The 142,267-nt window shown below is 43.4% G+C and overlaps 1 protein-coding gene across 1 annotated transcript; it reads left to right on the forward strand.

The window, feature by feature from the left end:
• Positions 1–44,450: 44,450 nt before the first annotated feature.
• Positions 44,451–106,851, forward strand: NPSR1 (neuropeptide S receptor 1). The gene is made up of 9 exons (XM_074150659.1): positions 44,451–44,597; positions 59,415–59,547; positions 86,676–86,779; positions 87,125–87,218; positions 92,068–92,269; positions 101,884–101,960; positions 103,945–104,034; positions 106,454–106,634; positions 106,758–106,851. The coding sequence occupies exons 1-9, from the start codon at positions 44,451–44,453 to the stop codon at positions 106,849–106,851; spliced, it is 1,122 nt and encodes a 373-aa protein (XP_074006760.1).
• The last annotated feature ends 35,416 nt before the right edge of the window (positions 106,852–142,267 follow it).

The raw sequence follows: 142,267 nt of genomic DNA on the forward strand, positions 1-142,267 counted from the left end.
AACAGTATTTTGTCTTGACCAAAGCACAGAAATCCAGACTCTGTGTGCCAGTGTGTATGTATGCAATAGCTGAATTAAATAAAGATAATAAAGTGGAGCAGTTTTGAAAAGGAAGATAGCAAGAGTAGAAGATCGTGATGGTTTAGCTGATGCCTTTTGTGTTTTGATCCATTTTTGACATTTCCTACAGACCAAACCTAGCAATTAGCTATTCCTGGTTTGCTCTTTTTGTCTGTTATCTCACAGAGACTGTCAATACATCCCTTTGAAATACTACAACACAGAAAATATTTTTCTACTTTTTCAGCTTGCTTTTTGTTTTCATATAATTGACATTTGCAACAAGTGCAAAACATTTCCATAACAACAGTTCGGCACATCTCCTTAATTCCAAGCACAAGGGCTTGGAACACATTTCCAAAGCAGCCCTGCAACAAATCATTAATCAAAGTTTGAGGTTTTATATATACTTATGCAGTAGTTAGTAGCTTTCCACATTGTTAAAACCTGAGAATCTGGGCATTTGCAAACAAGTAGGACACTGGAGATGAGTTGATTTTCAGGCATTACTGGTTGAACACGCTATGGTATACTATAGATCATTGATCTGGTATGTACTCACATTACCAGAAGGCTGGTCTAAAACTTAACAGTAGCTTACAATTTATAAGGAAAGGCATTTGCTTGCTCATAGAATCATAGAATGGTTTGGGATGCAGGGGACCATAAAGATCATCGAGTTCCACTCCCTCTTCCATGGGCAGGGACACCTCCCACCAGACCAGGTTGCTCAAAGCCCCATCCAGCCTGGCCTTGAACCCCTCCAGGGATAGGGCATCCACAAGTTCCCTGGGCAACTTCTTCCAGTGTCTCACCACCCTCACAGCAAAGAATTTCTCCCTATTATCTAATCTAAATCTCCACACTTTCAGTTTAAAACCATTACGCCTCATCCTATTGCTCCACTCCCTGATAAAGAGTCCCTCCCCATCTCTCCTGTAGCCCCTTCAGGTACTGGAAGGCCGTTATAAGGTCTCCCTGGAGCCTTTTATTCTGCAGACTGAACAACCCCAACTCTCTCAGCCTGTCCTCATAGGAGAGGTGCTCCAGCCCTCTGAACATCTTCGTGGCCCTCCGCTGAACTCGTTCCAACAGGTCCATGTCCTTCCTGTGTTGACGACTCCAGAGCTGGACACAGTACTCCAGGTGGGGTCTCACCAGAGCAGAGCAGAGTAGAGGGGCAGAATCACCTCCCTTGACCTGGTGGTTCACAGGAAAATAGCATCATTCCAAAAGACAGTAGTCTTTGCTGCTTGGCAAGCCGGACCAATAAACTAAGTAGTAAGAGATGTATATCCAAAATTAGCATTCAGCCCATGATCATCTACATATATGCCAAAGAAGGGTGCAGGCAATGACTTTTGAGATGTGGAGCCTTACTTCTGTCTAATGATGCTGCTTTGAGTGTCCTTGACGCTCATCCAGACAGGACGCAAACCCACTGTCCTTCTGCTGTGAGAGCAGAAATTTCTCTTCCTCCTGCACGGGGGTGAATGGTCTCTTGTGGTTTTTACTGACTTTGGCATTTGATATGATTCTTACAGAACTGGGAGGGACTTTTTGGGGGTGGTCCAGCATTTTGTAGGCAGCGATATCTAGCAATTTCCTCTAGAAAATTATTTAATTTTACCTGAAAATCTATCTCCTGGAAACTAGTTTCTGCTGGAAACTAGTTCTACATTTCCAGTTCCCCGATGATTATAAATCTCTTGTTTTTCCACAGTCTGATTACTCACTGCCATTTTGTGTCCTTTTGCTCCTATTCCAATGTCATCTTTTACTTTAAAAGCTTTTCTTCCTGCTGGAGAGTTGGATGCTTCTTTCCTCCAGTGTGATTACTGGAAGTAATCTTATTCCTGCCCAGCTGTGCCCTGACAGTCTTCAAGTGCTTGAAATCAGGTGTGATTTTTCTATATAAAGAACAACCAATAGTCAATGTAACAAATGACAAGAAATAAAATGTTGGATAGCTCAGTGGAAGAAAAGATATATGGTACCATTACGACCTGTTTGATTAGTTCTTCAGTTCTTGGCAGAAAGATTTTCAAGTTGGCCAGACTTCTAAGAGGATTCCTCTTTTCCATCCTCTCTCTCTTCTACCCTTTCTCCCCCGTCACACTAGGTATCGTGGACTAAAGCCGCATTTTGTTAGTGTCAACTCAAGGCTGAGGGTGCAGTTAGATTAATGTTTTCTTTTGGATGGGAGTGCAGGTTTGAAGTGAACCTCCTGGTTGCCCACACTTACTGTGCTTCTTTTGTACCACGGAGTGGTCTCAGGGCTCATAATCTGCATTGTTTTAGGAGGAAATTATGGTGAAGACATGCTGGAGTGCAGCGCTTCAGCCACAAATGGGCATCCAGACCAGGAGGCCAGACTAGAAATAGGCTGGAAATAAAACCAAGCACAGTCCAGTCTTGAAACTAGGTCCTCAGCACCAAGTGTTTCACTCCACTGCTGCAAAGGTTCGCATTGCTTGCTATTGCAGATGTAGGCTTAACCTTCTGCCCCTGTTTCCTGGTGGTCTGAGGGGGTGGTATAGGTAGATCATACCTGCATGAAGCTTTCCTTTGCCCTTATAATGTCTTTTCATTCATTCATCTGTATTACTTTTCATCATCTAGAGAGTGTTTATCCTACCTTTAGGCAAACGGGTGAAACTACCCAGAGGAGAGCAAACCAGCAGTTTCTGCTGTGTATGAATGCAGTCTTGCAGAAGCACAGCACTGGTAACCAAGATTAGGAACCAACAATTCATTCACCTCCTTGAAACAGATTCCATTAGATGGTATCCCTTGGTTACCTACTGACTCAATTTGGGGATAAAGAATCACAGAATCACAGAATGATATCACATTGGAAGGGACCTCTGGAGATCATCTTCTCCAACCCCCCTGCCAAAGCAGGTCCACCCAGAGCAGGTTGCACAGGAACATGCCAGGCAGTTTTTGAATGTCTCCAGAGACGGAGACTCCACCAGCTCTCTGGGCAGCCTCTTCCAGTGCTCTGCCACCCTCCTCATATTTAGATGGAACTCCTTATGTCAGGTTTGTGCCTGTTACCTCTTGTCCTGTCACCATGTCATTGTAGAAGGCTATCAGGTTAGTCAGACATTATTTCCCTTTGGTGAATCCATGTTGACTACTTCTGATAGCTTTCTTTTCCTCCACATGCTTTGAGATGACACCCAGAATGAGCTGTTCCCTCATCTTTCTGGGGATGGAGGTGAGGCTGACTGGCCTGTAGTTTCCTGGGTCTTCCTTCTTGCCCTTTTTGAAGACTGGAGTGACATTGGCTTTCATCCAGTCCTCAGGCACCTCGCCTGTTCTCCAGGATCTTTCAAAGATGATGGAAAGTGGCACAGCAATGGCTTCTGCCAGCTCCCTCAGCACTCGTGGTTGCATTCCATCAGGACCCAGGGACTTGCAGATATCCAGTTTACTTAACTGTTCTTTAACTTGATCTTCCTCAACCAGGGGAAGTCTTCCTTCATCCAGACTCTCTCTGTTTCCTCCAAAGTCTGGGACTCCCAAGGGCTGGCCTGAGCAGTAAAGACTGAAGCAAAGAAGGCATTCAGCAACTCTGCCTTCTATGTATCCTCTGTCACCAGGACACCCGTCTCATTTAACAGCGGGCCCACATCTTCTCTAGTTTTCCTTTTGCCTCCAATACACTTGAAAAAACCCCTTCCTGCTGACCTTGACATCACTTGCCAGGTTTAATTCCAAGGAGACCTTGGCTTTCCTCGTTTCATCCCTCCATACTCTGATGGCATCCTTGTCATCTTCCCAAGTGGTCAGTCCCTTCTTCCACGCACTGTAAACTTCCTTCTTCCACTTGAGCTTTTTCAGAAGCTCCCTGCTCAGCCACGCAGGTCTCCTGCTTCCCTTGACTGATTTTTTGCTCTTAGGGTTGCACCAATCCTGAGCTTGGAGAAAGCGATGTTTGAATACCAACCAAATATTGCTTTATATCTATATAAAGAAGACTGTTGTACTAGTAAAATATACACTGAGATAGGTAGATTAATATTTAAAGGCTTGAGTTAATATGGCATATTTAAACTCTGCATTTGCATATATTGACTTCTGTTTTCTTAGTGCTATAAGCCTAAGGATTTGTCTTTAAGTCTTGCTTATTAGCTTAAAAATGTTATCTTTTAACAGAAGTAATAACAAATTCAAATTGATTATCTGCCTTCTAGTCCGGTACATTTACCAGAGCTTGGAGCAGGAACAGGTAACGTTTTTGATGGTTGTTCATTTCATTCAAGGTGAAATTTTGTTGCAGACCCTACGTTCAGAGAAGTGCAGGACAGGGCTCATCTGACCTGATCCTGGCACTTACTGTACTTGAGGTGCTCTGACTTGAGAGAGAAGAGCTACATTATGAAGGAATATTTGAAAGGCAGAATACTTATATTAGCAGCCAATTAATTAGTCTAACACAAGCCATGGCCTCTGCCTCTAGCCCTGCAAGTTTATCAGCTTGCTTTCCCTCCACCTGTCTGAAGGATTTGTGTGGCAGAGTTTAAAATGGGGATTTGAGATTTTGGTGTGTGTGGGCAGGAGTTCCAGTTCCCGTAGCAGTAATGGCAGAAATGTTCCTGGTGTTAATACAACAGCGAAGACCAGCCTGAAGCAATAATATTTTATATTTTCCTTAATCTAGCTTCATTGTGGAATGACCACCGCTTCCAGTGAAAATGAATCCCAAGTGCAGTAAATTGTTGGTTGACTGCAAAATTATACTATGCCAAATCAGTCCCTCTTTCTTCCAGTTTATTAAGTTTATGGACTTGGTTATGAGAGGAGAATGAGTGATTATGGAGAATATGAACAAGGAAGTTGTATACCTCCATGTATACTCCTGTTCATGTAACTTCTGCAAACGTAATTCATCTTTGCATGCAGAGACCATAAGCTGGATAATTGTATGGCTCTCTATAAAGTGTATTATTTATGATTATTGCCGAAGGTAACATTATAGCTAATTTTTAGACTCTTATACAAGTCTTTTCTTGGACAGAGTATGTTGTGTTTGGCACACTAAATCTTTGCAGATTTTACTTCATTGTTAGTGACACTTTGTATAGGAAGAGGAAATACTCTCACTCTCGTCACATTCATTGCGGGGGCTTGTGACAAAGGCTGAGATATATATTTTTAAGAGCTCTCCTCAAAGTGGGTTTAAAAAATGATTAATCAAACACAGAGAGAGTCTGATTGGTAATCTCTGAGAAACTGTTTCTTTCCACTACTTGATCCAAAGCTTAGGTATGGTTTCACCTTCTGTAAACCCTGATTTATTTGTAACATTTGATGTGAATGTGAATGCACTGAATGCCATAAGAACAGTATTCTTCTTGCTTGACTGATGTACTCCTCCTGGGCACCAGTTTGCACACCTTGCTGGCACCCAGAGCTGGCAGGATGAGTCCCATAGGAAGGGCAGTGCTGCCTGGCACTGGGTTTTGGGAGCCTCTTGTCTCCTGCTGCTCCTGAGCACAAGAGCATCAGTACCCACTGCTGAAGGGAAGGCAAGGGGAAGAGGGCACTGCTGCGACCCTGTTCCCTCCTCGTCCCCAGGACAGGAGGGGTCTGGGCTGGTGGGTGCTGTGCAGGTCTCTCTGTACTCCTGTGGGTTGGCTTGGAGGTTGGACAGGGATGTGGGAAAATAAATGTTTTTCCAGTCACCTGTGCTTGGTCCTTATCCAGTTGTGAAGGGCTTCACGGGAGCTGCACAGGGTTGTTAAAGCAGAGACTGGCACCGTTTTCCCAGGATACAGTTCTGGTTTAAGCTAACTTGCTCTTTTCTTGTGTGCTTTTTAGTGCAGACAGTATTAATTTGGAGACAACTCTTTCATGAAATTTTTCTCTGCTTTATGTTTAAAGGCTCCTTTTCAGCTACTGTAATTCTGCCAGATACTGGCAGTTCAAAGGACAGCTTATTTTATTGCCTTCAAAATGGGTTGATGGATATTTCCTTTGGGGATACTGCCAGGAACTTCCTGAGAAAAGCAAGAGGTGGGGGGGGTGGGCTAGGGGGTGGAGGAGAAAGCCAAGTGGCAGGTCAAATGTGGTATCTCCAACAAATCCTAGCTGTCCACGGGCATTCAGCTACCTCTGTGCTGAGGTTGTAGACTTGGTATGGGAAAAGTCCCCTTGTTTCTTTCACCCAGCCACTATTGCTTTGATGCTCGGCAGTTTAGAAATGTCTTCTCTTAAAAACCTACCTATAATAATTTTTTTTCCTGATTATATGCACTAATTATGACAGCAGGATTGTGAAGACCATTGGCCAAATGTAAATTCTGAGAGGAAATTAAATACAGACTAACTGGGCTTCAATTCCCAAAAAGTCTTTCAATATGTTCATCTGTTTCCCCACTTACCGAACCTGATAATTTGATCCCAACCTATATGTTTTCTTGGAGTGCATCCGACTTCGTAGAGAGCTTTGCTTTGTGGCAAAGCTCATGTGTGGCATTCTGACAGCCAGCCTTCCTTTTATCCAAATTAAATACAAACGGACAATCTTTACTGAGTCATCATTTTAGTAGTGTCACTCAGTGACCCTACCTGTGTCTCACCGAGTCCTGGCACTGTGCACAGCCGCCCCTATGTTATTAGCTGAAAAAAGCTTAGGCATCCATAAAAAAGATCACTAAATTAATGGTTCTACCATCCAGAGGCTAACTTTGCTTGTGTCCCCTGTGTGTTACTGCTGTTAAGTTGACAGATAAAAATGAGGAATTTCAGAACTGATGAGTGCTTTCTGAATGATGTGGGTTGCATTTAGGATGACATTTTGAAAGGACCTAATTCTCAACATTTGGCAGTGCTTCTTGGAGAATTAGACTCTTCCCAGGTAGCTCAGGCTGAACAGGGGAAACAGAAGTATCCAATTTCCTACCGGCTTCTCAAACTGACATCCAAATTTTGTTTGTGGAAAGCTTTCCTCTCTCCCTTGTCCTCATACAGTGGCTTCTGAGATGTGAAAAGGACATTTGTATTTTTTCAGTCTTTTGGTTACTTATTGTCAGATGGATGATATTTTGTTGGACCCAGCGCCCTGAATTCTATTTGTTATGGTTTTGTTCGCATTTTCAATGTTTTGTAAATAAAAACAAGCATTTCTTTTTAGCGCAGCTATTATAAGAAAGTTTATCACACGCTGCACAAAGGGACACATGGCCCTGCTGTGCAAGTGATCTTGCAAAGATGTGCTTGCAAATGCATTTATAGAAGCAGTATTCATGGAGGACCCCGAGAGCTGTGCCAGGGAGCAGAAGTCATCTGCGTGGACCATCTGGAGCAAGTCCCCGACTGTGAGTGACGAGTGCTTGACGCAGCGATGGGGAATACACGCAGGTCCCAGGGTGCTGCCAGGGTGGCTGCTCGCTGGGGCTGGGGCATCAGCAGCAGCTCCAGTCTGAGGAATTGTGCACATCCATGGGGATGGGGATGTGCTGAGGCTGGGCTGGGACATCAGCCCACGGGCTGGGGACAGGGTCAGCAGGTCCCGTGGCCAGGCAGGGCAAGGCTGTGGGGAGCTGGAGACTGGCACTGCTGCACACTGGGGCTTGAGGTAAAATGGGGTCCTGAGCCAGGGCCAGGGGTAGGGGTGTCCCCAGGAGAGGTCAGGCAGGGTCAGAAATGGCTGTTCATGCCCTCAAGGCCCTGGCAGCAACTCTAATGTTAGCAACACTCACAGAGCCATCAATAGTTTGGGATTTATGGATGTTTGTGGGTAACATACTGGCAGGAAACAAGCTTAAAATTTGCTAAAGAAGTTGGCCACTATTAATAACTTCCCTTCATCAAATTAATGCATTTCAGGATGATAAGCACATGATATTCTCTCCTTGGAGACCATTCTTGGCAGGGGATAGATGCATGTAGCCACAGTCTGTGTGTGTGTGTGACAGGACAGGATGAAATAACAGTGGTGAGCTGCTTATATGTGGTTATATTTGTATTCCCTTGCTAAAATGAATAAGCTTCTGCTTTGAGTTTGGCACATTGGTGGTACTAAAAGTGCCTCAAAATGCTGCCTTTCTAAGTCTTTCTTCTAAGGATTATCAGGCTGTACTGCTTGCTCCCAGCCGTTGCTTTTTTCTGTCCACTAATGAGCTGCTGTACTGCTTCACCCCATTTGACACTGTCCCGCACGACATCCTGGTCTCAAAATTGGAAAGTCATGGGTTCGATGGATGGACCACTTGGTGGATAAGGAACTGGCTGGATGGCCACACTCAAAGGGTTGTGGTCAATGGTTCAATGTCCAATTGGTGGCCAGTGATGAGTGGTGTTCCTCAGGGGTCGGTACTGGGACCAGTGCTGTTCAATATCTTTGTCGGAGACATGGACAGTGGGATAGAGTGCACCTTCAGAAAGTTTGCTGATGACACCAAGCTCAGTGGCTTGGTTGACATGCTGGAGGGAAGGGATGCCATCCAGAAGGACCTGGACAGGCTTGAGAGGTGGGCTTGTGCAAACCTCATGAAGTTCAACCAGGCCAAGTACAGGGTCCTGCACCTGGGTCATGGCAATCCCAGGCACAAATACAGGTTGGGCAGAGAATGGCTGGAGAGCAGCCCTGAGGAGAAGGACTTGGGGGTGTTGGTGGATGAGAAGCTCAACATGAGCCGGCAGTGTGCACTGGCAGCCCAGAAAGCCAACTGCATCCTGGGCTGCATCAAGAGGAGTGTGGCCAGCAGGTCGCGGGAGGTGATTCTACCCCTCTACTCTGCGCTCGTGAGACCCCACCTGGAATACTGTGTCCAGCTCTGGAGTCATCAACACAGGAAGGACGTGGACCTGTTAGAATGGGTCCAGAGGAGGGCCACGAAGATGATCAGAGGGCTGGAGCACCTCTGCTATGAGGACAGGCTGAGAGAGCTGGGGTTGTTCAGCCTGGAGAAGAGAAGGCTCCAGGGAGACCTCGTAGCAGCCTTCCAATATCTGAAGGGAGCCTACAGGAGAGCCGGAGAGGGACTCTTTGTCAGGAAGTGTAGTGACAGGACAAGGGGTAATGGTTTTAATTTGAAAGAGGGGAGATTGAGATTAGATATTAGGAGGAAATTCTTTACTATGAGGGTGGTGAAGCACTGGAACAGGTTGCCCAGAGAAGTTGTGGCTTCCCCATCCCTGGAAGTGTTTAAGGCCAGGCTGGGTGGGGCTTTGAGCAACCTGCTCTAGTGGGAGGTGTCCCTGCCCAGGGCAGGGGGGTTGGAACTCGGTGATCTTTAAGGTCCCTTCCAACTCTAACCATTCTATGATTCTATGATTCTATAAACTGCTTGCTGCACATCGATCTCTGATAGAGGTGTCCCTGCCATGGTGTTGCACCCACCAGACCGTTCTTCCCTCTGAGCCTTGCAGTCCACAAGGTGACACAGCACAACCCAAAGGGATGCTCAGGGTTGTCCATAAGTGAATTAGCTGACTTAAAGAGAAACAGTCTTCTCAGCCTTTGAGGACTTCAGGCTGATCTTTAGCTGTTCCCAGTCATGTATTTTTTTGCTGGGGCCAGAACAGATGCATCTCTAACTTCACTGTGATTCATTCTAGCTAAAGACACGTGTTTTAGTTGATTGAGAGATGTTAGTTCTGTTATTTCTGTTTCATTGCTTTGTGTTTATTCCTTTTCCTCTCTGGTTTCCAACCAGGCACGGAAGAAGAATTGCTCCAACTGCAGAAGACTCTGCATTATGTTACCTCCAGCAGAAACACCACATTTCTGACAAGTCAGTAAATACATACAATATTTTTAGCTCTGTTTTGCTGCCTTAAGAGGCACTGATACGTTTGAAGAAATATCCAAATGTTTTGAGATATAGCTGTATCCCAGCACTGAAACTTCTGAAACTTCACCGAGGTGAAACTAAGCAGTAGAAGGAGGTGCCTGACAAGCCTGACATTTGGGTTGACCTGGGCTGTCTGCCTGCGTCAGTAAGTACAGCAGACCAGTAAGGAGTGGATCTGTAGAGCAAAACACCTGGCACTGAAGACCCAACATCCAAGAAACACACATTTCAGAGGGATTTATTTTGGATTAGTCTAGTCTGGTCCTGTGGAATCCACATCCATCAGTGACTGCGAGTGCCAGTGGAAAGCTTCTTCCAGATGATTTTCATTTGAAAGACAGTCAGCTTGTGTTCTCCAAGACCACTCAGCCACGTGAACTAAAACATGGTAAGGGGGGACAATCGGGAGGCTTGCTTCAAAAAAGCACTCTTGATCTCAACTAAAAGGCTAACATAGATACACCCGAAATCTTTCCCTGTCTGTCCTGGATTTCTACTAAGTAGTTTAGGAAGCTGCTCCACAAATCCGAATCCTCTACAGAGGGCTCACATTTATTTCTTATCACAATGCCGGCAAAGGTAATATTCCCGAGCTAAATATCCGGTTATGGCTCAAGTAGTTTATTTAACTGGTGATAAAACCCATTGTGTGTGTTGGGGTTTTTAAAAAGACCAATTTGCTGCAGTCTAGCAGCCCACACAGATGGGTTGCTTGAAAGCAAACTTATTGTTTTTATTCATGTATCATTAAGGGCATGTGAAAACTGAAGGCGTTTCTTAAGATACACAGGAAAGAGAATCTGCATTTAATGAAAATTGCCAGAGGAAGAAAATTATGGCTTATATTTCTTTGTGGCACTGTTTCTGCAATGAAATTGCCAAGGGGGTCTTATGGAACTGTGATTAAGAAGCAAATGGATCAGTTTTAATTGTGTTTTCTTGTGGAGCAGAAGCACAACCTCAAACACCTACCAGTGTTTCTTGAGTGAAGTTTTCATTTGTTTTATACTGTGGGGTTTTTTTCCCCAGCTGAAGGTGAATAGATGTGAAATACAGTCTTCTAAACATGCAAGAGCTGAGGGAGGTGAACGGGATGCAAAGGAGAATGTTTTTGTGCCAAGCTTGCCAGAGTTTTGTGCACGATTGCAGAAGTTCTCTTCCTTGTGTGGTGTTGTCCGGGAGGGAGGAAGTTGAAGCCACTGATGAGGATTCAGAATGCAAAATCGTTCCCTTACGGGAAGTTCAGCAAGGTTTTGCTAATGACATCTGTAAAGCTGGGATCTCATGCGGAAAATTTGGATGGTTCAGTCACCCTACGATGAGTTGAAAAAGGTGAAGTTAGCTGGGAAAAAAGCAACTGAGATAATTAATCCAGTTTCAGGGGTGGAATTTCAACAAAGACAGGGAAGGAGCTTGGGTCATGGGGTGAGATGCAATAAGACCTTACCTGGACAACTGTATAAACTTCCAATCTTTCCTCTTGGAAGATGAAGTCAGATTGGAACAGTCACAGAGGGGTGATGAGAACAGAGAGTCTAATGTCCATGTAGAGGACGTTAAAAGAGCATGGTTTGGTTAGCCAAATGGAATAAAAACTTGTTGGAACATGACAGCTGTAAATACTCAAGACCACGAGCTTCCCAGTCGATTAGAAGGACAAAGCCAAGTGAAGCGACAACAGTGGCACGTGAGCAAATGGGTATTAAAAAACAATGAATAAACTAACATGCAAATTGGATTCCCAGCCATCAGAAGCATGAGGTTCTGGACTGGCCTTCTGTAGACAGTGTAGATCATGTTGTAAATGTCAAATACCATCAAAGTAAAGGCAGTGTTATATTCTTTACTGACAGAAGTGCGTTATCCAATATAGTGGTCAAATAACAATTATGTTCTTGCCTGAGCATTAAGTTTGGATATATTACACCTGTTTTCACTTGCCTGGAATTTTGCTTAAGATGCAAAGCATGCTGTAGCAACGCTACGCATTCCTGTAAAGAGGAAGGCTAATTATTATAGCAATATGGATGAGGTAATGGAGCGTGACTGTTAGAAGTGTAACTGGTGAACAGGCAGATAACAGACTAATGACTGAGATTTTGTAGCCTGTCAGAGAACCATGAGTTCTACATGAGATGCCTGCAGTATTGTGCGCTGGGGATGTGGAGGCTGGAATGGCCAAATACAGAAATCGAAGACACATGGTTTAAGTTGAACACAGGCTGCTGGTAATGACTGAGGCTCACCTGTGTGCTTAATGAAATGAAGCCTTTTAATTAGTAGGGAAGTACAGAATGCTGTGTTTGAAGATTTGATTAAATATATGCAGATAGGAGCTATGATCTGGCTTCTTCTCTCTTGAGTAGCTACAGCTAGACCCACCTAGATGCTGTTTGATCAACCAAACATTCTAGATGTTGCCCAGACAAGGTGTTACAGGTGAAGAAGACCTTGAGGGAAGACTGCAGTTGAAGTGGTCTGAGGGTGTAGGATCCCTTGTCAGGGAGAGGGACAGATAATTAGTTTACTAATTGTGGCTGGTGGGTAAGCACTTGTGGAACAGCCCCTGTTATGCAGCTTCTGTGGCTCCAAGGACTCCAGAGCACCAGGAGATACTGTAGAAGAGACAAATATATTCAAAAGGACAACTTAATATGCATTTAGTTTAAATGGAGTAGATTACTGTAAAAGATGGCTTTCCTTCCTGCCCCAAGATGTCTGCAGTGTCTTAAGGGAAAAGTAACTCAAAACACATGTGCAGTGCAGAGAAGGTTGTACAATATTAATCTATATTGGAGAGGTCTTTGCATGATCAGTACCATGGAAAAAGTTAAAAATATCAATTTCCTCTGACACTACAGGAAATATAGTCTAGCATGTTACATTGCTCACAGATAAGACTTGAGTGATTAAAGGACAACACAAACCAACTCAGTAAACTTGTTAATGAAAGCACTCCTTTGATTAAAATTGCTCAGTAAAGTGATCATGTGGAAATTTTAATGGGCAGCATGGCTTGTAAAATGCAAACAAAAAGGTGCAAAGCTTTTGTCCAATGTTGGTTTCAGATGAGTACAGTGCAGGACCTCAACAGGTACAAGTCTGAATGTGGTGGTGTTGTCCCAGTAGGGCCGATGCAGCTGTTGGACTTTGACAATATCAGTGAGATATTGCAGTGGTCTTTTGTCCGTGGAATGTTCCCTGAGGCAGGGTGAGAGACATCCCCTGAAGGAGCGGTTCCCCAGAAGGCTGCTGGAGGACCCAGAGAGGAAAGAGAGCAGCTGGAGAAAAGTCCAGCTGGGGGAGCAGGTTGGGCCGTGCCCAGAGCCTCAGGGCCAGGAGGAACGTTGCCACAGAGCTGCCAAGTGCATCGGCTGGGGGAGGCTTCTGCGAGCTGCCCCGACCACAAAGGGTGTGCTGGCTCCTTAGCCCCCTCTTCAGGCTTTCCAAGGACAGGGGGACAGATGAGGGAGAGCGTTTGTGAAAGGCAAAAGAGGATTGCTCCCTCTCTGTGCATCCTGTGTGCTCCTGGGACACCAGGTCCCTTTGGAGAATTGCTGTGCTGTACAGCAATAGACCCCTCTGCCAGCAGACTGTTGAAGTGAGCCTAGGCTGTCCTTTGAGGAAGATGAAAATGAGGGCTGTTGGGCTGTTGAGGCAGCAGACTTGGGTAAATACTACTGGCAGAGCAGGTAGGATGCTGCATGGCTTGGTAAAGGGTGAGTTTGCAGTGCTGCAGGTCATCAAGGCACTGAGCAAGCTGTCTGTGGGGCTCCCACGAGCCTGGGGAGGAGACGGTTGCTCAGATGAAATAACCTTGGTAAGGCTGCTGAAATTAAAGACCAACCTTTTATCCAGGGCTCAGGGAGTCATGGTGCTAGAAGTTGTTATTAAATGCTCCTGAGCTTACTGTTCAGCAAGGGGTTAAAGGAGAAAATCAGTGGGAACGCATGCTTTTGTTTGAACCACAGCAGATCTACCAAATACAAATGAGAAAGAAACGTGTGTGTAGGGAAGAAACTTTCAGTCAGATACATTAAAAAAAACCCTCAAAACTATTTTATGCTTGAAAGTGGTTTTTAGTGGGTTTTTGTTTTTTTCTTTAATAACATCTAGTAAAGAGTGCTTTATACAGCTACGCTAGGGGTGACAAATGGAATGTAGATGTGTTCATCATCAAATTCAAATGTGATGTAGAAAAGCACATGGCCACCCCTTGCCATTTGGGGGGCAGTGAGGAGGGCATTTTTCACTCAATTCACTTCCTTGCCTGTGCAAGGGCAGGAGAAATTTTGTCTACAAAATTTTGTGTACTGTTTTGAAGTGGAAGGACCGTGCACAGATCAAGACCACTGTGCAGCGTCTCAGACCTCTTACTGTTATTTTTCAAAAAATGCATTGCTATCCTTAATTCAGTTCCGGGAAAAATGTAAGCAGACGTCTCTTCTGCCTCTGGTTAATTCAAAAACAGATACTTGCAGTGTATGTTACAGCAACAGTTGAGCTGCAGTCCAGGAGAGAATGGAAAAACATTCACCAGGAATGTTCTTTGAGATACGAGGGTGAAAAAGTGAAAGAAACGAATTCAGTGGTTAAATGAGAGAACCAGAGCAGCAGTCTGCCAGTGTGCAGACTTGCTCAACTACATCAACCTGAGAAACCTGCCGCACTTGCCTGTCTTTCAAATCCTAAGTAACTTCTTCCTTCAACAACACATTCTCAGTTAAATCCGTATCCAACAAGGATACTGCAACATAAGCTTTGTATTTCATGATCACTTCTTTGTGTTTTATGATCATTACTACAAAAAGTGCTGCAAAAGACCTCCCGTGTCCTCTCCTAACTTTGGTTGCTTTAAGATTTTACAAGTCAGTATCATGCAAAATAATTGACCATATACCGTAGGACTTGAAACTTTGACTAAATGCTGAAAATTACTAAGACTTGAGAGGGATAGAATAGTGACAATGGTCATTACCATCAACAGAAATTAAGGGAACACAGATTTTACTGATTGAGCATTTTGCCTCAAGACCAGAAGGAATAAGATGCCATAAATGTGTTGTTGCAGGACAGAATGTTCTCTGGGCATTAAAAATGAAGCATTTTAAATAAGAGGGATGTGTTCTTCCTTTATTTTTCAAATTTAAAATTAGTGCCATCTATAAGTCTTAAGACATGATATGTATGTCTTATTAAAAAAATAATTATGAAAAACCATACTGTACTCGCTACAGTGGTCTCTTCCTGTCTCTGTGCACCTTTGGGCAGAAGAAACCACGTGTGATAGATTGTCCATGCATCTTGGTCGTTGTACTGTGCATTTTGGTGGCTTCTGTGTGTGCATACCTGTGTGTATATATTGGGTGGCCTGTTGTTTCCCAGGAAAATGGAAAATCATTCCGGCAGAAAAAAAACCCCAACCCTTCATGGGTCCTCTGTAATGACACCCGTGCTTCCTCCAGCTGATGTGCGTGAAGTTGTAGGATCTTAATGTGACTGCAAGTTGCCAGTGGACACAAAAGTTAAGGGGAACTGGAAAGATAGACAGTGTGATTATGTAGGTTTGGTTTTTTTTAGAAAAGAGGCTAAAAGCCGTCTTAGTTTGTCCTACGGCATGATATTCAAATTAAAATATGCTTAAGCAAATCTTTGAGCCTGGGGATTTCTGCCACCATATAAAACACCTGACTGCCACGTAAAATGACCTGAAGTACTTATCCTGAAAGAGAAATGAGCATGGGATACCACCGAAGGAATTATGAGGAGGATATGCTGTTTTCTTCCCTCCAACTTCATTGTACGTCGGGGAGCGTAGAGACGTTTTCCCTCTGAACACCTGAGACAAGCGACTCAAAACTTGCACAGCCCTGGATCATGTAAGCACAACTAGTTTGGTAGACCGTGGCGAGAGAAAGCAAGCCTGACTCTGGGTTCTTCCAGCTGATTAGGGAGCAACATGCCAAAAGACTGGACCCAGAGTAGTAGCTGTTGACTTAGTGTTAAAGTAATGGTGACAGACCAGCAAACATTTTTGTCACACTTTTTTGCCCACAGTAGGCTGGGGGGAGAAAATATGAGGAAAAAAGCAATATTCCATTGTAGAGAAATGATGAAAAGGTTGTGTTTGCATCTCAGCAACTTATTTCAAGATTGATGACTAGCCAGAGGCAAACTGTTGACTTATGGAAGTATTTGACTATTGTGCTGAATTTACGTCACTTGGCAACAGTAGCACATATTAACTAAGAGCGCAGCACACCTCCTGGCTGGTCCAGCCTGGAGCCCTTCAATCATGCAGACCAATGTGTGAGGCAGAGGTCGTATCTGTGGCCTCTACCAAATTCCTTGTAAAATTTTAGTGCAGCTGCTTCTCACAAAATTAAAGGTTATTTTAGCTATATTTCTTTTCCAGAAATAGTTGTCATAACACAGGGAGGGCCCTTGCATCTCTTTCAAGGTCGTGGAGGGCTTAGCACATCTGGTTTTATTATGCCTCTCTGCAAGGCACAAGGCACTGTGTTCCACAAACTCTGTCAGGATGGAGCTGAGGTTTGGTGTGCTTTTGCTACTTTCCATGGATTTGTCCTTTCCATAGCAGATGGGAAGCCAAATGCTTCTGTTGGTGTTAAAGGACACTCATATTTGTATTAAGAAAGTCACAAAAAAAGAAAGATAAGGAACTCTAACTAGGAATAGCTGACCTTAACCACTTTGTTCAAAAGGTTTGTTCCACAAACTTGCCCATTCTTGTTTCAAAACAATTTGCTTAGATTATATCTTTTTAAATTTGCTACCTAAAGAAACAAACAACAAGCAAGCTAAGTTTTAAAGACTTGCATCTTTACCAGGGACTGCTCAGAGCAAGAAGGAGGAAAGGAGCCCCACGGGTCTCTAGATGACTCTCCTGGTAAAGCAGAATCCCTCCACCACCCCTCCACTCCTCCCTCTACGTGTGGTGGTTAAGTCACAGGTGATAGGACAAGAGGAAATGGCCTTGAGTTGCACCAGGGGAGGTTCAGATTGGATAGTTGGAACAATTTTTCCACTGAAAGGGTTATTGCACATTGGAATGGGCTGCCCAGGGAGGTACCATCCCTGGACGTATTTAAAAGATGGGTTGACATAATGTTTAGTAACATGGTTTAGTGATGGTTTTTATCAGAGTTAGGTTGATGGTTGGACTCGATGATCTTAAAGGTCCCTTCCAACCTAAACAATTCTATGATTCTATGACTGCCAGTTGCACACTCACTTATCCCCCATACTCAGCAGAACAGGAGGAGAAAATGCCGTGAAAGAACTCATGGGTCAAGATAAGGACAAGAACACTTGCCAATCACTGTCACGGGTAAAACAGACTCAACTTGGGGAACAGTAATTCAATTTTTTGCAATTAATAACAGAGGAGGATAGTAGTAATAAACTACAACCACCTTCCTCCCACTCCCCATCCCATTTTTCCCAGCGTCAACTTCACTCCTGACTCTTCCACCTCCCCCCACTCCTTGAGTTGCACATGGGGATGGGGAATGGGCATTGTGGTTGTGGATGACTCTTCACCTCTGCTGCTCCTTCCTCCTCACAGATTTCCCCTGCTCCAGCGTGGGGTCCCGCCCATGGGAGACAGTCCTTCATGAACTGCTCCAATGTGGGTCCTTCCCACGGGCTCCAGTTCTTCAGGAACAAACTGCTCTCATGTGGTGGGTCCCCCATTGGGCTGCAAATGCTGCCACAATACTCTTTGAACAGAGTACTTAGAAAATGCCCTTGGAAAGCTGTTGGAATGATGCGCCCTTCTGTTTCTCTGTTGTTGGTGGGAATGTGCTTCTTGAAAGGACAAATGGCTTATATCTGTCACTTTAGACTGGTTCAGTGTGGCATTTAGGGCTGTATTAGAAACATGTCCCCTTGAACAGATAAAATTCAGGAACTTTAAGTGGTGACAGTTTCAGCAGCTGACGGCATCCACATCAGAAGTTTAAAATGAGTGGGGAGAGGGAATAAATACCAAAAAACCTTCCACAAGAGAAAGAGAAGGCTACCTTGCTTCTCAAGCAGTCCTAATTTGAAAACTTTTGAAAACTATTTAGTAGAGTTGCAAGCTAAAAGTGGAGGAAAACTGAAGCTGAGATCTAGCAAGGAGTTCAGAGCATTAACATTTCCCTCTTGTGCCGTTACATTAACATATAAATAAACTAGCTACTGATTGATTAGCTTATACCAGTGAATTTGGAGGAAATGGAAAAGGAGAGAATAATGACAAAACACTTATTTTGCGTTTGATTTACAAAGCGAGAAATCTAGGTAACGGTTTAATAAAACATTGTTTCAGCTATAATTAACTTAGCTAAATTTGCATGACAATACCGCACAACTTGAATGCTCTGCATACACCTTAAACATTTCATAGAAGCTGTGCTAAGGCACACGGAGGGCAGGCAGGTGATTCAAGACAGCCAGCACAGCTTCACGAAGGGCAAGTCCTGCCTGACCAACCTAGTGGCTTTCTAGGATGGTGTGACTACATCAGTGGACAAGGGAAGAGCTACAGTGTCATCTATCTGGACTTCTGTAAGGCCTTTGACACAGTTCCCCACAACATCCTTCTCTCCAAATTGGAGAGGTATGGATTTGATGAGTGGATTGTTCAGTGGATGAGGAATTATTTGAATGGTCGCATCCAGAGTGTGGCGGTCATTGGCTTAATATTCGGATGGAGACTGGTGACAAGTGGTGTCCCTCTGGGGTCCATACTGGGACCAGTGCTGTTTAATATCTTCATCAATGACAGACAGTGGGATTGAGTGCACCCACAGCAAGTCGGTGGATGACACCAAGCTGAGTGGTGCGGTTGACACTGGTGAGGGATAGGATGCCATCCAGAGGGACCTGGGCAGGCTTGACAAGTGGACTCATGTGAACCTTCTGAAGTTCAACAAGGCCAAGTGCGGGGTCCTTCACCTGGATCGGGGCAACCTCCAGTATCAATACAGGCTGGGGGGAAGAAGGGATTGAGAGCAGCCCTGCCCAGAAGGACTTGGGGGTACTGATGAATGAAAAGCTGGACATGAGTCGTCAATATGTGCTCACACATTGGCCAACTGAATCTTGGACTGCATCAAAAGAAGTGTGACCAGCAGGTCAAGGGAGGTGATTCTGCTCAACACTGGAAAAGGGTTGCCCAGAGAGGTGCTAGATGCGCCATCCCTGAAAACATTCAAGGTCAGGTTGGATGGAGCTCTGTGCAACCTGATCTAGTTGAAGGTGTCCCTGCTCATTGCAGGGCAGGTTGCAGTAGATGACCTTTAAATGTCCCTTCCAACCCAAACTATTCTATGATTCTGTGAGAAGATCAACTTTTAAGCAGCTAAGGTCTAAAGCTCTACATTTACACCAAGCCAAAGACACGATGCCAAGGCTGCTCAGTGGAAGTTTTCTGAATACCATTCGTATTGCTCGTTCATTAAAAACTGGCTTGCATTAGAAGCAGGACTGACTGAGCAAAGCATGTAAGAAACCAGAAATCTGGTGATTCAGTCTGAGGGACTGAATTCTGATATTTCCTGTGTTTTGCTTGGTTTACCCCAGGGTAAATTGGATATGTCAGTTTAACTTAGAAATTTGCCTTTTTTTTTACAAATAATAAATTTTTGCAATTAACTTCTGGGTGCTTGGCTTTGTTAAGGTCCTCAGTAAATAAAATAATAGGAACAGGAAAAGTGTTGTGACACACTAGTTTAAAAAATGTTCCTCTAGGTGAACCAGGAGTACAGTGCAAAAGAGAAAAGAATGGGAAAATAAAATGTCTCTGAAACTAATGTAACAGTAAAAACCTGAAATTAAAAGGTACTTCTTGACTATGTTCTTAGCCCAACACTGCTGGTGGAACAAGAATTGGTTTGAAAAAATATTAAAAATACAATGCGATTAGAAGGAATCCATGTGTATATTTCTTGTTTCTTTACTGCAGAAGGGTATTGCTATATAGGATTACCTTAAAATTGCTTTCCAGTTCTAAGCCTCTGAAGAAACTCATTAAAAGGAGCTGGTCAGGAAGCCAACTGAAAAAACGGTGCTTCGTGATATTAGATTTAGATTAGATTTTAAAATTATGACTAAATAGCTTTTAAATTAATGGCAGAAATGCAGTTCTATTTTTAAAAATACAGTGCCTTTTTCTGTCAATAATGTTTTTATTGTGCTCTTTCATACTCTCTCTCTGACTTTTCAGAAAGGAAAGGAGAACAAAATAGGAAAATGGAAGCTGAGTAACTGCATCTTGTTCTTTGGGAAAGGTAAGCAGGAGAAGTTATACACTGGCTACAGAGATAGGCAGAGAAAAATTGTCAGGGGTGTGTAAAAATCTATTGCAAAATAACAGCTTAAGAAACGCTATAAAAATACTCAAAATTTACAATTTTGTTAAAATTGTATTGCATGATATATTGGTGATGTAACAACATCATTACTGAGTTTCATGACAAATGAAAGATATTAAGAGCTTCTAAAATGGGTGTGAGTCCTGGGGGGGGTGTGTGTTAGTGATGTTGTCTTTTTCCCAGTCAAAAACCTGTACCTGCCTACTTGTATTGCTCTTGTGGAAAACTCTTTGGCCACTAGCAACTGTATAATAATGATGTTGTGGCAGGGCAAGAGTTAGAAGTTAGGACTTTCTGATGTCTATGCCAAGTCGTTTCAGTGTGGGATGTGCCCACACTAAGGATAATGGATGCCAGTGCAGCAGCAGATATATACAAACGTCTTAAAGGGGCTCCAGAGTATCTGATCACCCTTCCAAAAAATGAGGTAGCAGGTCAGTCAATAGAGATGCCTTTTACAGCCGTCCGAGTACAGAAAGAAGGGAGTCCTGGGATCATCAGAGAAAGCGTCGTGTTTTAACTGTTCAGTAACGGTTCCAGGTGGAAGTAGAAGAGGGAAGCTGTGACATGCACAGTCTTTACTGTAAACAGTATGTTAAGTAGTATTAAATTGTGGTTCTGAATATCTTAGTGGTTGATTTTTTTTTTGGTTTCTGGCATGGGAAATTACTATTTTTCTGATCAGTGCCTATTACTGTTTTAAGTTAAAATAAGATGTACATGGAGACATGAAGAAGCAAAACTTGGGACTATTCATGGATGTGAACCAATACTAGAAAAACTACCAATACTAGAAAACCACCTCTTGGAGGATGAAATAGTCACCCGACTGAATTTGGTGGGAGATTTTCCATAGATTTCAGCAGACCCTTTGGATTATTTTCTGTTAGAAGATAATTCATGTTTTTGTTCTAGCTCTCCCATGAGATGTAGAAAGGAAGAGCAAAAAATGTCCCCAAACCTTACCCATGAAAATACTCAGAAGAAGAATTAAAGTTAGCTTAAGCAGAAAAGACCTAGATGGTGCCATGGATTAAAATGGCTTTTTTTTGTAAAGAAGGAAAGGAAGCAGTTCTGAAGGTGACTTGCTGTAGCATAAAACACAGATTGACAGATGAAGGATTTAAGAGTTGAATTTATGGCTCACATATGAACCTGGAGGTTTGCTCCGTTTAGATTCTGACCCAATATATGAATGGAAAAGCTCTAAATTGACTAAATTTGAAGTGAGTCCCTAAAGAGGGAAGGGGGATTTGGAAAGCACGCACCCTTCTGTGCAAAACAGAGAAATTTAATAAATAAGGATTAGTAGCCCATCATATTTTTGCTATGAACAACATTCCCTCTAAAAATGGAATACTTTTATAATCTCTAATATTTTTGTGCTGCTTCTGGGTGAAAAAAAGTCAAATATGTGCATAGGTTGTGGCATTTAAATAAAATGGAGCCACATATAAAATGTATCCTGAGATACATTTTATGGAGAGAATTATTACAACACTTTCCTACTGGAAAACAAACCATGATTTATGAAATTAAAATGAGGATTCATCAGGTATGCCCTGCTTGCAGGAAGGTCAACTGCTGAGCACAGTGCCACTTCACAGGGATAACTTCAATCCTGTTAGGACTGCCAAGCACAGATCATTCTTACAGCTTGGCATAAATAATAAATGGGTGGTTCAAAGCTCCAGATGAGGATACAGCAAATCTCATTGTCTTCTCTTTGCAGCGTGTTGTTTTGTGCAGCTGTCCAGAGCAAGTAAAATTAGCTACCATGCAGTCCTGGCAGTGTTTTACATCACTTCTGTAACATCGGTGTAATGGACTGATCAAAGCACCCACTGGTGGAGAGATAATGCCTGGTACTTGAACTGTGGACTTTTCTGTTGGTTGCAAAAGGTCTTCTGAATGCTGCTTTGGATTCTTTTCTAGAGTTGCAGACCAGGTTCCAGGCATAAGTGGCCAAAATCCTACGGATTCCCACACTGAATTAATCAAACTTTGCTGAAATAATTTTAAAATTGGGCTAGTTGTAGTTGCAGCTGGAATTGATTCACTAGAGAAGTACCTACCATAGAGCAGATGTGCAAAATTGGCCAGTATGTTTTGGTCTTTAGCTGTTTGTTCACAGAAAACTGAACACATGCTAAAACTGCAACTAGTAGGTCTTTGTTCCTCATTGATATCAATACCATTGTCTTCAGTTGATATTGGAACAACAGCCTGAAAACCTTCTGAAATTAATTTAGTGTTAAGACATTGGAAAAAATGTCAACAGAAACCCTACTTGGATCCTATTTCTGCTCTGAAATACTCATGTTCTTACATCCTTGGGTGTCATATCTTTGAGGGGAAAAGGTTGTTCATTTTAGACTATTTGCGCTAAGCAGGATGCACTTTCTAGCTAGGTAATTACAAATGTTTTCAGGGAGGCTTGTTAAGAACATAATTTTTATTCCCTTTTAAACTTCACTGGATTCAGGTAATTCACATATGCCTGTGTTTTCCAACTTCTAAGGGATCAGTGGGAGTACTAAGCAAAGCAAAGCTATCAGCAGAGGCTTAAATTCAGCAAAGACGATACACAGCTTCACTGGAAAACTTTTATGGAGTCTTCAAACTGAAAAAGACCAGCAACTTACATCAAAGACTAGAAAACAGTTTTCTCCTTCTGGCCATTTCTCATCTGATTCATAAAGTTCTGCTTTATTTCTCTCAAAAGGAGGCTATATGCTCGGATTCATCACACAACTGAGTTTGAAACTGATTTTATGACTCACACTTCAATGCCAACCTCTGCAGCTGCTCAGACTCTCTGTATTTAAAGAGAGAGTATGAGTCAAATGGCTTTCATTTCAAAGGCACCGTCACATTATTATAGACTTAGACTGAAACTTAATTTAATGAATGAGGATGCTCTCTGTTTGTATCAAAGATTGCTTCCCACAGTCACATGTATTACCTTACATCACCGGCAAACAATGGCAGGAGCTAGCTTTGCTAAGCCAAAGCAGGTACACACTTAAAAATGGGAATGAAATCTATGGTCCCTCTTGAGCAAAGAGCAAACTTCCACTAAGAGAGAGCAGGTGCATCTGCTTTTATCTTAATAAATGGAAATTACCTAGTGGCTGTGGACGTCTGTTAAGTTATCTGTAGGAAATGTCTCAGACTGTGCCAGCCCTGTAGGGTGTTTTGTAGACATTAGGGCATTTAGGCAGCTGATTCCTGCTGCTGAAGCAATAAAAATGCGTGCATCGTAGAGGGGTACTGTGGGATTCCACAACTGTGCAAGAACAATGTATCATCGGACTCTTCAGACTGGCATAGAGAAACTAGAACGATTTCTCCTCCGTTCTCCTTTTCTCTAATACTTTCTACTTAGCTTTTACCCTAGAATTATTAAAAACACGGAATAAGAACATGTCAAGAGATCTGTCTGCTAACCTGGTGGCAAGGCAAGTTTGTTCCTAAACCCATCTTGACAGATGTTTCATTAACCAAACTAGAAAAGCTCCTGGGATGGGCTTCCATTACATTCCCAGGCAATCAGTCTTAGAGATTTCCCTTAACCTTACAATCAAAGAATTTATTTTGTGCCTAATATCCACCTTAAAATCCTTGCTGTAATTTATGTCCGTCATGTCTTGTCCCATCCCGTGCTGATGGATTTGAAGACTGGTTCCGTGTCTTTCTTCACTTGTTTCCTTTCCTGATTGAACGGTTCTTTTATGTCTTTGCACAGGCCACATACCCTAAGCTTTTGATCATTTTTATTATAACAGGTTTTTATTTTAAATCAGTGAAGAAGTAATAATTATAATAAAATAATTATGCTAAATATTGGAAAGACCAAATCCTAATGCTTGATGAACAGCACATCTAAAAGAAAGTGCTGAATATGGAGATTTCTTTAGACAAATGTTTAAATTGTTATTTAAGGTAATACATGTGCATGCACACATACAAACACATATTAGAGAATCCCACATATGTGAAAATCATAGGCAGTCTGCAAAGATAGACACCAAAGATATGAATTCAATTTTTCATTCCTGAATTTCTTGAAATGTTGCCATAGTGCTGCATGAAAATTATAGGTAAAGAAGAAAGGTTTACATGTAACAGCTCCTAGCTGTATTTAAGCCTCCTAAAGCAGTTTTTCATGTGTAAAAGCACTTTAGTGGAAGGTGAAAAATGACTGCTTACAGGAATGCCACTAATTCAATCTGGAATGAATGCTAATAGAGTTTATTCTGTCAGTGATATTTGTTGTTATTGACTGAGATGTGCCTATGTGTTTGATAGCTTTATGAATTTCCCCGAACTCATTTTTTTAATCCTGTAGAATTGGATGGAAATCATCATAAATACTGTCCCCCTTTAGACCCTGACTCAGCAGAGCAGTTAAGAACATATTTAATTCTGAATAAAAGCCTAAATTTCACTACTTTTGTAAGAAACTTAAGCATTAAGTAAATTTTAAATGTCTTTTGCTAAATCACAATACTATTTTCAGGTGGCTTCCTTTTCTTTAGCATTCAACGATTCAGTGCTGTCTGATTTATTGCTTGTTACAATGCATCTTTCATTGCTACCTTTCATGTTCCTTTGTTGTTCAGATGTGCACTGCTGCTATAAATAATGCTGTTGGGTGAGTATGAAAGAACAGTTGCCTCCAGCAAATATCATTGTAGGTTGTCACTACGTTTGTGAAGATTAAAGTATAATGCTTAAATAAGGTACTTAATAATGTTCACGTTGTATATCATACATCTGCTATTCACTGGAATTATCTTTTCCTGTTTTGTTAAGGAAATAGGTGCTATTGAATAAGAACGGCTGCAATAGTTATTTGAAAACACTGAAGAGGGCAGTTGCTTTATAGCTGCAAATGCTCCAGACTTTTAAAGTTTGGGCCTTTTACTGAAGAGATGATGGGCTTGTCTTGCTCTGCTCCTATCTATTACATAGCTTCTCTGGATGGAGAACTCATCTTGCTATGTGGAAGTGCTGTGATGCCTACCTACAACTAAAGGAGGGGCTGTAAATTTTCAGTTTCTTGCAGCTGAAAATACCGAATTTGTAAGTGTAGTTAGGGTTTAAGAAACCCTGTGTTTCTTCTTAGTTGGCTTAAGTGTTCCCTCATTCTGCTTGTTGACTTTTAGGATCTTTGCTCCAAGCACTTAACTCTTCTGGATACGTATGGAGCCTACCTGCCTGGGTGTCATACAGGGTGGTGGAGAATAAGGGTGCAAAGTTTACATCCCCTTGTAAATTCATAATTGCACTGACAAAGTTGGTTTATCACTGCACGGAATAGGATCTGATGAGCAGATGTTACCATTAAACCCCTGACTTAGGATACAGTGCCTTGTATGGCATTGACATGTTATGGACAGTAAAAACGATCATTACTGACCAAGAGGCAGAACTTGAAAAAATGGCTGCTGGTAAAGTAGGAGGCAGGATTCTCTTTTATCAAAAGATAGCAATTTATTTGAAGAACTGGATCTTACACACATGAGGCACGCTGTTTTTTCTGAATCCCAGGCAGTTTCTGCAGAGCCACACCAGAGCTTGCAGCATCTCTGTTTGAGTTTAGGAAACTGAAAGCTCATGAATTTTTGGCTCTCAATGGACAGCTGCTCAGAGAAGAGCCCTTTCGGAGCTTTGTACTAAGGTCAATTTGTACAAAAGTTTGGAAAGGCAAAGTGGAAAAATAGTGATTGTGGGAGCTAAGGAAAGAAAGTTTCCATGCTAGAAATCCTGCTTTTTACCTTCCTCCAGTTCAAGGCAGGATAATGAAATGTGTCTGTGCAGCAGCTGGGAATACTTGAAGGTGTAGGTGTGCTCATGGATATGAGACAGTGGAAAATTCAATTATATGGGAGAACTGTGCAGTAGTGGGACTAATACTGTGGTGAGCTTTATGTAATTTGTCAGTTGTGTCCTTCCTCCAGCTTCTTGCTGGAATCATGTGGGCAGGACCGGTGTGGCAGTAATTGCCTTGAGAAACCCATCCTGCTGCCTCCTGCATCTGTAGGGAATTTCCTGCTGGTTCCAATGGGCATCCCCTTCCTGCTGGGGATGCTGCCATCTGGCTAGATGAGGGCTGTTGCTGATCTTTCAACATCAGCACAGTTAGTTTTCATTTCTCTTATTCATGGGTTCCTGTGGTAAGAGACATGGAGTACCAGCTCTTCCTCAAGATCCTCCCTGCTGTCGCTGATGCTCTGTCGAGCCCTTATTAACTTTGCAAGAAAACCATAAGAGTTCAGCTGGGTTTTAAACGCCAGCTTTGTCCTAAAAATTCCACCTGAGTTTGGAAACAGGCGTGATGGCTCACACATGGGCAGTGGCTAATTCCTGCCTTTTAAAGTCTAGGCCCTGTACTGTGTGCTTTATTTTCAGAGAATGCGTGGAGTTAAAGTGGTCTTTGAAAAGCTGTTAGGGGAAAAAAAGTGTCATGATACTGAAAAATGCTAGAGTCTGATCAGCTGCTTGCAAGCTGCTGTGTTCAAGGTTTCTTACACCTGATTGTGGCACCGAGCTGCTGTTCCCAGTCACTGATTTTGGCAGAATCAACATAACTTACAAAAAAGGCATGCTACAGAACAGATGTGCTGTTGATTTTTTTTTTTATATAGTTATGGGAGAGTGATTATGTGCAAAGTTTAGTCTTGTCTCTTCAGGCTGGGGAATCAAACTGAGCTTTCACTGTGAGCTGGGAAAAGAATTCACATTCGCTTTGGTCTCCAGAGGAAAGCTAGGTGTCAGGGGGTGCCATGTTTCATTCTCAAGTCACACAGTGTTGCCTTTTCCCCACTGCACAGACACACAGGATACACCAGGGCAAGCCTGGAAATTCACCTCCGGGAGTGGATTTGGTTTGCTTGGACCAGCCAGCAAGTTCCCCATCCCAAGAGAGTCTGTCCTGCTGCAACTGAAACCCTTTCAGCAGCAATCAGATGAAACACGTTCATTAATGAGGTGTCATTATGGAGGTAAGTACATCATCAGGACATGGCCACTCGGGCAGTGTGGTCACTTCACAAGCTGGCTGCTCTAGCGTGTATTACCTTGGGTGGCCTTCAGGGTGCTCCATGCTGTGAAATTAACGGTTCCTCGCCTCTTTCATCTTAATTGTTGGTGTCAAATTGTCAGGTTAACTCTTCCATTTGAAAGGCAGCAATAAAGGCGCAGGAACCACAGACAGCTGAACGCGTTATTTATCCACTTTATAGTGGACAGACAGTCCAATGTGGTTTAATGGTCTATGCTGTAAAAAAGCATTTAAAACCCCAAACGCTATGTCTATGCCACAGGTGGTGGTCAAAGCCTTGACCTACCTGCTACTCAAAATGTATCCCTAACCCTACATGACTGTGTCCCCTAAGATGGAAAATCTGAAGCTGTTGGAGGACACCCAGCTCTGTAGATGAGCCCTTTTACACTGTGAGCAAAGGAGTCGAGCCCAGGCGAGGAAGGTGGGAGGACGCTTCCCTCTCCGTTATCCAGGTCTTCTTACCCACCAGCTCAGCTCATACCAGGTAGAGAGAGGAGGAGGAAAAATAGTCTGCCTCCGTCCGTAGCTGAAGGGTGGTGCTCCTAAACGATGCAATGCAGCTATGATCTGTGTTCTACTGCAGGCAAACCACTAAGAACCAGTAACAGGTCAGCACTGTAAAGCCTTATGTCTTTTTGCCTTCACAAGTAGTGTTCAACTTAGCTAAGAGTTTCAGCTAAAATGAAAGGTCAGAGAAATTACAACTTCAGCGCTTTCCCAGTCGAATATTTCATTTTCTTCATTTTGCAAGTCTTGAAACATTATAGCTTCATCTACGCCTAATTAAACTAAAACACCAGTTACCTGACCTGAAGCAACAAAGCTGAAATTTTCAATTTTCTTTTCACTACATTAGTGAGCTCGCACCTCCTCTCCTCATCGTTTATTAGCATAGTTCCAAAAAGTAACGTAGAAGAGGTATAAAAGCTAATACATGTACCCATTCTCAGCTAGACTAAGCTATGGATATGTTACGATGTGATAAATCTCATGTTAGCTTTGTACAGGTACCCCAAAGATTTCACTATGACTTATTTAATGTCATTGCTGACCTAAGATTGAGTATCTAGAGAGTCTGGGGTGAATTAATAAGACATGCTTTCTTCTTTTTTTTTTTTTCCAATTACAAAAATGGAATGCAAAATTGTACCTATATATCATACATATGTATAATTTACTGCTCAGTCTTTGAACTCTAATCTATTTGACAACCTGGAACAGTGATTTTAAATTCACCTATTCCTAATTATTTGATCTGCTTCCTTGACTATCTTAACTTTCTTCAAACAGAAGAGATTTATCTTTGGAGCATGTTAGGATTTGAACAGAACAAATTTGATGCTGACATGACTTTTTAAAGTATAATTAAAATGCATGACCAAGTCACACTTCCATACCTTTAAAAAAGCATTTTATTACATTAAATATTTAATTTGGGACAGTTAATCCGTATTTATCTTACAGCACCATGGCAGTGACTGTAAAATTGCAGGCCATCAACCCTTTCTTGAATTCCTTGGAAAAGCTCTATAAGAAAATTATGAGCTAAGATTGCCTTATAAAGTTCAGGCAAATACTCCTTAAAGTTAGGTGGGCTTTAAATCAGTAGACCAGATCATCCAATACTGTGCTCCACTCCATCCAAGAGATGCTGGTCCCTGGCATGCCAACTATTTGGTAATTTCTTGGGTGTTCTCATCAGTAGGAATATTGCCTGCTTTTTTTTTGTTCTTACCTGTGCTGTGCTGCAGGACTGAGATCTTGGCCACCTGAGCAAGAGACAGAGATGCTCATCAAAAAAGGGCAGCAGAAGCTGACAAGGCATTTGGGGACTGAAGAAATGAGCCAGATTCAAGGCATGAAAAGTTGAGGTCCTGGCCTTTAGGGGGAAAAGCTGTACAGCAAAGTCTGTGAAGTTCTTCATTAGAGTCTTCATTCTCGATTGCTTCTTTAGATCTTACTCTCAGTTTGCCATTCATCACTTCTTTTTCAAATTAACTCTGCTTTCCCATATCCATTTCTTGGTTGTCGAATGAATATGCAGAAAGCTCTGAAATTTGGCCTGAGCCATTTAAATATCTTCTCATTATATACATATATGTGTATGTATAAAATAAATTTATGTATAAAATTTGTCAGATATTTCATCAAAAAAATGGGTACAGTTTAAGGGTTGCCGGTGTTGATCACCTTATAAAAGGGAAGGTGTTACAAGAGTAATAAAAAGGGTAATATTTACAAGCATAATATAAAATCATTCTTGTAAAATAGCCTTCACAAAAAAAGCTTGTTTGTGTTTGGTTTCAGTAAGATTAATTGGTTTGGGGTCACATAATTTTGACAAAAAATGTTAAGAACTGATGATTTAAAACAGATCATTTTAGTTTGTTTTAAAATGCCATTTGTTCAGTAATATCTATTTACTTTAGACTTTCATATCAGTGCTGGAAGGAATTCAGGCATTTCTGCTGGTGTTTTTATCATGAAACAGCAATGGCTGATTTTTAATTTTATTTTTTTTTTTTTTTTCTTCACAGCAACTGTCATGGATTACTGGTTTGTGGAGAGAGAGAATGGAGGGGGCCAGGCCAGATTTCCTGTGAGATGCTCTAATTTGTGTCATTCCTGACACAAGGTGGTGAAAGCCATTTCCAGACTTTCAGACCCTGAGGCACAGCCAGATTAGTTGGATTTTCATCCGAGTTCTCTAAAACACCAGCTGCTAAGGTCTGCAAATATAATTTCGTCCTCTTCTGTGACTTAGCATAGATTCCCAGTTTCGCTTTTTTGTGTAAATTAAACAGAAGTTGGTGAAAGGCATTTTACCTGAACAGATTTCACCAAAGTTCAGATGCTATTTGTAGTGCCTGCTGCTAGCTATGGGGACAGATGGTTGATAGCAAGATGACTGATATCAGGAAATGCATCTTAGAAAACCATGCATTAAGGTCCTTGGAAGGGAAAATGCAGATTAAGGAAAGAAGGTTTTCCATATTATTTTCCTATTATTGCTAAAAAGAGCGATTTTTCTTTCATTCTTTTGTTCATTCAGTCATTTAATCAGTGTGGACAGCTGAAACTCTGCACAGAGGGGCAATGAGTAAACACAGAAACAAACTCTTGCTTTTTTCTTCCATGAGCGCCACAAGAACAGTTAACACATGCTGGAAATCAGTTCAAATTAGTAAGCACCTCCTCTCAGCAGCCTATCAGTGTCTATCCCTACTTTTTGCGTTCCCTTAAATTGTAAGTATTTCAGGATAAGCATCCTTTGCACGTGCCTTCACTTAACTGGAACAGATTGGACACTTGCACATTGCAGCTGTGCATTCGGAGCAGCCTCAGCAATTCATATGAAAGCGTTCCAGTTAACCTGCAAATGGGGATATAATTCAGCTCGAGAGAGTGTGCAAACAGTGCTTTGCTAAGGCAAATCCTACTGTGAAAACGAGAGCTGGGTACGCTTCTTGTAATTGCTCAGGGCTTTGACTGATGGTAAATATGTTGTCATCGCAGTTGAATATCATTACGTGGACCGAATCTGAACATCAGAAAATGAGCTCTAGCTGTCTAGAATACCTGACTTTGGATGATCCTTCCAGGCTGTTTGCTTAAAAAATGAGCACACAAACTCGAACTGTCAAACAAGGGAGATATCAATTCACCTGTAAGCCATGCTTTAAAGCAGACACTAATAATGTACCCGCACTTGGATAACAGTTCCATTATTTTTTTGGCAAATGTTACAGTCCAAATATCAGGAGCTTCTGTTGTCGTCAGTTTGCTGAAGAGACAATAAAAGTGCAGAGCACATACATGAGCTGAATAAAGTTAGGCATTAACCTTGTTCCAGAATTTATTAAATCATAGAATCATTGAATGGTTGGAGTTGGAAGGGACCTTAAAGATCATCCAGTTCCAACCCCCCTGCCATGGGCAGGGACACCTCCCACCAGACCAGGTTGCTCAAAGCCCCATCCAGCCTGGTCTTGAACCTCTCCAGGGATGGGGCATCCACAACTTCTCTGGGCAACCTGTTCCAGTGTCTCACCACCCTCACAGGAAAGAATTTTTTTCTAGTATCTCATCTAAATCTCCCCTCTTTCAGTTTAAAACCATTACCCCTCGTCCTATTGCTCCCCTCCCTGATAAAGAGTCCCTCCCCATCTCTCCTGTAGCCCCTTCAGGTACTGGAAGGCTGTTGTAAGGTCTCCCTGGAGCCTTCTCTTCTCCAGGCTGAACAGCCCCAGCTCTCTCAGCCTGTCCTCATAGCAGAGGTGGTCCAGCCCTCTGATCATTTTTGTAGCCCTCCTCTGGACCTGTTCCAACAGGTCCATGTCCTTCCTGTGTTGACGACTCCAGAGCTGGACACGGTACTCCAGGTGGGGTCTCACAAGAGCAGAGGGGCAGAATCACCTCCCTCGACCTGCTGGCCACACTTCTCCTGATGCAAGCCCAGGATGCAGTTGGCTTTCTGGGCTGCCAGCGCACATTGCAAGCTCATGTTGAGCTTCTCATCCACCAACACCCCCAAGTCCTTCTCCTCAGGGCTGCTCTCCAGCCACTCTCCACCCAACCTGTGCCTGAGATTGCCATGTCCTAGGGGCAAGACCTTGCATTTGGCCTGATTGAACTTCATAAGTTTTGCATGGGCCCACCTCTCAAGCCTGTCCAGATCCCTCTGGATGGCATCCCTTCCCTCCAGCGTGTCAACTGCGCCACACAGCTTGGTGTCATCAGCAAACTTGCTGAGGGTGCACTCTATTCCACTGTCCACATCCCCGACAAAGATGTTAAACAGCATTGGTCCCAGTACTGACCCCTGAGGAGCACCACTCGTCACTGGCATCCACTTGGACATTGAGCCATTGACTGCAACCCTTTCAGTGCGGCCATCCAGCCAGTTCCTGATCCACCGAGTGGCCCATCCATCAAATCCATGCCTTTACAATTTAGAGACCAGGATGCCATATGGGACAGGGTCAAACACTTTGCAGAAGTCCAGGTAGATGACGTCTGTTGCTCTCCTCTTAGTTACCAGTGCTGTAGCGACATCGTAGCAGGCCACTAAATTTGTCAGGCATGACTTCCTTTTGGTGAAGTCAAGTTGGTTGTCACCAACCACCTCCTTCTTTTCCATGTGTCTTAGCAGAGATTCCAGGAGGATCTGCTCCATGATCGTGCCAGGCACAGAGGTGAGACCAACCGGCCTGTAATTACCCGGGTCTTCCTTTTCTCCCTTCTTTAAAATGGGGGTTATGTTTCCCCTTTTCCAATCTGTGGGAACTTCGCCGGACTTCCACGACATCTCAAATATAATGGAAAGTGGCTTAACAACTTCATTCACCAGCTCCCTCAGGACCTGTGGATGGATTTCATCAGGTTAGTCCCCCACATCATTACAGGTGAAATGAAATCAGAGCCATGTCCAAAAACATCACACCATTCTTATATCATCATTCTTATCAGGTTCAGCAAATAATCTGATCTGGTAATAACAGCTGTGCATTAACAACAAAACAATCCAAATTGCACTTGAGTCTGAAAAAATCCAACAGCAGATTCCTAGAATTAGCAAGTAAAGATGAACAAAAGAAAAAAAAACTACTGAAAATTATTCTGATGTGACATTGGAAATTTTTGAAAACACATATTTTTCATGGTAAATGTCTGCTTGCATTAGAAAAAAAATTGCATCACAAAAGTCAAAAAATTTCTACCAATAAAAAAAGATTGTGTGTGTGCACTCTTCAGCTTTTTGATGACAATTATGGCCTTTCATGAAAAGAGTAGCAAAAGTTTTCATGAGACAATCGTAGCAGTTAGGTCTATCAACTGGCCAGTAGACTTCCTAACCAATTTCACTGTTAAGCACAGAAAAAACAAAGAAAGAAAAAGATAGATTCTTAGTGATGTTTAAGCAGTATTTGCTTAGCTCCTGACAATGGATTTTCAAAGTTTTCTAAAGGAGACTCCCATGATTCAATTTCTTTCAACATTTTGAAAGCAAGGTTAAATCTCTTCAGCAGCTCCAATGAAAAAATTCCAAAGTTATTCCTTTTTTTAAAGAAAAAGATATGAAATGAGAAATCATACACGATTTATTTCTGTAGAGAAAGAAATTAAAAGCTCTATATACATATGAAATTGTTTTGCTCATGATTTTCTGAGACACTTTAGTTAATCCTTTCTGTGAAAAAGATATTAAATCTTCATCTAATCCCCAAGCAGCAGTGCATATAAAGTCAAGAATCATTTTGCATGTTCATAACCACAGAAAATATTATTTTCTTCTAAAGCAAATTGTGCTACAAAAGCTACGAATGCTTCGAATGCAGAGATACTTCACTTTTCCTTCATTTAATCTCTCCCTGATTTGGTACACATGTGGACAGTAGCATAAGAGTAATTTTTTTTCTCCAATTTTTCTTTCTGTTCCAAAGAGAAAAACTAAGGAAATCTTCAACAATTTTGGCCTTTTGAAATGTTCTGAAAACTTGGCTCTGGGCAGCAGGAGCAACAAGTATCTCCCACATTGATTTTAGGTTTGTTTCTAATGCCTTTAACGAACTAGGTATTGTAGTTGCTGTTTTATGTATTTTTCCCACACCACTGTTATGCACTGGAAACTTTTTGCACTCCTGTTTCCTAGGTGATACTTATTATTTTATCCTGTATAGCTTGATTATAAGAACAGTGTGACTTGTTTCAGAGGTATGTTTGGGCAAGGACTGGAAATTTCTTGCCTAACTAATGGACATGTTGTTTTGTCTGTATAAACAGTAAATCAGGTCTGCTTATACATACGAAGAAATCAATAACCTGCTCCCAGGTGGAGTCAGCAAGCCTGATTGTCAGCTCACCTACCTGGGCACGACCTGTGAGCTGCAGAGATTTGAGCCCATATATTTCCATGAAGATCTGGCACTACCTGTCCACGACTTACTGCAAATAGAACGGTTGTCCGTGGCCAGCAAAGGCTGCCTAGGTGTAACGTGATCAATTGGGTAATTCTACCCATTCTGAAACCAACAGACTATTTTACATTCCTCTGAGCATTTATATTGCAATACTCACATTTGCAATGGTGAGCAAAGAATCAATGGTGAGCATAAGATATCCAAATCATTGTGCAGATCTTATTGAAATGCTGGTAGTCTAAGAGCCACAAAAATCTGTTACAATGTGGGGACATAAAAATATTGGACCGAGTTGATTTGCCTAGTTACAACATGCTCCATGCTCAGTCAGTCACTAGGAAATGTGAATACCTACATCAGGTATATCCAAAACCTTTTTTCAGTTGCTAAATTTTGTATATTTCTTTAGACAGCATTGTTTCTTTGAACTGTCCTTTACTTCCAAGCCAGCACATGGAGCAGTTCTTCATTGGATCAGAACTGTAATCAAATGGTTTTATTTGTGCAGAAATGTAAACGATAGCAGTCCATTTCCCCATTTTTAAAGGAAATTATGTTTCATAATGTGATCAGGAACATTAATGTACTGCCTTTGATATTCTGAACAATGCCAGAAAAAATCCAAAAAAGTATGCCTGGAAAATGTATTAGCAAAAACTGTGGTGTTTTGGAAATGAAGTTTTGAATCACACAAGACTGAGTAATTTACATCTATATTCCAGTCCAGGGAGAGCTGGCTTGCAGAAGCTTTTTTTTTCCTGTGTTATTTGTCTAACGCTAAAAAAACCAAAAAGTTGCTGTCTGGTGTACCAGATCTGTATTGCCCTTCTGGCCAATGTATGTTATTAAACACACTGCTCATGGCAACATGCAGTGACACATATCAGCGTGAACAAAGCGGACTTTGTCCACATGAGCTCTTTGATGAAGCTGAGAAAGCTTCTTCGGTGAGTATTTCTTCACTTATAGAATCATAGAATCATAGAATCGTCTAGGTTGGAAGAGACCCTTGGGATCATCAAGTCCAACCATCTACCCTACTCTACAAAGTTCTCCCCTATACCATATGCCCCAACACCACATCTAAACGGCTCTTAAACACATCCAGGGATGGTGACTCAACCACCTCCCTGGGCAGCCTATTCCAATGCCCGACCACTCTTTCTGTGAAAAATTCTTTCCTAATGTTCAGTCTAAACCTACCCTGTTGGAGCTTGAAGCCATTCCCTCTCGTTCTGTCATTAATTACCTGTGCGAAGAGACCAGCACCAACCTCTCTACAGTGTCCTTTCAAGTAGTTGTAGAGAGTGATGAGGTCTCCCCTCAGCCTCCTCTTCCTCATACTAAACAGTCCCAGCTCCTTCAACTGCTCTTCATAAAATTTATTCTCCAGGCCCTTCACCAGCTTCGTTGCCCTCCTCTGCACTCGCTCCAGCACCTCGATATCTCTCTTGTATTGAGGTGCCCAAAACTGGACACAATACTCCAGGTGTGGCCTCACCAGTGCTGAGTACAGGGGCACAATCACCTCCCTGCTTCTGCTGGTCACGCTATTTCTAATACAAGCCAGGATGCCGTTGGCTTTCTTGGCCACCTGGGCACACTGCTGGCTCATATTCAGCCACTTGTCAATTAGAACCCCCAGGTCTCTTTCTTCCAGGCAGCTTTCCAGCCACATTTCCCCAAGCCTGTAGCAATGCTCGGGGTTATTGTGGCCCAAGCGCAGAACCTGGCACTTGCCCTTGTTGAAACTCATACCATTGATGTTGGCCCAATGATCCAATCTATCTAGGTCTCTCTGTAGAGCTTCCCTATCCTCCTGGGAATCAACACTCCTGCTTAACTTGGTGTCATCTGCGTGTTATCTCTGGTGGTTGGTGTTATCTCTGGTCGCCCTCCCTTTCCCCTGTTCTGAAATCCGGCATATTCTAAGTTAGTGCTGACACAAAGCTGCTGGGATTGGAATAACTCATCCCTCTTGTAGCCTGATATGTATCATTCTCCTTCAGGGAAATGACCTGGGACGCAACTGTGTATGATGGCCAATATTACCTTCTGGCCCCTCATATACGAGTCCTGACCTGGGGCATGTTTCACCTGCTAACAGGGCTTTTCCTCTGTCTGCACACTGCTTTTGGAGGGAAGAGCAGTGGGTGAAGTGTATATTTTCTGGAGATCCTAAAAAAATGAACTTCAATAATTGAGGAATTTACACTGTTCAGACTGTTCTTGAGGTGCCTGTTAGTGTGGTAGCAGTGCAGTGCATTTATTCTACTCTACCTTAGGCTTTATTAAAAAAGGAAATCGGGCATAACTTGTTTGCCTTCCATACAGTGACTTTTTTTTACTTTTCTGTATGAGTGTGTGTGTTCATTTGCAGGCAGGCAGAAGCACGTGGAAAGGATTTTTCCTCTAGCTCTGTATAATTTCTTCAGCCTTTTTATAAGTGGAATTAAGCCTGAGTGCAGTTAGAATACAACTGGCTGCTTCTATATTTAATAAGTAATAACCCTGCCATGAAATTGTAATTGGCAATAAAAAGTCCTGCAATTCATCTAGTGGCTTTCTGCCTCCATTGTAAATCTGCACCTCCTCTCTGCTGCCCATCGCCAAAAGACAGAGTGTATTCATTACTTCAGATACAAGTTCTTCCATAGAAAGGAGAACTGGGATGCAGGCATTTTAAATTCTTTCTTCCCACTCTTATTCTCCTGCCTCCCTGTAGGCACAGAGTTTCTCCATTTTTTTTTTTTTTTTTTTTGACCTACATTGTGGTTTGTGCTGATCTTTTCCCAAGCTTTTCATGTTGATGGGTTAGGCTAATTTCTCTATCACCCTCTTCTCTCTCTGTAGCATCTGTAGTACCATTTGATCAGAGACTAATGCTGGCGATATAATCTTAAAATATGTTCTAATGTGTTAATTTTTGGGTTTTGTCATGTTTTGAACTTTAATTTTAAACTTTACCTAGAATTGTTTGGTTTTTTTTTTAAATCTTCTGCCCAACAGAAATTCACAGAAGAATTTCAGTTTGCTGTGAAACAACCAGCTCACTCACCATGTGGGTTTGCCTACCCCTGCTTTGCAATGGAGGCTCAGCACAGTTTCAGCTCACTGCTGATTTTATCAGTTCAGATTTGGCACTCAAGAATTGTGGCACTGCGAGGGCTCACTCTTCTTTAAACAGAGGATTAGGTCCCTGTTAATAGAGGCTCTGTCAAGAATGACAGTTGAAGGATCAGGTGGATACTCCAAGCGCTCTATGTGCCCACAGAGATGGGGATAACTACGCAGACAGCAGAGACCAGGTGGATGAGGAATGGCAGCCAGAAGGGCACGAGTTTGTGTCTCACCTTCATTTTACAAAGCTCCTCCCTACGGGAAAGGAGGTTGCTTGGTCAAGGTCAGAATGGGAGTGTGCAGAGAAGCAAGGAACTAAACTTCTTCCCTAAACTCCAAACCTGGGTCTTAGCTTTTGGATTATTCTTCATCCGCTACAGAGGAAAAGAGAGGTTTATCAGCTCCAGGCATCCTCTCCACTCTAGCAGGGAAGCAACTCCTAAATCAACACAGGCTTGAATGAAAATAATGGAAACAACATCTTGAGTGCAACCACTAGAGGTAGCAGACAGGGCAGGTAGAGAGTGGGAGGAGAGAAGTATTTCTCTCCCAAAGCAGATATGATGTGATATCTGTATGCTGTAGTCTAAGATGGACTAAGAATTGGCTAGAACAGAATGGAATAGAATGGAATAGAACAGAACAGAATAGAATAGAATAGAATAGAATAGAATAGAATAGAATAGAACAGAACAGAACAGAACAGAATAATTTTCAGTTGGAAGGGACCTCCAATGATCATCTAGTCCAACTGCCTGTTAAATTGGTTTTAGTTCAATTGAACATGGGCAAAGGGAAGAAAAATGCTTTTAAGCAACAATATGAAAACTACATTGAAAAGAATTCCTATTTATATATGTTAAAGGCAATATGTGTCGGTGGTGGCTGTTTAAAACACTGCAAGAAGTTGACTTGTGGAAACCTCGAACCCGAATTTTCCTCCAGTGGCTTTCCTGTACTGCATGAAACAGAGCTCTGGCCCTACTGAGGTTCTGGCTCATAGCTCAGAAGACTAAGTGCACAACAAGCTGCTGATGCCAGTTTTACATGGGAACAGTTGTAAATGGGAACTAATACCTGTGCCTGCACAACCTCTCTGCCCCCCTCTCAAGGTGCGTTAGCACTCGTTGTAGTTAACTGGGGCCTTAAGCGGGAGGAGAAGGGCAGGACATCCATACGGCTGGTGTTTTGTTCTCTGCAGTTGCCCCATTGTCCCGGTTTGAAGTAAAACCGAACCAATTTTCTGTTCTGTAACTTTACATCCTAGCTAGGCCTCCTCTAACTCTCTGAAATTAACGGCGTATTGTGGAGAAAACTGCTCGTTCTCAGAATGATCAGCCCAATGTTTGTGCTCCATGCCAAGGGATGGTGAGCAGGGAGGCCCTTGCTTATCCTTATTGCTGTAACAACCAAGGGCAGCCCATTTCGTTATTTGCCCCCTTAGGGGGTCAGAAACGGAAAAAACGTAGAGGGGTCACATTGGTGGGGAGGAGTGGACAGGAGAGGTGACCCAAACCTGACCAACTGGGGTGTTCCATCCCATCTGCCCCATGCTCAGTATAAAAGCTGAGGGATCAAAGGGTCAGCCCCTTCCTGCGATGGCCGACGTCCAGAGAGGACTCTGTCTGTCCATCTGCCTTTGATCCCGATCCGTGTGTTCCTGACTCCAGAGCTGGAATCCAGTTCCCATCCGTCACTGAGTCCAGTCTGGGACTTCCCCAGTGCCTGCCGGTGACGTGACTGTCATCCTGGGAGCTTGATACGGTTTTGTATATATTGTATCTATTTCATTATTTTAATCTTTATTTTTATTTTAATATTAATTCTTCATTAAAGTAGTTTAGTTCATTCTAAACTTCTGAATCTCCTTATCTCTTTCTCCTCCTCTCTCCTCTTTTGAGGGGGGAAGAAGGGGGAGAAGGGCCATCTGTCGGTCCGGTTTTGTTAAATTCAGCCGAAACCACGACACCCGTTAATGAGCGTATGGGGTGCCGGGTGCCGGGGTCGGGCAGGTTGGCTGCTTGCCTGCCGGCCGTGCTGGGCGCCAGCCCGGGCTTACCTGCAGCCACCTTTCCCATTTGGCAGCGCTGCTTTACCGCTGAGCTGCTTTCCCTTCTCAGCTGCAGCGGGCACGCCAGTGCTTTGAGAAGAGCAGACAGTGCCTTGGCAGTTGGAAGCAGAAGGTTTTGAAGGAAAAAAATCTTCCTGGTGACAATGTGAGTTGTGAATTTATTCTCCTTACCTACCAGCATCCCTACGGATAACTCCTTGCTAGGAGCTGAGGGATGCCATACCTGTTGGCTACTTGCTCAGCTCCTTAAAAGTAGGAATACTCCAAGTGACTGTGTTGCCTGCTTCAATATTTTAAAGGAATGCACATTTATCAGGCATCTGTTTCAATTCGTGGGGCTTGGCTCTTTTTTTTTGCTAAAGCTACTTGCAATTCCAGTCACTAAAGAGGAAGCAATCCTACTCTGCAACAGACTGAGTGAATGGAGAATCGGGCCCTTGCAAAATATGTGATTTTCTTGATGGCTATATTGAGGGGAAAAGAGCAAAGGGGTTTGAAATTTCAGGGTGTCTGACAGTTCCACTAACACGATATTCATATTTAATGGCATTCTTCTATGTGCTTTCTTCATCTGCTTGCTCTTTTCAAAGATAATTCCTTAAGGATTGCGTATTCTTCTGCAAGAGTTTCTTAGCAGAAACAGATAAATGGCTATGTATTGTTTTTGTAAAATGGACCAATCTGAATTAAGACTACAAACAGTAATGAAGATGTGAAAAAAAAATCTCCTCCTTTTAAAATTTAAGTTGTCTATGGAGGAGAAACAATGTGCTCATATTTTGTCATTGCTATTATAAAAATGCTCTGTAATTGCTATGACTCCAGTACTTTACTGCGGGTAAAATTTAGACTTTTGCAAATGATCTGATCCAAAACTTAAATCAGTGGGAAGAATCCGTTTGCTGGCAGTTAGGGGATCTGATTCAAAGCCGGATAGACACTGACAGGTCACAGACCAGGCTGGAGCCCAGCAGAGAGCAGTCATATTATTCTCTGAAGGCTTTAGTATTTCAAAATTGAATTTGTTCAGATTCTGGATGAAAATTAAACACAAATTTCTCTGTAAAAGGGAAAGCCTCCTCAGCTCCAGCTGTCAGCCTCAAACTCCAGCACTCAGAAATTTGGGGAAGCAGCAAACTCAGTGGGCTGTCAGCCCCGTGGCCCGAGGTGACCCGTGTGGGACAGTCACAACCCAGGATTCTCTGCAGCGTGTGGCTGAGATTCACATGCTTGCAAAGAGCAGCTTGGGATGGCTGAGATTGGCAGTGACAGTATGCTGCTGCCAGGCTCCCAGGAGGCACGGATCCTGAAATAAAATGCTTGGGAGTGAGGTTGGAACCCGTTTCTGAAATCTTGGCCGTGTCCACTGAATCTTCAAATCCTAAATTACAGCCGCTTCATTCAGAAAGGTGGAGAATGGGAGTTACAGGTTTCTGTCAAGAGAACCTAGTAACTGTGTGTTCAGCTCATGAAACAGCGTTGCTATTTCAAGTCTTTGAAGATTTAGAAACTTGATGTTGTCTTCACCTGGAGAGGCTAAAAAAAGTCCAAAAATGTGAGCACAAATGCAGGGGGAACAGTTCCATCCTAGCCAATGCACATACGGAGCTCCTTGCTTCACCAACAGCACTCACCTTCAAGACTCCAGGAACACGGTTGTCCCTTCCCAGCCACAGTCCAGGCTGTGGGGACACTTGCAGTCTCAGTCTGTCCTGGCTCTGAGGGCAGCCCTTCCTCCTGTTTGGGTATCTCCTACCTGGGATGAACAGATGTGCACTCCTCCAGAGGCACAGTGCTAGCAGGAAACAACGTGCATGGTAAGCAGCTCGTAAGCTAAAGGCAAGTGAGCGTACATCAGACAACAGGAATTGTGTCATTAATGTCTAATTTCTGCTCCTCTCCTGGGCAGTGGAGATGTGGGATCACAGCTCTCCAGTGGTCCTATACTCCCAGAGTCAACAGCTGAACCCCTCTGTGCTGCCCCAGATGTTCCACTTCTGGAGAGAAGGGCTATGCACTGGGAAGAGTAGACTGACCTTCCCCTTCCAAGGCCAGCGTATAAGGATTTGGATAAACATGGGGTTTTTACAGAAAAGCAATTAAATTGTTCTCCTTTTAGAAGCAAGGAACATCTCATTTTCTTCGTGCAGTCTGATAGCATTTTTTCTTCTTTGCATTTAATATGATCGTGTCCAACTACACCAGCGTGCAGGAAACTCCAAACAGCAAGAATCCAAATATTTTTTTCAATTTACTCCCAATACTGCCTAAACGCAGCAAAGAGAAATCTACTATAAATTCTCTGTAAAAAGTAATACAGACTTGAGCAGATTTTATTTTCTGTCCATTTCAGATGTGCCGAATTTTTTTCAGAAGTGGACGCATGGGAACAGTTAGATTGGCTGACTTCTGGCAAATTATCAACACCACGCACAACAAATACTGCCACACAACAGTTTCTATCATGGAAAACAAAATAGGGAACACACCAACACCAAATTTTGGAGAGCTGGCATGACTTTGTAGAGGTTAGAAAACAAAACATTGTATCCTAGAGAATTAGGTTAATTATAGATGTGGTAGCATAGACAGCCTGTGGCTTTAAATTCTGTGACTAAATGGAAAGAAAACACTGTTTCAGCAAAACCAGCCATCAACAAGCCAGGGCAGTAAGAGTGACTGAGAAATACTTAAAGAGAGAAAAGCTAATAGTAATGGAAGACCTGAATTACCCCTGCGTAGACTGGAAAGTGCTGGAGCAGGGCAGGGTGTAGCTTTTTCTGGCACCATAAACCCTACTTAGTGTGAGTAGCTGGCAAAGCCACAAGTCGCTCTTGGTTAGTCCTGAGAGCTGTGCATGATGTGCCGTGCCATGTAACTTCTGGAAAGCCTCTTAGTGCCTGCCGTATGCTTGAGCATAACAGCTCTGTAGGAATGAGAGTGCCAGAAAAAAAACCTGCCACATTCAGTGCAATAACTTTTATCTTTAAGAAGGAGAGTTCTGTACGTATAAGAAAGCAAGATAAGAGGAAGAAGAAAAAGAGAAAAAAACGGTTAGGATGCATTCAGGAAGCTTGGGCACTACCTAAATACTTCATAACAGAGGTTCAGATTCAAACTGTAGGATCAGTCAGGAAAAAAACTTCAAAAAGATTTCTTCCTCTCTTTTAGATAATATATTAATGAGCATTTTCCCAATGGTTTTCATCAAAACATAGTCATTCTGGGATATTTTTTTATCTGATCACATTCCAACCTATGCATCATTTGCTGCTGTTAAATATTGATCACTAGTGCATACGGATCAATGGTGATCCTTTCTTGTCATGACTGGTATTCATTATCTGGGTGTGCCTGGACCAACCCCCTCCTCTAAATGACTCTGGCACACCCCAGGGAAGTTGTGGCTGCCCCATCCCTGGAGGTGTTCAAGGCCAGGCTGGATGGGGCTTTGAGCAACCTGTTCTGGTGGGAGGTGTCCCTGCCCATGGCAGGGGGGTTGGAACTGGATGATCTTTAAGGTCCCTTCCAACCCAAACCATTCTATGATTCTATGACCTCCTGGAGAGTTTGGAATAATGTTCAGACATCCAGAGATTTCTCCAGTCCCTAGAACAGCCTGGTCCAAGGACCCAGTTCCACGTGTCCCAGCTTGGGAGGGTTCAGAATCAAAACCTAGACCTGAATTTCATTGGTTGTGTCCCCATCCCCTGCTATTACCATCCCTGGGAGCTGGAGGGCCCTGCAGCCTCCCCTCTCTTGCTGCTCACCTAGCTGGGGGTGGGCACAGCGCCGACTGGACCACAGATGTGGACGCTGTGGGCATGTTGTGGAGACCCTTATCCCAGCAGCTGGGGAGAGGGTGTGCTGTGCTGGCCCCAGAGGGGAGTTTAACTTCTCCTGAGCTCCCACATGGCCATCTGTGCTTACACACACATAAGCAAAGGATAAGGTTCTGCCAGAAGTAAGGGCATGGCTGTGAAAATATATGTTCTGCTTAGGGTTGCGTCGGTATCAAGGAAGAGCATCTCCACAAAGCTGAACAAGTTCTAGATTTACATGTGATTTTGGGCTGTGGTCAGGGAAAGCATGGTGTCTTGGTGTAAACCCAGGATAACGCCACTAGAGATGGGGAAAAACATCCCAATCAATGGAGGGTAAGTGAACTAGGTGCCCAGAAAATTGGTAAGTAGAAAGATAATTGATTACCTGGTTCTGAAGAGTCCTTGAGCCTCTAAGTGACACCAGCAGTCCCTAGGAGCCCTACTTTTCCAGGCAGGCTCTCCATTGGGCAAAGCAAACGCTGCCTGCACTGAGTGTGCAGAAGGTTTCAGCTCTTTGTAAAAGTAAGTGCAAAGGCCTACTTATGGTTTGTGTTTGGTTCTTCTTTTTTTCTTAGTAAAGACAATTTCAGAAGTCCAATAGACACTGACAGGGAAATTGTGATAGCTTAAGCCTAAAAACTTAACGGGGTTTTGCTAGTACAGGGGAGCGTGTTGGTGCTTGCCTATGGATATACCATAATTCTGCAGGTAATGGAAATCAAAGTGGGCTGAGCTAGGGTAAGTCAGCAAGACTGCTGAGCGGAATAGCCGGGCTCCTGAGCTGAATGCAGGGAGGAGGTCCATGCTTTTACAGCTGTGCCTGACTCCGAGCTGGCAACTTTTGGGGTGCAAGATAATCCAGAGTCCACAGGGCACATGGCTGGGTCCACGTGTGCTGACTCTCTTGCCAGCTGCCGCTCCTGCTGCTAGAAAGAGCAAGTGGATGGCTGTCGTCAGAGTTGTACCAAAGGAAAGCTCAAAGGGACGATGCCAGCTTGGCTTTTTAGGTGTGTTTTTTTTTCTTTCTTTCTTTTTTTTTTTATCACTCAGCTGCACTGAAGCCCGACGCCTCTGGTAGCCAGTGGTGGAGCAGTGAGGAGCTGGTTTTGTTGCTGTGCTTTTACGGGAGAAGGCTGGCTGCATTAACTCTCACAAAAACAAGCACCTAGACAACTGGGAACAAAATCCAGCGATGGAGGTCGGCTCCACAGAAGCCAGCAGTGGCTCCCAGGGTGGCACCGGCTGGCTGGATCTTACCCTTGTCACCTGCACCGAAACGGTGACTTTCACTGAAGTGGTGACAGAAGAGGAGTGGAGATCCTTTTACTATTCTTTTAAGGTATCCGTTACTTTTCCCACGTGTTTGCAGCTTTGGTGCATTTTCAGCACTTCTGCGGTGGGGGGAGGGGGGACAACTAGGATTATTGAACTTTTTTGCCCAGATATTTGGGGGTTTTTCCCCTGCAAAGACAGCAGACAGCATGAGTGAGGCATTTACTGAAAACCAAAATAGTTGTAGGAATTGGAGTTCAGACTTTCAGGTCTTGGCCAATTGTGTCCCCTTCCAAGAGGGGACAGTACCATTTTTCTATAGAGGTATTGTAATTATGAATGTGTCTTTAGTCAAAAGCTTGTATTAGTTTAACACATCTTTTATGTAATTTCTTAGAGCCATCATTTTGACATAAGGGATTTCTTTTCAATTTCCCAGCTGCAACAAACATTGTACACAAGTGAGAGGGTTTTTTGCAGCGTTTTTTTTTGTTGTTGTTGTTGTTTTGTGTTTTTTTTTTTTTTAATCACGGGGGCAGGTTCTAATTAGTTGATTGGTTTGTTTGCTTTTAACTTGAGCGGGGGATGCAGTGTCTCTTGAAGGCTGCTGTTACGAATGCGCCGGATGAATCATTCCGTAGTGAATGCTGCTGAATGACAGGGGAAGCGTATCCATTCATCTCCCCAAACAAACATCACCCTCGCAACATGTGAATGTAAGAAAAAGATGAAAGAGGTAGTGAAATTCACCTTTCCTTCAGATTTCCGTGCCTGATGTCATTGCCTAATTGCGTGCTGCCGGTGTGTCACTTCACTGCTGTGGCACGTTGTACGAGTTAAGTTTCAAGTTATTAAAAGTCTGTCAAGGAGTACCCTGCCATTCCTCCCGCAGCTCAGGACCAGAGAGATCACTTTCAGTTGGAAAGATACAGGCACTTAGAACATTTGACAATATGTTGGGTAAAAGGGGACATGTTCACAGGCAATTTTAATTTCTGTGAGATTGTTAGTGCTCTGATACAATGCCAGTGGAATCAGGGGAATTACAACAGGCTTCCATCTCTGCTAAGGAAAAAGTTCATCTGCAGTTCTGCTATTAATTAACGACGATCTGTATTAACATGCTGCTGATACATTTTTTTTCTTGATAAGACAGTACTTTCTTATCTAGGATTTCAAGGATGTTAATCCTTTTTTTTTTTTTTAATTTTTTTTTTCTCTCCATGTTAGACTCCTAAAATGTTTTTGAAAAAAAGCAGAAGTGACAAGCAAAATAGTTTAAACAACTTCATCTCCTTTCTTGTCTCCACACTTAGGGCTGTAAATCTGAACAATGTCACAGGAGCAGTATTCTATAACATTAAAAGTGACAATTAATACCATGACTAGAAAATCCCCAGGCTGAAAAATGCTCCTTAATAGGGAGACTGAGCAAATTACAATAATTAGGAAACCATGGATAGTCATGCATGCTCGTCCATTGCTAAAGGAAACTTGTTTCTGTTAGCTGAGAGCTTCTCATTAGACTTGTAGTCCTCTGTCAGACGTCTGGCTCTGGCACATATAGCACGAACTTTGCAAGGCGGTTCACTGCTTTTGCATCAATTACTAGCTGCTGATATGCGTGGAGATATTTTGACTCCGGAGACAAGTGACAGCTGGTGCTGCTGCAGGAAAGGAGGGATAAAGCACCTACCGTGCAGGGCAGACAGGGCTCCCTGCCAGCGATTTCAGCTCTCTGTAAAAGCTCACATGTGGAAGGTGTTGCTGGTGCCTGCTGACTCGGTTGGCTGTCCTCCACCAGCGCTGCCCACATCGTGGCCGTGTCCTTGCCCCTTCCAGCAAGCTGAGCAGCATCACCTTCCTCTTCACAAGGGTCTGGTTAAGCAGCTAAAGCAATAAAAGGTTCGGCTTGGAATATGCTTGAATGGATTAAAAACCAGAGATCAGTGCCCAAAATGTAGCTACAAATGGGAGTTTGGCCTTTTACTGAGATTTTCAAACACACTGTAGCCCATGTAGGCTGACAGTAAAGGCAGGCTGGATGAACAGCCACACTACAGGTTTTCTCCAGAGCCTGTGTACCGGCATGCAGAGGTCCAAAACAGGGCACAAAAGCTATTTCTGCTTGGGAAATGCAGGTGTAACCTATCGTACCAAAGTGGTCATAGGAAAACATGATCTAAGTGGATAAATGGAGCGGACAAAAGAGTGATGCTCACTCAGTACCCGGAGCTGTTCCTGTGATAATGACTTGTTAATGATTTTACCCAATGACAGCTACGTAGCATGTCTCACATGCCGCTCGAATGATGGCAGGAAGAACTAGTTTCCTCTTTTCCTCCCATGATTCAAAAGGCCAGCCTGTACTAAGGTAGTGTCTGTATTATACTGTGGTGACAATGTGAGAAAAGTAAAATAATGCACCTTAGAGCATTTCAGTGCCAAAAAGTTCTATTATGGGATATGTTGCGAGTGCTTCCCAGCTCTCCTTTTCAGAAGCATTTGGGCTTCTATCTATTCCTCTTCAGAGCTTAAGAACTAAATCCTGCACTGCTTCAGACTGCAAAGCATTTTGATGGTTCAATTAGATTCCTTCTGTTTTTTTTTTTGTTGTTGTTGTTGTTCTTTTTTTCTTTATTTGTCTGGGAAATGGAACATTTCATCCACTTGGAGGAATGCGCATTTGTCTTCTGGTAGTCATTACCTTAGTTCCTTGCCCAGCCACTAGCCAGGACTTTGCCCATGAAGTCTGCTTTGGGAGCATGGCCATGTGTGCTAACCGGGCTGGCTCTTGGGGCAGAGTCACAGCCTTTGGGGCAGGGCTGGGTGCACCCACGCACCACACAGCATGCAAGATGAGCTGGTGCTTCCCGTGGCAAAGGCACTGCCTCATCCCCACCTATGTGCAGGTCTTCCTGCTCTGTTATGGCAAGTGGTCCCTGAAAGCCCAGACTGTATTTCTTCCCAGGTGCCTTTACATGAGGCATCCAGGTAGCTTACTGTCTTAATCCACAAGCACCAGAAGTCCAGTTGGTTGCGTCAGCACCAAATTCAGAACAGATGTGCAAATTGGTATTAATTACAGTTCCAGCCTCCCAGGCCAAAAGAGAGTTCATTGCATCCCTTTACAGTCTCCCTCGTATGCATTGTGCAGTGTCAGCTTCCCTCTGCCAAATGCAGTAATCTGAAAAAAACAGAGGTCATCTGAACACCTGTGGCCTCCCTCCCCTTTAGGACCTTCTTAACCCTGTGAGCCTGCACCAGAAACCTGCCTGAAGAGAAGCTGAAATCTCAGAATAGGTTTGCCTGGTTGTCCACAGAGCTGGGAGGCTTTGTCAGGGCTGGAGGAAGTCCCTCACCTTGCCAGGCACCCAACATCCCCAAAGCTTCCACAAGGGTAGGAGTATGTGTTCGTCCTCAGAGGGGTGTAGGGCTCACCTCTTTTATGAGACATCTGCTGAGAAAGAGGATGCCCTACTTTTATGCGAGAGAGTGAAGTTTGGAGTGCTTGAAAGGTGAAAAGTCCCATCTGCTGTTCTTTTCTCAGTGGGACTGTGTTCCCACCATCATCTCCTGGCTCCCAGGAGCATTGGCTGACTTCCGTGATCTAGTGCATTTTCTTATTTTGTTTTCTGTTGTGTAGACTTCAACCCTCACCTGTGCAGCAGGACACAAAGGCTTTGTCATTTACACCCAAGTTGTTTGGGAACCTCAATCTCTCCCCTGGCAGGCAGGAACCCCAACCACTGGTCCACATGTTGATGTCCCACTCCTTCTGGCCCCATGAAGCCTGGTCATTGTGCCAAGCAGCATCGCCACAGAAGTGACGCTGAAGTGTTGGAGCCCTCAAGAGGAATGATGCGCACATCCACTCCACCACAGATGATTTTACATGTATGATCAAAATTCCCAATTTATTTCAGGAAGGAATGTTTGATTCTCTGACTATCCTCCCCTCACACTGTAGCATTCCCTGTACCTCCATGTAGCTCAGATATTAAACAGGACTGCATAGCCATGCCAGAGTAAGCACAAATCTAAGAGTATGTGCAGCTTATCCATGGAGCCTAATGCTCTTTACAAAGGTCAAGGCTTACTACCTCCAGCAAAAAGCAGAGGAGACCAACGTGTGGAGAGAAGTTTTGCATTGGCTTGTTTTGTAGGACTACCAGGTAACAAGGATTTGGCTCCAGGTGTCCTCAGAGCATGTTTAAGTCAGAATCTGTTGTCCCAATTATTTCATCCAAATGCAGGAGCCTCTTTATTTCCTGGAAAGCATTCACCTATGCTACTGTTCATTCTGATTTTCAAACACAACTCACAGAGCATCCCATCATTGAATACATAATAGAAAAATAATAATGTGTGCTGTCAAATTTCTGGAGTAATCTCTGCAAATGCAATCATACATTTTAGAAAAATAGGCATATCGAATAATTCATAAGTAACTTTGCAATCTTTCAGTGGGGGGAGAGGAGGAGAATTAAGTCCACACAAATAAGGTGTCAGGAATTCCTGAACACAGCCTCTGCAATATGCCATAATGACTGTTGCTGTTCCTGAGAGGCTGCACTGAGAATGTAATAGCTGATCTCCTTGTGAAACAAATCTTCAGTGCTTTTGGCCAGGCTGGCTTCATCTAGTAGCTTAAATGCAACACAGAAGTGATTTGGCTGTATGACAGCCTGACTGGGTGTGGCTGTGAGCCAACTGATCCGTGTGGTTTTATACTAACAACCCTCATACTTCTGACTCCATGGTCCACACAGCCACAGGGTTTGCGTCTGTCTGCCTCTTCGATATAAATATGCCTAGAAAGTATTCATTTCTCCAGGCTTTTTTTTTTTTCAGATGTTTTAACTGTATGGATTAGGCATACTTAATAATTATGCCCCTTTTTGTGATTAAGAAAAAACAGCATTTCAGTTTTTAGTAGGGCTATCAAAATCATACAATCATGGCTGGTCCATTGAGTGACCTAATGTTATCTCTTCATGTAGAAAATGTTCTAGGAAAAAACAGATAGGCACACCATGAAAAACATATCTTTCCTGATGACATTAAAATTAGGAATATCTGTTCGTCTTCTTCTGTGGAAGCTTCCTAGGGAGCAATGGGTAAAAGAATCCTGCAATAACAGCAGTACTGTCACCATTTATTATCCACCTTGTACCAAAACACAGCAGAATGGCAAATGTGAATTACATGCTAGCAAAATTGCGCTGTTCCCATTTGTTATTGACTGAAAATCTTTCCCTTCATCCTAGTCACAGCTATGGAGGGTTTTTGGGCAGGGTTGGGGTGTGATTTGTTTAGCTGTTGTTTGAGCTTGGAAAGATGACAGCAGTTCACACACATTAAATATTGTACACTGAAAGAACTCTGCCTCACCTGTGATGGTGAAGTCAGAGCTAAGAAATACTTTTTTAAAACCTGGAGATTCACAGAAAAAAAGATAGATACAGTTTTGCTAAATTTCAAAAGGAAGTGAAAGTAATCTTAATAACATAATTGACTCTCTCCATAAGAAAATGTCCTTATTTAGTGAATAGGCTTCCTCAGCTTGTTTGTTTTTCTAAGTCTAAAAGGGACAAGATATTATAGATTTGGCCTCAAGTTGCGCCAGGGGAGATTCAGATTGGATGTTAGGAAAATTTTTTATGCTGAAAGGGTTCTCAAGCCTTGGAATGGGCTGCCCAGGGCAGTGGTTGAGGCCCCATCCCTGGGGGGATTTAAAAGCCGGGTTGACATAGTGCTTAGAGACATGGTTTAGTGATGGTTTTTATCAGAGTTAGGTTGATGGTTGGACTAGATGATCTGAAAGGTCCCTTCCAACTTAGACAGTTCTATTATTCTATGATTCTAAGATTCTATAACACATTAAAATTCATGGACTATGAAAGATGCAAAACTGCTTCTAAAATTTGGCAGAATAGAAAACATCAGTTTGGGTCCCTTCCAGCTGTGCCCTTCTTCCAACCATAAGGACCTGTGCAGAAGTGACTGTTGCCTGCACCTCTGGTGTGTTGTAAAGGTCTCGTGTGGCAACACATCCTAGGATTGCCAGAATGACCTGTAGCCATGTGCTAGGAGGATAACACAGCCTGTGAGAAATCATCTCAGTAAAGCAGCCTCTGTGCAGGAGATATGAAAATTATCAGGCATGACCATTGCCACTGAAATGGAAAAGCAGCAGTCCCAGAGGCAAACCTGGGGCTGAACTAGCATTTATACAGTTTGAATCAGGCTCCGTTCCAGGCAATGCCTCAAAAAATAAAAAATAAAAAAAATTAGCTCCTTGCGGGCTTGCTGCCTGCCCAAATGTGTTTGCCTCAAACTCAGTCATAGTGGAAGCACTTTCAAGGACAAAAGATAAAACTTAGGTTTTAACTTTCTCTTCTCTCAGTCTTTCTTATCTTCACATGAGTTTTCCCAGACCTTTTCGGTGTCAATCAAATTGCTTTTCCAGAATTTTCAGGAACATCTTGTGTGAGCTCTGTATAGAAACATCTTCTCAGTTTTGGCTTGCTAGATGGAGAATGTTTTTTCAAAATGCACTTGTGCTGCTTGTGACAACTAGGGCATAAGATTTTGGTGATCTTCCCAGTTCTTAGTGTGTTTCTTTCTCACTGAGACAAGGTCTACCTGCAAATGAATCCAGAGTGATCCAGCCATTTTAGTATTTTCCCCAAATCTTCTTTCTTCCTTCTTTTTTTTTTTTTTTTTTTTTTAAGATTTCTTGAGCGTTAGGAGGCAGTTTGAATTAATCATCCCAACTTTCACATTCAGGTGTTTAACATTTACTGTGTGAAGCTTACTCCTAGCCTAAGTATTCCCACCACGGTCCCACTTTTGGTAAAGTATTTAGTACCCCCTTACTTTGTTCCTTCTCGACAGTCAGAACTCGTAGCTACAACTAAAGTGTGTTTAACACCACTACAGCATACACCTACACACCAAGAGAGGTTTCTGGTATTTTATTCACAGCACAAGAAGAAGTTTGAATGCTTCCGATTGGCACTTTAACAAAGTTTTTTCTTTTTGGTGTATTAAAGACCCTTTATTTTGTAGCTGATAAAACCAGCAATAGTCATGATCCCTCCAGCGGCATCGTACTTGACTTCTGACAGCTCATTGTTTAAACTGGTCACACCCTGGCAGAAATTCCTCATCTCAGGCTTCTGTGTAAGCATAAGAAAAGTGCCACCTTATGTTTTTTAAGTGTTTTTTCCTAATATTAATATGTTTGCACTATTCCCATGCCAGTAACCTTTACACCCATACTCTTGACTTACAGGGTGAATTTTATTTTATGTAGATTCCCACAAAGATCTGAGTTGTTCATGTTTCTATGATACAATAAATAATATACAACTTGTGCAAAGCGCTCATCTGATTCCATCTGTATAAGTACCTTTTAGCTTTCTGTACATTCCTTAAGAAAATAGGTCTTATGCATACTTGTGTGTGCATAATAATTTAGGTGGGGAAGGGCTTCTGGAGGTCACCTGCACCAACCACTCAAAAGCAATTTCAAACTATGTCAGATCGCTCACGGCAGCATCCACTCAATTATTTTAATATCTCCAGGGACGGAGATCCCACAGCCTCTCTGTACTCCAATCCCAGTGTTTGACCACCCTCAGAATGAACATTTTTTTCCTAATACCTAATCAAAATTTCACGTCTTACAACTCTTAGTTGTGGCCTCTTGTCCTTTCATTGCACACTTCTCAGAAGAAACTGTTTCCACCTTCTCTGTACCCTCCTATTAGATAATTGTAGGCAGCAGTTAGACCCCACAAGGCTCCTTTAGGGTATCTGCTGTGGAGAAACCTGACAGTATGAGACAGGGTTTTGTTTATTTATGTTTTGTTTATTTATTTTAAAAAAATGTTATGAATTATGTCAGAGGTTGTGCCAGTACCTTTAAGACTTCTTAATTAAATTGTGCTGATGAGTGTCTTTCTTTGATTCTTTTTAGTGTTGCAGTCCAAAATGCAATTTGCTTGAGAGGTAAACTGACTATAAATCCCTGACTGGAATCAGTCAAGCTGCATGGCACCTGTCTGCCTCAGGAAAACTAATCTTCCTGCTTTGTTGCGTTTTTTTGGGAGTGTTTTTTTCATTTTTTTGTTCCATCCTAAAAAGGGGCTGTTAGATAGCAAATTTGTCCTGCACGTTTTCGGTATTGAAAGTTCATGGCTCCGGAACTTCTACAACAGGGTCAAAATCATGCAAAATCTAGAACCTTCCATTTTATTGTGGCAGGCCACAAAGATGATCAGAGGGCTGGACCACCTCTCCTATGAGGACAGGCTGAGAGAGTTGGGGTTGTTCAGCCTGGAGAAGGGAAGGCTCCAGGGAGACCTTATAACAGCCTTCCAGTACCTGAAGGGGCTACAGGAGAGATGGGGAGGGACTCTTTATCAGGGAGCGGAGCCATAGGACAAGGGGTAATGGTTTTAAACTGAAAGAGGGGAGATTTAGATGAGATACTAGAAAAAAATTCTTTCCTGTGAGGGTGGTGAGACACTGGAACAGGTTGCCCAGAGAAGCTGTGGCTGCCCCATCCCTGGAGGGGTTCAAGGCCAGGCTGGATGGGGCTTTGAGCAACCTGGTCTGGTGGGAGGTGTCCCTGCCCAGGGCAGGGGGGTTGGAACTGGATGATCTTTAAGGTCCCTTCCAACCAAACCGTTCTATGATTATTGCGTGGCCTACAATTAAAGTGATTATTTCAGAGGGTGACAAAAGATTTTTCTCTTTTTTTCCTCCTTTAAGAAAGTTCACCACTACTCATGGCAAACCTGACCATGAGCATGACAGTTCCCCAGTTTAGCAAGGAGATTTGTGTGTTCTTCTTATGTGTTAAGAAAAACATCCTTACAAAATTGTTTGGCTTGCTCCATGATTACCTCTCTCTTACAATCTCAATTGCTGCAATTGGTCACACTAGGAAAATAGTTTTTTTAAATATACCAAAGCTAAGCAGTCAGACTGTTTACATATTCCCAGAATTTAATCAACCAGCAAGAAGCAGCTGTTCAGAGGCTTAAGCCACTACTGACCTGCGATATGAGAGATGAGTGCCTCTTCTTCACCCAGGTGACCAAGGACATGGAGCAGGAAGGCACCAGGCCAGTAAGGACATGAATTCACCACAGGCCTCCTCTCCTCACATTAGGCAAGAGTGCCTCTCCCTCTCTTTTTCTTTATTTACTCATTCCTTACCTGGCAGCCCATTTTTTCCAGGCTGTATCCCAACCAGCCTCAGCAGCTAGAACAAAGCTGTTTCAACATCGGGTTCCTGTTCAAGTGCAAACATGCTTTATCCATTGATAGTTGAACCTCTCCTATTAGGCAACTGCTGCGATATCAGGCAAAGGCTTCTGCACCTCAAGACGTGAGCAGCAGCACCTACATTGGGATGGCCTATTAGGTATATCCCTATTCCACAACCGTGACTGGTGCCCCCCAACAGAAGGGATATAAATCCTGAGAAATGAGTGAGCAAGGAGGTTGGTTGGGGAGAACTGGAAGGAGGGGTGGCATCATGGCATCAAATGTCTGCCAGTGGCTCTGAAAAGGTTTAACTATGGTCTCGATTAAAGCTGCTCACAGGGATGATCTTTGTCTCAAATATAAAGCAGAAAAACCTCATGATAGACTTATTGTAGCCTATGAATTCAGAAATTTTTGCTGGAGAGACAAAATAAGAAGCCTCTTCTACAACCAAAGGAAAACACATAAAATCTTCAGACAGGTTTTCTGACTTACATTTTGCCCATGAAGAGACTTGCTTCATTGACTAGAGCTGGTTTTAATCTTAAAGCGAATTAGCCAAACATCAATATGTGCTCCAGATGTCAAGCGCTTCCATGCTCCAAACACAGCAGTCTTGTGGAATAGCAGTGCATGCAATGGTTGTAGTCAAGCCAATGAAATCCTCTTGACTTTGATTTACTCTGTGACCTTAATTAAGTCACCAGCATCTTTATGTTTTCTAATCTACAAGAACTGGTGTATGTAACCGGTCTCTCTCACAGCATTCTCATGTAACAGAGTTAGCAATGCCCATTGCAAAAGCAGCCCTTGTCAAAGAAAAGCTTCTGCACAGGGGTTTGTGAAATACTATTATCTATCTTTTTATCCCGAAAGCTGCTGATGTCTGTGCAACATGTTATGAAACGATGTTTTTTGTAAATCACCTTGCTGAAGGTTGTCGCAAAGAGGCGATTTCTGCTTGGTGAACAAACAAGACATGAAATGAAACTTCTCTATGTCTAAGCAACTTTACGGTGACTGATAAACCAGAATTATAGAAAAATGCAGCTGGAGTGAAGTTCAGAAATCAATCAGCTATCACTCTAATCTAATAGCTCTTTTTAAGACCTTCATAGGCAGAGGTTTCACTAACTCAATCAATCTATATATACGTTATATTTTTTAATATGATCAATCTGAATTCTGTGCTGTAGTTTTAATTCAGTGATTTTTGGCCAATCTGCAGTAGATCTGAAGAAGAGATTATTCCTTTCCTTTTTTACGTCAGTCTTTTTGTGTCTTCAAGGTTTTGTTCATATTTCCCTGCAGTCTGCTTCTTGCTAGATTAAACAACTTAATTCATTCAGCCTTTTTTTGCTTGGCTATATCCTCTAGACTGCCGTCAATTCATTGATTGGTGTCTCTCTGGAAGCATGGCACCCAGGAGTGGGCATAGCACAGCAGCTGGGTACAGCGGAAGAATTAGAGCAGAGGCACGCAAGACTAGTGTCAATTCCATGATGGTGGTTGTCTTTCTCTTGGCAGGGTGACGTTATTAAATTATGTTCCACTTGTGGGGTACTTCTTTACCTGCTGTATGTGGGGGAGATGTTTTGAAAACTCACCCAACCCGATGTGATTACGCTCATTGCACTGCACAGTCCTGCACTTCTCCTTTGTTGAACAGCATCTTGGGGTTTTTTCCAGTGCATGTTTACAATTCATCAAGATCACATTGCATTCTAATCCTAGCCTCCATGAAGTCCTTTATCACGATGGGCATCCCATTAATAACCACAGAAGTTTTCATTCTGCAAGCTAATACAAACAGAGAGAGGCTGCAGTGATTTAAGTTGCCTATTGTTATAGCTCCTTAATCCCCAAGAATGAGATCCGCTTCTCTTCTCTCTGGATGCCAGCTACCACAAATAGATTAATAGAAACTTTGGCTTTGTTCCTTTGTCTATGTCCTTTCAAACTTACTTCTCCTTTATTCAGCTTTTGTACCTTTTAGGTTATCTTTGTAGTCTGGTTTAATTGCATATTTCTGTAGAGCCTTAGCCTGAAATTGCTAAACTGCTAAGCACTGCTTTTTAACTTGGCAGGAAGGGATTTAAACTGACCATAAGTGCTGCACTCCTGTGGTGGAGAAACACCCCTCTAACGCAGTCTCTGTTGCTCTGTAGGTATTTCTTCTGTGGGAAATGGAAGAAGATTTGAATGTCAGGTCCTCGTTCTGTTTGTACCCAAAACAGTATAATCTAGGAATACAGAATTTCTTTCAAGAAAATTCTCTCCTGATTTTATACCAGAGAATATGCTCAGTTTTCTCCATGAGTGAAAGATCTTTTATGAAATGGAAAAGACAAACCAAACCCTGAGGAGAACCCAGCGATTTCAAGGACAAAAGTGATGTGAAATCTTACCTTTTGAAATTTTAATTACCTTCCAAAGAGACACTTCCAATTCCTGTACAAAGGAAAGCATCCCCATAAAAATAGTCCTGCCATGTCTCTGCCACACATTTTGAAGGGAAAATTCCAAGAAATTTCAGAGATTTGCAGATGCCCCAAAAAAGGTGGAGGTTTTTCTTGTCTACAAGCTAAGCATCCAGCCCACACAAGTTGTCTTATGTAGGTCACTCTATAATGAGTGGAGACAGGCCATCCCAAGGTGGGTGAGATGAATGGTGACTCATCTCTGAGATACTGCTATTATATAGACTACGCTATGACAATTGAGGGTAGTTGTCTCCCTTTGGAGCTTTAAAGTTAGGTGAGACGACCCAAATGGTAAATTACACTGGCAAAATTATCATGCTGGGAAAAGTGAAACCATCTAAACACAGCCTTCATTGTATGCTTAAGATAATAATCTCTGGGTTCAGGCACAGAGCGCAGCCTCAGATTGCTCATACACTGGGTCTTTCCTTTCCTCCATGCTCACGTAACCCACAGGGTAGCGTGACTACCTCCCTGGAGTAAAGCAGAATCTGGTTCCCACAAGGGGCTCACCAGTAGAGGAGGGACCCTGGATGTGGTTCAGAAGGGGGCTGGGCACTGAGGAGGCACTAAAGCTAATGGCAGAGCAAGAAGCTCCTTGTCCCTGTTCCTTTCTTGCCATTTCACCTTCCCTCTCCACACTCACATCTGAGCTGTTTTCTCTCTGTGGGCAGTATGAACTCTGGTCTCTGCTCACCCATTAGAAAGACATGGGTTAGTGGCTGCCAAATGCTTTTGAGTGCTCTCCCCTCCTTCTGCTCCATCATCAGCCCAGTCAGGCAGGTACGGGTCACAGAATCACAGAATCTTCATGGTTGGAAGGGACCTTTGAGATCATCGAGTCCAACCACACATACACCAAAAAAACCCCCAACGATCTCAGGCACCAGAGTATGTCCTGAAGTGCCACATCCACACATTTCTTAAATACCTCCAGGGATGGTGACTCCACCACCTCCCTGGGCAGGCTGTTCCAGTGCCTGACCACCCTCTCAGTAAAGTCATTCTTCCTAATATCTAATCTAAACCTCCCCTGCCACAACTTCAGACCATTTCCTCTGTTCCTGTCATTCTTCCCTTGGGAGAAGAGGCCAACACCCACCTCTCTACACTCTCCTTTCAGGGAGTTGTAGAGGGCAATGAGGTCCCCCCTCAGCCTCCTCTTCTCCAAACTAAACATGCCCAGTTCCCTCAGCCTCTCCTTGCATGACTTGTTCTCTAGACCCCTCACCAGCTTGGTGACTCTCCTCTGGACACGCTCCAGCAGCTCAATGTCCTTCCTGTAGTGAGGGGCCCAAAACTGAACACAGCACTCGAGGTGAGGCCTCACCAGTGCCCAGTACAGAGGCACCATCACTTCCCGAGTCCTACTCACCACGCTGTTCCTGATACAGGCCAGGATGCTGTTGACCTTCTTGGCCACCTGGGCACACCGCTGGCTCATGTTCAGCCAGCTGTCCACCAACACCCCCAGGTCCTTTTCTGCTGGGCAGCTCCAGCCACTCTTCCCCAAGCCTGTAGCATTGCCTGGGGTTGCTGTGACCCTGTCAAGTGTGGGTCTCACCGACAGCCTCCTTCTGCCCCACCTGCTCAGGACAGTGCTTCAGGCGTCACTTCTGTAGGGCCAGCAGCTGTGACCCCTCTTCAACTGCAGCCCTTATCTAGGTCCCACATTATGGGTTCGGTGTCAGGAACTGGAAGATCCCAAATGACTGCATTGACATAACCCGAAACTCATCCCAGTTGCTAGGATATGAATCTAGGGGACCAATACAGCTGAAGCCATGGAAAGCCACAAGAAGGCTTGAAGAGGGCGTTGAAGGGCGTTCAAGGGGGTTGAAGGCTCTTCCGTATTTCATTCATACAGACTGTCTCCTCCTGAAACATCAAAGGCAGGAGTCTTCTCAGGAGCAACAGGCTCTGGGAGACTGCATGGACATTGGGGTTACCTTTATAACTATAAGTTCTGCAGAGCTATACATGTGTTTTTTCTCTCTTCGACTAATAATAATGTGTATATTATTGCTGCTGGATACATTAGGATTTTTTTTTTCTCCTGAGCACTCTTGCTCTACATCCTTCAAACCTAACTGTTACTCTGAAAAATCCCCTCTCCTCTTTGCAGAATAGCAGCAGAACCATCTTCCTCCATGCCACTACATTCAGCTTTACGCAGGACAGGTTTTTTTTATAAGTGAGAATTCTGCAGAAATGCAGAATATTCTCTCCAGCTGACCCAGGCTCACCAGACTCTGTGCTTCTCAGGCATCAGAGCTGGCTGGCTGCTATGGAGAAAGCATAAACTTCACACTCTTACATGGTGAGGGGAAACCTACAGACTGAAAAATAACTATCCTGCATCTAGAGAGGACCAAATGGGTTTTGGTGGCCAAAAGGAGAGAGAAGATTGGGCCTGCACCCACAAAACAAGCAAACATATGTACACCCTTGTTCTTGCAGCCAGACCATGCTGATGCTTTGAGTGAATAACTTTTTTTCTTTTTCCACATCTTTTCTTTGTACACACTACCACTAGGGGACGTTTTGTCATCGCGTATTGCTCACTACACAATTTTACTTTTCCTGACAGTGGGTCATGCTTTCTTTTCAATCTTGGTGTACATCTAGATCATGGGCCGGATGTCTGAATTTCATAGGGTTTGTGGATGACCCAGACTCACTGGAGCTGGGAAGGAGAGGAGTATTTATTTCCCCCGTTTCTCCAAAGGAGCCCATCTATCAATAAGTCTTACAGAGTGAGGCAGCTGGTTATTTCACAGCTTGCTGGAGCAACCCGAGAGAACTGAGGGCTGCCTCTCATTTTTGTGTTAAGTGCCAAACACAGACACTGCTAGTGGTTTTGTGAAGATAGAAGTCATATACAGCCACTGCAAATCAAACTGGAAGGAACATCACCAGCAGTAATGCAAGTTAAGTATTTTCTGCAAGAAGAATAATATTTTTTAGACTAAATAATTAGAAATCAATTGGCAAAACTCACATTTCATTCCTTTTTTCCATTCTCATCTCACTTGTCCCAGGATAACTGACTGGCTTAACCCAAGTCACTACCCACCCACCTACCAATACCCTTTTTTCCCTTCTCTCCAATGCAGACAGAGCAGCTGGTGACTCTTTGGATTCTTTTTATTGTCACAATTGCTGGAAATGCTATTGTGCTCTTCTCTACCTGGAGGAGGAAGCGGAAATCTCGAATGACCTTCTTCGTTACACAGTTGGCAATCACAGGTAGTGTATGGGAGGGGACTGGGCACCTGAACTGTACAGGAATCACTATTAAGATGACAAATAAGAAGGTGCAAGTTGAGTGGTGAAGAATTCAGTTGCCACGTAATGTCCAGCTGCAGCTTGGCATAAGGCAGATGGACGGCTGCTTATCTTAGGGATGTGATCTAAAAAGGTGTTGCTAGATGTCATAGTGTCTGCGTCAGATGCAGAAGCTGCAACTCATCGATTTCACTGAATCTTATCTTCCAGTTCGAATTTGCATCCACATTTCCCAGAAGTTAGTCCACAGCTGTTGTCATGGAACTATTCAAATTAAACTAGTTTAAGAGGAATCTCTTGCGTTTTTCTACTAAACTCCTTTCTAAAGTACTTCATAACAGTATTGCTCCATCAATTACACACTTGCAGCCAAGGGTGAAAATAACTTTGTGTTGTCTGGTTTAACCAAGTAAGGGAAATATAAAAATGTAAATGTGGAGAGGAATGCATTTAGCTTTTTTTTTTTTTTTTAATGGAAAAAGGATGCTGATCCAAGAACTTTGCAGTTTTTAAACAAAATGGAACATCTACAGAAACCTGGTTTGTAAAATATCAGTCTCAGAAACTAGGAAACTAGTCTCAGAAAGTAGGAAAAGAAACAGGAGCGTAAGCAGCACATTGTTTCTCTGTGGCCTTGAATGGACTAAATTTCTGGGGTTTTAAGTTTCCCAAGGGAAAATATGTGCTGTTTCTACAACAGTGTCCTGCTACTAATCCCTGCTTACAAGACAGCTGTAGTGTATTGTTTGTATATATAGGATATGTTTACATGCTTTCTGTTGCTTTTTTTCTTTTTTTTTTTTGTAAGATATGGCAGGAATTACAGCACTTTTCCACTAAAGATCTATTTAATATGTGCTTTCCCAGCAATATTGCATCCTCCTTTGATGTCTGTTGTATCTCTGTTTAAACTGGAAAAGCAAAGGACTGCACTCCCCAGTTTTCACCATGCATTTTTTCCAAGTAAATGAACTCCCGCTCATGGTCTCGACCGTGTCTGCCCAGGAGCTTGTCGCAACTGAAGAGCTACTCTCAGTTGAAACTGTTAGACCAAGGCGTGCAAATTGATGCAAAGGGACTGACCTGTAACTACAGGTGACATGAGAATTACTGCAAGGTGAGGAGGTGAAGGTTTGCAGTGACTCCTCTTCTGAAGCGCTGATGACTGGTTTTACTGTTCGCCTGTGAGTCATCTCCAATAAACGGTTTCTCCTCATATCTTGGCTGGAACTTTGATGTCACTTCCTTCGCGTGCCAGTGGTATTTTCCGTCAGGTAAGGTGTGTTGCTATAGCCTCACAGCACAGTTTGGAGGCATCAATCACAGATCAAGTGCTGCAGTGTTCACAGGAGTTTCAAAATAGCCAGTCTCTACTCAAAGAGTTCCCGATCCCAGATGCATATATGGAAGATGGTAAAAGGCAGGCAGCCGCCAAGCAGTAGTACCAAGCAGGCAAAGAGCAGAAGAGCAACTGAAGCCCCAGATGGACACTGTCCATTTTCTACCTACCATCATCAATGAGCAGAGTACTGGGACAACCATCATGAGAAGGGCTTTGGAAGAGAGGAGGGTGGAAAACAACCCTGTGTTTCACAGAGTCACAGAATCAGATGGGGTTGGAAGGGACCTCTGGAGATCATCTAGTCCAACCCCCTGCCAAAGCAGGTCCACCCAGAGCAGGTTGCACAGGAACGTGTCCAGGCGGGTTTTGAGTGTCTCCAGAGAAGGAGACTCCACCACCTCTCTGGGCAGCCTCTTCCAGGGCTCCGCCACCCTCAAAGTGAAGGAGTTCCTCCTCATGTTTAGATGGAACTTCTTGTAGTCAAGTTTGTGCCTGTTCCCTCTTGTCCTGTCCCTGGGCACCACTGAAAAAAGACTGGCCCCATCCTCCTGACACCCACCCTTGAAGCATTTATAAGCATTGATCAGCTCCCCCCTCAGCCTTCTCTTCTCCAGACTAAAAAGGCCCAAGTCCCTCAGCCTTTCCTCTTAAGGGAGATGCTCCATGCTCCTAATCATCTTTGTAGCCTTTTTTTTTTTTTTCTTTTTTTTTTTTTCCTGTTTCCATCTGGCTCAGAGGGCACAAGGGCTTGGCTTGCTTGGCAGAGCAAAGGCACAGGTAATATACAGCATATGTAACATACATACATATGTATTGTACATACACCAGCATGGTAATCGAAGATAGGTCCTAATGGGAAGAGCCCAACTTAACAGCAAAGGGTCTTGTCCTAGTAAGAAAACGTAATTACTGAGGCAGAGAAAGAAACAGCATTAGGACACAGGTGTCCAGGTCACAGGAATAAAGCAAGAAGCAGATAGAAGTGTCTGGACCAGGGTAATGCAGGAGAAGGCTGGTCCACATGAGGTGTACTAGGAGGAGTCTACTGCTGTTGCTGCGCTGCGTAAGGGCCCAGGTGGGAATTTTGCCTATTTGGGACCCATAGGAAAGGTTGAGTTTTTGGATTAGAATGGAGGTGGATAGAGAGCCAATCACATGCCATCTACATGAAAGGAAAGCATTGCAAGTGCTATGATGTTTTGAGGGAGCTGGAATAGTCAGTGGCAAAGACATCAAGGGGAATATCCCATTAGTCGTGGGCTGCAAATATTGCCATACAGCTGACATTACAATATCGACTGAGGTCCATGTGTTCCACTTGCTGATTCTTCTGACCTCCCCTTCCCTAAAATTATCCCTGAATTTTAAAACCAGAGCTTCAAAGTGCCTGAGTCCGACAATCTGTTCCATTTCATATTGCAAAAATTCAGACAGTAAACTCACTTGACATTCACATCTGCAATATTAAAAGAAGTAGCACCAGCTCGAACAGCAAGGCTCCTTTCAAGCAGTGTTGACTTCTTTTTTGTAATGCAGAAGTCAGAACTCTAATTTATCTTCCCGCATCAAAAGTTCCTGTCAGTATTTTGGCACAAAGGAATGACTTAATTCCTGAAATGGAGCCATTTCACTTTCTTATCTTCAAAAATAATAATAAGAACAAAGCAAGCTGGCAACAGTCATCATTCTTTCACAACAAGTTATGAGGTAGATGCAGCACATTATGAAAACACTGGCTTGTCACATTGCTTTGACATGCCAGGCATATTTAAATCCTACCAACTAAAGCCTAATCTCCTGGCAAGCAGTTTCTGCTTAGTCAATATTACTACTTCCATCTATTTTGGGATTCTTAAAATATTTATTATTTCTACCCCAGTAGCAGAGAGAAGAATAACGGATATAACTTTATCAATGCAGGCAGTTCAAAGCTATATAAAAACTTTTTGTCTATTGATCTGTGGCTCGATAATTGAGTAGTGTCCTCAATTCTCACATCTTCCCACTAATGTGGTACCAAAATGAAATGAAATATGGCCTTTGTGTTAGAATAAACAAGGTATTCAAAACAAATGGTGCATAATACATGAATAGGAAATGAGCACTGTTGTTCTCCTTGACTCGTTGCCAAGCCAGATGCAGAAGAGAAGTAACTAACTGATTGAGGCTTCTTTCAACACCACCAGAATTCGGTGGTTCAGCCCATTCAGCAAATTCAGAGATAAGACTCGTACTGACTCCTTACTATGCCATAATTCAATGTGGTGCTCGAGGCTGCAGGGATCTGTAGGAATGTGAGTAATCCCTTCAACTTCAATGTGCTTAAAGATGTCGCTGAAGCCCGGATTCAGAATACTTCATATTAAATATACACCTATGCAATGCCGGTGTCAGCACCACATTCAAGTCTATGTTTAACTCTCAGTTCATGCATAAATCTCTGAAATTATCTGGGAGTTAAGCACTAGGAAATCAGCTAAGAGTTAACAGATGAGCTGAGCAATAGTTCTAATCACTCAGCAGCAGCTAATTTAACAAAGACGAATATTACCACGTTTGCCTTGTGTTCAGTTTGCTTTCGGGCATATTCCTTCTTCGTAAAAAATGCTTTTTTTTTAGAAACAAGCTCATCTGTGAAGACTGAAACTAAAGCTAGGTTTCCTACAGATTTCTATCTCCAAGGCAATTTAGTTTCTCAGAAAGTTTAAGCTCTGAAGATTACCCTGTGAGGAGGGTATTTCTAAACACTTTTTCCCCAAATAGATTTCTTCTGAGTTTAGCACAAGTTATGCTCATGGCATAGCAATCTCCCCTGGCAGGAAACCTCTCACATCTCCCCCTGCCTGATGCTATTTCCATTTTATATAACTTGCAGAGTCTCAGTGTCTTAAGATCCTTGCCTCTGACTGAATTCCCTGCGTGGTTCAAGAACAAAGAGTGGGGTCTGATGGACAGGCAAGTTCACAGGCACTGTGTCACACTAGAAATCTTCAAGTGAAATGCGATTGTTTTCAGAAAAGATGGTTTGTCCACACATTTGTTTCCATTTAGATCACTTTACCCAGCTCTACCAATTGAAGGCTTCTTAACCCTACCCTCAAAATGTAAAAACAGCAGACATGAGCATATATAAAACACAATTCTTTGGACAAGGAATGTTATTTATTGGCTAAATAATCCGTTCAAGAGAAACTGTGATTATTGGACCAATTCTAAAACTATTCAAAGAATACATTAAAAATATCTGCAAAAAATTATTTTACTTCTCAGTTTTCTCCATCCAGTTTCAATTACTAGTGACAGAGAAACATATTTAAGTTCCTTTTAATGGGTGGATAGTTTATTGAGGTTTTTTTTTCTTCAAAAGTAATGTCTGAAAATTGGAGCTGGAAATGTCATGACCATTAGCTCTGTGAGTTTCCCTTTTTATTCCAACATTTAGCAGAAACCAGTACCTTAAGAACAGTGTTAGATCTCGTTCATTAGTATGGGGTGGTATGCACTTTACTGCATGCCTAATTTTAAGCTGTAGGCTGATGGACTTGATTGGAAATACATGCTCATATAGGTATTGCTGTGGCTGTAATGAAGAGTGAAAATAAAAGAATGCCAGCTAACTTCTATGGCAGCTTAAATACAAACAAAAAATCAAAACAGAAACTGTGGAAGTATTTAGCTACAGTCTATATTGTGATATAAATACTAAATCCTAATGGATGACTTGAGAATTACATTAAAAAGACAATGAGGTATTTTTAAAAGTGCATCTTTATATTGTTGCCACCTTCTTCAGTTACTCTCAGGTAGCTGGATCACAGGAGGCCTTGGTCCTTAAACAACTGCACTCGTTTTATTTAGTGTTTAGTAAAAAGCCAGTGCACTGAAAACTTATTACGAGAGGGTTATGTGAGTGAATAGCTGGACTTGGACCCTGCTGAAATAAGAAGTGTTTCTCTTCTGTGCTGCTTCTGCCCAGAGAGAGAATGATTGTGGGCTAAAACCAACTAGGCTTAGCTACCTACTTCTGGGATGGCTTTGGTTAAGATGACTGAAGGCAGAGTCTGCCAACTAATCTGCTAGTTAGGTGCACTAAATAGCTGCATCTGACTCTACTGCTACAATGGCTAAACATGAATAAATAAATTAGAAGTTGTCCTTCCTTTCCTCTTTTTTTTCCTGCCTACACCAAAACTACTATGGCACTAGCTGCTTTAATGGACTGTGCCTGTCCTTCATTATTTTTCTTCCTTTTCTATGTGACTTGAAGGAATGAAGATGACTTGTTACTTCCTGATCTATATAAAAGCCTAATATAATAACACAATTACCAAAATTAACATGTAGAACAATATTAACAGATAATTGTCTCTGTTCCAGCTTTTCATCTGGAAAATGGTACTTGTAATATTTCCTCACTTCAGAGAAATCATACATACGAATTCATCAGTTTTACAAGTACCTTAGACATCACAGTGATTATAAACATTGGAAGTTAATTGCATAGAGGCAATTAGCAGCTAACTCAGTAAGTCACCTTAATGGAGGTGGACTGTTGGCAGCCAGAGCCCATAGAGTTCCCAGTTATACTGGAAAACTTATACCTTGCCAGCTGGGTCTTGGCTGGAACTGATTTACATGATTCTCTATTCAAGACACAGAAACCTAATACAGGCTGCTGAACTGAAATAGAGTTTATTATAAATTATAGAATCATAGAATCATAGAATGGCTTGGGTTGGAAGGAACCTTAAAGATCACCGAGTTCCAACCTCCTGCCATGGGCAGGGACACCTCCCACCAGACCAGGTTGCTCAAAGCCCCATCCAGCCTGGCCTTGAACCCCTCCAGGGATGGGGCAGCCACAACTTCTCTGAGCAACCTGTTCCAGTGTCTCACCACCCTCACAGCAAAGAATTTCTTCCTACTATCTAATCTAAATCTCCCCTGTTTCAGTTTAAAACCATTACCCCTCGTCCTATCGCTCCACTCACTCCCCATCTCTCCTGTAACACCCTTCAGATATTGGAAGGCTGTTATAAGGACTCCCTGGAGCCTTCCCTTCTCCAGGCTGAACAACCCCAACTCTCTCAGCCTGTCTTCATAGAAGAGGTGGTCCAGCCTTCTGATCATCTTCATGGGCCTCTGCTGGACCCATTCCAACAGGTCCATGTCCTTCTTATGCTGGGGACTCCAGAGCTGGACACAGTACTCCAGGTGGGGTCTCACGAGAGAGAATACAGGGGTAGAATCACCTCCCTTGACCAATGGTGAGTAGTGTTCCTCAGGGGTCAGTACTGGGCCCAGTGCTGTTTAACTTCTTTGTCAGAGACATGGACAGTGAGATTGTATGATTCTATGGTTCTATGAAACAGTCATTTAGTGTCTCAGCCTTCCCCATATCCTGGGTGACCAGGTCTCCTCTTTCCTTCCGGAGAGGGCCCACATCTTCCCTAGTCGTGCCTTTATCTCTGACATATTTACAAAAGTTTTTCTTGTTATCCTTGATGTCCCTGGCCAGATTTAATTCTATCTGGCCTTTAGCTTGCCTAATCTGGTTCCTGGCCACTTGGACAGTTTCTCTGTATTCCTCCCAGTCTACCTCGTCCTTGCTTCTACCCTCTGTAGGCCTCCTTTTGGCTTTTGAGCTTGTTCAGGAGCTCCTTGTTCATCCATGCAGGCTTCCTGGCTTTTTTGCTTGACTTCTTCTTTCTTGGGATGCACCGCTCCTGAGCTTGGAGGAGGTGATCCTTGAATACTAACCAGCTTTCTTGGGCCCCTCTCCCTCCAGTACTTTTTCCCATGTTACCTTGCCAAGAGGTCCCTCAAGAGGCCTCTTCATCTTCCCACACCTCTATTTTCTGCTAATTTGTGGGGAAAAGAATGAAGGCTGGGGAAAGGGGCAGAGGTGTTTGCTTTTCTTGGTTTCCTTTTATGTGAAATAAGTGGTTCGACATCCTACCTGCAGAAAAAAAGACTTGGAAGAAGTTACAATAGGACTGCACAGGTCATTGATAAAATTGAAAGAAAGATATCTGCCTTTCTTGTGTTCATTATGTCCAAAAAGCTCTTAAAACTGTAGTTAATGTATGGTAAGGAAACAGCCTCTGCTAATTGATTGTCTGTTTTCTACCCTACATGTTCCCATCACTACTGAAAAGGATACGTCAAATTGGGAAGGAAGAGAGGCATTTGTTAATATTCCTTCAGGCACAGACACTGAAATTTGCTGGAGTATCCAATGGTGGCTAAATTCCCCAATTTTGGAAGCAACCTGGTTCCCAGACGCCTAGCTGGAAGTCCAACAACTCTGCAAATCACCTGAGTGTACACATGGCTTGAAAGACAGGGAAAGAAATATATCATATCCACCTTTCCTCTGCAGGCTAGAGAAAGAAACTATAGCAGTTAGTATGACTGTTCATTTTGCAATCACAGAATAAATGAGAATCAATTTACCAAGAGCAAAAATGGTCCCCAGGAGTAAACACAGCAATATTAACATTACTTATTCAGTGCATCCTGTGAAACTATGTCTAGTTCTCTGGACTCAGAGTGAATAAGAAAATTCATTGTATGGCTACATTACTTGGCTGGAGAAGAAGCAATCATTTTCCATCCTGATTCTACCAAGAAGACTAAATCAGTAACTGGAAAACAACATGGGACTTACTTTAAGTCAGGTACGTATTAGTGTACTCCCCCCAAAACTGAGACATAATGCAGGATAAGATAAATGTGGTCGCTGCCTGCAATACCCTGTGGTAGCATGTGAAAAATCAGATTTGATATCCTTTGCCATTTCTGGCAATTTAAAACCACAGAGCAGAAGCTCAGATTCTCCTTTGAACTTTAACTCAGATTTGAAGATAAGTCATAGTGCCCTAAATCGTAATAAGTAACTTGGAGACTGACGAGATACAATTCCAGTCTGATATTATGAATCATGTTTTACTCTACTCTTAGATTTCTGATATGAACAACCAGGAATATTTCCATAGGCTATATATAATCATTCTTTTCTGCATAAATGATTAGTCAACACGATACTCAATCTTTCCTGAGGAAAACAGAAAACATCCAATACATGCAGCTCACTTCAGCCAAAACCAAGCGAAGGGCTAAGAAATTGAATATCCTCAGAAGTTAGGCAAGGAAACCAGGAGTGAGCATTAACATCAAGACTGAGTGACAGAAAGAAGCTTTATGCAAATAAAGAAACAGTCTCTTGGGAGGGGTATCAAGACCTCTATTTCACAGTGTTTGGTCATACAGCCAAAGGAAAATGAACATGGAAACCAAAGTAGATTTCATGTTCTAGAGGTAAAATCATGAAGCTAGAGGTCTGACATAGAGAACTTGGTATCCTGAAAATGCATTGCTCCAATCCAGCCTAGTAGTGTAGGAAGAACAGTGAAACTGGGACTATGACAAAAACATCTGGTCTAGTTACACAGTTTGTGAGGTTTAATGTAAAACAAACTGCTTTTGGTTCAAAATGATCATTCCTTGAAAAGGTAAAGTTATGCACCCACAAGACTGGGGCTCTAAGAAAAAAGGTGGCCTTGGAGGACTGGCAGTGATCATGTGGTCCGAGGCAGTTGGGCTGAATTTGCCTCCTGTGTACGCAGGCGAGAGAATTGGAGTCAAGGAAGTATGCTAGGAAAGACAAAGTAAGAGCAGTGGAGCTGATCTCGATGCAGTAGCCAGAGAGCCTAGAACATGGTGCCCCAACAAGCAGGCTGGTTGGTGCCCCACCAGGCATGCGGGACACTCTGCGAGTGTAGAAATGAGCCCTGGGTTTGCTGACAACTACTTCTTCTGCTTTAGTTTCCAATTCCAAACCAAATTCAAGTGTTCTAACCAGCCTGGACCCAAGGTTGTGTACTCTATGTTTTGCCTAATGTTCATGTATTTTTAGACACCTTCTTAAGGGCTTGCTGGAAAGTCCAGGGATGTACACAATACTCGTGTTTGCTGTGACTCCATCCACTGTAGCTCACTGCAGTTGGAAACAGCAGAACTGCCAGAAAAGCAAAGAAAGCCGAAGCGCTGTACCTATAGCAGCAGAATGCAATAGCCCTCCCATTAGTGGAAATATAAAGATAATGAGCTCCCCAAATGTGCTACTGGAAGCAAGAACGGTCATCCACTTAAAAACCCTGTAATGGCTGTTATTTATATAGCCTACTTTAATCTTACAAATGCTGGAACAAGATGTCCATGATTCATGGTTTGTAATTAATGCAATCACAACCCACTAGGCAGACCTCCTTAAATCAGCATATTTCAGCTTCCTGTCTCTGAGCAGTGGTCTTCAGGTCCCTCACAGGTCACAAAAAACACTCTGCAGCATAGCTGCAAGTATAGAGCTGAGGTTCCTGCAGGCAAGGAGAAATCACGAAGAAAACCCTCTTCTTTCTTATTTACTCAATGTACAGCATCTAAATAGTGTACTAGATTGTGCCGGAAGGGGACAGTTTGTATGTTCGCCATCCATAGGTCCTCAGAGTGGGATTTTTAAAGTGCCTAGTGATATAAACTGTATCCCCTCTGCAACTGCAAAACAGCAGACGCTCTCCCAGCTTGCCAGTAGCGCCAGTACCAATTTCAGTGTAGGATATGGTGACGTGCTTTTCTTCACATTGCACAGGACCACCTGGGACCCTGAGAATTTAGCAACAAAGAGGAGACACCCTCATTTAATCGGCATCTCAGTCTCTCTAACACTCTCAAGCCAGAGAAATCTTTTTTTTTTAACTTTTATTTTGCGGAGCCGTAACGTATTTTCAGTAGCCGTGTGGATTTCCTTATATGGCCTTTAGGGACTTAATAAGCTTTAGTCCACAAATCCTCCTGCTTCTAAAGCAGATAAAAACTAGCTCCAGCACATCTATACATATTCAATTCTATACACAATGATCATTTCTTTGTATTCCTAAATATTCCCATGCATATTTAAAATCACAAGCAGGCACCAGACTTCTGTTCCTAAGTCACCCACAAGTGGCTTCAAATGTCATCCCTAAGGCCAGGAACCCTGGTCACTCGCACAATGGAAATAATAATATTAGTGGAACACATTGTGACAATCCTATCTTCCAAAATTCACCCCGGATCATACATTTTTAAACTAAGATGCCATTTCTGAAAGGATTAAAAAACGATGAATGGACCTTAGATGACCTATCTTTACACAAAGGCACTGTCTTCTCATTTCAACAGACACACACAGCCTAAACTTAATTCCACTTCCCCACCTACAGATTTCCACATAGGAGACCCACATTTAGCATTTCTATTATTTTAAAAGGAGCTGTCAGTGTTTCAGATCTTTGCATACAAATGCTTTCCCTGACTAGACATCCGTGTGACTCAAATGAAAGCCTTTCCTTTCAGACAGTTTTTGCTCCTAGCTTTTTTTTTCCCCCATCTCTCACCTTCAATGCAATTTCTCTAACCCTGTGCCGAGACCTGCACTGTGCAGCTAAATTACTGGTCCATCACAGCTCTGCTGATAGCGGTGGGGCTGTATGGAGATTATAAAGGCTTCCCTGGCCAGCTACAGCACTTTTGAGGGCTGCAAGACAAAAATGCAATGTGGTCTGGGCACGTATGGCTGAAAGGGACATAATTGTCACAGAGATAATTGGATTGTTTCATGACTGCATTCTTGCACACTGGTATTCATTTTAGGAATTATTCATGCTATCTATTTTAGGCTCTTCACTGAGGTATGTAAGATACGAAGTCACTCTCCCTGTGCTCCACTCATAGCCAGAAGAGGAAAACACTCTGAGCTGCCTCTAAGTTTCACTGTCTTGTATAGAAGGATTCAATTCCTAATTTAGATCCCTAAAGTTGACTGTATAAATCCTTCCAGTGCTCATACGTCACGAATTATGTCAGGATTACTATTCATCTTAGATAACGAAGAACCTAATCTTCCAAAGTTTCAATCAGACCTCAAAGGCTCTGACTTAAAACACACCTGCAAATACAAAGTTTTACAGAGAAGGTGTTTCTCAGTACTTTTTTATTGATATATTTTTTAAGTGGAGAAAGGCATATCAACATGTTACCTGATGGAAAATGCACGATTATTTCATTTGTGCTCAGCTCTGTTTCTAAACGGCCTTCCTGAATTTGGCCAAACTTTTCTGGACTCTGCCCGAAAGACAGTTTAATCAAGTGGGGTCTGGAAAAAAAAAAAAAGAAGTGTAGCTTAAACGACAAATGTAATTCCAAAACTCTGCAGTATCACTACAGCTGAATGATTAGCCTTAAAGGAGAACCTTTGCAGTGCAGCTAATTGCCATGCCCCGCTGCGTTAGGGGAAAGAACGACCTGAAATTACTGAAGGTTGCAATGTGGATATGGATGCGTTCTAGCAGCTCAGTCTGGTTTTGCATGCATTTAATACACACACATACAAAAAAAAAAATAATTTTAAAAAAAGAGCTTTGTCAGTGTTAACTGACATGGGCAAACTCCATAGCACAAACTTTGAAATCCAAAAGAAACTTGCGGGTCAGTCGTATATTTCTCCACTCCTATTAAGTTAGGCAGGCAGTAACAAGAAAGAGAAAAGGGTGAAGACTTGCTTAATGAGGACAGGAATAGTTAAAATAGGATGTAAATTGCATCTGGGCAAACGCCCAAACATTTAACTTCCAAGTCAGACTTCTTGCTACTTCTGAAGGAACAGGGATAACAGCACTGTAAAGCAGAAGCAGTTGGTTGATCATGCCTATTTCTTAGACTGAGAGGTTACTGATAATGAACAGAAGCCATTTTTCTTGCAAGATGTTTGCACTTTCATTGTAAACTAGCAAAAGAGAATGATAGACAAAATATTGTTCAAACATGACAAAAGGCTGCAGACGAGAAGTGGGGAATAGAAGGTTTTCAGCACAAAGAAACAGTTTGGTTTAAAGCTGTAGGAACTTGAAGAAACATGACAAAAAGAGAAGTGAAGCTATTTCCTAAAACAATAAAATAAAAATCCGTATTTTACATGTGTGGGCAAATATTTTTATGAAGTTATTTATAAAGTGAAGAAATAATGTTAACAGCAAAACCCAGATCCAATCCATTGGATGTGCCAGGACAGCTTTTCATCTACTGGGTTTTTAGTATAACCTTAACTGTGGAGATGAGTAGCACATCTCCACATTTTGAGATGGTGTTGTTCTATGGATGGATATTTTCTAGTCTTAAATGGAAGAACTGTTTTCTGTCCACTTTCACTTTCCAACTCACATAGGTGGGCATAAAAACCAGGAACTGCTGCCACGTGGGAGGGATGGAGAGCCTTCTTAGGAAAATGGCTTTCCCATGCTACAGAGATGGGGATTGTATCAACATTGGTTTTCTAATGTTTGGGATTGCTGGAGTTACTGCTAGGTTACAACTAAATCCAGAAAAACAATTTAAAGTATATTAAGTATGGTAATTTCGTACTGCTTCTTAGGAAATTGCCTCTCCAGTGATATCTGATAAGTCAACTGAAATACAAGAAATGTCATTTCTTGCTCAGTCTTCTTTGTTTTAAGGAAACACACAAAATATTTAAAAATCAAGGGGATGTTCTCTCTAATTTAAAATCTTTTTCTCAAGAACTTCAAGGCCACGGACCGTTGCAAATGGAAGTCAGATCCCTTCTAAAAGGGCTGGAAAGCAAAAGTGGCTTTTCCTGTCAGCCCTAGCATGGACTCTAGCGTCACCACTTCTGAGGCCAGCTTCATACATAGCCCTGAGAAAGTCAGGGTCCTGCAGTGTTTTGCTCATCTCTCTAGAAGGAGGATACGGCATCACTTCTCCCATCTTTCATTTACAGAATCAATTTGAATTTGGGTTCCTGGGTTTCCCAGAGAGAAGCACATGCAGGCACATAGCAAGTCTGACACATTTTAAATTCTGGGCTTGTTACACGGCACAGCCCATCTGGAGTAAAGCCTCACAGTACTGACTGCATGGGACCCGTGAAGCACTGAGTCACTCGCGCAATATGTGCATTTCCAATCTCTGATGAGTTTTTTACAGCCCTGTGATACTCAAACTCCCTATGAAACAGCAACTACATTTCTTTGTGTCAAAGAGTTATTAGTGACAAATCTCCTTGCTCTATGTCAGAAACTCTCATGAAGTTTTAAAACACAAAAGACAACACAGTGAAAAAAAAAAAAAAACCCACCCACCTGAAATCTTTGCTTTGCAAAGGTATCTGATCTAAAATTAATAAGTGTCAACCACATCAGTTGCACATCAACCTGGTTTCTCTGAAGGTTCCTCTCATAATATTATGCTACAAAATCTACCTCTCTTAAACACTGAAACTTCTTAAACAAACAAATCAGTAGCGAATCCTGTACCTTGGCAACCTGGCTGTAAGTGAGGATTGTCTCTAGGTCTCCCTGGATGGGTATGCTAGCAATTGTAGCTTGGCAAATCAACTGGAATAGCAGCCCCGTCACCCCAAAAATGGTTTTCATTAAGTACTTTCCAAGTGTCCAGTTTGCTTTCCATGCAGTAAGTAAACTAACAGGTTATGTTCAAAAATTGGCACCTTTTGCAGTCTTCAAGTGTTTCTCAAAAGTACTTTTATCTGTTCCCCAGCAAAAACTTACTCAAACAGAAGTTTTGAGTTGCATGGGCATGCCGTATCTCGGATGATATTGGTCTCATTGTAGGGTGGGTGGGGGACGGAGGTTGTTGGCCATTTACTGAGGCCTTGCAGCAAAGTGGTGGCTGACAGAAATCAGCATGGAAGCTTTTTGCGCTGTGTCCTGCATGTAATGTGGGTATATGCTACTTCAAGTATGGATTTTGTGTCAGCGATGACATTAAAACCATGTATTGCACTCTGAAGCTAGCTTACTCTAAGTGCACACTGTCTTCAAAAGCAGGTAGCACAGGGCAGCTAGTATGCTTAAATTTAGACTTCAGCTCATTGCCTACTACTTTCTTCTGGGGACGGTGAAAACATAAACTGCACCATTGAAAATAACTTCTAAGTGTTCTTTCTGGGAGAAACACTCAATCTCCTATCTAGACCAAAGCTGTCAAATTATCAAATATCAACATTTAGAGCTGGGAGTGGAGGATGGGGAAGGGAGCAGTGGAGAGGAGGAAAAGAAGGCAGTAAGTACAGTTTATTCATTCAAAAGGGAAAGGGTATTCCACTAGTAAACCAAAAGGCAAAAATAATCTCACTTTTGAGGGAAATCATATGCCGATAGAGAAACTCTTATTTGGGACACAGATCTTGAGGCCAACTGAAATAATATGTTGACAAATTGATGTTGGCTAGATTGGTCTCTGTTGTCTGTGTGAAGGTCTTAGATATTCCAACCTATTCTTAAACAACCTTTATGGCTGTGATTTGCAGAAAGATCTCTTAGGCTACAAAACCCAGACCCTGTAGGCAGCATAAAGTTAATGCGTAGTTTACAGCAGAAATAGGCAAGATAGACAAAAGATTAAGAGAATTGCAGGAAACTTTACAGAAAAAAAAAAAAAATCTAGAACGAGGAAAAAAAAATACACTGAACACAGAGCATCTGCTGTAACGGGAAGAGTCCTCAATAAACTATCAGGTTTGGCAATACTCATTCAGCTGCTAAAGCTGCGGCAAGGGTCGTTGCTCTCCTTTACCTGGAGAAAGCTGCAGGACACCTGCATGGGGTCTGATTTTAAGAGAAAGCACATCCTCAGATGAACTCCCAGTTCTTCAGGTAAAGGAATAAACTCACATGTCTGAACGTTATATTCCTGGACATTGCTGAGCAGGGGATGACCTCAGGAGAGGGGAAGACCTCTGATTAATGCATACAGAAGCTAAAGCAATATGCCACTTCCTCAGTGAACTTCAAGGATGTCTTTCAAATAGCTCCATTATTATTTTATTGAGTGAAGCACTCACAGCACATGGGCACAGAAGTCCCGCTTTTCCCTCTGTGGCCTTCACAGCTCTTCCAGAGCCCAAATTTTTGGGACAGCCTGAGGTTAGCAGGTGACCGAAGCACCTTCAGAGGACTCGACATCTCCCGAGCCCCCACGATTTGGGAGAAGGACACTGGAGGTGCTTCAACATGCTCTGAAAATGATCCTTTTGCATCCAGAAAGAATATATGTGCCACCTGCCTGTCATCGAGGTCCCCAGCAAACAACCCTCGGACACCTCTTGAACCAGAGGGAGAGTCAGAGTCAAACCAAACCGGTGATTGACAGGAAAGCACAAGACTAGAAAGCAGTAGTGCTAACCCCAACAGAGCCCATCTCTATATATTACAATGCGTTGGAAGTATTAAAGCCCTTCGGCTTGCGTAGTTCAGAAAGTATGAGCGCAAAGGGCATTTACCTTTTAATAATGCTTTTATGAGCTGCCTGAGTGGTTTGCAAGCGGTTCAGTATCCACTGCTGCATACCATTACTGCTGTGTTTTCTAGAAGGCTGCGTGGGAAACACAAGAAAGAAAATGAGACTGTGATCAAAGTGAAATTACAACACACAATTGCATTTCTGTGAACGCTCTGCGCAGCTAACACAAATAGACTGCAAAAACTGATTCAACGGGATCCATCAGAAAAACAAAGCAGTGCTTCCAAAACCATACCCTTTACAGGTATGCTTTTAAATAAAAAAAAACCCCTCTGCTTCACTCATATGGCTTATAATGTCAACTTAAGTCTGAGAGGCTCTGGAAAAGGAAATGGTTTTGAGTTATTGGAGGTCTTTGTGTACAGATAATGCCACAAACAGAATATTTTCCTCCTGCTCAGGACTAATTTGGTCATCATGAAACAACACAAGCAAATGGACTGCCTACTCTTGCAAGACAGAATCACAGAATCTTCTGTTGCATTGACAGCACGATGCATTTCCAATCGCGTTTCCAAATCCTTAAACCCCCACTCGTTAGTGTATCAAATGCATTTGCAAATAAGTGCTTTGGCAAGTTAGCATTGTTTTCAGCAAACAGTGTTTTCACAATGCATTTGTTTATACTGTGCAGAAAATGTTCTTGAAAAGACAGTGATGTTATAAATTCATTGGATTGCTGGATTTATACAGTCTGGGGCTTATGTTATCTATTTTTCCTAGGAGGCTGCTAAAAATACTCACATCCCTTCCTGGTTCATCATTCATTGCTCCAGACACTTTGATCTGCATGAAGCTTCTTTTACATTTTTGATGTGAATTGGAAATAAATACAAAAGTTCATATTCATTCACTATTTTGGAAGACATCCCAATTTCAAAACAACTTTGCTAGGATGCTGACTTAGAGGATGTGGAAAAGCCACAAGTAAATTGATTTTAGCTTTTAAACGAGAGCTGGTATTTATACTCTACACTCATCAATCTCACTGAATTACCTGCAAGGAAAATCCAAGTTTCTGGATATTCATCTCAAAGATACCCAGACATTTTTGGTCAGGAAGAGAAGCCGGATATTTTGAAAAGACTAATTTCCTTTATGTTTTTAACATGTCATGATTTCAGTTTTGGGCTGGGATTGCAACTTTGACACAGCTGCTGGCTGGCTTAGCCCTCAAACCAAAAATCACATCTCATCCGAGAGATATGATTTCCCACACTGGTGGGAAACTTTGACTCTGTTTTAGCAAAGCTTTGCGCAGGTCTCAGGTGCTCTGCTTGCCCTCGTATGAGTGCAAGGTTGACCTCTTCTGGACCCCAGGGAAGGGGTGTGCACACCCAGTGCTGTCAGAGACTTGGCCACACCAACAAACATCTGATGCAGAAGGTCCATGTTTTGTCACAGCCCATGAACACAGTGTTGTGGGTGGCACAAGCACTTCTTTTTACTTATATGAATAACATGCTTTAGGACACGGAGCAGCAGCATGTCTAAGTCTGGCTAGCAAAACCCTGGTCCCATTTAATGTATCTTTTCATCATTTTCCTTCTTCAAAGCAACTCATTTTTTTTTGACAAGGCAGAGTGCAAGAAGGTTTTATATTCTTATCACACTCAGCACACACAATGTGGTACAGGCACATGTGAAGGGCAAAAGGTGAAGTCAGGGTTTTCTTTGGGGCCCCAGAGTAAAAGCAGACATTAGGATGGCTGATATTTTGATAACCTTTCCTGTGTCCCAGCGGTAGCCTTGAATACGCTTTGTAGATAGACTCAGCAGCCAACAGATTGAACTATGGATTTTTTACATTGGCAACAGTCATCTTTTGCTGTGTCAATTTATGTCAGTTTATAGGAAGGCTTAATTCTTGTTTTGACAGCTACAGAATTGTTCTGTGGTCCTGAAGGACTGATTATGGCTTTCCTACCTTCAGCCTGTTTCAGACACTCAAATCCTAATGACAGTTGTACTATGTTTGTTTTTGTTTTTAATAAAAGATGCTTGGCAGCCAAGCTGCATAATCCTTTGGGTCCAACATTTCAGCATTAAGGGAGGAAGTGGATTTCTTTCTGAATTGCTTGGAAAACATATTGCCTTTAAATTATATGGATTCCTCTTTGATTCTCTGCTGAAAGTACAGGCAGGATTGTCGTCTGACAGACAGGATGCTTATTCTACAGTTACTGTAGGTGAGAGTTTGACTTCTGTTGATAAATTAAGGTAGGTGTGTGGAATTTTCTACCTGGCTTCTTCATATGCTGGCAGTAAATGTTGAGACAGGATTGCACGAGCAGGGTGCTGCCAGCAGTATGGCTATAATGACTACTCTTTACTCAAAATTATCATTTAGGATCTCATTAGCTCCTGTTAAAAGACATGACTTTAAACTTTTGACATTAGATGTACAAATACATCATTAACACCTTTTAGTCCATCATCTGTACTACTGCATTTCTAATTGCAATCAAATGGAAATTATGCTGAAAAGAGCTTTTGCATGCACTAAAAAGCACTGAAACAAAAAGCTACATTAAGAAGGTAGAGATTTTTCTGTTCCCTTCTTGCATACTAAAGCAGTGATATTTATTTATTATCTTCAGTTAGATTGTCTGTGTGCCACCAACAATAGAACATGGGTTTTTTTTTTCCCATCTTTCCAAAAGACTGTAGGACAAAACACCCAGCATTTTCATGTTGTACTTCCTCACCTGCTTACAAATGTTTACCAGGATTTACGGAATTCAGGTCAAAGCTATCACATACGGCACTACAGAGACTTAGCTATTCTAATAAGACCACATGCTCAGAAGTCCATTTTGGTCAAATTCAGCCCAATTATAGAACTGAGATCCAGACCATATGTAATGACATCTTCAGCCTGTCCTGGCATTGCAGTATATTTAATGGAAAGTTCAGTATACATTTGCACATGCTACCTTTTCCACATGACGGCTTTACAAGGCAATTCTGCAATGAATCTGACCGGTATGCTTTTGTTCATGCCATCAGCAAATACCAGGGGAAATAAAGCAGGTACAAAAATGGGAATGAACATTTTTCTACTGTTCTGTAATTTTAAGCCTGCAGTTGGACAAAAATTGAGCAGCAGTGTGCGATATCACTGCCTGAGCATCCACAGCATCACTCCACAGCAAGGGTGGGGTGGGAAGGAATGGTAGGAAGAGATTTGTTAATAAAGACAAATTAAACAAAACCTTAATGCCCTCCACAGTGGCAGGGAATGCTGAATTTTAATTCCTAGGGACCTGCTCTCCAGCTCTTTTGCAAACGCTGTTTCTTAAGAGGTCAACGTTGTGCAGTACATGCTTTTCTCAGCCCTTCATCTTTTGACCTGGATGAGCTCTAGAGTGAGGCAGGAGCCTCACTGCATCCACCCTTTACAACCTCTAGCCTGACTCTGGGGGAGGGGGACCTCAGAGCAGAAACATAAGTAACGCAATAAATAAATAAAATGCTCACCCAGTGCAACAAAATTTTCTGTCACTTCTTATGAGCCAGGCAGAGAAAAAAAACCCATCAATTCTGCCACTGAAAAAATCCACATAGCTCTAAGAGGGGGAACTGAACAGGTTTCCTCTTGAAAATTTTCAAGTGGGTTTTGTTTCATCCATTAGGTTTTGTGTTCTGCTCCAGGCTGCCGGGCCTGAGGGAGAAGGCGCACAGGAGCGGCACAGTACATGCTGCCGGTACGTGTGGGAAACCTGCTGCCCCACACCTGCGGCAGCGCAAGCATGCAGCCGAGCAAAGTGCTTGTGGATGTGCTAGCCGATTCCCCACAAAAGCTTAAAAACTCCCCCGAATTCCCAAAATTCCCCCGAATTTTGGCCCCTGCTTTTCCCCCCGCTTTGCCTGGGCTTCTCCAGCAGGGAGCTGGGATCGTTGCACCACCTCAGCACAACCGCATCGGCTCCACATTAACGCTTCTAAAAGACTTAAGTTCAGGGTGGGTGGGTTCACAGAAGCCCCGAGGGGTGTCAGCCATCCTCCCCGCTGGTCCCAGCTCCAACATCGTGCCCAGGTGTTCTGCAGTGCAAGGGACCGCAAACAGCTACAAACTCAGGCAAAGACAACCTGGAGTGATTGCAGCAAGGATGAACGGGCTATCGAGGTGCTCTGCTCTTGCAGAGGCACTGCAGGGGGCTCCTGGGGGCTCAGTGTTTTAAGAGCAAAACTGTAGTCATTTTAAAAAGCCTCTTCTAGGTATCTTGTCCTGTAGGTGCCCAGGTACATAACCTATTTCACCATCAGCTGCTGAATGAGACCAGAGGAGTGGGTATGTTTTCTAGCTAACATGGTCAAAAAATTATAGAAAATACTTGCAAAGCCACATGTGGTGTTTTCAGCAGAAAGCACAGGCTAAGAGAAGAATGGGAGTAAGAATGCAATGACATGAGCTGCAGGGGGGTCTGCGGGAGGTAGGGCAAGTTCTCCTGCTCTCTCCCCTGTGCCTGTCCTCGAGCCAACCTGCCACTTCAGGAGCCCCAAGTACAGTTAAATTTAAATTGCTTGCACCCTCAGGTCTGTAACAAAATCAGCTAGGGGTTTACTATCTTGCAAGGCAAGATCACAGCACTCTCTCTTATTAGCTGACAGCACATTAAGCCTGATACTGCACAGCAGTGGCAGAGCGGCGATGGCTGCCTTGTCACTTCAAAAATCACAGACAGGACCTTATTGCTGTAATAGAGCAGTGATGCCATTATTTTTTTTTTTAAGGGTCTATCTCTCCGTTGCAGGTAGGTGTAAGGAAACTGCTGCTTCTGGTGCTTCCAGAGGATGTGCTCTTGCAGGAGTCGTAGGTGGCAGGAATCCACATCCCCCAGAAATGAGCCATGGGAAATGCTCAGCCCTGATGAGGACCTCGCAACCCCTGTCCTGCCTTACCAAATGTTGCTGCTGCTGGGGTGCCTCGTGCAGCTTGGTGCCTTCGACAAAGCAGAACAAAACACCCCTCGTTAAAATGGAGTCACTCTGTAAGCAACACGAAAAGAGGGATGAAATTTCAGTAGGAGGCACAGCTTCACCAAAAAGTCATGGATCACCACATCCAACTTGATAGGACTGTTCTCATCAGGGGAAAAGATCAAACTGCAGTTGAGATGACGTGTCGAGTTTTTTAACCCACAGCAGCTCACCAGCAATCCACTCTCCACTTCTGACACAAAAGGCTTTCAGCATCTTTAGGGTGAGTGTCTTAAGGGAAGAGTGGTCTCACTCTAATAATCAAATGATAGAGATATTTTCTTGCACACTTACTAGCAGAGATTTTTGTTTTAACCTCCTTAGTTGTAAGGAAAGAGACGCCTTGAAGTCTGCATGAGGCACATCCCTCTGGCATTGCCATCAAGTCAATGAATTGCAATGAACAGATTAACTGGTGCAGTTGTAACCTGTCTCTATTCCCCTGCTAGACCGCTAATTACCCCCATTTGTTTTCAATAATGGACTTCTAACTCTGTGAAGGGTTTTTTTGCCATGAAAATTTGTCTCACTCACGGCAACAGCAAGCCCCCATTCAGATTTGTCCCTCCAAGGGTAATGTTTTCTTTTTCACATTTTTGTGCTGGTTGGCCATACAAGGCAGCACCCGCCACCCAAGCTGCTGCAATCACCTCCTGAACCGAGCGGTTCCCGTGCTCAGATGCATAGAGGCAATGCCTGCACTTGGTCGTTCCCAGAAAAAAATCCAAAGGGATTTTGCTGAGAACGACAGAGACTTGGGTAAAATTGGTCTTTAGGGCCCAAGATTTTCACAGGTTGTTTCAGTATCTGGTGGATTTCCCAGCCCCAGATGCTGCAGCACCACGTTCAGCATGTTTTCACCTCCTCTAGGAACAACAGGCTGCTTCTCCTTCTCAGTCGTTTTCTTGGTCTTTTTGATAAATGCTGTTTAAAAATCCTTCGTTTTGAAATGCTGGTGGGTTTGTAAAGCCAGATATTAGTTCTGTCTTTGAGGACTGACTGCAGTCATGGCGACAGGGAGGAGGCAGCTGAAGCGTTGCAGACCTGCCTGGTTCATGCGGCTCCAAGTTCATGCCAATCCCAACATGCAGCTTTTCCCTCCCTGTGCACCCCAGGCAAAGCCATCTTTCCTCCCTACGCCCCTCTACTTTTCCTTTTTATTGAAGTCTCATGGAATTTTTCTTTCAAATTAGTTTATAGAAACTCCACCTCTCCTCAAAAGCAAACTCCTACCATCCCCATGACACCAGTGCTGTTGTCTTCTCTTCAATGTGGAATCATTTCGTCTGCATCATTTTGTGAATATACATTTGACTTATGTTAAAAGTCACAAGCTATCACTTGCTGGTATTTTTATTTTCTACCAAAAGGGAATATATGTCATTATTTGATTTTCTGCCTATTTTTCTGAGGAATTAAGTGAGCCACACTGTTGCCTAGCAATGCAGGCACAGAACCACAGTACACGCACCACTTCGTGGCTAAAAAAAAAAAAAAAGAATATTAAGAAAGCAGTGGCAATGACAAGTTCACACACAGTTATGAGCAAAGGTTGATTAGCACTGTTTTAAGGAACGGGCTTGGTGCCATTTGGCCCAGGAACATTAATCAGTGAAAGAATACAAGCATCTACTGTGCAATCCACCAGCTTAGTAAGGAGCAGTGAGGATACCAGCAGTAAGGAGGACACTCAATGGGGAGAGACTCTTTAACAGGGAGTGGAGCGATAGGATGAGGGGTAATAGTTTTAAGCTGAAAGAGGGGAGATTTAGATGAGATACCAGAAAGAAATTCTTTGCTGTGAAGGTGGTGAGACCTTGGCCCAGGTTGCCCAGAGAAGCTGTGGATGCCCCATCCCCGGAAGTGTTCAAGGCCAGGCTGGATGGGGCTTTGAGCAACCTGGTCTGGTGGGAGGTGTCCCTGCCCAGGGCAGGGGGTTGGAACTGGATGATCTTTAAGGTCCCTTCCAACTCTAACCATTCTATGATTCTGTGTTCTATGATTCTATGACACTGGGGTTTAGAGTGATGGATCAGCTATGTTGGTTTCCTGTACCTGACATTTTCTGCTTAGGACATCAGTGATGTAATCCAGTGACATACATCAAGGTGTACACTTACCAAAAGAAACCAGGGAACGTGTGGTCTGCTGAGATCACATTACTGAAATCAGCTGACTAAACGCTAACCTCTATCACAGCAATCCGAATTACATGGCAAATGAAGATTTCAAGATGCTGTGGTTGTGGCTGTAATTGCATCTGAGATGATACGTGGGTGAAGAGGATTCATCTACCAGTGACTAAAGCTCTGCTGGTAATTCATGATCACAGAATCACAGAATCTTCTTGGTCGGAAGGGACCTTTGAGATCATCGAGTCCTACCACAATAAAAAAAAAAACAAAAACAAAAACAAAAAAACAAACCACAAAACAAAAAAACCCTCAAACACCAAAAATAAAACAAAAACAAAAACCACACGAAACAAACACCCACAACCACACACCACACCCACCCACAAACAGACACTATAAATCTGTATCAGATTTATAGCACATTGGGGCTTGGTGCGGAAGGGGACCTGTAGGCTAAAGCAATCTTGCGAAGGTGTGAAAAACATGAAGTCTAATTATGGTGGCTGTGGTGAGCAGTAAGATAACAGAACAATGAGCAGCATATTCATCGTCTAAATCACTAATAATGGTTTGCACAAGGTACTTGTGGCACTGGAGAGAGGAGGACACACAAGAAATGGCCGGGTGGGACATTCAGGGCAAGAAGTGAATCGGTGGAGCTTGCGTGTGTGCTTGGCACAGAGCTAACCGGTTAGCTGACTAGAGAGCGAGTTATAGGTGTGTAGCAGAAAACAATGCACAGAATCAACAGGTTAGAGTGTATACATCAGGGAAGAGTAGCACAAATTTTTTGTCATAATTTTTAGGTTTGCTGCATTTTTCCTGCATGCTGTCTGACCTGTGCATGAGGTACATTATTTACTTGGTGGCTCCATGTAAAGTAACCTGTGTCTGCATGACAAATGCTTTAAAGATGTGCAGTTGGGTCAGGCTGAGAGAGTCTGGTCCTTTGGAGAGAGGGGGTAAGAAACACCCTCTGGAGCCGGCAGTAGAAGAGCAAGGGAGTGAGAAAAGTTGGTCAGGTGCTTGGTAGGACTGGAAAGACAAGAGAGATTTCTGAAACCTGCAGAGGCCATGCAGGACAATGTGTGGGGGAATGCTTCTATAATTAAAGGGTATTGAGAAATCTGGTTACTTTGGTGCACACGCACAGCTGGCTGTATCTGCTTTGGCACGCACATGTGTGTTGTGCTCAGGGGCACACACTCAGAGGACCACGTGCTTAGCCCTTTGCATGGATTCAGAAATGCAGAAACTCAGAAAGAGCTCTTAAAATATACCACTGGGGGAGAGGAGCTGAGACCGCCAGCACGAAGCTGTGAGGTTTAAACCTTGCTTAAAAGCCTCTGCAGTCACCTGAAAAACCTCACTCAAAGGCTTTCAGGGGAAAGACAGTTCTGAGTTGTCTTTAAAGCTCCTGAAGTACTTAAGGCTGTAGCTGCGTTGGGAGGTAATGCTGTGCAGAGGGAACAGACCTGTAGCACGACAAAGAAGGAGCTGATATCCACACTGTGCTTTTGGGGGGATTACTTCAGTCAAGTAAACCCCGTGTGGTCCGTCAGCCTGAGCACCGGCTGGTAGCTGCATGGCATGGAGTGGATGAAGGTCACCCCTGGAGAGCACCTTCAGGGCAAGCATCAGCTGAAGTGAAGGCTCATTCCACTGTGGCTTCTCCATCACGTGGGGGCCAACTGCAGATTAAAAGCTTAAAAGCTGACGTGGGCATACACTGGAAGTGTTGCTTCTGGGTCTGCCCAAATTGCTTGCACCCACCACGTGGCTCTGCACCCAGCGTCCCAGAGACCACCAAGACACTGGCCCATCTCTCGCCTCACCTGCAAGGACCCACCTCCAAAACTCTCTCCTAGCACATTGGAAAGGATGGCAAAATGGCCGTGAGAAGGGGGAAATGAGGATACAGCTGAGGTGCCTTCTCTTCTGCTTCCCTTTCCTCTAGAAAGCAGGAGATGGGTGGGAGGGACGTCAGCCTCCGTGTCCTCCTGCTCCGGAGGGAAGCTGAACCCCCATTTACCGCCTTCTTGACAGATGCTAAGACCATCAAAAGCTGGAGGGTACCCTGAGGTGAAGCTCTATTGATGTGTATTACTTTGAACCAATGAATATTTCATTACTGGAGAGAGAGAGAATATGAATCAATAATTCAGGAGTAAGGAAAGGGGAAGGACTGGATTTGAACCACTGCTGGAAGATGCATTTCACTTTTTGAAACACTTAAACTCTGTGGTTTCTTCAAAGACCACCTTAATAATATACACGTACAATCTTAAAGCCACTGTACTCATCAGAGGAACAATCATCCCTTGCCCCATTACTCTAATCAATAAGTAACATTTAACACAAGGTTTCAAACCACAAGCTTTCTATTGGAGGTCCTCTCTGATCCAACCTCCCTCTGGAGGCAGAGAGAAGAGAAAGTGGAGAAACACCAGCAGAGGAAAGAACAAACCAGAATTAATTGAACAATGAAGTCAGGAGGAGCGAGTCAATGTGGTTGTGCACAACAGCAATCATATTTCTGCTCTAATTTCATTCCGAACTGAGACTTGAAGAAAAAGAAGAGATAAAAGGATTACTGATACAGGAAAAATAATCCTAGTTTTCCAGTGAAGAAAAATAGGTTGCTTCTAAAGCATTAAGCCGAGATCTCAATTTCCAGCTAGAAGTATCTGGGATTTCTGGAATTTCAAAAGGCTTGAAATATCTTGTTTCCAAAAGCATACATTTCAAACCAAAAAATCTTCTGATACGGAGGTTAGAATGTCTTTATCACAGTCAATTTTAGAGGTGGTTTTTGAATGTGTAAAATGGCGGTATCAAAATGAAACATTGTACCTCACCATTCTAATTTTGTTTTTAAGTAAAGTTTCTTTGTAATACTTGTTTTTGTCCTGATAAATTGTACAAAATGTTTTCCCAACCTGCTCTCTCCCTTTGTGGTAAACTGTGCAAGAAGAGCAACGTGCTGTGTTACTTGAAGTGGCAAAACACTGGATTGAGACACGTTTTCTTCCACGGACGGCACTTAAATCACGTATCCTGTCCTACAGGGAGAGAGCATCTTATTTATCTTAGGTTTAAAGACAAAACTTAATATCGCCCATATGTAGAACAGCAGTACCAGTTTTTGCAATTCCTGAGTAAAACTTGCATCACTGTGAGTGTTCATTTCTACAATAAGAAGCAGGACAAATGCTGGAATATCTCCTCAGATTTTCTCAAAAAAAAAAAAAAAAAAAAAAAGGAAAAAAAAAAGATGGCCTGAGGTGTATTCATTTCGGTGAATGCAGACTACAGGAGAAGTACAGACATAAGTAGGCTAACTTTAAGCTGACAGAGCAGGGTTAGTCATTAAATAATTAAGTTTGCAAATAAAATCCTGACAAAATTTTCACTAACTTCAGCAGCGTTTGGATTTCACCCCAGGTGCTTTCACAGGAGACATATTTCTTTTTACAGTAAAATAAAAGGCAAAAAGGCATTAAATGGTTCAATATTTGGCACAGCTGGGATCGAGACAATGCGCTTAGAGACTCACCTACAGCTTCTCCAATCCTGTATTATATCCACTCCTCATGGAAAACCTGGGGGTCCTTAGCAGCTGGCGGTGAGCCCGGCAGGCTGCAGTATCAGGGCCACCCAGCAGCCCCCCTTACATGTCTCATGGACTTAGATTTATGTGGAAGTAACACCCAGAGGTGATTTTGTTTTTTATGCACCTCACAAAAAAGTGAATTGTTATTTGAGGAGGAATTGATCTAAGTTTAGGCAACTTCAGTATAGACGCGGGTATAGACCAGGACCTGCATCCAGCCTAGGGCTGATGTGCCTGTCTCAGCTGGTCACCTCACATCCCTTAATTAGAAACGGAGAGAAAAAGGCACTTTTAAGGGTGCAGCTCATCCTACCTGTTCGCAATGCCAGCCAGGCTGGACCCCAGCCCAGAGGGCAGTGGCCAGTTGTGCTCATGAGAAACCAGATGCTGGCTTTGATGCTTAGAGGAATCCCACCTTGTCTGTCTGAATGGTTTGGTTTTAAATTAAAAGAAAATAAAACCACCAAACTTTAAGCGTTTTCTGAGGCCCTCCCAGCTCATCTAGGATTCTTGATGGACCATCAGGTCACAGCTGGGGGAGCTGGCACATCACGAGGGTCATACCTGCCCTTGTAGCTCACCTGCAGTCCATGCGTTTTGCTTCTTTTAATGTTTCTTCAGTTCATCTTCTTTGCAGATTCATTCACGGGACTCATAAACATAATGACAGACATCATTTGGCGTTACACTGGAGATTTCATGGCTCCTGATATCGTTTGCAGAGTCGTGCGCTACTTCCAGGTACAGAAACCTCGTGCTCCCCTGCATCTCCAAGCTTGCATGGCTTTGTGCCCCCATGGCAACAAACCCTAACAAAAATGCTGCATACACATTTTTGTAGTATCAGAAGTGCTAAATGCTGAAAGTGTTCATTCAATGTTGAAACACTTTTAATTAAAATTTATTAAATATTTTAAGTTTTGCGTACAAAGTAAAGGACAAAAATCTGGGTGAAAAAAGGGGTTTCTTCATTTTCCTTCTTTTTTTTTCAGTAGTTTTCAAATATTCTTAGTTCATTGCTCTTGCTGACATTATTTTCTGCAATAAATGTGTCTCAGCTGCTGCCTCCTATCCCTTCTGCCCCAGGTGGTCCTTCTATATGCCTCGACTTATGTCCTTGTGTCACTAAGCATCGACCGGTATCACGCCATAGTTTACCCAATGAAATTCTTGCAAGGAGGTAGGAGAATTTCTGTACCTTGCTATTGCTATGGATATTCTTGGGTAGTTTTTTAGTTTCAAAATTATTAACCTTGTTGTTGCCATGAATTATTCATTCCTGCTGTAGCAACATTTGGACGCCGTTACAGTTTTCCAAATGGCAAAGGAGCTGTGGTTTCAAGATTTATTTAGCTGCATTTACCCCTCAGCAGTTTTTTTTTAAGCATTGTGTTAGCAGAGAATGAAATGACATTTAAAAAATTATAGAGGTTTTCATTATCTTCCAGCATTTTGAGAAGGTTACTACTGGCAAAAGCTATCTCTCGTACCACTGTACTGGTTCTAGGAGCCGCAACAGTTATATTGTCTATTTATTCACATGAAAAAATAACTTGGAGAGAGAGTGTAGCACTGAGAATTCATACAATAGTTTGATAAGAGAACTTCAAAAACTGTAGCATGTAAATTTGGATACCTATTGTTTCTCGTAATTTCTTCTATTTGTTATTTTTACAGCATTCAAATACATCCTGGCTGCTTAGCAGTACTATACAAAGAACATGATTTCTTTCCTACAGAGCCTAAATGTGGGACGTTAAGTATGTTGCACTGAGTGAATAAACAGAAATAGCAGGTGGGGAGGAAGGGGAATGGTTACAAGAACCATGAGCTCTGGAAGATGCGCTTTAATCAGACGCAAATATCATTCTTGTTTTGGGGTAATGATGGCTTTTGACAGCCTGCTCTATTCAGGGGATCGGATTAATGGTCCTTTCTGGCCTTAAAAACCTATGAATCAATCACAGCCCAGGCAGCGTTGCAGCTTTGGCAGGTGTTAAATTCTGAAAACTTCAAATACTTTGTGAAATTCAACCTCGTATCCCCCATCGTGCAGACCAACTTTTTCAGACCCAGAGGGGATTGACATCAAGGTTTTTTTTACTGGGTTTTGGGAGGAGTGGCGTGCGCTGCAGCTCCTGCGGGCATTGAGCTGGGCTTGGGAGGGCTCCCAAACCACCTTGAAGCACTGAGTGACGGCTGAGCAGGGCGAGCAGTGAGACAGGCTCGCTGACATTTCGTCTTCACCCGTGGTACAGGAAAAGCAGCCCTTGTTAAATCACCGCCTGGGCTTAGTAAAGAATTTGGCAGTTAATCTTTGCAAAGCGCTTTGAAGTTGAAAAAAAAAAAAACCCCACCAAACCACCTCAAATCTGTATAAAAGCCTTTTTTTAACTCGGTTCCATTTCCTATACCTATAGTGTGAAATTTTTTCTTTCCTTTTTAAGACTGGAGAAGGGCAGACGTTGCACCCAGCCGAGGGGCAGCAGAGCCATCAGCTGGGTGCAGCTCTGGGGGGAAAAAGGCCACAAGCAGAGATAAGGCTGGCAAAGGCCACCTGTCTCTGGCAAGGGCTGGCTACACACTGATGGACAAGCAAAGACCACATTTAAGTGCAAAAAGGAGGCATATATTTACCATAGCAACTTCCTGGAATATGCATAAATATTTACCTTTTACACCCAGCTATTCCTAGGAGAGGTGTTGGGAGGGAGCTTTTTGAAATATCCTTTTAGCTCTTCTGCAGGCAGAGAACAAAGAGATTTACGAAATTTTGTCATTGGTAATGACACAGAGAAACTTTAAAAACAGTTCTGAGTCAGCTTGTGGCGCATTTCTTTCCAAAATGAAACACTCATCCCCCCAAATCATTCAATCAAGAAACGAAAGAGTTCTTTCTCCTTAGCAGTTTTAAAAATTATGTTTCCATATAGCCTTGAAATATAATTTTGGTGAAAAAACTCAAACACTTTGCTTTGAAAATGTCAAACAATTTCTTTTTTTTAAATTGTGGTTTAGTTACTAGCCTCAAGTCATGTTAAAACACATTTGCATGACTTCTTCGAAAACAAACTTCAACAGTTAAATATTTTATACTCACTTTGCAAATACATAAATGACCACAGAAAGTGCAGGACATGGAAGAGTTGTACATTCTAATCCTAATGCTTTGACTGTGTGAGGCACCTAATTCAATAATCAAAGGGGTCATTTAAAAAAAATCGTAAAATAAAGGTTGAAAAGAAAAGAAACTGAGAAGCTATCGCAGAAGACATTTTATAAATATTTTACCATATTGAAAAGATATATGCAAGCAGGATACAAACTAAACAGCAGGTGACAACAGAACTGCTTAAGTAAAAGACAAAACCCGAGTAGGTGTAAACTGCCCGTTGCATGGCTTTGGGCTGCAAATGGTAGAATCATGGAATCATAGAATTGTCTAGGTTGGAAGGGACCTTTAAGATCATCTAGTCCACCCATCAACCTAACTCTGATAAAAACCATCACCAAACCATGTCTCTAAGTACTATGGTCCAGCAGATTAATGAGATTCTGGAACAGCCCTCTCCCTCTGGATCTAATTTTAAAATGGCACTGGTTTTATAGAAGGATTGCATAGCACTGCTCTTCATGGTAGAAAGGACCAAAACTCCTCCCAAGAGATGCCTCCCCACCACAGGTTTCTGGGAGCAGGCAGATGTGCACAAAACCACGGCCACAGAGCATGCATGGTGGAAGTGGAGAAAAGGGGATAGTGACATGAAAATGTCCTTTAGGAGAGTCAGTGGCAGAGCTCACGACAGGTTCCCGCTCCAGCCCTCTGTGTTAGTCTTGACCCCCCCAGTATGAAAGACCCTCCATTTAAAGAGCGATATTGTTTTTAAGACTGGAAGAATAGAATATCACAGTTTAAAAGCTGTTATTTATTTGATTCCATTTATAATTTAGGTAGTTCTGGTTATATTATTTGCTGGCTTTTAGAGCATAGTAGAGCATTTACAGAAAAGAACATAAAAAAACCCCTGCTTGCGAGACAGCCAATTAACATTTGTCTGATAAAACAAAAATCTACTTACCTAGATGCTATCAGTGCCCTGTATAGCCCTTTGGCCTAGCAAGGCCATATTCTACCAAAAACAAGGGACATTTAAAAACAAGATTAAATGAACATTGCAGGTAATGTTTTATAAAACACAAAGATAAAATACCATTCTTTCCCAACCCAAATTGCCCACTTCTCTTCAAATTAAGGGTGTTGCTACACAGTGCAAAAAAATAAAGTATATTATCCAAGTATGATCTTTTCCCCTTAGAAATAGACATGTGGGCCCCACTGAGGCTTCTATGTATGTAGTTTAAGTAGCTAGCACACAATAGAAATGCCCTTTCTGCCAGGAAATGTTTTATGAAACTTACTCTTAATATTCCTTCTGCTAAGTTTATTCTGTTATGCTTTGGGAAACTTTAAGGTTCTCTTCTGCCTGTGCAATATTTATAGACTTAATCTAACCCACTCACTTCAATGTCATCAGAGTTCCCTTAAGCCCTAGGTTAGCTTAAAAATGAGCAGGATAAGTGAATATTTGCAACTGATGTTTTATAAAGCATAAAATTACTTTTTGAATGCTTCTTTCACACTTTTGTATTCCTCTTTGAGCTTCAAGGAGGAAAGACGTTCTTCTTGATATGCATAGTTCAAAGAGATTTTCCATTTCACACACAACCTCGGGTATTTTGTAGGACAATAAAGTATTTCAACACCAAAGCTTCCCAGATCAAAAAAAAAAGCTTTCCCCATCTGTTCTTCTCACAATCTGACTCAGGAGGAATAAATTCTGCTGAGAGCCACTGGTACTCCACAGATCAGCCTTTTTTCTCCACGCTTCTCATCTAGAACTACATGGATTTTAGCCAGAAGATGCAGATTTGTGAAGACAAATGCCTTGGGGCTGATTACTCCAACCCATTGATTTTTGCAAAATTCCATGAAGGAAGAATTTAGTTACTAGCCTCAAGTCATGTTAAAAAGCAACAGAGGAGGCCAGAAGTCAAGGGGAAGCAGTAGCCCAAACCTGCCAAGTGTTTGGGGTTTCTTCAGTTCCCAGTCCTCACCGTGAGTTCCAGCAGTATCTTCTAGTCAATGTTGGTTGTGGCAGATAAAATAGGGCTGAGCACTTGAGCACCAGCCCACCGTCATCAGCCCTGTCTCATGGTTAGCAGTCCACACTTAGCACGGCTTGAGCATGTTCCCATCATCAGGAGCTGGGTTTGGTCCCTGCTGTGCCGTGGCTCTCCAGGATGATGTTTCTTTGGGGCAGTAGAATTGCAGTTGGAGTGAAAGGCAGCTGGCTGTGCACTTCTGTCCCCATCCTGACCAGAGGTGTTTTCTCTTCCCTGACAGGAAGTGTTTTGCAAGCTGTCTCACTACCAGGTGCATCAAAATTACCATTTATTTAATTACCATTCCAAGGAGGATATTTTCCCCCTCCGGTACATCCAGTATGCTTCAACCTAGTGTATGCTTCAAGTGGCCCTTCCTGGTCTCAGCCTTCCTCTGTTATCTGTAGCACAAGGGTTCCTTCTTCCTTTCTATCTCTGTGTCCTCCTATTGACTGCCGCTTTGCGGTGCCAGGGTAAGAGCGCACAGTAGGGCAGAAGCCTGAAGTCCTTTGTATTTTTTTCATGTTGTTGTCTTGGTGGCACAGAGGAGCCTTTCATTTCTCCTGTTTCTGACTTGCTGACCCTGACCAGTGCTTTCCTCATAGCGCTTCAGTTTCACTGGACCCTCCTCATCCTCAAACAAAACATTTAAGATGCAAGCCCATAGCAACATGACCTTTCATCACAAGAAAAAGATGAAATCCCCAGACTCCTTTGCAGTCTCTTCAGCGTCAACCAGCTGCAGACCAAAATTCGCTTTCTTCACCCAGTTTCCTCCCCCTCCCTGCCTTTCTATCAGTACTGCTACAAGGAGCCAGTCACACCAGCACCCCCATTAACACCGTCTGTTTGACTCTGTTACACAGAAAGACAGGCGAAAGTTCTTATTGGAGTGGCCTGGAGCCTCTCTTTCCTGTTTTCCATACCGACTCTGATTATTTTTGGGAAACGGCAGCTCTCCAATGGAGAAGTGCAGTGTTGGGCTCTCTGGCCTGATGACTCCTACTGGATACCCTACATGACGGTGGTGGCTTTCCTGGTGTACTTCATTCCTCTGATCATTATCAGGTAAGCCTCAACCGCAGCCATCAAGCGTGTGGTGAAAGCTGTCAGGGGTGCAATCAGCTTAATGCCTTAATTTCTACTCATTCATTACGGTTTCATTTCCACGCTGGCCTTATAGCTGCTTCAGTTTTTATCACATAATGCACGGGTCACTGTACTTGCCCTGGGTGTTCTCCATGCCATATTAATAGCCAGAAACATTCTCTCGGAAAAAAAAGGACTGAATCTCTAAGTGTGTCCACTTATCTCCACAGATTCAGGCTTGAAACATATCGTTATAAATCCAGTAAGAATGTCTGGCTATTATGACAAAACATAGTTTCAATGAAAGAACAGGGGACAACACTTAACGCTAATTAAACTAAAATTAACTTAAAGTGCTCTCAAGCTTCATAGTACTAGGAAAGTGTTTCTTCACCAGGACCAGAAAGAAATCTCCAAGTGTATGAAGTTGCCAACCACTCCTACAATATGAACAAATAAAATTTTTCCTGTTTTGTAATGGGAAATCTGAGCTGCAAATATTTGAGACTGATTTGTCCAAAATTGCAAAGATGATCTGCAGCAGAATCTACTTTAAAATGGAGGTCAATCAATATCCCAGCCTGTGCTTGGTGATCAGGGAATTTTATTGCCTCCCTCTAGGGTGCTGCCATTAGCCACCGTTAAAGGAAAATTACCTAGCCATGAGGAGCTAATAATGCAAAGGAGCAGTCAAAAACTAATGTGGAAGAGCAGTGAGGCTTCTTAACTTCCTTGAAAGGCAGTAACTTGTTCTCTGAGCCCAGCTGTATTCCTTTTCTTTCTTTCCCTTTTATTCTTTTTCAGTAGCATGGTTACAATAGGATTTCTCGGTGTCTGTCTCTTCTTCTTAGTGACAAAGAAGACTTCCCAGGACTCCCTTTGTTCCCCATAATTTGGTGACATGCTGTTTGGGCTGTGAGAGAGGAGCTATGTTTGCATGTCCCTTGGACATCTCTCATGGTCCCTCTGCTTTCCCAGCAGGTGATGAGCCATGAGTTGCAGTTAGCTTCCTGCTCATTAGCACCTCAGACCAGAGCAAGGTGGGGGGCCTGGTCTTTTCTAGACGATGACAGGACTGACTAGATAAGCTAAATAGTAAAGACAGTGTTGTGGGTTTAGTTCCTTTCCAGTTCAGTTTTTCCTTGAAGTTTCTTACTGTTTAATCACACAGATTAGATTCTGCAGCTTCTAATGGAAACGAGTTTATCTCTGGGAGAACCAAAACCACAGCATGGAAGCGGTGGAGCTTGGAGCATGGTGGTGCATGGAAACGGTGGTGCTTGAGCTCGTCCAGCTGACTTTTTGAGACAAATTCAACATTGACCAGTGTTGGTCCCTAGAGACAATAGGTCTCTGTCCCAGGGACAATTTTTATACTTTGCTCATAACACATCAGTTTGCTAATCCTTCCATTTTTTTTGTGTCAGATTGCACAGATATACAAGCAAAATCATGAGAAGTTCTCCTTGAAGGAAGGACATGATAACAACAGAGAAAAACTACTCTTAGTAGTAGTACTCTTAGTAGATTATCCAATTGCTCTTCCTTCCTAGACAGCATCCTTTCTCTTTGTATGTTTGCCTGTGCCTTAAAACCAGCCTACCTTTAAACAAACCAAAAAAAATACTCTTGGGAATATGTAAATAAAAATGTGGATCTGCAGCTCAGCACTGGCAGAAAAAAAGAATAAACACCCAGAGAAGAGACAAGAGGTCATTTAACTGCACAGAAGAAATGGCACTAGAAAACTTTGAGGCTGGCCATCACTATGAGAGGAGTTTTGTTACAAATTTTCTGAAGTAGCTAGCAATTAGCAAATTCTAGCCAGCATCTGAAGTGTTTTAGGAAAAGGGCCCGTAGCCTGTCCAGTTGTCAGTCGTTCCACGGCTGTGTGAAACACATCTCTTTCTCACTCAGACTTACAGATTCGCCCACTTGCTATTACAATCAACCGCTCCTTTTCACATGGCATATATACTTGTTTGGCAAGAAAAGGCAAGCTACAGAGCGACAGATTTTTCGGAGCTGGTGACATTGTGTTCCCCTCCTCCCCTGCCAAAGGAAGATATTCAAACCAGATCAGCTCGGTGACTTGCCTTACAGTAAGTCCCTGGAAGCAAGAAGGCAATGAAGGCACGAGGGGAAAGGGAAAGGCAGTGAAACTGGCATTGCATGAGATTGCCCTGACAGCTGAGACACGAACAAAGCACCCTAAAATTGTTTGCAGCTTTAACCTGAAGCGACTTTGACATGAGAAGTTTATGGCAGGCCAGGAACCGAAAACGCTGTCCTTGGAGCCATGGGGGCAGACCAGTGCCCAAACACGTGCCTGGTTTCAGTGTACGTGAACACAAAAATGTACACGCTCCTGCGTCCTTGCCAGCAGAAGGCAAATTTTTGACAGGTTCTACGAGGTGTCAGACACTGGGAGGAAGGAAGAAGGGTGGTGCAGGGACGGATTTTTTTGTGCCCATTTATTTCTAGCTGTCAGTGATACTACTTTCTTCAGAACAGAGGGGATTTTCTAAAACCACATAAAAAGAGGATTACCATCAGGGCAAGGTCAGTAGAGACATTATGAACAAATGCCATACAGTTTGGAAAGAACTGGCCCGTTTTTTAGAACATTTTTTCAAGTTTCAAGCACACAACTGAAGGTTGCAACTTGCCAGCTGATGCATCTGTAAAACATCTGTCAATAGAGCCTCCAGGCGTGGCATCTATTGCTTTAAAATTTCTTGGCAGTCCAGGAGTTTAAAGCTAATCCACCTGATGTGGCTGCAGCATACCAATGCTCCAGTGAGCAGCTTGCAGCTGAGGAATAGCAGGAATGGCTGCTAACATCTCCAAGGACTCGACTTCTCTGCAAAAAGTGTTGTTCCACTGAATAATTCCGGATGCACAGAAAGTTTGATGACACACGAGAGGGTGTTTCATAAGGGTGAGAGAGACCACGTACACGCTAGTGGGGTGTCACTCTGCCAAAAGATTAATTATAAAAATGAAAGGTATTATTTAGTAAACGAAGGAAGGAATTTTGTGATATTTTTACTTTAGTGGCCTTTAGCTGAAGATGTTGTTAAAAAAGGCCACAACATAACAACAGAGACACAATCCAAAAATGCATGATTAAAAAGTCAAGGATCAGTGTCTAAGAAGCCAGGAATACGAATAAGCCAGAAGCCAAGGCACATGCCAGACTTACTAAGGAAGAGGGGCAGGGTACACACAGAGAAAGAATAAGACCTTTTCTGCAATTATTCATTTTGTTTGAGCAGCTACTTTATTTTTTCTGCCAAAGCAATCTGATTCAGCTGCATGGCAGGTGCCTGATGCAATGTGGGACACTGGCTGGCGGAGTTAATTCTTAATTAGTTCTGCTGCCTGAATCTGCTGAAAACCTAACCTCTAGAGCAAAGCAGTTCACTGATGACAACACTTTTTCTGATGCAGTTCATCTGAAGTGCATACAAAGGATAAAATTTTACTTTTCAGGTGCAGGACTTAATTCCACACTATATACGCCGCTTTGGCTGAGCGGTTTTCACTTGCTACAGTCCAGGTACCATCAGCTTTTAAGCTTCTCTCATCCATCCCTCAGCTCTTTTGGTAGAGCTGATTTCACATGTTCCTGACACAGCCTTCAACTAACTCACAGGAGTTGTGTTATTCCATGGCTGCAGCCCGTGGAATGAATTATTTAGCTGATAACCTTATGCTTGGTCTGGAAAACCCTTCCACCAATGAGCTAATCCCCCAGACATGGTGTGAGCAAACCCTATAGATTCCAAGCTAAAACAGGAACCAAAAAAAAAAACAACCTGTCCTTTTTTTTTTTTTTTTTAATGAATCATATAGTTGTTTAGATCGGAAAAGAAATTTCAGATCATCAAGTCCAACTGTTAATCTAACACTGCCAAGTCCACCACTAAACCACATCCCTAAGTGCCACATCTACATGTCTTTGAAATACCTCCAGGGATGGTGACTCAACCGCTTCCCTGGGCAGCCTGTTCCAATGCTTGATAAACCTTTCAGTGAAGTAAGTTTTCCTAATATCCATCCTAAACCTCTCCCGGCACAACTTGAAGCCCTTTCCTCTCATCTTATGACTTGTTAGTTGGGAGAAGAGACCGACCCCCACCTCACTATAAACTTCTTTCAGGTAGTTCAGAAAGAGATAAGGTCTCCCCTCAGCCTCCTTTACTCCAGGCTGAACAACCACACTTCCTTCAGCCTCTCCTCGTAAGACGTGTGCTCTAGACCCTTCACCAGATACGTTGCCCTTCTTTGGAAATACATATAAAAAGGCAATCTATGAACAAAACTGCAACATCCCTCAAAGATTTAAATACTTGGGAGGTCTCTTCCCACCACTTCTTCACAGCTGGAGAATCAGCAATCATTTATCAAACAGCTTGTGGTTTTCTGGCGAGTTTTTTATCTGATTATAATACAAACGAACAAGACCTGAATAATGAAAAGACAATGAAAAGCTGTGATTAGATTTTTAACCCAAGCGTGTGGTTATCTTTGGGAGCTGGGAGAAGGGGAGAGTATTTGCTCTTTTCCTGTAGAAGTTTCCCTCCTCACCGCTATCTCCGTGTCAGTCCGGGAGAGCCACACATCCTGCATCAGGCTCTTCTATGCAGCGCTTAAAAATTTGGCCTGCTCTTCCCTCTTATTTAGACTAATCTACCACTTTTCCTGTAGTTGATATTGTCAACCTACCAAAACCAGAAAATTCAGGAAAATTAATTAGGCAACCAGCAATAGTTAGTTCTCTCCTATTGTGGGACAAGTGTCATCAGCTCTCTCTCCTATGCCAAGATATGCCAAACAAAGCTCAAATGGTACCTGTGAGAGTTGAATACCTCTGGGATATTGCTGAACAGAGGTTAAATACAGGTCAGATCACGATTACAGACTGCTTTCTTGCAAATATTAGCACCTGGGCCCCTCAGGTCCTTGTGATGGGGAGTCAGGAGAGCTACTGGGTTTCTATTCTGTATTACTCCTTTGTGCCAAGCCATAATTATATTCTGGCACATCCAGAAATTCAGAGTCTTTTTAGCTGTTACTCATCATTATCAAATATTTTTTTTATATTTTAACCTGATAAGCGTAATACATAGATGCTTATCTAACACAATTAAACACAGGTTAAAAAAAAAATTGCAAAATTTCCTGTTGAAACACAGAGGAAAAAAAATCCATCTGCTGTTTAAAATCAAAATTCCAAAGAGAACATTTGCTTTGGAGCAGCAGAAAAATAATTAGAAGATAAAAACCCGAATCAGCTAAAAGGAAAAATATGGAACTAAACCCAAGGCGTTACACTGAAATTTAAAAAAGATTAAATAAAAGGTATTTGTTTGCATTAAATCAAATAAAGGGAATAAAAATGCCATTAATAAAAATACCAAAGGTCATTTTTTGAGCTTGATTCAGCAAGCACAATCGTTTTTGCTTGCAATTTCCATTTCTAAATAAAAAAGCCCTGATCTTGCACATATGTCCAAATATCTGCCTGTCTATTCACTTGCCCATTATACGTGCCTGCAATGGTTTGTTCAGATGAAGTTACATGTGCCTTTTGTCTTTGGATAAATAGTGCTGTAAATTATCTACCATGAAACACAGCTGCATCACTTTGCACAAATAAAGTACAGGAAAAATAGGCAATGCTGGATGATAATAGAAGCAATTAGCAGGGACCTTAAGTGCATTTTTTGTAAAGGCTCATTTTACTAATAAATACTAGGTGGGACACTATCATAGTGCAATCATTTATTTAAAATAAAAATAGAAAATCTGTTTAAAGAGTGGGCAGACCAGTAACTCTTATGATTGTTAATATCAATACATAGCTTTACCAGAAGACATTTTATTTTCCAAATCGAAAGTGATCTATGAATTAAAAATAAAGACAGCGTGGGATTATTCACAGTAGCATTTGTATGACTAAGCATAAGTTAGCTATTTAGATGCACAAAGAATGCTGTAATTACCAGTGGGGTCATATTAAACACCACTAATAGCATGCTACAATCAACATGCATCTTAGACCTTCAGAATTTGGATCAAGCTAAATTGGTTTTGGAGATGGAACAAATTTAATTTGCTGAGATACATCCATAGTCAGAACCACATTCGTCTATTTTCCTGCCACCTTTCCATGTGGCAGGAATTTGTATGTATTTTCTCAGGGCTAGAAAAAATAGCTGCATTTTCAGATCAACAGCGTGTCCTTTCTGTCCTATCTTCAAATTCTGAGCAGCTCTTTCTTGAAAAGGCTTGGATTATTTTTCCATCCAGGTTTGAGTACTCCACCTGAGCTCTTTCTTCCTTTTCATTGGTCTCTCACCTGCAAATAACCGGCCACAACAACTCATATAGCATTTTAGCATCATACTGTGCATTAAAATGACTGCAGCACATGTGTATGTAGCACCCAGGAATCCCCAGGGAGGGCTGGGAGACCAATGCACTATGCACTTCCAGACACAAAGAAACCTGACAACATCTGGACCTAGCCAAACGTACATCACATCTCCTCGTGCTGCCAGTGGAGACCAGAGCAAGCAGTATGCAGGCACATTACACGAGCTGGAAAATGAGGTTTGCGGCAACGTGTACAGTGTGCTTGTACATCTCAGCAGGGAAGGCTGAGCATCTTGATGTTGAGAGGAAGGGAACAGAGACTACAGTACTGTCAGGATGGTGCAGACTGTCGCTGAGCACCCTCCTGTCCATCCAAACACCAGTCGTCATCTGTCCCCTGCTACTTTTTGCTCATCTGCCACTTCATTTTTCATCAAGTGGGAATTTCTTCCCACCCTTTGAGATGTCACCAACTGCCACGTCCTCCTCCAGCCACCATTTACAGAAAGAAAGAAGCTACAGATACATTCTGAAAAAACCCCCTGCTTTTCTCCTGTAAGAAAAATACAGCTTCTGTTCCATAAGTGCTCGCTATTTATATGCAGATGCCTTTTATGATCTTAAGCTTTGGGTGACACATTTCTGGAAACTCCAGTTTCTCAGCTCCATGCCAGCATAGCTGGAAAACAAAAAACAAACAAACAAAAAACCAACAAAAAAAACCAAAAACAAAAACAAACCCCCCCCCAAAAAAAGAAAGAAAGATTAGGCACTAAGGCACTAATAAGATCTGGAATCCCAGCGAGATCAAAGCATAAAGATACAACTGTCCCTGGCAAAACAATCACTGGGAAGTGTGTCTGGCATGACAAGTAACTCATCTTTCCTAACACTCACCCTGAGCAGCTTTACACCACCGCTGGCCCCGTCCCGACAAGGAAGGCTCCAATGGACCCAGCTGTAGAGAAAAGAAAGATGAACAGAGGCAAAAACACCAGTACAAACCCATTATGTTGGCAGCACTTTAGAAGTCACTGGATTAAACCAGGAATTAAACTTTCCTCTGGACTTCTGAAAATGAAGGATTCAAGTGAAACAGCATGTAATCTGACATGTGAAATGCCAAGTGTATTCCGGGGCCTGATGTCCCATCCCATGACTGGTGCATGAAGAAGACAGCTTCTATAACTGCATCCAGTCAAAGGGATGCTCCTACCTGACTCTGCAGCCAAGAGGGCAGGATTTCTGGGGTTGGAGGGTATGCAAGTGAGGAATCTGACTTCATAATTCAATATTTGTAGCTCCTGGCTAGAAGAAGGGAGTCTGAGTATTTTGACTATCGAGTTAGTCTCCTTCATCCTGATGCTCAGGCAACGCTGAGAGTGTCCTGCTGGACACATGCAGGTCTACATCAGAGGGGATATTGTTTCAACTGCAAATAAAAAGGTTAGGCTAGAGATAGCAGGCTAGGGAGAAAATAGAAACAGGACATTTAGGAGCTGGCTGGAAATTTTCTTACAATTATTGTTATAACACATTCTTATTCATCGGAACAATCAAAAGAGAAATGATACACGAATTTTCCACCATTGTCAGTACGAAGTACAAAGGAAGTCTCAATTGCGCCCGCTGATAAATAAACAGGTTCTTGAAAAGCCAGGAGATAAAAGGACAATGTTCAAGTCAGCTGGGAGCCACACTGGACCTTTGAAGGGATTAAGGAGGGCAGGCTGGAGTCCACAGCAGATGCCTGCGAAACTCTCACTGGGCAAGTCCGCCTCTGCTCTGCTGCACAGCCCGGGCTGCACCTTGAATTTCCAGCTCTCCCCTAGTGAGCCTGGAAACCAGATGGCTCAAACTCCTGCAGAAAGGAAACCTCCAAGGCACACAAGTGCTGCTTTTGCAAGTGCATCTAGGAATTGAGGGTGCTGTAGGAAAGGCTCATATATCAGCCTGAAAGCTCTAAGAAGTACAATGTCTCTTCTGATATTAAAAATAAGCCACGTGGTAGTAAGACACATCTTTGTCTCTACGAAACATCCTGAAATAGTCTCCCTAGTTGCACAGTCACCACTAAGGTTTATGGCAATTAATGCCCCAGGCATTATGATGCTTGGTTTTTACATCAGAAAACATGGCAACCTGAGTGCATTAGCTGAAATATTTTTTAATTATTTTTGTCTTCCTTAGCAGACTAAAGAGGAAAACACCAGTCAAAAGTATGCTGTTGCTTAGTGATTTTAGCTGCATGTTATTCACACTTGCAGGAGAAAAGGCAGACAGAGCAAGACCTTGCACTTTTTTTACGTAAATTGCTGAAAAGGTAACATCCTCATCCAGGATGTGGATTCGAACAGCTCTTCACCTTGAAGGAATTATTTTTACCTGTTCTGTATTAAATAAAGAGAACTCCAGGTTTGTTATCACCTAGAGAAAAGTCATAACTATCCAGGGTCATTGTGGACTAGGGCATTTTTCTTCTTTCCCATTAAAAGCAAACGTAAATTCCCCTCTAAATATGAAAATTGTGGTGGAGGTGGTTATGAGTAATTTAACTTTTCCCATTTACCTGCTACTTCTGTCCTCCTCGGTTCCAGTCCCAGGACCTTGAGACCTCAAAGTGAGCAGCACCGTACTTAACTGCATTTCTCATGGATCTTGCCCCTGTCCATGTCCCCAGGACACTGCTTTATTTGTCAGCTTTACGCTCACAAAGAAACACCAAACCAGAACTGTAGACACAGCCAAAACAGGTCCATCCCTCTGCTTCCCCCGTTTCAGGGCTAGTGTCCTTCTTGCAGCTCCCAATCCCACAAGCATGCCCCTCTGCAGGGATGAGGTGCCTCCTGCCTGGGACTGGTACCCAGGCAGATTTGGCCTCAGCTAGCTCAAAATGCCCAACAAGCTCTTGCCTGCGAGATCTGGACCAAATCATTGCGTTCCTCTGCACCACAGATTTGACATCTGCAAAACTAGGACAGCTATAGCAACTTCCGTGGTGAAAACTCTTCAGATCTGCTTCTGAAAAGTACTACAGGAGAGTCATATTTTATTTATTATTGTTGTCATTATTATTATTATTCCTATGAAGTCCCATCAACTCTATGAGCTCTTTACACATAGATAAGTATATTCATAGAACATGAATGACTGGGATTTACTTAAATTTACTGTAGCTCATAATGTGAATGACTCTTTCCCTTCTGTAGCGTTATATACTCAATCGTGATTCGAACCATCTGGATGAAGAGCAAAGCTCAGGCTGTCATCATATCCAGCTGCCCTGGTGAGTCTCAGCACGCGTTTCTCCTGCCTCATCATCTGAATCCGCCTGGTTTCCCCAGATCCAGGAATGCCTGGATGTGAGGTGTCACACTGGGCCCCATCGCTGCAGTGGGAATGGGGTTTCTGTAATTGTTCCTTCATAACTCTTTCCTGCATTTTTTACCTTCTTTCCTTTGACACTAAATCCCCTTTACAGAAACGATAGGAAACATCTGCAAGAAAAGAATTAAAAGGTGAAAAAAATCCTTATTGTAGAACTTAGGATCCCTATTCCTAGAACTTTACCCATTTCCAGAATAAATTTTTTCCAGCAGATACTTAGATAAGTCTTTTGCTGTGCTTTCATATGACCTTGAAAGTCTGGATTTTGGTCAAGATCAGAACTCCTGGCTATGGAAAGCCATAAAATGAGCTGAGCTTTCCACCTCAAGACCATAAACTTTCTTGGACTGTTCTGATTGATTCTGGCAAAGAATCTGAGCACAAATCATTTCAATATCCTCACTCGTCAGCTGCCTTTCCTATTAGTTATGAAGAAAAGTATGTTCATTTATGCTAATGTGTTTTACAACGCAACGGTAAGAGCACATAACCAACTAATGCAGACAAACGGTGACTGGAAACACATCAAACTATGGGGACCAAGTTGCTGGTACTTGCCTGAAGCAGGACCGTGCATCATGTCTGATACAAGAGAAAGTGTCCTAATGGGATATTGCACATATTCAGAATATCCTTATGTCATAACCTGACATCTGTCAATTAAAATCTAATATTTACTCCTCCTTTGAAAAGCTTGAGCAGGACTGGTTTCTAATGATCTTCATGACACTGACATAATCAGTATTAACCAGTCTTGGAAAAAAAGGTCATTCTTCTCATCCAAGAGGTATATTCTGCTCTATAAATCAACAAGTGATTTCCAGTAATATTAAGTATGGACTAATTTCAAGTATCTAGATGGGATGTCTCATTGATAACAAGGTCATATTAATTTTATTTACGTATTTTTCCTTACAAATAACACAGCTTTAATATGCTGTTTTTATGAGGTGCAAACAGTTGTGTACACAGAGCTATTTCCAATTGCATTGATCAAAATTCCAGTCCCAAGTTTGGACTACAAGAGTTTAAAGACGTTTTGATAAAAAAATTACCTTCTTGAGTATTCACTACACTGAACTTAATTATTCTGACCCAGCAACATGAACAGCAAATTGACATTAATAATGAAATCGGGCATATTATTGCAATCCTGCTGGTACTGTTATTCAAATACAGAACTTGATTCTTGGAGACATTAGTGTGACTTCAGAGGAAATGAGGTCAACCAGCCTTGGTGTGAGACTGAATAGGATTTGCTTCTCAATTCCAGCCACACTTCATCTCTGAAGAGCTAATCTAACAGCATTTCATATTTCATTACTGAGTCAACATAGAGAGTAAAATGCATGACTGATTATTCAAAGCATCAAAAAGAGTAAGAGGTAAAGGGAAAGGAGTATGTGGCTTTTAAAGTCCTTCTGACTGAAATGCGGTTGAAAGTGAACAGGTAGTCTGTTTTCCCAGGTTGTTTCTTCTGTTTTCTTAATTACAGCTGCCTATTCCTTTCAGAAAATGTCTCCTATAACACCACTCTGGTTGCATTTTTGTAGCTGGGATGGCACATGGTTTTTATTAGACTGATACAGCTGGGCATGTAGGCAGTGGTTCTCCTGACTAAGTGTCAAGGACCAGGAACACCCAGCTGCCACAATGCTTCAGAAAGATCTCTTCTGCTTACATTTCCCCTTTGGATTTTGACTGGCTCAGGTTTTGAGCGTCCAACTTGAGCAGGTTTGCAAGTGTCTGAATTTCAGAAACCATTGAGCCTCTGCCTGATGCCAGGGAAGGTGGGCTACATATGTCCTGCCTGCAGAGGTATGCACCTGAAACTTCCACGCACCAGCCATCCTCCCTTACTAGCTGAACTGTTCTTTCCCCAGGTGGCAAAACCTCTGCTGGCTACACCAGTCGTGGGTTCATATCCAGGGCAAAAGTGAAAGCGATCAAGTACAGCATCGTAATTATCCTTGGTAAGTGAGAAGCCCCATAGCTGGTAGCTAGGGAGGATGCTGACGCTAGGAAGCTAGTCTTCCTCAGCTCCCTCTGCCATCAGCAGATAAAGTGCAGTAGATGGCTCAGAGAAGGAGCTTCACTTAGACACCCTGATTTGCCTTCTGACCTTCTCCTTCCCCTTTCCTCTGGCTGATAGGAAGTGGTGGAGTCGTCATCCCTGGAGGTATTTAAAAGACAGGTAGATGTGGTGTTTTGGGACATGTTTTAGTGGTGGTTTTTGTCAGTGCCAGGTTGATGGTTGCACTTGATGATATGAAAAGTCCCTTCCAACCTAGGCAATTCTATGATTCTATTTTAGGCATCTGGCATAAGCCTCAAATGAAATGATGTGCACAGCCTCTCATGTGCGTAAAGTATGGAAGAGACATTTCCTAAAAGGAATAAAGGAAGGGCTCATCTGCTTCCCATCCAGGCTGCCAAAATACTTGACAAATGAGTTGCCATTTAGGCTTAGAGACTGTGTATGGCATGCTAGCTGCTGGGGCGGTGCAAGGGAGAGGAAGGAGAGGTGAGGGATGCAGAGCAACTGAATTTGATGTGAGAGGTGCATTGCCTGCTGAGGTGAGAAGAGTAAGCTCTCCTTTCCCGACCAGGCAGCAGATGACTCAGTGCAGGTGTCCTCCGTCTCCCAGGGAGATGACATTATCCTGATGGAATTAGGAGGCTGACATTTTATCTCAATAAATAAAGGCAGCGTCACACAGGGCTGGTGATGAGCTGCTGGAGACAGGCAAGAAGGTGACTGGAGCTATTTACTCCCAAGGGATGACAGCCATCCCCTACCACTGAAGATGAGATCGCTCCTCCTCCAACACAACACAGAAATATGAGAAGAAACTTCTTTACGGTGAGGGTGACAGAGCACTGGAACAGGCTGCCCAGGGAGGGTGCGGAGTCCCCGTCTCTGGAGATTTTCAAGACCTGCCTGGATGCAGTCCTGAGTAACATGCTCTAACATGCTCTGGGCAATCCTGCTTCAGCAGGGGAGTTGGACTAGATGATCTTTATGGTCCCTTCCAACTCTAAAAATTCAGTGAAATTCAGTGAAAAAAAATTCAGCGAAACACAAAATTCAGATGGGGTAATGTTGGGATAGTAACTGCTACTGAGGTGCTCACAGAATCACAGAATGCTATGGGGTTGGAAGGGACCTCTGGAGATCATCTGGAGTCCAACCCCCTGCCAAAGCAGGGCCACCCAGAGCAGGTTGCACAGGAACGTGTCCAGGCGGGTTTGGAATGTCTCCAGAGAAGGAGACTCCACCACCTCTCTGGGCAGCCTCTTCCAGGGCTCTGCCACCCTCACAGGAAAGAAGTTCCTCCTCATGTTTAGGTGGAACTTCTTATGTTCCAGTTTGTGCCCATTTCCTCTTGTCCTGTCCCTGGGCACCACTGAAAAAAGACTGGGCCCATCCTCCTGACAGCCAAAGTTAAGCGGTTAAAGTTAAGCTCACTGCCGACAAAGAAATGCTGATTAATGTGACAAGGAAGCGAGCACGAGGTCACTCTGCCGTCTCATTTGGGTCATGGAGAGATCACGTGTCTGATTTCACAGATACCCCTATGTTTGCAACCCAGGTACTTACAGCTTAGTTGAGCAAACTGCCTGTCCCAGTGTTTCTATGTCGATCTTGAATCAAAAGCCTTTGTGAAAGGAGATGACATAGAAATTTATGAGGGATGGATTCATTCCCTATGCCCACAAATAAAGGTAGATCCGTGACTTTTTTGTTTCTATCACCTCTGAATAAAAACATGGGCTATGAACAATGCAGTCCTCTCTTTCATCCCCCAAATTCATCTCTCAAATTCCAGTATAGGAATTAGAGAGTCTTCCCGCATGGTCCATTGCACAGCACCTCCAACCAGCATGCAAAATGACACATTGCTCTGACAGAAAGTTGCATGAAAGGGAGTTGTTCCTTGCTCCTGGGTGTCCAAGAGCCCTTTTCCAGTAGGTGGATGTGACAGGCAGCCCTGTCACGGAGCAGCACTTTGGTGCTTTGTACATTTAGATTGGCTGCTCACTCAGGGGACCATTAAAAGAGCGCTTCGCTATAACTGATGATGCTTTAACTGGCTACCTATTTACCCTTTATGTGTTGTGCAGTGTTCACAAGTACCTCGATACGTCTAGAGGGAGCACTTTAAACATTTACAGGAGCACACATAATATATTTTATGGACATTAAAATAAAAATAAGGAAAAATAAGATCACAATCTAATAACTATTCCCTTAAATAAGACCCTGAATAGGGAGAGATTCTTTTTTGCATGAACAAATGTTTATGTGTTATGAGAGTCGCTCTATGTGTGTGTGATTACCTCCCTAAATAGCTAAATTATCTAATGTCAAGCGCTTCCTCTCTCTTCCAGCATTTGTCCTCTGTTGGAGCCCTTACTTTCTTTTTGATATCCTGGACAACTTCAACGTACTCCCTGAGACCAAAGAGCGCTTCTACGCATCCGTGATCATTCAGAACCTGCCAGCCTTGAACAGTGCCATCAACCCCCTCATCTACTGCCTCTTCAGCAACCGCCTCTGCCCCCCTTTCGAGTATCGCTCCTTTACTGTCTCTCTGACTACCCTCTAAAAAGGGAGGGAACATGTAAACACAGTCTCTAAACCAACTATCTATTTTCTTCTGTTTTAATTCTGACCATTCCTTATTTTCTTTAGGGAAAGAAGAACTCGAAAGCTGGGCGGTACTTTCCGGGACAGGAGCGATGGAGGGCAGGAGATGCAGGTCCTGTCCAAACCAGAATACATCTAGCACAGAAGATGCTCTGCAAAAGCTACGCCAGGACCTGTACCAAGGACAGCAGAGGTCCCCCTACAAGCCCCATGCACCATGAGTAGATGGACACTAACTGGAAAGAGCCCGCAACTCACTGCTGTTGAGCAGCACACATATTTTGGATTGGCACTGCAGCTTCAGCAGTCACACGCTGCCGGTGCCAAACTCAGTATGAGGGGTTTGCATGCCAGCGTTGTGAGGGTTCATCTTGGCCTTCTGTTTTCGAGTAAGCTGTAATATATATGTACTCCGAATGGCAAAAAACTGGTGTCTAGTCAGTCTTCTCTACTTTTCAGGAGTCACTGAAAGTCATCTACTGTACCATCTGGCTCATATAACTGATAAAGAATATTTACAAGTAATTACAAAGCTACTTAACCCTACTTAAAATGAAAACGCAGGCGCTTTTCCAAGGAGAACATACCACCATCACTCTATATGTCTTGGTTTCACACACAACCACTTACCAAGTCGTAGCCAGAGAAGATGGGACTGAAGGGCTGGGTTACTGCCTCCCGCATCTCCTGGCCCACTCAGCTCACACCAGTCCTCCCAGCCACACTGTCCCTGCAGCTTGTCCTCTCCTTCCCTGCAAGGATTTCCCTGCTGTCCTGCACATCGGTGGCACCCCAGGGTCCCTGCAGGGGTCCCACATGACACATCCGACAGTCATTTATTTCTCAGCTACGGTATTAACAAAGCGTTTACCAACCCCTCTCAGGCTCTGTGGCGCATTACATGTGGAGATTCTCACGTGCTTCTGCGACAAAAGCCCTAAGCAGTCTTTTGGGGAGCTACAGGGAGCTGCCATATGGGACATTTCATCAGTGCAGATCAATCTCGCCATGCACACTTTAACATTTCCCCCGCTTGTGCCCTGGGTAAGTCATCCGCGTCGCTTAAATCATTGCACGGAACCGTACACATCTTTAGACAACCTCAAACCTGGAAAAGGACCCGAGAGAGACCATAAAACTCAAATTACATTTAGAAAAAATTATCTGTTGGTGTTCCAGTCTTGTAAACTCCTTGTAGGGTCCACAGAGTGCTGGCTGTCAGGCAGAGCACTGCACAGTGCCCCAAACAGTCAGGCATCCCCTTCCTCCAGCCCCTGGAGCATCCTCCCACCACATTGTTCTCAAGTTTAAGGACAAACATTCTCATGCAGGTTCAGCAGGTGGGTGGATGATATTCCCTTCAGTGTTCATTTTGCAGCAAGGCAACTTTAAGTGTTTTTATGATAATACTATATCCAGCTGTATGGCAAGTGTGTTTGTCTCCTCTCGGCAAAAATTTTCATTCTTACTGAGTCAGATTAAACAGGAGTTTTTTTATTATTATGATCCTTTGCAATAAGTTTGTTCCCTTCAAAACCAGAACCGAATAAAATTTATTTATGATTACCTATATTACAAAAACATTTTTCCTAAGTAAGAGATACATAAGATCGTGGGGCTTTATGTTCTCAGGAAAATAAATAAGGTTTCTCTTTTTATTACTGTGAAGTTCTGTTGTGTCTAAGTTTTGGTAACAGTTTAATTAAAACCATGAATCTATACCAGCCTTTACAGCCGCCACCTTGGAGAGATTGCATATAAGAACTAGACAACATTGTTGTGGGCATGAGATAACTTTCCCAAAAGTGGACTGCTCGGTTTAAGCCTCATCTTGATATAGATTTTATTTTTTAACACTATCATCTGATACATATACACTGGCTACCTGCTTTGGAAGAACTAATGGAGTTCACAGGCTTAATACCTGGAAATGAGATAGCATTTCTGAGCTATACTTTGATTTGCAAATTTAACATGACTCAATCCCACTAAAATTTACATATTAATCACTGGGGTCACCACATGAATTATCCCACCTAAATTAAGCATATGCATGAGCAAATTTAGGACTCCAGCCTTAAATGACGTCATTACTCATTTATTTTCAAAGAAACAGTCTTTTTTGTTTCATTCATTATTGGATTATGTACCATTTATGTGTTGTTCATATGCTTTTTCCTCTAGGCATGATTGTGATGCCCTTCCTCATATGAGGTTTTTTCAGTTTAAATGGCCTCACACCACTTTTGTCTGCATCCCTTCCAAGCCAACAGAAATAAATCATTTATCTCATTTTCTATCCTGCTTTCTTACTGTGCAGGAGATGGCATTTTACTAACTTTTTATATTCTCCAAAGCTTTTCTTAGAATCATAGAATCATAGAACTGTCTACGTTGGAAGGGACCTTTAAGACCATCTAGTCCGACCATCAACCTAAACTGACAAAAACCATCACTAAACCATGTCTCTAAGCACTATGTCAACCCGGCTTTGAAATACCTCCAGGGATGGGGCCTCAACCACTGCCCTGGGCAGCCCAGTCCAAGGTGCAATAATCCTTTCCATGGAAAAATTTCTCCTAATATCCAATCTGAACCTCCCCTGGTGCAACTTGAGGCCATTTCCTCTTGTCCCATGGCCTGTTCCTTGGGAGCAGAGACTGACCCCCCCTGGCTACACCCTCCTTTCAGGGAGTTGGAGAGAGCGAGAAGGTCTCCCCTCAACCTCCTTGTCTCCAGGCTGAACACCCCCAGCTCCCTCAGCCTCTCCTCACAAGACTTGTTCTCCAGACCCCTCACCAGCTTGGTGGCTCTCCTCTAGACCCGCTCCAGCCCCTCAATGTCTTTTTTGTGGGAAGGGGCCCAAAACTGGACACAGCCCTCGAGGTGGGGCCTCACCAGTGCCCAGTGCAGGGGGACCATCACCTCCCGAGTCCTACTCCCCACGCTGTTCCTGACCCAGGCCAGGATGCTGTTGGCCTTCTTGGCCACCTGGGCACACTGCTGGCTCCTGTTCAGCCCACAGTCCACCAACACCCCCAGGTCCTTTTCTGCCAGGCAGCTCCAGCCACTCTGCCCCAAGCCTGGAGCGCTGCAGGGGGTTGGTGTGACCCAAGGGCAGGACCCAGCACTTGGCCTTGTAGAACCTCATCCCATTGGCCTCGGCCCATCCAGCCAGCCTGTCCAGATCTCTCTGCAAAACCTTTCTACCTTCTTGTAAAGAAACAGAAAAAAATGAGTTTTTCCATTAGTCTGAAAAACATTTGCATGGACCTCCTTTATCTCTTGGGAGAAAAATTTAAGGAATCTCACCTGACTTCAGTAGGTTTCTTATTCCACATCTGCAACTTGCTCTACATCTGTTGACCGTTTAGGTGACAGAGCTGTTGCGAAAGACCCCACACCTATGAGGAGAGGTAGAAGAAGTCAGTGTTGAGGTCAAAATGTCCAGAGAGAGTCTGAACACAAGAAGAAGAGGAGCACCTCACTGGTTTGTCCATGACAGCCCACAAGGAGCTGTGGTTTTCATTAGCTGCAACACTTCAAGATGTATCTGTGAGATCCTTCCGACATTCCCACAGCAACCAGCATCATGTATGCATGACTATTAGGACATAAAGTCCTGTATAGAGTCCTAGGAGGCATGGGAAATCAGATACTCATCCCTCAGAAAAGTCACATCAAACAGCACAGGACTAGCATACTTTTCAAACTAATACATAATTCAAGAGAATAGAAAATGTGTGTTTTCTGTGACAGGTTCAAATAAAATCCGAATGAGAAAGCTATTTAACTTGGTCTTGGATACTTTTGATTTAATTTAAACTTCAATTCATGTATTGCTAAAAGTGTAAAGCAGTGGTCTTTCATCTTGGTTGTGCCTTTGAAACTTCTGTCTTCTTTTTTGTCTTCTACTTTGTCTTCTATTCTATTCTTCTATTCTTCTTACTTCTATTTTCTGTCTTCTACTTTGCAAAAACTAATGCAAGGCAGCAAAATTTAACATCCAAATCACTGGGCAGGCATACTCTAATAACGGAGTACAATATTCCACATTGCAACCATGGAAGAATAGCAAAATAAAAGCCTACCTAGAAGCATTTTGCATCCTTCTGCATGCTGCTGCCCAAGCGCTTAGAGGTGCAGACACTATCAGCCAAAAAATAAATAAAAAAAAAAAATTGAAAAGGTAGCAACTGCCTGGTTGTTTGTAGATTTGGGGCTTTTCTTGAAAGATATCTTTCATGGGAACACAGTTAGATCTTTTGATATGAGACAGGATGATTTGTCTTCCACAGAACAACAACAACAAAAAATTAATTCTTACACATCTCTAAGATTTGCAAGGCATGAATGAGTGAAGGTCCATACTCTACGAGTTACCTAGACATTTAAATATGAATTGCTTTAATCAGGCACAAAAAGAAGTCATTACAGAAGCAGACTTACACAATAGATTTTTAGAGTACTGGATACTGCAAGCATCCGACCTCTACTGATGGCAGTCTCTAAGAAGGACACATAAGTACTAGAAGTAAAAGTTACTCCAGTACTTATTTTACTTCAAGCTCTGGCATTTGAATGCCAGAAAGCTTTGTGTCTATTAAGATTTCATGTTTTCTTGACACTACAAGATGCAGGAAATCAGGAAAATTCCTCTCAAACCACAGGCCCCCATTCAAAACATAGGAACAAACGACTCAACAAAAAAAGAACATTTCAAAGTGACTTTGGCAGAGAATTTATCAACAGCTGAGGGCTTTAGGGTAACTCTGACCTGAGATAATTAAGAATAGTCTCTTGGCACTCTCTCTACAAGGAATACACTTGTTGGCAAGATGCCTCAAGTTACATGTCCCTTCAGAAAGCCCTGCCTCGCTGCTTGTGCAGATTTGTTTCAGACAAGAACCCAGAAGGCATCACGCTACCTGCCACTTCACCTTACCCCTCACAAGGACTGCATGTACTCTTCAGAAATACTTGATGAAAACAGAGCAACTATAAAAGAAAGAAATTGCAGAAAGTGCAGCAAAAAAAAAGTATATAGACGCCATGGGCATAAGTGCCTTCTTTCAAGAGAGGAATCGTTCCACAGATGAAAATAAACAAGTGCAGAATCTATCTGTCTACCTTCCAACTCAGAGCCCGGTGCTTACAGGAGCAGAGATTTTAGTTTATTCATCAACCTTGGAAACATGATTGATTGGGGGAGGAGATGTAATTTTTAGTGTAAGGTAAAATATGTTTCATTTTCTTTAGCAAACTGTAATTTATTTTACGCAGCGTTCAATTTAGATAAGCATTATAGCTGAATGGTTCATCAGATAATCTTTTGTCATGTTTGATGGCATCTTATTTTGAGCATGCATAAAATACAGGAGTAGAGGGTTAGGCATAAAAAGACAGGCATGAATTTACAAATAGACACTGCTGATTCCTCAGACTGAGTTGGTTACAGTGGTGCATGATTAGAAGCTTAACTGTTAATTTAGACTCAAGCGAAGCAAATGAAAATGGGCTAAAATTCAGCAGCTTTAATAAGTTCAATAAAAACGAATAGAGTCTAAGGCATCACGTAGAAAGAACTGGATGATCTTCAGAACCCTGAAGGCAGAAATGTTGTGAAATGTACCACGCTGTGTGATAATAATCAATTACAGCAATTTTGAGAAATCCTGTTACAAATTGGGAACTCATCGACTGGGAATATGTGAAGAGAAGAAAGTCTTGAGTGTGTTCGTTGGCCAGATGATGCCTGGTTACAATGGCCAGTGGGGCCAGGAGGCTAATAGGATCCCAACATGTATCTGGTGAGGCATTTGTCAGAGAGCCAAGGCTGTGCTAGTGTCCCTGTCACCCCCTGTTGACACCACTCTGCACGGAACAAGAGAAAGAAAGGACATGGAAAAGAACGACCTGAGTTTTTGGCTTGTTGGGCTGTAAAATGGAAAGCTGAAAAGGGGTATTTCTGCTGCCTGTTAATACAAGGATGACAACAGAAAAAGGAGGGAGGGGAGAGAACTACTTAAAAACATATATCACAGAATGATATGGGGTTGGAAGGGACCTCTGGAGATCATCTAGTCCAACTCCCCAAATATGATGATAAATCTGCAACAAACCCTGCCCCCTGGAATAATTTCACTATGAATAAATTTGTATAAACTCAGCAGACACAATGATCAGCCTGCTCAGACCTTGTTGCATGGGTCAGGAGCAAGTTTTTTGGGACTAAGAGAGACGTCCTAATTTGTGCTATGGCTGTTTATTGAGATCTAAATACAAGGCAAGGCAAGACTTCCTGTGCAAGCTGTTCGAGGGGACCAGGGACAGGTTTCTCTCATTTTGAATCGTGCTATTGGCCATACCTTTGCAATGGTGCAGCATGAAGAATATCAGTGGGGGATATTTATTTGGAGAGATAATATCTTCTTTATCCAAGGTGACAGAGCTCAAAAAGCGAATGAACTTTCGGGCATGAGCATGCCCTGCCCTACCAACTCACACCACGGGTTTCAGCAAAGCGCAAGGTAGCAGCTGGCCTTTTTGCTTTCATCTTGAGACCAATACTGATGACAGCAGAGTTACACAAGCATTACGCTTTGAAGTATAATCCTCTCTCCTCTTCGCCCAAGATACCGCAGCTTGCACTATTGGGTCTCAACATGACAACCTCATGTTGGAGCCTACAGCCATGCTGGTGGCTTGCAGACAACCTGGGGCTACTCACCTGGTAGCTGGGTTTGCCCCTCAGCTAATTTCACATGTTCTCCTGGTTTTACAAAGAAGTGATTAAGAGCCTGTAATCAGGCACACATTTATGCATGGCATAACTGGAAGACTGCACTTCCTGGGCAGTACAGACTAATGCCAAAGGGAAAAATTCTTGCAGCCGTAAGTTAATAAAGTGTCCTTTACTTAAAGGATTTCAATCTCTTAAATGGATTACACAGAAAATTAAAGAGAAGTCTGACTCCCTTGATAGTACTTAAAGGTACTTCATGAAGGTACCATAGGGTGAGAAAAGACTTTAAAGTGATCAAGTAGGAAAATATCACTAAGTCCCATTTGGAGCTCATGGCTTAATCTCTTCATTTGGGAGAGAAGGATTACTCCAAGAGAGTTTTTAAAAACCTAGACAGGGGAATTTTGCATAGACATCAGTCAGGTGAAAGAAGAGTGCTCAGTTTTGATATGGCACCAAGACAACAATTTCAAGGTGACTCTGCTTTGGACTGTTTATAAGATGCCATGGATGTAGGATACGTCATAGAGGAAAGTCAAATGCAGTTGCTCATTCAGGAATATTTGACAATTCCCTGAGCACCCTCCAGAGAACAGGCTGTTACTGTGGTTATTCCTATGGGACAGGGGGTAGTGTCATTTGGGAATATTTATTGTCAAACAAACTCTTGCAGGAAACTATTACTTTTGAGAAAACTTTGGTTTTGTAGGGTTTTTCATGCAGAGAATATCTTCGGGATCAAACAGAAGAGGGAAGCACTTCAGCACATCTGTGGCAATGGACACAGGGATAGGGAATGTGCCTAAGCAAGGTCTTTACGTAGCTTCCCAGATCTGGAAACCACAGGGCTATACAGATAGGTACTAGATAAATGTTCACTCATTTGGATGAGAACAGCTCCAACAAGAGAGGTAAGGAGAGGCTTCCTGGTGACTTCTCCCACCTTGCAATGGTGAACCCCTTTGGACTCACCTCATAGAATTATAGAATTATAGAATTGTCTAGATTGGAAGGGACCTTTCAGATCATCGAGTCCAAACATCAACCTAACTCTGATAAAACCCATCACTAAACCATGTCTCTAAGCACTATGTCAACCCGGCTTTTAAATACCTCCAGGGATGGGGCTTCAATCACTTCCCTGGGCAGCCCATTCCAAGGCTTAAGAACCCTTTCAGTGGAAATATTTTTCCTAATATCCAATCTGAACCTCCCCTGGTGCAACTTGAGGCCATTTCCTCTTGTCCCATGGCCTGTTCCTTGGGAGAAGAGACCGACCCCCCCCCGGCTACACCCTCCTTTCAGGGAGTTGACTCCCTATTCAAAGGGGAAGACCCCTGCAGAGCAGCACCCTGGAGCTGCCTCTGCTTTTGCAGCCCTCTGCAGTTACTCCCCTCTTTCTCAGCCTATCTTCTCTCCCACACCAAGATTTTCCTGTGGTTTGGGACTTCTTATTGATTCTGGTAAAATGTCTGCATTCTTAAGAAAAGGTTAAAAAAAAAAAAAAAAAAAGAAATTTCATGCAAGTGAGTTTAATGTGAGAGTCAAGAGGGGTAACATGGCTCTGCCTCAGTTTTCTTAAAGAACGTTGCTCGGCAGGCAAGAATCATTGCAATGCATGTTACATGACTACATGAAATGCTTTTTTCAAATCCCAAAGGTGTGGGTGAGATACCTAGTTGACAATGTAGGGACGCACACTGTTGATACGGCTCACCCAGGGTCTCAGTAGATATCAGAAGGGGCCTATTTGGAACCCAACATTACATGGCTGAACCTGTTTAATATTCTGAGCCAGATTGTCCATTCACGTATCTCAACATGGCTTTATTACCTTCCATTGACAAGACAGTGGTTTTTTAGATCAGGCTTACATCCATGTATCAAAGAATATACACGTGAGCCATTCTGAACCATGATCAATCATTGGAAAACAGGCATAATTATAATTGTATAATTATGAGAATAATTGCAAAAGATTAGTAGTCTACCCAGCTGGAGACTTTGCAAAAGCCTGAAGGCTTTGCAAAAGCCTGAAGGCTGCTATATTTTGAAAGTATCTAATCAATTTAATTTCTTTTCTTAGATAAAGCAGCATGAACACCAGTTCTCATTGTCAGAGGAGGCCTGTTGGGTGATGAATAAATTCTACTGGTAGATCAACCCAACCCGATCACAAGTCAGGAAGATTCTTCTTGCTGGTTTCAGTAGGAGTTGATGGGGCTGTGTTCAAGGAGAACACAAGACCTGTTTAAGATGTTTACATTTACTATTTTGGGCAGGACTGAACTGATTTAACTGCCACCCCAAATCAAACTGACATTTAAAAAACAGGCTGCAGAGACTTTTTCAGGTCAGCCTAGCAAAATGCTAAGAGAAAACAGTGCACATTGGCATAGAGTTATCTAAGAAAAAAATGAAGAAATAGGACGAGAGGAATCACTTAAAAGGTGACGGAGCTGGGGAAAGGGGAATAATGCACGTTTCCTAGAAGAACAGGTAATTCCTATTTCTTGAAAGACTGTCCTGATACCCAGCAGAATTTTAGAGAATTCAGATTACGCTGCAGACAGGAAAATCATAGAATACCAACAGCCTTGAAACAGAGTGTATTTGGTGACAATATGGGGCACAAACCTCTCCAAGAACATTGCAGGAACCTCAAACACATTCTTGATATTTTTAGGGCCTCAGCAGTGGTATAACATAATTCCTGAATCACTGGTTAGAGTCAAACCTATGGTAACTAAAGGCAAGCTAAGGTATAACTTAATCCTCACCCTACTCGAGATCAGAACTCTGCCAAATTTTACTCCTTCCCGCCCCAAGCTGGGATTAAGCAGCACAAAATCCATGGGACCTGTTTCAAAGGTCCTGATAGACAAAAAGTCTTAAAGTCAATAAAATTTGCTACCCTGCCCTCAGAGTGTGACCAAAGTCACAGACTTTCAAAAGCGGGTCTGGAGTATTTCACAGGTGCCAGGGTCTTCATGAGGAGTTTGGGGGAGTCATTGTCATCTCTTTGCACCCTGGTTACTGTGGGGTAACTGGTAACACGTGCTGGTGGCTGTAGCCTGAACCCCAGTATGGAGAGAGAAGGAATCAGGCTGGAAAAAGTCCAGGAATGATTTACTGGCCATCAAAAGCCACGTCCAAGCCCATCATTTGAGTAGCCCTTTGTATGGCACTCTTGCGTAGGGTTACAGGGGGAGAAGACAGGGACCATGGTACCCTGGGCCATTCAGAGCTGGCTTGGATATCTCTGCGCGCTCCTATACCCGGCTGCATCCTTGGGCACTGCCTCTGCATACGTGTCACCCTCATGTCTGCAGTCACAGTCACACCAAGTCTGACGTCTGTCTTTTTAATAACGTACAGGCTTTTGGATAAAAGGCTCAGCATGCCTGATTGCTTCGCTGTTTGTCCAAGAGACACAGCAAAAGGTGAGCTTCAGAGTAAAAGTGTTTTCCCTGCCAAGACATTATTTTTTAAGATTCATCATATAGCAATCTGATTTTAATATTTCTATGGGCTATAAAAGCCACCCACGACTCCATCTCTGCTTCACAAAGCTAATGTGACTCAGATAATTAACACAAGGACAAACGATTATCAAGCTACAGGATATTCACCAATGGAGTCATTAAATACTTTAAGCATATAACCATTACTCTATTGACTGACAATCTTTATGTGATTAGCTGAATTCAGTCATAATCTTTTCTATCAGTCACCAGCACAGAACACATGACTGCAGTTTCCCAGTCCTCCTCTTCTCAATTGCTACATTGGCCTCCTCTGAAGTTTGAATCACAAGGATTTGTGAAGCTTCTGCTGCTATCTATTAAAGTGATTTATGTTTCATACTATTTCAGGTGGCATACCTGCAAGCAGGGAGAGGAGTAGCGCTTCTGCTCTGAAGCTGCTTTTAAGTCCTTTAAAACATTGCTGAAAATGAGAGGGGGAAAAAAAAGACTTTTCTAGTAGAGTGGCTCTCAGGAAAGTCTGTTTACTGCAACCCTCAGCTACCATCAGAACAGCAGCATGACATTTTGGCATATCAAACCCCTACATTTAGGGCTTTCTTCTGGCACCCCACAGCAGCCCCTTAAATCCCTTATGGTGCATCAGAAATCCTCCCATCACCACGCTGCAGCGCGCTGGAAAGCTGGAGCACACAGCATCCTACTGATGGCAGCAATCCCCTTTCTATCTGATCCTCCAGTTCCACTTGCTACGCGGACAGGGGACAGGAGGAAATGTGAGGATTAGCAGGGGACAGGCAGGGCTGGCAGCAGGTGCCCTCTGCCAGGACAGTGCAGGCAAAGGGGGCTTTGAGTCATCACCTCCCACTGAAGGTCCTTCCATCAGGGCTCTTGCAAGCACTTTGCTATCAAGCATTTTGGCTGGATGGCCATGCCCAGAGAGCTGTAATTAATGGGGTGAAATCCACTTGGCAGCCAGTCACCAGTGGTGTCTCTCAGGGCTCAGTTTTGGGGCCAGTCTTGTTTAATATCTTTATTGATGATCTAGATAAGGGGATTGAGTGCACCCTCAGTAAGTTTGCAGATGACACCAAACTAGGTGGGAGTATTGATCTGCTTGAGGGTCGGAAGGCTCTACAGAGGGACCTGGACAAGTTGGATCAATGGGCCAAGGCCAACGGGATGAGGTTTAATAAGGCCAAGTGCCGGGTCCTGCATTTCGGTCACAACAACCCCAGGCAACGCTACAGGCTTGGGGCAGAGTGGCTGGAAATCTGCCCAGCAGAAAAGGACCTGGGGGTGTTGGTGGACAGCTGGCTTAACATGAGCCAGCAGTGTGCCCAGGTGGTCAAGAAGGCCAACAGCATCCTGGCCTGGATCAGGAACAGCGTGGCCAGCAGGACCAGGGCAGTGATGGTGCCTCTCTACTGGGCACTGGTGAGGCCTCACCTTGAGTGCTGTGTTGAGTTCTGGGCCCCTCACTACAGGAAGGACATTGAGCTGCTGGAGCGTGTCCAGAGGAGAGCCATCAAGCTGGTGAGGGGTCTGGAGAACAAGTCATACGAGGAGAGGCTGAGGGAACTGGGCATGTTTAGTTTGGAGAAGAGGAGGCTGAGGGGAGACCTCATTGCCCTCTACAGCTCCCTGAAAGGAGGGTGTAGAGAGGTGGGTGTTGGCCTCTTCTCCCAAGGGAATAATGACAGAACCAGAGGAAATGGTCTGAAGTTGGGGCAGGGGAGGTTTAGATTAGATATCAGGAAGAATGACTTTACTGAGAGGGTGGTCAGGCCCTGGAACAGCCTGCCCAGGGAGGTGGTGGAGTCGCGATCCCTGGAGGTATTTAAGAAACGTGTAGACATGGCACTTCAGGGCATGCTCTTGTGGAATAATTCCTAAAATATAATTTTTATTAAAAATATATAGCATTGTTCACACATTAAGGAAAGGTATAAAATCAAAACATTTCCAGGGTGGAAGACAGCAGCAGCTGGTATGCAAGGAATCCACTACATCTATGACTCCCTGAACAATATTGCTTGCAAAAGCAACACGGAGGATGGAGTGGAGTGAAGATTCCACGGCCAAGCCCTGTGATTACACAGCAGAACGGGAACAAGGTGATCCTATGGAAGTGATAAGCGGCATGCTTGCTACCCTGAGCCAACAGTCTGTCAAATTTTGATGAAATGTTGTCCTTTGTGCGAACTTTGCTCATTATAATGTCATTATAATGTCATTATAATGTCATTATAATACCAAAACACACCTCCAGCCCGAAGGCTACCTGCCTCCGAGGTGCGACCACTCCTCCTTGAGTCTGCACCCTGAATTTTTCATAAACTATACCTTTAAATGCGAGGCGAGAGAATTTTACACTAATCATAATAAAGATATTTATGACTAAAGTCACTCAAACTCCACCTTGAAGGTAAAAAATAATATAAAAATAACCCGAGAAAGGGGGGATGCTAGGGAAGACACCATCGTAAACAAGTCAGGGAGGACCCCATCACGGACTGCCTCTGACTCCCGGGACCAGTCGAGGGGCTGAGCCTTTCTTCCCCCCCATAGGGACGCCTGTGGATAAGACTTAGACTGTGCCGAGTGCTTCCTCGGGGAACTTAGAAATCTCTCCAGAGGGTTACCTGTTACATTTATAGCCAGGCTGTATTGTTTGGAACTTTGTCGCGCGCTTTGTACCATTAACATTTTTTCTTTTACTTGCACGTGCTTTGCAGACTGTACTTATCACCGGCAAACCATAAGAACCTTTATATCTGTTGCTTAAATAAACTGCACACTTAAGTAGCTAGCCATTTCGGTTTCTCACTGAATGCGACCAGACACTAAAGTGCGGCCGTGCTAGTTCATGAGCACTGAAGTCCACTATTAGTGTATCCGGAATCGTGATAGTTTAATATATTAAACGCGACTAGACTGATAGTGGTGAATTGGGCATCCCTCAGAATTTAAACCCAGCCGCCCCTAGCCTCCCACCTCGGTGAGGAGTGTTAGAACTCCTCAGAGTGTTAGGCTTAACTCCTAAGAGTGTTAGGGGTTTATTTTCTGCCAAAACTATTTTGCCTCTTCACGCAACAGCTCTAGTGCCCGAGATTGTTGGGTTGTGTCTGTTTGTGGATGGGTGTGGTGTGTGGTTGTGGGTGTTTGTTTTGTGGTTTTTGGTTTTTTGGGGTTTGTTTTTTTGGGGGTTTGTTTTGGTTTGGTTTTTTTTGGTTGTACTCGATGATCTCAAAGCTCCCTTCCAACCAAGAAGATTCTGTGATCTTGTAGTCTGAAGCCTGTAGGCAGACTAAAAAGAGTGGGAAAATATCTGTCCGGATCCAAAATATCTGTCGGACCAATATATTGGTCCAATTCAGTATGCTCCTCACTGATTTGAAAATATGAAAGAAGTCACTTCTGATAAAGAATGCAGATGGCAAACGTAACACGGAGGAGGGCTGAGTGTTCACAAAAGCGGGACAAGAACATTCAATAAATTTGTGCTATACAAAAGGCGTATTCGTACAATCAAACACCCAGCTACGTATTAAGTAGGAAAAAAAAGTTCTCTCTATCTAGAGAAAGTGATGCTGTGGCTGGAAAGCCCAAGACCTGAAAGGAATTCAGGAGAATAATAATGAATAAGCAACACAGCTCCCAGCATGATCAGGGGAATGAAAGGAGATCAGGTACAAGAAACAAGGGATTGTTTGATAGCCTTCCACACACAATGGGAAGGGAAGATGTGGAGATCACACCTTTATCAAAAAGCATTCACAAAACTTGGGGACACTGCCAGAAAAGAGCCATAAGTGAATCTGAGGATGGAAGGAAATCTCCTACAGTAAGAGCGTCAAGATCAATCTCTTTTGCTTAGAGTAAGATTACCAATAACAGCACCTAAAAATTTTCACAGGGAGAAAAAGCACAGCGCCAGAAAATTAAGTTTAGTGGAGCAAGGCACTACACATCAGTGGTATAAAGCAGAAGCCTACAAATCAAGTCAGACGTTAGGATTACATTTTAACAGTGAAAATGTTTAACTAGTGCAGGGAATCACCGTGAGAAATACTGGATTCTTTCTGTTTGATGTCTTCTAATCAAAGTTGAAGAGTTTATATTTCATAAACACAATTCAACAGTTTAAAAATCTCTGAAAAACAAAATTATATTCTGCATGACTTTGCATCCTCTCCTCTAGCAATAGTTATCTCTAATGGGTAATGTTAGAACCAAAGGTAGAATGGTTCGCCAGCTTCTAACCTGATTTTGCCTTGGTTTTGGATAGAGACAAATTCAAAACATTGATTGTTTACATCTAATCAAGAGGAATAAAATGACCAGGAATCCTTTAGAACACATGGAAATAGCACAGGCAAACCAGCAGATGGGATTTTCAGTCTGGGTAAAGCAGAGCCCTGACCCATCCCAGCAGGACACAGGAAGAACAGAGCCAGGGGTGAAAAAGACCACAGCAGGGTAGCAGGGAGGAACTTGCAGGACTATGAAGGAGATCTCCTGGCCCTACTGCGGTCAATGGAAATTCTGCCTTTGAGTTCAAAATGAACCCGGGTTGCACACAAACATTGCTTAGCTTACCTGGAAAAAAGTCAGAATCTGGACAACGTTGTGATACCATTTCTGCACTGCTGGGACAGCTGCTTTAAAAGGACAGGAATAAGGTATCTAAAACAGAGATATAGAACAGACTGGACACTCCTATCTATTTTGTCCCCTAACCAAAGAAGGGAGAACATTAGATTCAATTAGAAAGGCAATCACACTTGTAAGCAATCACTGTAAATGTAATATTATAATTAGCATCTCGCTATTTGGAATTCATTACTCCATGCTAACACCTAATCAGTTTAAATCCCTGTAAACTCTTCAACGCTTGACTGAAAAGAGCAGCACCTGCAATTACTCTAGCTCTGGGTGGGTTTCAGATTAAAAATATCATGATTGCTATATTTACGGGTAAAAAAATACCACTATTGGGATCAGAAATAAATCTTCCATTCCCTGCAATATATAGCTGTGAATAAATGCTCTGTCATATATTGCTTTGGGGACTGTCTCCTTTTTCCTCTGCTGAGAAACACAACCAAGATCACTCTACTGGTAAAACGGGACATTGTAGGGGATGGTCTCTAACCTGTTTGAGGATGTCAGTTCCCCCACTTCCTCTTCTAGCGACTGTTCTGGCTTAATGTAAATCTTTGCATGTGGTACTTTGCATGTAGCAAGTAGGAAGAGAGTGATTTTTCATTTTCACAGTGCAGCACAACGGTATTACCAATTGCAAATTTAATCTGCAATGTGGCCTGCTTATAGCTCTACTGCTGACTGACCGTGATTGCTTGGAACTGCTTTTGTAACTTTGAGAAGGATTTATTAAAAAGAAAAAGAGAAGCAAGCATCGGGGAAAGAAGGACTAAACTGGCTCATTGGTGCTTGGCAAACACCTGAGTCTTTTCCTCCTGAACAGAGCATTAGTGGGCATTAATCCTTCCTGAAGGCAGTATGTTCAGCAGATTCCCATGGGGAATGTGGTCCACTGTGACTGCTATCATAGAATCATAGAATTGTCCAGGTTGGAAGGGACTTTTCAGATCACTGAGTCCAACCATCAACCTAACTCTGATTAAAAAAAACCATCACTAAACCATGTCTCTAAGCACTATGTCAACCTGGCTTTGAAATACCTCCAGGGATGGGGCCTCAACCACTGCCCTGGGCAGCCCATTCCAAGGCTTAAGAACCCTTTCCGTGGAAACGTTTTTCCCACTATCCAACCTGAACCTCCCCTGGGGCAACTTGAGGCCATTTCCTCTTGTCCCATCCCCTGGGACTTGGGAGAAGAGACTGACCCCCCCCTGGCTACACCCTCCTTTCAGGGAGTTGGAGAGAGCGAGAAGGTCTCCCCTCAGCCTCCACTTCTCCAGGCTGAACACCCCCAGCTCCCTCAGCCTCTCCTCACAAGACTTGTTCTCCAGACCCCTCACCAGCTCCGTTGCCCTTCTCTGGACCCGCTCCAGCACCTGCCCTTGTCTAAATGCCAGGACGTGTGTAACGAAGCAGCGACAGGCCAGGCTGCTCCTTGGGAGAACCTCAGCATGTGAGACCCTGGCATCCAGGGCAGCAGGGAAAAATCTGTTCCCTCCACAGCTCCACCAACGATGCTGGGACTTCAACACGCTTGAGCCATCCTCAAGAGACAGCCTCTCTTTCAAAGGACAGATATGTGCATCAGCATCTCAGGTGTGGGAGCGCAAGTACAGGACCCTCAAGCACAAGGCAGGTTGGTAAGGGTCTTCACAACAGTTAATCGATATCAATTTTTTCATTTCAGTTTTTTAAGACCTGAAACTGGAATCTCACAAACCAATGGCAAAGTTTTACTATCAACAAAAATACAGAATTAAGCCTCCTTTCATTTCTTCTAAGTGGAACAGGAAGGTAATACTGCGAGCTTTCAGGGAGTTTATTGATAGTCTGTGTTCAACTGCATCTAGGTGTAGTTTAAATATATTGCTCCTTCTTCACCTTCAAGCTCAGAAGATGACATTTTTTTGTTCAATAAGACAGATGTGGAAATTATTCATTACCTGATGCAATACTGATGGCTGAGGAAATGCATTCATGAATGCTTGAGGGAATTTGTTTACATGCATTCATTCATTGTCAGTGTTAACCAGACTGAATGCATTTGACTTTCCTCCTTTTTTTTTTTTCCCTAAAGAAGACATTTGGAGACATTTTGAAGGTTAATTTAGCATTTCTCAAATGTCACCTGAACTCTGAATGATAAAGTTTATCTAATTTCTTTTTCATCCTCCATCACAACAAACTCTTAGCAACATACGCCTTAACAGTTTTCTGGGCCATATTCCCTACAAACAGAAGGCTTCTGAAAGCATGAGCTGAGCTCTTGGTCATGCTAGAACAAATCCCACTTCCTTGGGTTTCTTGGGTTTCTTCAGATTCATTATTTTCACAGAAGGTAGCAGCAGGCCAGCCAATTCCACCTACACCTCCATGTACTTACCAGGCAAGGATGCTGAGAAAGAAGGGGTGGGCATCCTGTCACACAGCTTTTAGGCCGACAGCTTGTTGGGTCATTTGGGTAGCAGCTCTTCATGGGGTTTGGAAGTCAATGGGGTTTCTCACAGCTACTGAAGCTGATCTGAATCTGAGGTGCCACATCCACCAGGTGGGCAGAACGATAACTATTTATTTTTGTTAGGGTTGTTTCTAGCCAGATCATTTCTGAGAACCACTAGCATTGGCATGCAGGGAGGTGGTGTGGACATGCCTACGAAGGACGGTGGGAGTCCAAACTGCAGCAGCCCTGAGGGATCAAATCTGCACCAGGATCAGCTGGTGAGGGGTCTGGAGAACAAGTCTTGTGAGGAGAGGCTGAGGGAGCTGGGGGGGTTCAGCCTGGAGAAAAGGAGGCTGAGGGGAGACCTTCTCGCTCTCTCCAACTCCCTGAAAGGAGGGTGTAGCCAGGGGGGGTCGGTCTCTTCTCCCAAGTCCCAGGCCATGGGACAAGAGGAAATGGCCTCAAGTTGCCCCAGGGGAGGTTCAGATTGGATATTAGGAGAAATGTTTCCACGGAAAGGGCTCTTAAGCCTTGGAATGGGCTGCCCAGGGCAGTGGTTGAGGCCCCATCCCTGGAGGTATTTCAAAGCCAGGTTGACATAGTGCTTAGAGACATGGTTTAGTGATGGTTTTTGTCAGTTAGGTTGGTGGTTGGACTAGATGATCTTGAAGGTCCCTTCCAACCTAAACAATACTATGATCTCTGCAAAGGTGCACATATCAATGTACAAAATTTCCTGCATGCTGGCAAGCCCAATGAGACACCTCTACCTAACACAAGACTGGAGGCACCAGGATTGAAGTCTGCACGCTACCTGAATTCCTGCCTCCCTCACACCTTGCCGAGGTCTCAACCCTATAGACACACAAAATGAACATAGATGTGGGCCTGTCTCTGGCTAACATGCAAGAGAGGGGCAGAATCAGGCCCCAGTGCCACCTCACACTTCCCCAAAGCAAGCCATCTCACTTTGCATGGTGTACATCTGTTACTGGACCAGTGCAGAAGACATCAGATTAGCTGATGGATGTACCGTGTTGACCTAACCAGAATGTCCCACCACAAATCCTTGAAGAATGAATTCACTGCTGATGAGCTACCACTGAGGATGTAAAGTTTTGGTCCAGAGATTTGTGAAACCTTTGTGCCCCACAATTCAGCTGTTACCAAGCTTGTCATTATACTTCTTTCAGTGGCCTAACAACGACAGATCATCACCATTTACAAGAAAAGAGTCATCCTTACCAGGTTACCAGACCTTAAGCTGACTTCTTCCTCAGTCAGCATGGGGAGAAGAGTGAAATGGAGTCACCTTCCCAACACATTGTCAGCGTCCATCCAAGGGCCTACCCAAGTCCACTTGCCTGAAACAGATGAGTACAGCAGGTCAAACTCCAAGTTCCTGTTATTTACACATTTGTTGGAAAAACTCGATTCTGACAACTCTTCCCACGGCGAGTTTCCAAACAATATTTCTTTCGTTGCTGAACATGACTGTTTTATTTGGAAACACCAGCCACAGCAAGGGAGCCCTGCTACACTGGAGCTGAACAATAGCAGGGGGCGGGAGGAAGGGAGGGAAGGCATTCAAAGTTACCAGAAGGAAAACTGCAATTTTCCAATCAGCTGACGCACGAGGGTTCACTGACACTGTGACAACTGGCGTTTCAATCAGCCTGCAAAGACTATTCCATCTCATTTGCCGATGAGCTCAGGCAAAGCCTTCCTGTTGGCTCGGTTCCTTGGTCTCGTGCTAACCGCACGTACCGCCTTAGCTTGTGCCATCCGCCCGTGTTCCCTGGGGACTCTCCGCCCTAGGACAACTGTGAGCATGATGCCTGCTCCCCTTTGGTGACGGCACAGAAAAAAAAAAAAAAATCCTGTTTTTTTAAAGTCAGTGCTAGTCTAAGAAGACCAAATTTACTAACAAAAAAGCAATAGTGATAAAGCAGCCTTACCAGGATAACAGCTTTAGAGGGAACGAGGCTGATACCGTCTCTGTAACTATAATTACTTAACAGGCATTTAAAGCAGCAACATAATTACTCAGCCCTCACTGTAACCACCTTGGGATCTCACAAAATTGATAAGAAAACACTGAATTGCAACACATACAGTTTCCACATGGCATACAATCCCTTACCGTGCAAAAGACTAGTAAGATGCGCCAAGAAAGATGGAGAATTTGCCGTGGGGAGGCCAAAGGACATGGGCCTGTGCCACCACCACCCAGCCATTCCCCTCCCGGGTGGGGAACCCCGAGTTTGAGTTTGGCAACTCGAAACTCCCACAGCCCTTGTTTAACCCAGCACAAATGCTGGCAATGTGGCTGATCCCCTGCTCTCCTCGGCTGCCAGGCAAGGAGGGAGAGGAGCAAGGAGCACGAGCACGTTTCCAGGAGGACAACAATCACTGGCGGCGTTCTTCAAAGCGAGCCAGACACTGCCCCTCCACGCATCAGGTCAACCTCCACCACCAGCAGAGCTCTAATTCAGGGTGGTACTTCAAAACACAACTTTATCCCAGCAATTTATCCCTTCCTGCAAAGGGTCGCGCTACCACCTCGCAGACCCCATCCTCCTGCATTCCCTGGGACATTTGCTTCAGGAGGATGAGGTTCAAGAGCGGGCATGCAGGGAAGCTACCTAAACCTGGTGGCATGCAGTTAACTGAGCTGTCTATAACACGATCGATACCAAAAAGGTGTTTAAGCGTGTGAGTGTTTGAAGGGATACAGGCTGAGCACTGAGATGCCTGCTCAGCCCATCGGTTCCGGGTGCAGGACGCAGAGTTGCCTGTGCCGGAGGAGCTTCTGCTTCTCCTGCGCCCTGTCGGCCCCCCAGCCACAGCACGCCCTGTGCCCACAGCAAAACAGCCCCCAGAAAGCAAGGGAAACCCTAATATGAGACCACAAGCTTGAAAGCAAGGGCAGGGAGACTCCAGGCTCCGTGTGGGGCTGATGGAAAAGGGAACCCAACCAGACACCTACAGAAAATCCCACTGATCACCTCTGCCAGCCGCCGCAGCTGGGTTTTGCTTTGCCACTGACTGCGATTTAGGTGGGATGCTCAGATTTTCCCCCTCACCTTTCCTTGGAGCAGTGACGGATTTTGCCAGGGGCTCGTTGAGCTCACCGAGTAGCTCAACCAGTCACCTGCCTTAATGAAAAGGGTACAGAGAGCACCATCAGCCAGGCTGGTACCCCTTACCCCACAGAGCCAGAGGGTCGGTCCCACTGCCCCGACCTCAGCTGGAAGCGAGTCCCAGGCAGAAGCGTAGCTGCTAGAAGCGGGTTCCTTTACTCAACTTTAAATATTAGATACCTTTCTGATGCCATTTCTGACCTTTTAAAAATGTCATTTTTATTCATTCAAGCAATTTGCAATACTAAATTTTAAATATTATTCAGAGGAATCCTTTGTCCTTTTCAGAATGTCATTATATTCATCTGGGCACGTGCTTTTTTTTTTATTTATATGCCTTTTTTTAATTCTATTTTACCGTAGAACTGAAAGCAAAGTGCATAACCTTTGACGATGCTTTGAATTCCTCTTTAATTGCACCACTTCAGGACTTCACACTGCACTGAGCTTGCTGTGAGGCTCAGAGACTGTTTCTTTACCTCCTTTAAAATGAACTTGTCCAGGGATGGGAGTCATGGATGCGCTTTCCAGCCCCCTCACAATTCAAACAAGAGCCCCCGTGGTCACACGACGTCCCCAGCCATTCTCCAGGCTGCAGGAGTTCACGGTCCAGCTTGGCCATGCCTGCGCATCTGTCTGACAGTGCAATGCTAGGGATGCCGATGCAGCCGTGCCGTGCAATATTACGGCTGCGAGCGTAGGTGTCAAGATGCAGGCAAGGTGCCTTTTCATCTGACCCGGCACCTTGGCAGGATCCCAAGACCATCCCTACTCAGAGGCAAATCTGCCTAAACGTTCAGGGCCAGCAATGTTGCAGCTACTTCCCTTTGTGTCTATTTGTGTCTGTGCTATTCAGATAAAAGCTTTGCGCCTCTGCTTTTATGTCAGCTACAGTTTTTAAATACCTGACTGCAGAGTCAATACACTCTCAACCCTTTAGCCGCCCCGTCCTCGTTTGTACACAGGCAGCAGTATCACGCCAAGGGTCACGGCAGTGGTCTCAGGCAACACCCCCGTGTCCCCAGCTGTGAGCCAGAGCTGGGGAAAAGAGGGGTTTTGTGGACTGTGGACAAAAACCGTAGGTGTACCACATTTCCATTCGAAACTCAGTGGAAATCATTTAGGAGGGGGAGGGAGGTTGTTTTAATTTTTTTTCTCGAAAGAAAACTCCCGTTTTGTTACTTGCTTATCTATCAGCTGAGGCTGTGACTCACTGTCGGTATCCGAATCAAGTGATAAGTGCAATAGAATGAATACTGGAAGAGTTGCTTTGCCAAAACTACAGACAGAAATAAGTTCCTTGCAGTTAGTTTTTAACCTATATAGTTGCTTATGTAAGCACTTAAAATCAGACAGAAAAAAAAAAGATTTAAAATCAGCCTAAACCCAAAGGAAAAAACAAAGTAGACTACTTCCAGAAAGATAAAATTCCATTATTTTCGCATCTCAATTTAAAATAGGAATTTCTTTCTGGGTTATATGTTAGCATCTCCTTTAGTTATATGGCACACAAAGGACAGTATTTTTGACACAGGAACTTTTACACTGAAATGAGCTAAGTTTCTGAAGTTACCTGAGGAAAAGCCATATGTAGAATATGAGAAGGCAAGAAAAGTTAAGCATAATTTTCTCGAGCTCCAGCGTGCACAATTTATAGACATAACAGCATATCACAGAATCACAGAATGCCATGGGGTTGGAAGGGACCTCTGGAGATCATCTAGTCCAACCCCCTGCCAGAGCAGGTCCACCCAGAGTAGGTTGCACAGGAACGTGTCCAGGCAGGGTTTGTATGTCTCCAGAGAAGGAGACTCCACCACCTCTCTGGGCAGCCTCTTCCAGGGCTCTGCCACCCTCAAAGTGAAGAAGTTCCTCCTCCTGTTTAGATGGAACTTCTTATGGTCAAGTTTGTGCCTGTTTCCTCTTGTCCTGTTCCTGGGCACCACTGAAAAAAGACTGGCCCCATCCTCCTGACATCCACCCTTTGAGTATTTATAGGTGTTGATCAGATCCCCCCCTCAGCCTTCTCTTCTCCAGACTAAAAAGCCCCAAGTCCCTCAGCCTTTCCTCATGAGAGAGATGCTCCAGGCCCCTCATCATCTTATAGCCCTCTGCTGGACCCTCTCCAGCAGTTCCCTGTCCTTCTTGAACTGGGGAGCCCAGAACTGGACCCAGTGCTCCAGATGGGTCCTCCCCAGGGCAGGGCAGGGCAGAGCAGAGGGGGAGGATGACCTCCCTCCACCTGCTGGTCACACTCTTCCTGATGCACCCCAGGATGCCATTGACCTTCTTGGCCACAAGGGCCCATTGCTGGCTCATGGTCATCCTGTTGTCCACCAGGACTCCCAGGTCTTTTTCCTCAGAGCTGCTCTCCAGCAGGTCAGCCCCCAACCTGTACTGGTGCATCGTCCACTCAATATGGGCTGCTACTGGGTCATGTTCAATGCACCAACTGTTATCTTTTCAGCACTTCAATGCTTGAGACAACAATTGTTAAAAGCCTACGAGCTCAGGAACTGAGTTAAAACACTTTTGTCCCAGGACAGACATTGCTGAGCAGCGCCAGGAAAGACAGTCTGGATCCAAGACCTGTCCTTCTGAGTCACACAGGTGGCACCTGCCTACAGCAGGGCAAAGCGTGCTTGCTTTGACTGTCCAATACAAACAGATGCCAGAACCAAAAGACTCATTGCCATACTTCCTAGAAATTTTGCCCTGAACTCCCTCCAAACCTCTGGCTGTTCAAGCTGAAGACAAACAAACTCAAGAAGAGAGCTTTGCTCCTCTTGTATTTGGCGTGGATCAACCACTTTTGCTTTCCTTCCTGGGTTTTCAGAGCTATGTCGGTGTTAACTGTTGGCAACACATGAGATGGGATAACTTTGTTCTCTCTCTTTTGAACCATTCCTGCAGTCTGAGTTTGAGTAGGACTCGGGAGGTGATGGTCCCCTGTACTGGGCACTGGTGAGGCTCCACCTCGAGGGCTGTGTCCAGTTTTGGGCCCCTCACCACAAAAAAGACATTGAGGGGCTGGAGTGTGTCCAGAGAAGGGCAACGGAGCTGGTGAGGGGTCTGGAGAACAAGTCTTGTGAGGAGAGGCTGAGGGAGCTGGGGGGTTCAGCCTGGAGAAAAGGAGGCTGAGGGGAGACCTTCTCGCTCTCTCCAACTCCCTGAAAGGAGGGTGTAGCCAGGGGGGGTCAGTCTCTTCTCCCAAGTCCCAGGGGATGGGACAAGAGGAAATGGCCTCAAGCTGCACCAGGGGAGGTTCAGATTGGATATTAGGAGAAATGTTTCCACAGAAAGGGTTCTTAAGCCTTGGAATGGGCTGCCCAGGGAAGTGGTTGAGGCCCCATCCCTGGAGGTATTTAAAAGCCAGGTTGACATAGTGCTTAGAGACATGGTTTAGTGATGGTTTTGATCAGAGTTAGGTTGATGGTTGGACTCAATGATCTGAAAGGTCCCTTCCAACCTAGACAATTCTATGATTCTATATCACACAACTGTTTTCTTCTCTCCGTCTCTGAGGAAGAATGTGGGGGGAGGCTAAATAAGAGTATCAAAACCTTTATCTTACACAGGGTATCTCAGACACAGGTATAGCTTCACCCTACGGTACAAGCTCACGTCATACATTCCTTCCCCCTGTGCATGCACACAGAGCTGTTGACTGTTCAAGTGGTGGCCTATATTTATGATGTACCTACCTTATTTATCATGTTTATCATGCACTTCCCCTTCTCCTCTTACTCAAAAATAACCCTGAATATAAGCTTGAACTGCTGCCGTGACAAACAGTTGTCATTTCCATCCATTTTTTAAATGCTGGGAAAATAAATTCTGCAGCTTTAATGTGGAACTTCTCTCTCTGCAGCAGGAGACCTCTCAGGTGCTGGTGGGGGAGAGGAAGGTATTTGGTCGTGGCTGGTTCTCTACTCAGGACACATTCAGAACCTCACACTGCTTGGTCTTACAGAAGCTCAACTTCCACATCAAAACCAGACCTTGCTTTCCACAAAAGACAAATCATAGAATCATTCAGGTTGGAAAAGACCCTTGGGATCATCGAGTCCAACCATCAACCCCACTCTACAAAGTTCTCCCCTACACCATATCCCCCAACACCACATCTAAACAGCTCTTAAACACATTCAGGGATGGTGACTCAACCACCTCCCTGGGGAGCCTATTCCAGTGTCTGACCACTCTTTCTGTGAAGAATTGTTTCCTAATGTCCAGTCTAAACCTAACACTTCAGTCTTTAGGCTGTGACTTCATAACATACAGCAAGTTTAGCAGCGGGTTTCTAGCATGCACATTTCTCTCACCTTCAGCTCTCAGCTGCTGGTGGCACATGTCGACTCCTGTGTTCATGTTGCACAAGCTTAGCTTTAATTTTAGCACCACAGTAAGGATTACCTCCACCAGTTCCTATATCCAATTCCTTGTATGGCTGTGAGAACGCTTCAGCTAAACAAAGCTGGTGGAGGGGGAGAGCCCCTGGACCATGCTTTCTGGCAGCAACAGCAGCATGTGGAGCTGCTCGTAGACCCCTGATGTTGGCTTTGTATCCAGAAAGCAGGCAGCCTTTCAAACAGGGAAAGCTTTCCAAAATGACTGTCCGGTAAAAGGTCCTCTGAGGACGAAGCACACGAGGTACCACGGCTGAAGGCTGAGCCAGCGTTACGTGTGGCAGTGGCTCAGATAGGCACGTGCCCTCTGAGTGCACAGCACACGAACGCGGTCGTATTATGCAGGGCCGGTCACCAGAAAACCCACAAACGCATCAAAGTTAATCCCTCCAGAACTAGCACAAGCCAAAATTAAGTTTGCGTGTGACAATTTACTCTTTTCTTCCTGCACGTGGACATAACATGATATGAACAGAATTACTACCACAAAGTATATTTGGTTTATATAGCACACAGAATAGACCAATTAATTATTTCTCATTCGTTTACCTTATCCCAAGTGTTTGATGAACGGCCACACACCTTTTTTACTCCATGCTTTTTAGATGTGCTACCTTGGGTCTTTATTTCACATCCATCGTCGCGCCATGAGTGCACATTAGATGTATCCATGGAATCACCTGTGTGACACCCTTGTGAGGAAGCCCGTGCCCATCCTTCCAGCCCCACTGATGCAAAAGAGGAGATTTAGCATCACCCGGTCTAAATTTATATTTTCAAATCAAACCTACTGATGGCTTCATGGGCAGCTGCCAGTGCTCAGCACTCCTTACAGCAGATTCCGCTTGCGTTGGTGAAGGGATCCAAGGCTGGAGAAGCCTCGTTAACCCTTAGTGTGGTTGACTTAGTTAAACTATCAGCAGATAATAAAGGGGGTACGATATGGCTCAATCGCGTCTTAGGAAATAACCCACTACCTTACAGGAGCATACGTCACTGTCTCCCCCAGAAATGTGGGGCTCTCCAGGTCAAGTGGAGACACAAACGCAGACACAGCCCCACACTTCACATCCTCGCTGTCCCCAACCCAGTCCCCTTGACCCTACAGAAACCCTTCGGCTCCACGTCTTGCCGCTCAATCCTGCACTGATGTCTATGGCTTCACCCATGACTGCAAACCCTACAGCCCCCTGGCAGCCCTTTCCCAGTGCCTTCTGCCCAGCCTTGCCCCTTGCCACTACCTGCAGGACCTGGGGCTAGACCTACCTGCGGCCCCCTCTGGCTTCCCCTTGGCGGGGGGACTACAGTCCCTGCAACCCAGACGATGACTTGCCAGAGTTTCCACAGCTCTTCAAATAGCATTCAAAGGGTGTCACCACCCCGGACCTCCCTGCAGCAGGTGGTGAGCCTCATCCCACCTGTGCTGACTCAGCACGGCTCAGCAAGGCATGGGGTGTGCTCTGCAAGGGCTGCAGCAACCACCCCCGAGCCCTCGAGATATGGTGGGTGCCGTGAAAGGGGCAGGGACATGCATCCAGCCCTTAGGCACAGCCTGAGGACCTGCCGAAGATGGGCTTTTTTTCTGGAGGGATGCAGGTGGGGATAATACCTCAAATTTAAGCTGGTGCAGCCATTTTGCCTTAGGGATACCTCGTAGGTATCTTGATACTTTCCAATGAAATCTCACTCTCTTCTTCCCATGTGCAGAGCTGTGGGAAAAACCTCTGAAATACAAGCCCTTGCTAAAGGCAAAACCCGGTAGCCCTGTGAACAGTGAAGCCTGTTCTCCTTGGTTTCTCCTTCCCTTTCATTTACCACAGTAAGCCCCTTCTCCCTACACCCTCACTACACCTGCACGGGCAGGAGACAGTAGCCTTGTGGTTGGGGCAGAGGTTCTGCTGGTGTGGCAGTGTGGAAGGTGACGCTGGTCTCTCCTGTCTTCTTCGTCCTGCCTACCAGCTTCACCGAAGCCTGTGAAAAATGATCTTCGAGAGCTCTACTTCCCCATCAAATGTCACTGAATTTAGGCAGGAGCTCAAAAGTTTTTTGGTAGGGACTGACAGAGAAGGGCCCTCCTGAAGGTCCAGCTTCACCTACACTTTCAAGCAGCGAAAGGTGACCCAGCCACCAAAAAGAGCTGGTGCTGACTCTCCGCGTCTCCTTCTATGATGCCTTTTCTCCTTGGTTGTTCCGAGGTTTCCCGTGCGATGAATGAGATTACAAACTCAGCTGACATATAAAAAAAAAAAAAAAAAAATTATTTTGCCAGGTGGGTTTCATCTGGACCAATTCCTCATCTGGTTTCCTGCACTGAACGATTGAAAGTTCATGCTAGCGTGTGAAGAATGACTTCTTCAGAGGTACTCCAGTCTATGCTGGGCTGCCACATACGTGGAATTACAGCTTTAGCCAGACTAAATCCTTCCACCTTTTTAGAATCACTGAGGCAGGAAAGCCTTTACAAGAAGATTGTACTTAACATTTTCATACCTGTATTTTGTATTAGACATTCCCTTGGAGTTAATTTAACTTTTTTTTTCCTTCAAATGTTCATCACTCGTTTTATTTTTAATTTAATTTCTTTTCGTAAAGTCAAAGAAAAAGAATAATTTATTAATGTTTTTCTCTAAGTGAATGTGATTGCTGTATTTCCCATCAGTCTTTCACTCTTTCTCAGTCAGAGAATAGTTCCAGGAGGTGGTATTAACAGCTCGGACAAATTATGGGGTTTAGGCTTCAGGAATCCTGAAGAAGTAGAAAATCTACCTCGGGGAAAGTTTAGTTTATGCTCCTCTAAATTCTCCCCAAATCAAATCCACGTGCTAATACATAGACAACAAAGTTTCACAGCAAGCAATGGGACTGATTCCAACTGCTAACAAAACAAAGCCTGAGGAAAATGGGGTCCTGGGTTTTGGAAAAGTGGGCTAAAACCAAGGGCAACCTCCCCAAAGTCACTGGAGTGGCACTTGAATGGCATCTGACATGGCAATGATACTTGCTATAGACTAAATGTGATTTAATTTGGAGAAGAGGAGGCTGAGGGGAGACCTCATTGCCCTCTACAGCTCCCTGAAAGGAGGGTGCAGAGAGGTGGGTGTTGGCCTCTTCTCCCAAGGGAATAATGACAGAACCAGAGGAAATGGTCTGAAGTTGCAGCAGGGGAGGTTTAGATTAGATATCAGGAAGAATTACTTTACTGAGAGGGTGGTCAGGCCCTGCAACAGCCTGCCCAGGGAGGTGGTGGAGTCATCATCCCTGGAGGTATTTAAGAGACGTGTAGACGTGGCACTTCAGGGCATGCTCTAGTGCCCGAGATTGTTGGGTTGGGTCATTTGTTTTGTCGTGGGTTTTTTGGGGGTTTTTTTTTTGTGTGTGTGTGTGTGTATGGTTGGACTTGATGATCTCAAAGGTCCCTTCCAACCATGAAGATTCTGTGATTCTGAATGCTGGCACGTCAGCCACGTAGGTCAGACCACTCCATGGGGACAGCCCACAGCACAGTACCTGACCTTCCCAGCTTTGAGTGGGTCCTTTGACTGGACCTTACTGGTTGCTCGCTGCCAGCCAGCTGTTTCTCACGCTTGTGAATCAGGCAGTCAGTCCCACAGGAACCGATGAAGCTCATTTACAGGATCTGCTTCCAGGAACAGGAATAGCATTCAGAAGGATTTGCTGCAAGGGACGCCTGCCATTCATGCTGCGGAAATAACTCAATAAGCATCAGCTTAAGCATCAGGAGAGCGTGGCTCCTTTGCCTTTTACCATGAAATGGTCTCGCTGCTCAGTTATTCTCTCCTCTCGGCTCAGATGGCAATAGCAAAGGGCAGCCTGCAGTCACGCAGCGCCGCGAGGGAGGAAATATGAACGGGGATCAAGAGACCAGGAACTGATGAAGAGTGTCTGCGCTGTTCAACCTCAGTTGCGTTTCCAAACTGTGTGCTTCCCTCGTCCTTGGTCCTTACAGAGTCTCATCTCACCCACCAAAGCCAGATCAGTGCCATCCTGTAACGCAGAAAACGTCTTTCGGCTTTTTGGTCACTTTTTCAGAGGAAATCGCCTTGATTTGTGAAGCTTTGGGTAAAACTTGCGTGTGTATTTTCTGTGTTTGCTCGTCACCGATTTGCAGGAGCAAGTTCCGGAGGGGAACGTAGATATTTACAGCGCGGCAGGAGCATCAGAAAGCACATCGCCCTTGTTATCTACTTGTGAAATGTAAACAGGGGAGCACCCAGTAGGTAACTTTCCCCTGGAGCTGCTCGCTCTGTGCAGGTGGCGTTTAAATCCCTTCAGCTGCCCAAAGTGGAGCCCTACCTGTAATACAGAAGCATTGAATGAAGCACGATGGTAACGAGGTAATGGAAAAAGGGGGACACAGGCAACACAGAGGTCCTATGCCTTATCACGCTGACGTTAAAGCCGGCGGCACCCGCGTGCTCTCCAGGTGAGTCTAAATCCTTTGAAAGGATTCAGAAAGCACACCAGCACCAAGATGAACAGGAGGGTTAAGCCGGCGAACAGCAACGCCATGAAATACCATCAGCAACCACAGATAACTCCAATTTTGTGGTTTTAAACACTCCAGACTTGTCGCCATCTGTTTCAAAAACTCTGAGCCCAGAAAGGGTGATGGCATGGGTAACGCGTTCATTGAGCACAGCTCTACACGAAAGCTCTTCCTAATTCTAAAGAGTCCCCTATAAAATTGGTAATAAATAAGAGTATTTTGAGGGCAGCAGCTATGTCAGGAAGCTCTTTCATCTCCAGTGCTCTTCTTCTTGGTTAATTACATTAGACAGATCAGATTCCACTCCTTTGGAAGGATAACAACATGATACAGTGGATGACTTCTGTCCAAAGGCCTCTAAAGTTGAAGGCAAAAAATACGGAAAACTTGATCAAGCCACCATTCCCACCAAACCACAGATGTCATTCCGATTCACGGGAGCTTGAATTCATTCTTCAGTCAAACACACTTCTGGACTTACTGATCAGGTCAGTAGCAATCTGAAAATAAATCCTGCTCCCACCAGGTCACTAGCTCCAGAGCACAGAGAAGACACCACCATCTGGTCCTAGCCGCGATACACCCACTTGGGTTCCCACCATTCCAGCGCAGCTCTTAGTATTTTACTGTGGTGAGCACCCGTGTCAAAGAAACGAGCCGAGATCTGCTACATATGGAATTTGTAGCCAAGAAAGGTATTTGTAGGCCATATAAACAAACACAAATGACACATGTGGGTGGGGTTTGGTTTTTTTTTCCTCCAGTTGTGCTTGTTACCCTCTCTGTGAGATGCCGATGACAGCGCGTACTCCAGGTTGAACCTCGTAGAAGGTCCAGGCTCTTTTTAACTCCTGAATAAATGAATCGCAGAGCAATGGAGAATGACGACAGACTACCCTGGTAAAGGAAAACCAGGAAAGACGGGCAGTTCCCATCACCTTTTTCATTGGCATAAGACAAGGATTATTAAAAACAGGTCACTTCTGGAAGACACAAACCTTCTCAGTTTCAGCTATTCAATTTGGCTCAATTCCATCCTGTTCAGTTTTATCCCACTTCCCAACATGGAAGTGAAACAGCATAAGATTAAATAGAACACAGGGGAAAAAAAAAAAAAAAAAAAACCAAAAAACACCCAACCAAAACACAAAAAACCCACATTCCAAAGACAGTCTGACTTTACTGAAACCATGTTTCCTTTCAGCAGCCCTGCTGCACCTTGACACGGCATATATCTACGCTTTTCAATTTGTTTCAACCCCAACTTTATTGCTTTGCTGCTTCCTCGTGTGTAAGGTCACTCTTACAACACAACCCCGTCAGCGCCGACGGGTTTCTTTCTAAATTCAATTCTGGATTCGGCTGCACATCAAGGGTTCAAAGCAAGGCAACACATGTCACAGGCTCCTAATTCAAAGGCATCTTTACACTCCCTTTTTCTTTCAGGCAAAAACCTAACGGATGAAACAAACCTGCAACCACTCAAGTAAACAGGCAAGACCTCATCAATTAGAAAATTAGTTACAGATTCTTTTAAGGATACTTTTAAGGGAACAGGGAGCCTTTCCAAACCTCTGCAGGGAGTTATTGATGGAAATTGCTGCTCCACGTTTTCTCTCAGGTCTACACACAGTGTGGGTTACCTTAACTGTTTCTGACATTTCTTCCATCTGACCATGAGGTTCCTGAGATGGGAAGATTAAATTGCTCCTGTAAGAATGAGATGTGACACGGGTGAAAGCTAAAGATAAAAATACAGAAATGTGTAAGCAACAGATGAAATCTCCTGATAAATCTCCTGGTCACGTCTCTTTCCTAGGACCAGGTAGAGAGTGCATCCTGGAGGACAGAAGTACTCCCTGTTCTCTCAAAGGGCTTTGTAGCCTCTGCTTGCCCGAAGGTCTGATTGATTTTTTGCCCCATTTTCTTGAGCTAACTTTTGCAGTTTTCACCATCTCATCTATTCCTTATCTTCCCCCATCCCAGCCCCCACCCTCACCTCATTCTTCATTTTTGATCGGCAACCTCAGTTTGCTCCACTTACTAAACTTTTTCTCAAAGTAATTCAATTCCCATCACCATCCAAAATCCCTCTTCCTGCCCTATTCATCTCTTCCTATCCATTATGGTTGAACTCGATGATCCCAAGGGTCTTTTCCAACCTAGATGATTCTGACGGCACCACTGGCTGAGTAACATTTGATTGATTTTAAGCATTGAGGAGAGTAAACTCGAGGATTAAAGCGCCTAATAAAGATGTCACGGAACACGACTCACTTTTGATCAGGTTGTTACCATTTTTCCCTGCTCAAAATATTTATTGCTTTTAAATTAGGTAACAACACAAACGCCAGCAAGAGGTGTGGAATCGAAGATCCTGTACGCAGCCGCCCGCGCACAGTAACTGCAGCTAAACCCAGCAAGGACCTAGAACAAGGAAAACATCTACTCTCACCGCTTTCATACAACTTGTGCTTTGAGTTGAATGGCCTTTAAATACTTCAGGAACATGAAAATTTCTGTTCCTCCCAGCTTCTAAGCTTGATTCCAACTTTAGCTTAATTTTAGGAGCGGTGGAAGATAGATTTCTCCAAATATAGATGCGTTATGATTCCATAACCAAAATCAAAGCAAAGCAAGGCAGTAATTCCAGCACCATCATAAAGCTAATTCAGAAAAAACATAGGAGACATCCTACTCTGGGGTATTTTCAGCCTTTGCTACCTACCTTCTGCTAAGAAAAAAAAAAAAAAAAAAGTTGGACTTTTAGAAACAGTTAAACTATAAAAGCCAACACTTCAGAAGAGGCTGGGATTTTTTCCAGAGCTCAGGCAGAGACATCCGCAACAAAACACTAACTGCTCGCAAAGAACATTTTCTAACTGCATCCTGAGATGCTCCAGGGACTTGCAGTCGGAGAACCTGAGCAACCAGTTGCTCAGTGACATGAAGGCGATACCGCTCAGGCGTCTAAACACAGCAATAATTAGCAACGGAAGTAAGAATTTGGTGCCCTGGCTTTGAAAATAAGCTCAGTAAAGCCTGAAGAATCAACTCGAGTGTCCTTCCGGATGAACACCAGAGGTTTTCCCATTCCCTGAGATCCAGTAAGCGTTTTCCCATTCTTCAGGCTAAAAGCTGCATCTCAGCCTTCCTGCCCGACAGGCAACGCGCAACGCAAGCGCTGCTCGCACTCGAGAATCACTGATAACCCTGACAGGGGGGACACTGGCCACCGGGACCCGCCGGAGTCCTCAGGCAGGCGTGAAACCGGTGTTAGCCACTGACCCACTGTGCTCTATCCACACCCCACTCGCAATAGAAGTTCTGTCCAGGCTGTAATAGGAAGCAATAAAGTTGTTGAACGTGCTACGTGACGAACCCACTCAAACAACTGATCATTTCAGACATTATATCAATTCTGCCAATAATGGAGAATTTAAGAGCTCAAGAGCAGAAAGAAGCCAATTTGCCGAGAAGGAAGAAGGTTCTGCCTGACCCTGAAAATCCTTCTACCCCTCTGCTCCAGCCCAACAGGTCAGCTTAAAGCTCTGCTACGGACAGTTTATCACAACATTTGACTTTGTACTGAAATAGAAGGGCTTATGTCATAGAATCATAGAATTGTCCGGGTCGGAAGGGACCTTTCAGATCATCGAGTCCAACCATCAACCGAACTCTGATCAAAACCATCACTAAACCATGTCTCTAAGCACTATGTCAACCCGGCTTTTAAATACCTCCAGGGATGGGGCCTCAACCACTGCCCTGGGCAGCCCAGTCCAAGGCTTAAGAACCCTTTCCGTGGAAACATTTCTCCTAATATCCAATCTGAACCTCCCCTGGGGCAACTTGAGGCCATTTCCTCTTGTCCCATCACCTGTTCCTTGGGAGAAGAGACCGACGCCCCCTGGCTACACCCTCCTTTCAGCTACAGCTAAGAATTTGTCATAGCATTGAGAGGTTCCACTGCCCAAGCAAACCCTGCACAGCTGACCAGTTCTTTAGATTTAGAAGTAACGCGTGCCATTTTATGTCCCGAGTCCCAATTTCACTCAAAGTATATATAATTATTCCTTAACATGTAAACTCTTATCAATATTCAGACAGGGAAGTTTTCCTTTCAGGCCGCATCCATCATCCTTGCTCTCTCCTCGTGGCGCAATGACAAAGCTCACACAGAAAAGCACTGCTGTCGGTTGGCGCTGGGCTTCCTTCCTCCAGCTGGAAACAACTCAGAACCACATTACTCTTTAGGGTTTCAAAATGTCCCGTTGTTTTACCGCACTCCTTCACATTCTGTAATTTAGACGGAACGGCAGCGTTTCTAGGTTGTTCTAACAGCGTTATACGATTGGACTCAATGATCTTTAAGGCCTTTTCCAACCTTTTTCACGATTCTCTGATTCCACAGAAGCTACGCCAAAATGCAATCAGAAAATGCAGGTCCCGAGCCAGAATTCGCATTTTGTAATTGCTTTAAACAATGCCGATTTCTGACAACCCCGTGTTGCACTCTTCCTTAGCTATTTGCTTTTGCTGAAGGAGTTTTTTTACTTATCTTGGAGCAAGTCCTAGGTTATGGAACTCATTATCTTAATCAGAAAAATCCAAGGGATACCGAGCGATTTAGTTTCACTGTTTAAGCTGAATTGCAAAAAGAGGGCAAAAGCAAAACCATTTCTTTTTCTATGGTAGGTGAGAATGACAAAGTGCGAGGCAGTTCGGAATAGGACTCGGCATCTTTGTTTCACAAAGGTAACTCATTTGACCTCCGTATTAAATATTAGAGTCTAAATAATTATCGGAAGACCGATACTGAATTGCAACTGTGCCCTTTGTAACGAAGAACTTCATCCAAGGCTGGCAATATTGCAGATTCCAACAGATACATCTATGTGATCCAATATTACTGGAATGTCACAGACACTGCCCTCAGGTACTGAAGTATTCCAGTCCTGTGCCTGAATTCCACCAAGGCCAGCCCATATGCAAAAATGAACTCACCGGAGTTACAGATTTATTGATTAGGATCTCACAAAGGAAAAAAAAACTTCAGTGAGAGCTAAGAAATCCCAAACTTCCATTTCTGGTTCAAGTTGCAGTGATGAGCGTAATATTAACACGGTACTCCTAACATGTAAAATGTTATATATTATTTAAACCTGATTTTTTTCCTTTGGAAGTGAGAACAAATTACTGGGATGACAAGAAATTCATAACATGATATACCCAATTGATGACCGCCCGTGTTTCTTCCCAGCAATCATACATTGCATTTTTTTACTTCATATTCTTCCATTACTAGATTTTATCATCTTAACATTAGATGACAATATTTATTTAGGTTTCAGACCAGTTCAAAGGGAGGGACAGTATCATATCCCTCAACACAAGCTGACAATTTACAGTCAGGGTCTGGCCATGTACTCAGTAACAACAGCCTCCTCATCAAATGGGGAATGTTTTTACTAAAGTACATCCTTGAACCTTAACTTTCAAATGCTTCCTCATTCTACCAGTGTTTGGGCTTCACTCTTGATTATCTGAGTACAGAACAAAAATAATTTTGAACCGCCTTCCAAGTCCACTTTGTGCGTAAATATGTATTTGATGTTTTCTCACCGTCTCCTCCCATCTTCCCACACTGATATTCCAAATAAAAAGGTGAGAAAGAGGTGTGTGAGTTTGGTTTAATTATCCGAAGCACTTGCATTGTTTACTTGAGGGTCCAGCTTCATCATATCTGGACATAAGAACAGAAAAGTAACATCTGTCAGAAACACGAGAATGATTTCCATCTTTTTCTTTTTTATTTAACCACATAAGTACATGTCAACAATTGGCATAAACTTCATAAAAATACAGTACCTTTTTGTGCTGTAACACTAGTCACAATGTTTATATATATATAAAGATTTTTTTTTTCCTGCTTCCTTGAATTCAACTAAGGTTTTAAAAAGTGACTTCCCCAAAGCCCTTTTTGTGGTAGTTTCCTTATAGAAAAGTTTCCAAAATCTATTCTGTAAAAGTTAAAAAGCTAATGCATTTTCAGTCATTCTCCCTCACCCTCTCAATAAACAGATTTTAAAAAAAATAAGAAGTCTTAGAATACTGATCAGTTGTTACACTACTGCTTTATCATAGACTCCCATTTA

The sequence above is a fragment of the Numenius arquata genome, chromosome 7 (assembly GCF_964106895.1).
Source record: "Numenius arquata chromosome 7, bNumArq3.hap1.1, whole genome shotgun sequence".
Classification (NCBI taxonomy): Eukaryota; Metazoa; Chordata; class Aves; order Charadriiformes; family Scolopacidae; genus Numenius; species Numenius arquata.

Bases quoted from the DNA above. Each gene is read 5' to 3' on its own strand.
- NPSR1 (XM_074150659.1), top strand. From the start codon at position 44,451: ATGGAGGTCGGCTCCACAGAAGCCAGCAGTGGCTCCCAGGGTGGCACC. The intron at 59,548-86,675 runs GTAGTGTATGGG...TCTTCTTTGCAG, and splicing joins TACACAGTTGGCAATCACAG to ATTCATTCACGGGACTCATA. The intron at 86,780-87,124 runs GTACAGAAACCT...CTTCTGCCCCAG, and splicing joins GAGTCGTGCGCTACTTCCAG to GTGGTCCTTCTATATGCCTC.